The sequence below is a fragment of the Callorhinchus milii genome, unplaced genomic scaffold (genome assembly GCF_018977255.1).
Source record: "Callorhinchus milii isolate IMCB2004 unplaced genomic scaffold, IMCB_Cmil_1.0 Scaffold1, whole genome shotgun sequence".
In the NCBI taxonomy this organism is placed as follows: domain Eukaryota; kingdom Metazoa; phylum Chordata; class Chondrichthyes; order Chimaeriformes; family Callorhinchidae; genus Callorhinchus; species Callorhinchus milii.
In genome coordinates this window covers 74183395-74327573 of record NW_024704742.1, presented here as the reverse complement: position 1 = coordinate 74327573, position 144179 = coordinate 74183395, and the positions used below count along the sequence as shown (strand labels likewise).

Genomic DNA, 144179 nt, shown 5'->3' with positions numbered 1-144179 from the left:
GCTGTTTACTTTGTACCCTGGCTAGATTTGTTGGGTTAGATGTATTTGCTTCCTGCATCACTTGCAACCTCTTTATTATTGGCAACCAGTGTTTAGTTCTTGGTAATATACTATTCGAAAAGAGAAAGGGGTTTCTCCTGATGTCTTGGCCTACAGTAATCCAAATTAATTGGTCATTTATCTTGTTTATGGGATGTTGCCGTGTGCGACTATTTCTGTGACTGCCAAACTTACCTACACAAGCAGTGACTTCACTTGACAGTAATTACCTTTGAAATACTTTGAAAAGTGTCAATGTGATGAGGAGCTACACAAACACTTTGTATTTGTCCTCCTCGAGTTCACATCAATTCTCATTCCTGAATCATTGAACTTAATGTAGTAGTTATATTTAATCTTTTTTTAAATTATTCTGAATTCATGCTACTAAAGAAAACTAAGCAACTTCAGGAAGACATAGATGGACTAGCAGATTGTGTCGAAAGATGGAGATGAAATTTAATGCACAAAAGTGTGAGGTAACATTTGGGTGGAAGAATAAGTTGGATGTACTAAATGATTAAAATTGTAAAAGGAATAGATGAGCAGAGACACCTGATGGTCAATGCAAATAAATCTTTGAAGGTGAGAAGACAGGAGGACAAAGCTGTAAATAAAGTTAATGGGATCTTAGGATTTGTAAATAGGGGCAAATAGGGCAAAATTCCTGCTCATAGGGTAAGTGTCTTGACCTGAGCAGCAATTTGTACTGAAACAGAGAAGGTTGAGGGAAACCTGATGAAGAGGTGTAAATTTTACAGGGCCTGTGAATTTCTAGAGGGTGGGCGGAGGATTGGGGAGGGGTAACAATCTCAAAAGGGACAGCAAAATATTTATGGTTTGATATTTCTTTAGTTCTCAACTGTTAAGATTTTTATCCTCTCTTTGCTGTTTTATATCTGAGCTGGACTTGTTCTTGTTTGCATCGTATATGACTATCCCAGTAATCATTAATCACTCCCATTTTGATTTTCATGGATTTTAGGAGTGGCGTATGTTTTGGTAATCAGGATAAGTAATGCGATTGGCCTGTCCACACTACATTATAAAATGGAATGCCTTTGTTTATAATGTGGAAGCATAAACAAGTTTCCACCTTGTGTCAACACAAAAATGTGCAAAAAGATTTTGAGTGTCCCACTTTCTGTTTGTTTATGTTTTCACAATTTTTCATCTTCCAGACCAGTTTTCCTTTTGGACTCGTCTGAGATTTTGTTTGCAACTAATTTTGGCAGGTTTTATACTTTGTACTCCTGTTAACTTGGTGCAACCTGCTGAAACTCATTTTTCTCTTAGAGCAACAATATAGCACATTTGAAATGCAGACCTAAGAGATAATATTACCCATAGACCATCTTTTTGATTTCACTGGTATTAATCATGACAGCAGTGATATTCGTATCTGCAACCCACACTGCCCTTTTTTATATAGAACAAACTACTGGGATGTAGGGAGGGAAGTAGCTGTCAGCAGGATGTAGGGCGTAAAATGTTGTGAGTGGTGTGATAATTATTGCTGGTGTTTAATCATCATTGTCCATTGCAGTTGAGCCAATCTTTTCAATTTAAAAAAATAATCCTTATATTTGGTAGAGCGCTTTAAATGCCAGGAGAATGTCTTAACACTTCGCAAGATAAACTGTAAAGTGCAATGACTTGTTTGTGGCCAAACAGTTAATCAGTTACGACAAAGCTTTCTTTTTTAAAATAGTTTATTGAAACAAAAAAATACATTTAACAATTAGATACACAAATAAACCGAGACTGATTTGCTGTTGAAATAATTGTTTTTAAATCCTTTATTATACATAGAAAGACTAGAGATCAGTAAATCTTCATCATTTCTGAGGGAAATGCCAAGCTCCCTTACTATTGCATGTTTCTTGGCCAAATAAGAAGTGCTACTGCACTTAACAGATGTGCCCTGACCTTTTAACAGTACGTTTATGTTGTAGTAATTAATTAGATTTTTCTAGATGTCACAAGAATAGTTTACCTTGTTTATTAGCCTGGGGCAATCATTAAAGATGTATTACAAACTGTTTAATGTCTGTGATAAATGTTCTATATATTAGAAAATGTATGTCAAAAACAAAAAGAATCTCTTCAGGGAAAAAAAATAACTCAGCGTTACTCTAATGCCATTGATGAAGGGATATGATATTAAATGTACATCAATTGTAGGTTACACAGCAAAAATGGTACAAGGAATTGAAATTTAGTGAGGATGGTCTGTGGAGTCCCAATTTATCATCAGAAGGTAAGATCAGGATTAATGTCTTCTGTAAGAGAAAGGAACAGGAATTTCTTCAATACAAATACTTATCAATTTAGTAAAATGTTTTTTTTAAAACTACTGTTTAATTTGCTATGCGACTTGAAATTAGTGGGTAGTCTCTCGACCCATCCCTGTTGCCTAACAAATTCCTATCTCTAACCTATGAGCAAACTCGTCCAATCTGGCTTCTATGCTGCCACAGTATCGAAACTGATCAAAGTCACTAATGACATCCCTCCTTCCTGTGACCAGGGATCTCTCTCTCATTCTTCTTGATCTCTCTGCTGCCTTCGACACTGTTAACCATTCTATCCTTCTCCACCGATTCTCCTCTCAGCTCCATCTTCATGTTTCTGTCTTTTGCTGATTTCATTCTTACCTAATCCCAAAGTCTCCACTTCGTATCTGCCAACAGCTTCTCCTCCTGCCCTTGCACCACCACTTGTATTCTTAGGACTCTATACTCGGTCCTCTCTTTAATATCTGCACCCTCCCACTTGGCAATGTCATCCGCAGGCATGAGGTTAACATGGAAGTAGATGACACCCAACTCTATCTCTGCCTGCTACTCGACTCCAAGACCACTGCTGTTCTTACCGTTTGTCCGTCAGACATCAAGTTCTAGTTGAGAGCTAACTTTCTCCAGTTGAATGTTGACAAGACCGAGGCTCTCCTGATTGGCTCCCGTTAGCGCCTGCTCACTTCAGGCTCCGACAGCATCAATCTACATGGATGCACACTGCACCTCACAGAGCTAGTGGGGAACTTCGGTCAATTCTCAACTGCTTTGAAAACCACATATCCGTGCCCTGACCCATTCATCTTTCCCCCACCTTCGCATAATTGCCCAGCTCCTCCTCTCCCTTCCGGCCACTGAGATCCTTAACCATGCTTTCATCACCTCCAGGCTTGACTATGACAATCTCTTAATCCCCAAGGACTGGTGACTTGGCAGTTTCAGTCGCATTACTTTGTCCATTATAGCTTTTTGCCTTATCTCTTCAACTCTGTCTGCAACACTAATATTCCACCTACTGACAGCATCACATCCCTCATTTCCACTGGGAAGATTAAAGTAATATATTTATACAACATTGGCGTTGTCCAATTCAATTGTGAATGAGACCACACCCCGTCCTTTATTAATCTTTTTGCTGTAATTGTAAAAAGAGGGAGGTCAATCTAGATTCCGAACAATACTACAAAACACAATGAATTAAATGGATTATCAAAGATTTCAATTACTGAAATAAATGTACTCTATATGAAGTGCAAGTTTTGAACATGAATAAAAATATTAAATGTTAACAGTTCATGAGGATGAAATAATCTCACTGTATGACTCTTCTCACCTTCACTGATGTCAAAGCAGTGAGCCCATTCTCTCAAAGAGAGGAATCTGTCACCATCAGTGTTGCACTGCGTGAAAAATCGGGAGGTGCAGTGCTCTATAGGAACTAATGGAGCACGAAGGGGAGCCAGCTCAGAATGGCTGAGATAACTGGAATGAGAATGAAAGCATTGTGAGTTCTATGGCACAGTACAACAAATATTTTTGGTCATTCATGTGCCTGGTACACATTGAAAAATATGCACNTTTTTTTCAAATCCCCCACCCCCGCTCAGAGACCAACACTAGCCTTGTAAAATGCTTTGAGATGCTATCTTGTGTGCATATTGTATATATAAGTGCGTTGTAAAATAGATGGATTTATCAATCACGATGAGACTTCACTACTCATCTGATGTTGTCAGACATCATGAAGTACTCCAAAACATTACCCCACGTGCAGAGGTCTATAGAAATGCAAATTGTTGCAGTCATAATACTAATGAACAACACTGACCAAAGGAAAATAGCCATCCAAATTGTAATTGGACTGAATTCAGTTTGTAATATACAAGTGAGACATGGCCCTTCAGTTTAATTAGACTCGTCTTTGATGAATCCCCAACCTACCATCTTCTCATTAGACCATCAAGCTCAAGCCATTTCGTAAATGTGTCTAGCATGCTCGCCTTTACCACCCTGCCCAGATGCAACTCCACCCAATCTCAAATTGACTTTTCCCCTGGTGAGTCCATCAGTTAAAGCAGACATGGGTTTAAAATTGGGATTAAAAAAAAAACTGATTATGACCAAGAAAATCTCTTCCTATAAAGGAATAAGAATCTATCACTGTCCCAGAAAGTCATGGATTGTTTGTTGTACATAGAATGGTTTATAGCAGAACTGGTTTGATGAACCAAATGACCTACTCTTGAGTTTAATTTCCTATGTTTTCCAATTAAAAATGGAATAGCAGAAAAAGAAAGTCAATATAAAGCTTGTTCCTTCTTACCCATCAGTTGGATGCTGGTCCAGCTGTCTGAATTGCCAGTGAACTGGATAGATGAATGAATAATAATTCTTGAAATCACTGTAAGGCAGATCCAATAAGTGGTCACCAGCATGAAGATTCTTCTCACTGTCATAAATTTTCTTAACCTACAAACAAAGGATTGTGCCATAATTGTACTGTTAACAGAAAAAGATGGGCAAAGTTTCTTCATTCAGAGGGTTGTCAGTGTGTTGAATTCATTATTACAAGTGTCCACTGAGGCTGGATCAATAAAATCATTCAAAGGGTTACTGGATAAATGCATTAAAAACATTTAAGATTATGGAATATTGATTTTTTTTAAAGTTAGTAGTAGCTCAGACACAATGTTCGCCTTCTATTGCTGAAAACACTGAGTTAATATTTGTCCCGAACCGGGTCGGGGCAAGTTCTAATCTGGGTCACCTGCAGGATTCACAATTTGTAAATCCTTTTATGGATCCTTCAAATCAATCCTCATGTAGCCTATGATGTGCAATCAATGTATTTAAGGCACTTCCTCAATATCTTCCAGTGGCTATTACTCCTCACTTTTGCAATGATCCAAGTGGGGTGAATTGACAGTCTTGTTTCACTGTTTCATGGTTATTGCTTGTTGAATTCTGGAAGAGCATTGATTTCAGAGACCCCTGCCTTCCAACCTGTGTGATCTCATCTTCTGAGGAAGGATGCAGATGTGAATGAGTGAAGTAATAAGGAAATCAATAAATAGGGACAAGAAACACTGGTTATAGTGTGATATGAGAACATTAATGCATTGAAGAGATCTGAAACTTGGTTCAAACAGTTGAGATGAGAATTTTCTCTCTCAGAAAGTCTAATGTCTTGGTAAATTTAGGTAGCTTTAATCTTATTCCCAAAAGACAAAGATCTTAATAGAAGAGATCACCGTGGTGCATAATTGGAGATAATACCCTAAAACTGGGATTTTTGAGGTACATTTTTAAAGCAGGGTTAATGATAAGTTTTTCTTTCATCTGACGATCTGACCAACCTGAATGATTGATGATCTAACTGAGTTTAAAATGAAACTCCCAATTGGTATTTAGTCAAGTACTAAAGAAGAACAAAACCAACACAACTCACTCTGTTTCTCTGTTTTTCAGTAAGGATTCCAGGGATCTGAAGATCGCGCTCGTACATTTGCATTAGGACATTCTTCAGCCAATTACGTAACCGCAAAGGGAACTGAAGCAATTCATTATCCTGGCATGGAGCTGTGTCTAGAAAGAACCAAAATAAACCATGTTAAAGCCTCATTTTTTCAATGTAAATTTTGTATAGATGTAATTTAATTAATAAGGCCACCGAATTCTTCAAAAATCAGATTTTTTTTAATTCTTGCATTTGACATAACATTTTATGCAGTGAGCTATTTTGACGGTTGAAATATAGGCAAACCTGGCAGCTAATCTGTACCCATAACATAATTGAAATGACAATGACAAAAAATAATCAATTCATAGTTTTGTGAATGTTGGATGAGGGAGGAATATTGGGACAGGATACTCAAAGAACTCCCTGCTCTTTAATGTCCACCTCAACACATACAGGACCTTTGTTTAATATCTCACCAAAAGGATAGTGCCTTTTACAATGCAGCACTTCATCAATATTATCTCAACCTAGATCCTGCTGAGGGCTGAACCCACAGAGTTTCAAGAGAGCTACCAACTGAACCAAACTAACCAAGCTAATACATGAAGCATATTTTGTATCATTGCAAATTAGACTGTCTGTTTAAAGAAGTAGCTAATTGTTTTCCTTGCACCATATTCAATGCAATATATTTCAGGTGAGAAAATCGTATTGCTGCTAATACTATGGTACTGTATTGGCGAAGCAATTTGTTCTTAGAATGACATATCAAAGCACAGATTAGTCAAAGTCCCTACAGGTACCAATAAGATACATCCACTCCTGTTGTATTATGTACATTATTTGCATAGTAGATTATTGTAACAGTCTTATCTTAATTTAAATCTATGATAAATGAAAATATTGAAACCTGGATAGTTATGGAATCGTTACAAACTCCATGTGCTTAATAATTTGGACCTTAGACACTTCTTGCATTACAAACTTACCTTTGCAGGGCCCAAAGTAGTCCAGGTGGAGTCCGTGTCCCTTCTTTGTTCCTTCAAGAATGCACTTGGAGGCAAAGAATTGGCAAGAGCTTTCATAGGTTCGGTTATTTGTGCCACACACCTGGAAAAAAACAAATTGTTTAATAATACAAGGAAAAATGTTGAAGTTTAGCAACTATGGACAAACTAACATAATCCCTAGAACAGTGGTGGCCAACCTGTATGGTTGGCAAAACAAAATACATTTTCTTGATTGAATATTTCTTGCGGGTTGGCTTGGGGACCCCAGAGCATGCGTTGGGGTATTGCTGGAGTCTAACCAGCTAAAACCACATAGCTTGCCATTGATATTGGTGTTCGGCAAGCTTTCCCACTCCTTGTCCAGTGAGGAACACCTGACCTGTTAGGGCTTTGGCTTGCAGGATTAACAGGAGCTGAGTGGGATGACTCTCTGCCTCCAGTGACTGGTCTGCCTCTCCGGGTCCTGTAGATGAGCCAGGCTGGGCTGTGCTGTCATCAGCAGTGCCCTGGAATACTGCGAAAGTGCCTGACTTAGGACCTGGTCTACTGGGACACCACAGAGGGCTGGCTTGATTCCAACAATCTGTTGCCAGGCATGTCACCTTGGAACCAATTCAGCGCTAACAAGATCCCGAATAAGAATATAAAAGAATCGGTTCTTTGTATTTTATCAGATAAACCCATGAAATCATATTTATTTTATTAACTTTCCTTTTCCAAATTCTGCTTACAAGCAGTAGTCCAAACCAGTTGGTATTGATTCAGTTCATGAATCACAGCATAAGATTAGTTCATAAGATTGGCTCAACTACCAAGGGATTTTGGGAGAATCCTAAAGTTTGAGGACCCCAAAGTCACCGAGAACATCAGTAAACAGTCATGGTACCGACTGGTGCTCAGAGAAACAACCGTCACACCATGGGACGTTTCCTGGTCCCCTTCAGGAAAGAGGTGAATGGGTTGCAATGAGTGGTTTCCTTAAAAGATGGTATTGTTTGGCACCAGAGCAGTCTGGAAGAGAACACACAGAACTCTCTGCATGTAGTTTATTGGCTTTTCATGATTAATATTCATATTTTTGTTAAGATGATGTGTGTTTTGAATTAGTATTTACCCTGGCACCCAGCATATTATGTTGGTAACAGAGTCGAAAATTGTGCCAGTGATGAAACCATGATCTGAAATAAAGCAGTGAATGTTTGTTTAATTCTTTTGTTTCACTAGACTTTGCTATTGTGATAACAAACACTCACGTGCTGAGAGTCAGTGGTACTAGCAGGACAGGTGCTTGTGTCCTGGCAAACACACATGGGCTTCCCTTCATTGTCCAGCTCACAGACCTTTCCACGTTTGCAAGGATGGTTATTACATGGGTCTATGAATTAAATAAAATTACAATTACAATTTGTAAAAATAAATTAGTGGCATTCCCAGCAGTGATTCTGACTTGAAGAGAAAAGGACCAGATAAGTCAGCAAATTTAACACACTCGCTTTATGTGTTATTAATGGAAAAGCCCACTTGATGTGACACTTACTTTCCTGTAGGCTTCTTGGTGCAGAATTTGACTCATTGCTGTCACCTTCATTAGACTCATCATACTTCAAAGCACTGGAATCAGCATTCAGTTCAGGTTGTTTAGCACTGTTGTTATTACTGTCATCACTGGACTCAGATGTGTTGTCTTCAATCAACCTCGCTCTCTGGTCAGCTTCGCTATCTTCATCACTGTCATCATTGAACTCAGCTGTGAGGTCCTCAGGGGATTGCACTCTCAGATCAGCTTCGCTATCTTCATCACTGCCATCATTGGACTCAGCTGTGAGGTCCTCAATGGACTGCACTCTCAGGTTAGCTTTGCTATCTTCATCACTGTCATCATTGACTCAGCTGTGAGGTCCTCAGGGGAATGCACTCTCAGATCAGCTTCGATATCTTCATTACTGTCATCATTGGACTCAGCTGTGAGGTCCTCAGGGGATTGCACTCTCAGGTCTGCTTCGCTATCTTCATCACTGCCATCATTGGATTCAGCTGTGAGGTCCTCAATGGACTGCACTCTCAGGTCAGCTTCGCTATCTTCATTACTGTCTTCAGTGGACTCAGCTGTGCTGTCCTCAGTGGATTGCACTCTCAGTTTAGCTTCACTATCTTCATCACTGTCATCATTGGACTCAGCTGTGAGGTCCTCAATGGACTGCACTTTCAGGTCAGCTTCGCTATCTTCATCACTGTCATCATTGGACTCAGCTATGCTATCCTCAATGGATTGCCCTCTCAGGTCAGCTTCGCTATCTTCATCACTGTCCTTGGTAGACTCAGCTGTGCTGTCCTCAATGGATTGCATTCTCAGGTCAGCTTCGCTATCTTCATCACTGTCCTCATTGGACTCAGCTGAGTTATCCTCATTGGAATCAACCATCAAGTCAGCTTTGCTATTATCATCATCCTCAGTGGATTCATCAGAGTTATCCTCAGTGGACTCCGATCCCAAGTGAGCTTTGCCATCGTCATTATCATAGTCTTCATTGGAATCAGTTTTGTCGTCATCAATGACATTGTTTCTCAGGTCAGCTTTGCTATCTTCATCCTCACTGTCTTCAGTGTCCTCGGCTGTGTTATCCTCAGTGGACTCCACTCTGAGATCAGTTTTCTGTTCCACTCTGTTTTCATCTCCATCCCCAGTGGATTCAGAAGTGTTGCTCTCACTGGAATCACCTCTGCTGTCGCTGTCAGTCATTTGTACTGACTCAGTCCTGATGTCCTGTGCCTACAGACAGAGAGAAACCATCCCATCACAATGCTGAAACCATATACAGTTTGTGAGATTAGCACAGAATACATCCAGAATCATGATGCTCTTTGCTGGTGCTGAAAACCACAGCATCATTTAGCTCTAGTCCACAATTTAATTCAACCAGTTCTCACACACAATGCCTGAAGCAGAAATAGTGAGTGGGAAACTGACACCTGGTGCACTGTTACACCTGAGCCCAGTGAGCCAGAGCCAAAGGTGTGAAAACACAACCTTCCAATTAATAATAATAATAATAATAATCCTTGCATTTGATATAGCGCTTTTCATGTCGGGAGGACGTCCCAAAGCGCTTCACAGAACACACTGTAAAGTGAATTGACTGTATATTTGTGGGCGAACGCGGCAGCCAATTGCGCACAGCAATGTCCCACAAACAGTCGTAGATTGAAAATGACCAATTTAATTATTGTTTTTAGTTTTGGAGGGATTATTATTAGGCGTGTGGAGTAAGGAAACTTGCCCAAGGTTTCGCCCTGTGCCTGGAATTGGATACAAACAACAATGGTAACCGCACATGGTTTCCAATCACTTTCAAAATCATCAGGGATTTCAAACTTCCCTCTCATTGATGAGCCAGACAGACTGGTCATTGATCAACTTCTGTTCACTTTACTGAGGTCTTGCCTCACTTTGCCAGGCACATCTCCTTCATTAAGCCAAACCCTCCCTTCCCCGGCACCATCAATATTTGCTAATTATTTTAACATATACTGTGGTGCATTACTCTATGGCTAATTGGCATGTTATTATTACTTTGGCTCTCCCGATTGGCTCCCGTCAGCGCCCCCTCACTCAAGCACTGACAGCATCACCATCCATGGTTGCACACTTCACCTTACTAAGTCAGTCCGGAACCTTGGGGTCTTGTTTGACCCTCAACTATCCTTTCTACCCCACATCTGCGCCATGACCCACTCTGCCTTCCCCCCCTCCACAACATTGCCCGGCTCCGCCACTGTCTCACACCGCAGGCCACCAAAACCCTCAAACATGCTTTCATTACATCGAGGTTCGGCTACGCAAACTCGTTGCTTGTCGGCCTCCCCAACTCCTCCCTCCATAGGGTGCAGATCATCCAGAACTCTGCAGCCTGTGAATTTCCACACTAGGCTCTGTGACCCTATTACCCCCATCCTTGCCCAACTCCACTGGCTTCCCATCACACGGAGGATACAGTTCAAGATCCTGGTCCTCACCTTCAAAGCCCTCCACAGTCTTGCTTCCCCCTACCTCTGTGACATCCTAACACCCTACCATCCTACTCGCTCCCTCCGCTCAGCGGCTTCAGCCTGCTTAATTCACCTTCACGTCCCCCATCTCGCTTACCCCACTATTGGCGGGCGGGTCTTCCGCCAATCTTCCCCTACCCTCTGGAACTCCATCCCTCAGTCCCTCCGCCTCGCCCCCTCCCTTCAAGACCCATCTCAAGATCCTCCTCTTCAACTATGCTTTTGATCTCCCTGCTTCCCCACCCTGCCCCCGACTCCCAGCTCAGATCCGTAACTCTGTCTATCCAGCGCCTTGGGACGTCCTCCCGACGTGAAAGAGCTTTACAAATGTAATTTTGTTGTTGTTGTTGTAGCTTGGGATTTATTTGACTCGTTGTATATTGAAGGAGTAAAAATACCTTATTCGTTTCATTGTCATCATCCACGTAATCTACCTGAGACACTCCTTGACTTTCCAATTCCTGATTATTCAAGGTTTCATCTGCTGATTCTGAAGAGGTAATATCGTGGCCAACTTGCTCATAACTAATGTCAATTCCGGATGACCGAAAATGTTCCACCCCTATGGAGTCAGAGTTTCGTAGAACATCATATGGATCTTCTTCATCAGTTATTTCATCTGTCGATTGCTCAAGGTAGTTCCCAGTGAAGTGGGCAAGCTCAGTATTGTGCTCAGAAACATGCGGGACCTCATTTGGTTTGTTATACATGAAGATACCATCCAGGCTTGGTATTCTAGGAGTGATATTCTCCATGGGTTTCTCAGTTCTAGTGTTTTCCATACTGCTTGGTGTGACCTGTGGAGCACTCTCACGGATGGCCCCAAATCTGTTGCCTGTAGAATGGTGCCCCAGACGATATGCTACCAGATTATGAATCCTCTTTATCAAAGGGAAGAGATGGTACTTGTACGGATAACTGTCATACACCATAGACCCTGGGTGTTCATTGTAATCAGAATAGAAAGGCTGTTGAGCGTAATCAGGATACCTTGCAAAGTATTGGGAATGAAAAGGCTGATAAGATTTGCTGTGGTAAGGGGAATATTCAGGAGGTACAGCAGGGAAAACCTCTGGGTAATATCTAGGCCGTGAAGGGATTTGAGAATGGGATCTACGTGGATAGAGAAAGTACTGCTGATCAACCAAGGGGTTCATCTGTAAATACACAGACAGAACATTACAAAGTGCCTCACTGTCTGCAGCAAGATGAAGAACCAGCATTATTAACAACAACAACTTGCGTTTATATCACGCCCCTCATGCAGGCTAGCGCCTCAGAGAGCTTGACAGTGGCGGAGCATGAAGCCGAGGCGAGGGGAGGGACGGTCGAACTATCAGTATTCATTATTCAATCTGCATGCAATTTAACACACGCAAATACACTGAATAATTCCTTACCTCATCACTGTCTGAATTTCCTCCCTGAAAAAATAATGAAAACCGGTTTATCCCTATTTGTGTAAGGGTGGTTACATACTTTAACTTTCACTTCTGTCTACAATAAACTATGATTTTGGACTGTGACATGTCAGTATTCAAAAGTGTAAACATCTGCTTCCCAGGCAGGTTCTCCTCTCTCTCTGTGTATCAGACTACTCTCTCTCCCCCCGGGTACCCACACTCTCTCCCCCACCCCCAGGGTACCCACACCCTCTCCCTCCCCGGGTATCCACACTCTCTCCCCCTCCAGGTACTCACTCCCTCTCCCCCACCCCCCAGGTACCCGTTCCCTCTCTCCTCCCACCGGATACCCACCCTCTCCTCCCTCACCGGGTACCCACACCCTCTCTCTCCCCAACCAGTACTCGCTCCCTCTCTCCCCAGGTACCCGCTCCCTCTCTCTCCCCCCCCCCGGGTACCCGCTCCCTCTCCCCCCAGGTATCCGTTCCCTCTCTCTCCCCCCCAGGTACGCTCCCTCTCCCCGCCGGGTACCCACTCCCCCCACCCTGGGTACCCGCTCCCTCTCCACCCCCCACCCCTGGTACCCGCTCCCTCTCTGCCCCTCGAGTACCCACTCCCTCTCTCCCTCCAGGTACCTGTTCCCTCTCCCCCCAGGTTCTTGCTCCCTCTCCCCCCAGGTTCTTGCTCCCACTCCCCGGGTAAATGTTCAATTCTGTGCGAAATTGGCTGCCGTGTTTCACCCACAAAATATACGGTCAATTCACTTCAGATATTCTGTGAAGGGCTTTGAGACATCTCTAAGACGTGATAAGGCACTATATCAAATTATTATACTCTCTCCCCAGGAACGCATTCCCTTCTCCTGGTTCCAGACCCAGCAGCTTCTGAAAGCACAGAAACACTGGCTGTAACTCTTCTAGTTGTCCTGTTTCTTGCCCAGATCCCTCATCCCTCTCCTCCTGATCTGTGAGTTTCACAACATCTGTCATTATGCAGCAACGGTGCTTATGTTGATGGAGAAATCAACTGTGGACACATACTCTAAACACTGAAAAAAGAGTCATTCTGCAAGCTTTTTGGGTTGAATGTAAATTAATTGAACAAAACCACATTTGTATAAACCATCATAACAGAGTCACAGAATTACCTCTATACTCTCACTGCTCACATCTCGAGTTTTGCGGATCTGAAAATGAAAACAGTGATTGTAAAACATGACAGCAAGGAAGTTGATTTTAATGTATGAAGTTATTACAATAATTATCTTTGAATATATGATATATTTCTGTGCTGCACTTTGAGATGTCTCAACGATATGATAGAGTGCTATATCAAATGCTAGGATTATTATTATTATATTAAAACAGTTCACAGGAATTTCTTAAATCACAATTTGGGACTCTTTATGGTAATCACACTAATTTGTGAGAAATCCAATACCTTCCAACTCAGACTACCTTCAGAGTGTAGTTGCTGTGGGTTAATGTGATGTATTTCCTATCACTGGAAGGAGTCTCACTTGGAGTACTTTTTTTTTAGTAAAACCACATTTTCGACCCTATCACTCAGAATATTCATTTGATGAATATTCATTTCACAAATAGTTCAGAATATTAGAGTTGAGTAAAGATTATATTTTTATCTGGAGAAAGTGACACTCACTGGGCTGGCGAGAGCTGTGCCTATCAGGCACACAATTAGAATGATGGTTCTCATCTTGCTGTGGAGTCACCTGCAGCAAAACAATGGTAGAATCACATCTCAAGCAGCGCAGGCAGAAATACACAGGGAATCAACATCAGAATGGGTTTCCAGGAATGGTGCAAGACTCACTTAAGAACAATACAATGCTGGAATTGGAAGGTGATAGGGTAGGTAATATGGAAGCATGCAATCAATTGAGCTGAATGACCTTCTTCGTCCTAAGCTTTCTTACCTTATTGAATGCTTTTATAATTTTAAACACTTCTATTAGGTCTCCCCTTAAACTTTGCTTCTCTAGTGAAAAAGGCATAACCTATCCAGTCTATCTGATAGCAGTAACCTGCCAGCCCTGGTATTATCCTAGTAAATCTACAAGTTGTAATAACTACATTTTAGTCCCCATTGATCAGAATATTCACTTGACGTCTATTCAATTCACAATTATACACAGATAAACCTCTGACAATTCAACACTCACCAAGCATTGCTTTGGAGTATTAACCTAAACTATGAGCTTAAGGTCCCGTCATGGGCTTGATTCTGATTCAAAGAATGCCATCAGCTGAGTCAGACTGACAGTAGAGAAGTGGCTGTTAAATAAATACCAGTGCATAAATTCAGCAAATGTTCAGAAATCAAAATCTTCACTAAAACAGCCTGGACAGTGAGCTCAAGTGCTGATATGAGACTTGAATCTATAAGTTTATACTCCAGAGGCAAATGTGCTATGCTAAGGTGATGGTGAGTTTAAATAATGTCTTGAAGCCGTTTTCCATGGACATGAAGCAAAATTAAACATTTCTGGAACTGCAAAAACTAGCTTGTTCCACATTTAAGTCATATTTGGCATCTCAGATAAATAAACAGAAGGTAATATTAAATGTTTTATTTGAAAATTCTGTAAAATATATGCTGCACCTTCACCATATATTCTTTTCCTGCTAAAATACTCAGTTAATAAGATAACCTCTTTTTAAACAAGGTTTAATAATAAACAATAATTAAACAAAAAAATAATAAATTAGTCACGTCAATCCACGACTGTTTGTGGGACACTGCTGTGCGCAATTGGCTGCCATGTTTCGCCCCACAAAATATATAGTCAATTCATTTTACAGTATATTCTGTGAAGCGCTTTGAGACATCTTAAAGACGTGATAAGGTGCTATATCAAATGCACGGATTATTATTATTATAATCCAGGGGATTTTTATCCATGACATCAGGAGATAGTCTCTTCACTTATTAAACAAGGTCATGGGATCTTTAACCTTTATCAGAACAGGTAGCTTAAAATCGAATTCAAAGCACTCAACTCTGGCAGTCCAGCACTCCAGTATTGCACTGACGTGTCAAGCTAGATTGTGATCTCAAGTCTCGACAAAGACAAGAGTGCTAGAAATCTAGTCAATCTGCAACCACACAACCAGTGTTCAGATGTCATGCCAAAGCAGCAAATTGTAAAGACTCAACAACAGAAAATAAATTGTGGGTTCAAAATTGTGGGGTGGTGCAGACCGATTTTCATTCCCTAAGACAAGTTTGTACTCCTTCAGCAATATTAATTTGTGAGATGAGTTAAAGTTATTCGTGTGACATTCTTATCTCTTATACCACAAGGAATTAACAGCCCCAGTCATGTGGTTACACCTGTCAATCGGAGCAGACATGAGATGAAGGAGGCTCCAAACGGAGATGAAGGAGCTCAACTGCGCCTGGGGCAGATGTGATGCCACAGGGAAGTGATTGACATCAAGCCCAAAGAATTAATTTATGTGGAGCAAAGCAGCACCAGCTACAGAATCTCTGTGGGCAAGTCCTCAGCCTTGCCCACTGTGATCACAGAGCACAAACAAAACAAAATGTCAGACAACAGTGCAGCCTTGAAATGTGGTTCCAGCTCATCTGCTTTACACCGCAATGTGTAATAATTGTCAAAATAAACCCGGCAGCAAGTCAGAAAAAACTCCAATCAATCACACTGATGTACAACGACTTGCATTTGTACAACAATGCCTTTCACATAGGGTCATGTCTCAAAGCATTTTACATGGACAGTACTGGACATTCAGCTGGTGATAATGGGTGAGGGAGGGGGGCAAGGCGAAGGGATTGAGGGAGAGCATTCCAGAGTTTCGGGGCGTAGTGGCTGGAGGAGCGACCTCCGATGGTGGGGTGGAGGGCTCGAGGGACAAGCAGGAGGCCTGTGCCAGTTGAGCAGAGGCGCCCGGTGGTGGATTGGGGTGTGAGGAGGTCGGAGAGGTAGCGAGGTGCCAGGGAGTGAAGGGATTTGAACACAAGTGTGAGGATCTTGGAAGTCGATTCGTTTGGTGAGGGGGAGCCAGTGGAGCTCGGCCAGAACTGGTAAGATGTGGGTACAGAGTTTGGTCCGGGTCAGTATGTGGGCGGCAGAGTTCTGATTGAGCTGGATCTTTTGAATAGTGGAGCTGGGGAGACCGTTGAGGAAAGCATTTGAGTAATCCAGACGGGAGGTGACAAACACATGCACGAGAGTTTCGGCTGCATTTGGGGTAAGGTACGATCGGAGGCAGGCAATGTGGTGGAGGTGGAAGTTGGGGGTTGAACCAGATGCCTAGATTGCGCACTGGTTCAGTGAGTCTGAGGGAGAGCCCAGGGAGGTTGAGGAGTTCAGATTCGCAGGAGTGAACACGTTGACGGGAGCCAATGAATATGGCTTCCATCTTGTCCACGTTCAGCTGCAGGAAGTTGCACGATTAATCTTCCAGGCACCCGATGCAGAAATGTGTTTCGTTCAAAACATTGATAACAGCAACTTGCATTTATATAGCGCCCTTCACACAGAGTTGTGTCCATGAGTGCTTGATAGCTCTCCTCTCACCTTTATTGTGCAGAATAATTTGCAACGGAGAAAAAGAATGTGAATTTCCTTCTCTCTATACTTGTATTAACCAAGGAGAATCCTATCCCTAGATAGTTACAGTTGTCATGAAAATGCAACCTTAAGAAAGAACTTGCAATTTTCTAGCGTCTTAGCAAGTTAAAATATCACTAAGCTCTCAATAGGTAATTACAGTAGTGACTGTTTTGTTGACAAACTCACCAGTCATTTGTATCACCACAGTCCCATGAGTAGCCATACGGCTTGGGTGGGATCCAGAGGTTGCTAGCCAGCCCTCTGCAGTGTAAAACGCTGAATAGAAAGAGATGTGTAACCGGCTTCAATTTTTCCATTGAGAAGTGGCAAACAAATCAATGTCGCACACGTCAACACAACACAAAGGTATCTTTCATCCCCGTTATCCTGGCACTGAAAGGGAGGTTGGCAAAAACTTCAAACAAAATGTACATGAGCAAAGCTTTCTTAATCTGTGCCATCTACACTTGTCCTTTTAGTTCCAAATCTGTGACTTATGTAAGGGAATACTTCAGAGTCTATCTTCTATCCATTCCAATAAAGCTTGAATCACAGCCAGGGTAGTTTATTTATATCAGCGTTATTGGAGGAGTCTTCTTTGTCAGAGTAACACAATTGACATTATACTGCCAATAAGGGCTCTCCCAAGTGATTTCACTGTGTTGGAAAATACATTTTCCATTGAAAGGAATGAAACAAACAATATGACACCAGCTGCCTGTAGTGGTTCATTGAATGGAACACAAAGTCTGGCTTGTATGTGAAATGGAAAGATCCACTCCTCATTCATACACTGTTTCATTCTGCGCAGAAGCCTGTATGGATTTTACTCTGAAGTGAAACTTGGAGACTTTACAACCAACATTTAAGAAACTGAAAGCTCCAGGACAGCTTTCACACAGACTCTTGTACCATTGTTGGTACAAGTTAGTATCTACAGCAGATCATCTTATCGCACTCCAACTCCTACCACAGTTACACGGGTCACAGGTCAAAGGACAAATAGGAAGTGATATTGCAGCTTTGCTAAATAATAATAATGCTTGCATTTGATATAGCGCCTTATCAGGTTGTTGAGACATCTCAAAGCGCTCTACAGAATATACCGTAAAGTGAATTGACTGTGTATTTTGTGGGCAAAGAGAGATTGAGCTCTTCAATGCAGTTGTAACCTCACTGCTTGGAAAGTCAATATCTAGAGATGTCAGTTTACAAATGTATCGGATTACAGTTGGACTCTTTCATTAAACTTAACTATTCAACACCATGTCTCTGAATTTAGATTACAATATTTTACACACCAAACACTTGTTTAAATCATGGAAATGGGTTTGCATTGTCCTCCTCAATAGGTTTTAGTCTGCCTGAATAATAATAATCCTTGCATGTGATATAGCGCCTTATCACGTCGTTGAGTCTTCTCAAAGCACTTCACAGAATATACTGTGAAGTGAATGGACTGTATATTTTGTGGGTAAAACGCAGCAGCCAATTGTGCACAACAGTGTCCCACAAACAGTTGTGGATTGAGTGACCAAATTATTATTAATTTTTTTAAGGGATTATTTCCCCTGGAAAAGTGATCCACCAATCAACTAACAACCAGGTTCCAACTTACTGCTAAGTAAACAGAGGCGTGTGGAGTAAGGAAATTTGCCTAACATTTTGCACTGCCCAGGAATCGAACCGATGTCCTCTTGCTTACGAGGCAAGTGCTCTAACCAATGCGGTACAGAATGGAAAGAGATTGCTATTCATCTCCCTTCAGACCATTAGTTACCATGTGAATTGGAACTGGAGAGATGGCCTGGCCTAAGCTGCAAAATAACATAACATATAGGAGCAGGAGTAGTCCATTCGGCCCTTCGAGCCTGTCCCACCATTCAATCATGGCTGATCTTCTAATCTAACTCCAGCTAATAACCTGACCCTGCCTTATCCCTATATCTCTTAATCCCTTTTGCAATAAGAAATCTATCTATCTAGTCTTGAATATGTTCAAGGACTGAACGTCAACAGCCCTTTGAGGTAGTGAGTTCCATACATTCACCACCCTTTGAGTGAAAAAGTTCTTCCTTAACTCAGTGCGAAAGGGTTGGCCTCTGATCTTAAGGTTATGACCCCTGGTTTTAGTTTTTCCAACCAGGGGAAACAATCTCCCACTATCTACTCTATTATGCCCTTTGATGATCTTATAGGTTTCTATAAGATCCCCTCTAATTCTTCTATATTCTAGAGAATATAGACCCAAATTGGTCAGCTTACCCTCGTAACTCATCCCCTTTATCCCTGGTACTAACTTAGTAAATCTATGCTGCACCCCCTCCAAGGCAAGTACATCCTTCCACAACCAATATCAAAAGGCATGGCTCAACAATAACAACAAATTTATATTGTGTCTTTCACATCGGGGGGATGTTCCAAGGCGCTGGACCGTCAAGGGTTTGCACCCGAGCTAGGGGTTGGAGGGTAGGGGAGTGGGGGGTGGGGTGACCGAAGGCACAGTCAAAGAAGAAGATCTTGAGACAGGCCTTGAAAGAGTTTTGAATAACCTGCAGCATGTGGAGCGAAGAGTTGGGAAGTCTGGCAAGCAGGGAGTTAGTGTAGTCAAGCCTGGATGTGATGAGTGTTCACTCAGCTGGTAGTGTCAAAAGGTTGTGGGTGTTTGCTGGCACAGAGAGCTTTGCTAGATTTGTGTACATATTTTTAACATGTCAGGCTTGGCTGCATGAGAACTTTTTATAAATTGTGGTTTGAACTGATGTGATTGTTTCCACCGCTAATCTTTGCGCTCAGAACATGGATTTGTTTTATTCATCCTGGATATTTTTAGCAACTGAATACAAGGAGCTTACTGTTCTGAACACAACAGATGAAGGAGGGCACTTGAGGTGCAACAGCATGAGATAGATGATGGTGAGTAACTACCCTCTGCTGGACAGATCAGATAGGTGTAGCTCTGCCCAGGACACCTAACCTGATTAGAGAAAGCCTGGCAATGTTTTGTGGGAAAACTCCCTATGAATTCAAATTCCAAGTACAAACTTTTCCTAGAATCGTAGAAATAACAGCAGCAGGAGGAGGCCATCAATCTTTGGCTTTTTGAGAGGAATTTGAACAGGATGACAGCCTACTTGTAAGGATGGAATTTACCTCTGAACGACAACCTGGTCCTCTTTAGTTTTCTAAGGAAAACACTGATTGTACTAGTGATAAAAAGGCAAACCCTGATGTGAAAAAAACACTATATTTTCTCTTTACAAAACAATTCAAAACTGTTTTGGGTCTTTAACAGATGTGTGAGTTACCTTCAGCAGAAATCCCTCTCCTGAGGCTATCACTTAGTAAACAGCCACTCCCCACCAGTTACTTACAGTCCCTAAAGTTCCTTTACATCACCAGGTCTCGGTTTGCTGCTCAATAGTAGCAAACCAAATAAATCAAAACTCAATACAAAAAAGGCATATTTTCTGTCAGTTTAAGAAATTCGTATTATTACTATAATAGCACATGACAGTCTAACCTTTAAACAGTCATTCTAATAAGAGGTTGTATTTAGATGGAAAAGATGCTTACAATATTACTTTAATGTAACATGCTTAAATAATTGCCACTGGATAAATGGTAAAGAATTGAAAGTCATTACCTCTCTTCTTCAAGAAGACACGGAAGGAAAATGAAATGTTTTCTGAAACAAAGGCTTTCTGACTGGTCACAGGAAAGGCTCAGGCTGGAGCAGAAAGACTGCATTCACTGAGTAAAACAGCTTGGCTTGCTGGAAACTTATCCTCCTGGCAGTCAAGCTCTGCCCAATCGGTGCTGAGGGCATGTGATGAGTTGAGGTGATACAACCTCCATTAACCCTTGGGCCATTAGACACTGAGGTGAAATCAGAAATGCAATTCCCTGCTGAGTCTTCAAAACCTATCAAATCTGAATTTGTAGATCAAATCTTCAGCACTTCGACAAAAACATATAAGACTCAAGTCTGACCCAAATCACAAAACTGTGTTTGCCTGCAAATACACAGTCACTACACTTCATAATAAAATCTTGTGAAGCCCTTTGAGATATGTTGATGTAGTGATAAGGCACTATATGAAATGCAAGCTGTATTATTATAAACCTTATTGAAGGTTTTAATATTATTGAAATCATACCCCAACTACCAGTCTCTTCAACAGAACAGCTAATAATAATAATTTGTTCACTCAATCCACAACTGTTTGTGGAACGCTGCTGTGCGCAATTGGCTGCCCACAAAATATACAAATAATTCACTTTACAGCATATTCTGTGAAGCGCTTTGAGACATCTAGAAGATGTGAAAAGCGCTATATCAAATGCAAGGATTATTATTATTATATCAAATGCAAGGAATATTATTATTAACTAACATTTAGTATTTATTGCTTTGTTTGACATGGCAAAAAAAACGCAATTTTCACATTTGCCTAATTTTCAGCTGTTAGATGTGTTGTTCTTTTGATATTTTAATGTTGAATGTGTTTTTCTAAATGATGCCTGTGGTTATCACAGTCTATTGCACTGATTTCAAATCGAGGGATTTCAAAAAACACCATTATTTCAGGAAGACATCATGAGGTATAACACAGCCCACTCAGGTGGGCTGTGTTATACCTCATGTTGTCTTCCTGAGAGTCCTCACTTCTATGTCATTGCTCCAACCACCTCTCTTCCTACTCCATAAGTATATTACCCTGATTTGTAGCGTGTAAGTTTAAAAGAAAACATTCTGCAGAATTCCTCCTCCCACTCAGTTAGTAAAAGCACATTCTGTACGGTGCCATAACACACCAAGTAGATCACAACTTTAGTCCATGTGTTAGACTTAGGGAAGTGGTTGTGGCACTAAAATTGGTCTCAGTGCTCTCTGGGTAAAGAGGGGTGGGGGAGAATCAGTCATGGTACCTGCTCCTAATTGCTATCCAGTTAACTCACATTGGACAGTGAACGTGTGGGATGTTAAGGGAGGGCAGGATGAGTCTCAGTTCTGATATTCCTCAACATTCAGTAGATTTCCAACACTCCCTGTTTAGCCTCATACATTTAGAATGACCACAATTGGGTACCAAATGATTACTGAGGGATAATACACCAGTCAAGTTGGGAGAAAATTGAAAAAACAAAATCTTTGAATCAGGTGCTCCTAAACCCCATTTCCCAAATTCTACAAGCCAATGAGGATAATGCAGGGATTTTTGCACATTGGATTACTCACAGAATGTTATCCAATGATAACCCGACACATTTCTGAAGGGTTTAATGTTGTTATTTGATGGAGTGGGAGAGAAGGTGTATTTGCTTCCTTAATCTCAGGCTCAGACTTTGGTAAAGATTACAAGGGTAACATTATGATGTAGACTAATCACAGGCATTGGGAAAGCTAAATGCTTCATATAAGTGCCCTGAGTCTATGATTTCCAGTTTCATGCCTTTTATGAGCCAGCCTGTGTATCTGGATGTCTTGATTCCTTCTTTACACTATGGGTTTTATTGCCTTATTGTAATGTGTTTGCTGGTATCTCTGATAATACAGTGCTTAACTCCAGGACAGTCATATCAGCCTTGACTGGTAGACGCCTTTTGGAAGAATTTGCACAATTCCGAGTTGACAACACAGAGTGTCGTTGGATCATGTGATAGATCAATGAAGGAGGTAATTGAGCCCTGAAAAGATATGTCTTAAAAAGTGTCTTATAGAGGTTCATGACATGCTAAATTGTTTTAAACCTAGAACAATACTCTCAGAAATGCCAAGGCAGCTGAACAAGAAGTCACAAGATTTAGAGTTATGAAGGCCAGTTTCAAGTTGGACACCAGGAAGTATTTCTTTGCACAAAAAAATCAGGAAAGGTGATTGAAGCCACGGCTCTAGGCTCATCTAAAAAGGAGCTTATAAAGATTGTGGGCGGGTATTCCAGAAAGATGAGATGAAGGACCAAAGGGCCTTCTTGATCTGACTGCCTCTTCTAATCTTGTGAATTACCATTGTCATAACCCAGAAGCTGTTGTCAAACATCAATTGCAATTATACTGCAGCCATGAAGGTGTTCTCAGGCAAGGCTATTACACAAAGAGCTTCCTCCCCTTCCCTCAATCGAACTGAAGATAGAAAAGTGAACTCTTTCTATCTTCAGTCTTGCAGAGTCCTGTAACATAGTGGTTAGCATCCTCGTCTCACAGGTGAGAAGACCCGTTTTGGATTCCCTGCCAAAAAAAATTGGTCACTCAATTCATGGCTGTTTTTGGGACATTGCTGTGCGCAATTAGCTACTGCGTTTCAGCCAGCAAATACAGTCAATCCACTCTACAATATATTCTGTGAAGCACTTTGAGACACCTCAATGATATGATAAGGCGCTATATCCAATGCAAGGATTATTATTATCTCTGATTTCCTATGAAATAGCAATGAGCAGCAATGGTTGATAAGAGTAAAGTGTAAACATGAAAGATCTGCTTGCTGAAAAGGCATATTGGCATCTCAAAGTATTGGGAATTGTATGGTGGAGATGACCACACCTATGTGGTTCCAGGAATAAGAATTATTAAATTCAGGATTATTTGGTCAGATAAATGTCTGACAAATGCAAACTGATTGCAGTGCTTAAAAATATCCAAACCAGACTGAGGGTTCTACATATGTGTAACACTTATACCTGGGAGTTTCCCTGTGTCTGGAATGGAATGTGTGCTCTATCCCTGGAAGGACTCACCCTGTTTGCATATTTCTGGAGAATATTAGCCACAGGTTGGTGGGAGCCAATCTCGCCAATGAAGCAGCCTAACTCATCAGCAGTACCCTAAATTCCAGCAGACCGCCTGGCTCAGGAACCAGATTACCAAGACCATTGCAGACAGCGACATGTTTCAACACTCCATTGCCAAGCCCATCACCCAACGTACCTCTTTCTCCCATTCCCCACCCATTCCATCCCCCACCAATAGTTACATTGTTCAGCACATTCACTGAAACATCTATGTGACATGTGACAGACAGATAGTGAGCTATTCTGTCCCAACTCGTTCAAATTCAATGCCTCAAAGTGATTTGATTTCAACCATAGCCTGTATTAACACAGATTCTTACCTCAAAGACAAAGTCAAAGTCTGTTCATTAGTGATATTCTGAGAAACGGTAGCTCAAATGTTGTCTGTGACAAGTGCAGACAGAGCCTGTCTGATGCATCTCACTTCTCTGGTATTTTTAATCCATTTTCCTTCCCTCTGATTGTTAAACAACAACTGTTTATGACATATCAGGTAATCCCAACTCTAAAATGTCATTATTTTTAATTTATGTTTTTGCTCATCTCCAGGAGTGCAAATTCGAATTTTGCTAAGTGTTAAATTGCAGGAATGCACTTTATGTTGTGTAACCAAAAGACTTTCCAAAGTTTAGCTTGCTCCAAGCTGCTCGATTCACTAATATTCTGTTGCCATGCAAAATTTAACATGCTTTCTTAATTCAAAATCCTCTAAAATTAGAAATATCCCAATAAATACAAAACAAAAATGATGTACAGAATAGAGTTGGGGAGGCAATGTAATATCTTATTAATGTTAATAATATTAATTCCTGTAATAGGAAAAATCAGAAATACAAAGGCTATGAATTGTTACTAAAATTTGCACACATCCCTTCCCCACCATCTACAACATTCTCCGCTCTTGGCAATGTATTTGTCAAAACAATTGTAATTGTCAAATAAATCCAATTTGCAAACTTCATTGTTTAGCCCTAAATGTTGCGGTCTTCTGGAACATCTTTGTAAGGATCAGGACGGAGGGATGAGGAACACAATGTAATTGGTAGCTTCAGTGTGCTTTGATAGACTTTCTATGTAAAGCCAATATTTTGTAAAGTAAATATTAACATCTATGTGTTAGTGAATTATGTACCCCCAAAATCAAATTGTTAATCTCAATACTATTGATAGATAAATATTAACAATAATCCTTGCATTTGATATAGCACCTTATCACGTCGTTGGTACGTCTCAAATCGCTTCACAGAATATATTGTAAAGTGGATTACTGTATTTTGTGGGTGAAACATGGCAGCTAATCGCAGACAACAGTGTCTCACAAACAATTGTGGAGTGAGTGACCCAATTGTTTTTTTTGAGGGATTATTAGCCCTGGAAATCAATCCACCAATTGACTGACATTCGTGTTCCTACTGTTAGGTAAACAGAGGTGTGTGGAATAAGGAAACTTGCCCAAATAGACCCAGATCCTCTCACTTGCGAGCTGAGCAAACTAACACTATGCTATGGATCTAAAATGTTATAATAATACACTCATAGAAATTTATATGATTCAAATCAGGCTGGAAATTGAAAAATGAAATAAAGGATGTGTTAAACAGAATCCCAACAAAAGTTGGGACATTGGGACAGCAAACATCGCTTTACCTTTACAATGAGAAATCCCAATGATTCCTGTGCAGCTGCGAGCTGTGGAATGCAGTTGGCCAGGATTGAATGACGTGGGCTGTAAAGTAAGATCGATATCCTGAAGTTTCAATAGATTCCCTGGAGGGGGTCAGGGAGACATTTCTGACCTTTATCTCCTTGCACAATTACCCAAGGCGAATCAACTCCCTCAGAAGATTAAATTACTTGGGAAAGTACAATTCAACACTGAGCTCTAAAAATAAATGTTTAGCTTCTTAACCAACCTCTACCTCATAACTGGCAACACTGGGGACCCCAAATTTCTTGTGTTTTTAGGCTTAAAATTTGTCTGAGGGAAAAATTTGTGTGCAAAGTTCTGGAAAACTGTCTTAAATTCAGTTTTAATTTAGAAGCCAGTTTACTACAGTAAACTGTAGTTTTCTTGTCAAACAACAACAACAACTTGCCTTTATGTAGCGCCCCTCACACAGGGTAGCGTCCCAGGGCATTTGACAGTGGCGGAGAACAACGCTGAGCCAGAGGGGTGGGGATGGGGGAAGGTGACCGTAGGCACGGTTGAAGAGAAAATTCTTCAGGTACGACCTGACAAAGGGGAAGGAAGAGCCAAGGATTGGAGGGGTAGAGGAAGAGTGGTCCAGAGTTTCAGGGCATGGTGGCTGAAAGCGTGGCCGCCAATGATGGAACAGAGGGCATGAGGGACATACAGGAGAGGGAAACGTGCCAGGAGAGGGAAAAAAGTGCATTCTGATATTTTATTTAGGGGCAGGTTATCTAAACTACGATGTCTGAAGTAATCAAAATTGGAATTTTTTCAGGTTAAATAGGATTGAGTCCAATTTTGATATGTGCTCAGTCCTCACCCAAATCATCCAAAGGACAGCACCACCATTGGTATGTCAGCCTCGACTGCGAGTTCAAAATCCCGATGGTGTGGCTTGAACCAACAGTCTTCTGCCTCAAGTGTGATACCAGGAGTCCTGTAGCTCAGTGGTAAGAGCGCTCACCTCGTAAGCGAGAGACCTGGGTTCGATTCCTGGCAGAGCGAAACCTTGGGCAAGTTTCCTTACACCACACGCCTGATAATAATCCCTCAAAAAAACAATAATAATTAAAAAATAGGTCACTTCAATCCATGACTGTTTGTGGGGCACTGCTATGAGCAATTGGCTGCTGCGTTTCGCCCATAATTATACACTTTACAGTATATTCTGTGAAGTGCTTTGAGACGTCTAGAAGACGTGAAAAGTGCTATATCAAATGCAAGAATTATTATTATTATCTGAGCCAGGCTGACACAGGACATCTAGTCACTGACTCTCACCAACTAGTGGAAATATTCTCTCCCTATCTACAAGCTATAAAATCCCTCATAATTTCACCGACCTCTATCAGGTCTCCCCTGAACCTTCTCTGTTCTGGTGAAATAGGCCCTGTTCCTCTAGTCTCTGTCAATAGTTCAAATCACTCATCCCTGGGATCATCCTAATAATTCTCCTCTGCACCCTCTCTATGACCCTGACATCTTATCTAAAGTGAGGTGCCAAAAATTAAACACAATACTCTAACTGCATTCTAACTAACACTTACCACAGGTTAAATATTACCTATTTGGTTTTATATTCTATGCCTTTATTTATAAAACCAAGAATCCCATCAGCTTTCTTTAAAGCTTTGTCCATCTGCTTTACCACCTTTAAAGATTTATGTATTTTAACCCTTATCTCTTTGAAAAATATTATCATTTAGTATATTCTAGCTCTTCCTTATCCATCCTCCCAAAATGTTTAACCTCACACTTTTCTGCATAAAATTTAATCTGCAATTTCTCTACCCAAACTATTATTCTGTCTATGATCTACCATTCTGTTTTATGTTGATTTCTCACTCACGCCACTGATCTCTTATTACTGTATTCCCTCACTTAGTATGTTGATTACTCTGTGACCTCTCACTCACTCTGTTGGTCGTTCACTCACTCTGTTGGTCTTCCAAATAGCACTTTGGGACGTTTCATTCTGATGCTGTGCTATAAAAATGCAATTTATTTCTTTCAGTTTTTTATTCTTTCTCTCCTACAATTTTCTCTCCCCTCTGGGGCTCAGGAACAAAATTGTGGACTCATTGTTTCACAGTCCATATTCATCTTCCAAACTCCACACATATCCACACTGATAGAGAGAAGGTTTATTGGGTGATAAACCTCAGTGAGTGAGTGTCAAGGGCTGTTCAACTGATGGAAGAACAGCCAATCTTGGCTTTGGCATTTTCCAGCAGGAATCATTAGACAGTGATCTGTGATAAGCATCAGAGCACATTTAATTCTTTGTAGCCCAGGGATGTTGGCACCACTTCTGTCACCACTGATATCAGTTGACTCAGCACAAACTGATTAAACTTCAGATTATCCCAGTGTGTATTATTCAGCTTAACACTAGGCAGGACCTTTACAATCTGACTCATTGGGTTGCGAGTCATTTGTTTCTTTAAACCACTGTGATCTCACATCAGGAAGATGCTCAGCTCACTGAAGTGAGGTTATTTAGGCCTCGGTGGAAGAGATCACCAGAAATGTATATAAGTTAGCGTTGTAATTCAAAATGGCCCACCTAGTTAAGATTTCTTTTTAATATCACTCATCAGGTCGTACCTGATCTGTAATTGATGATTCCAATTGTAGTTGGTCGTCCCATGAGTGTGGGGATGATTGGAAAGAAATCTATGTTCAGCTATTTTTTTTGTTTGGATGGACAAAGTCAGTACTGAGTATTGCTAGTTTGGGGCTAGAATAAGGTTTTTGTGTGTTTTTCCATTGGTGACCCTGAGCTGAGTAGAGTGGATGAAGAGTGGTTTTAATGGTTTGCATTATGACAGGCTTGGCTTGAATTTGATTTGCGTTCAATGGAAGATCAGCCACCTACTTCATTTCACAGAACAATATTTATTTTGTAATCTACATTCATGCCAGTAGAGCCCAAATACTGGATATTACCTTGTTCCTGAATGCTTTGCTGTTAGTAATGATATGTTAAAGGAGAAATGTAATAGCCAAATTTGCTCCTCTCCTCAAATTGTTTTTGAGTCATTTTTCCTTTTACCTGGATAGAAAGTTCTGGTCACCCTTTAGTACATCACCAGTTGGGTATTATTCAGGTATGAGGTGGTCTCAACAGTAATTGTTGTTAGACTATTTGACTTTAGGGGCATTAATGCTAAACCTAATCCTATCTTTTACTCGATATCCACAAATTACATATTCCCAATGGGACTAAATCTGCACAATTATCCTTTATTATGTATTATATAAGGAGTCCTGTAACTCAGTGGTTAGAGCACTCTCCTTGCAAGCGAGACACCTGCCGGGAACCTGGATTCCTGGCAGGCGAAACCTTGGACAAGTTTCCTTACTCCACACGCCTGATAATAATCCCTCAAGAAAAATAACAATAATAAAATTGGTCACTTCAATCCATGACTGTCTGTGGGACACTGCTGTATACAATTGTCTGCCTCGTTTTGCCCACAAATATACGGTCAATTCACTTTACAGTATATTCTGTGAAGGGCTTTGAGATGTCTAGAAGATGTGAAAAGCGCTATATCAAATGCAAGGATTATTATTATTATTATTATTAATAGAGTATCTAAGGGATTATTTCACAGGTTCAAAGGGTTTATGGATCCTGAAATCTTAGAGTGAGTGAATTATAACAACTTGAATGCTCAGTATATTCCCAAATATTCTTTCAACAAATTCTGGAATGTGTTGTGGGATGTGGACCACACAGTAGGAAGTACAATGTTGTGCTAATGTTAGGAAACAACATTATGGGATATAGTATATAGGTAGTTTGGGACAAATGTGCATGCGACCGCCAGGAAGATGGAAAACGAACTAGGTGGATCTTAAACTTTTTTCTTTTGTTCTTCTGTATGTAATACATTTCCAGAGGAAACATAATGAAAAGGCAACTGGAGTTTCTCAACAGGTTCATGAGGCAACAAAAAGCTTTTATGAAGAGAGAAAAGAAACTGATGAATATGGTGATAAGGCAGCCAGTTGGGGTTTGTGATCATATAATAATAATCCTTGCATTTTACATAGCATCTTTCACGTAGGAGGATGTCTCAAAGCACTTCACAGAATTTGCTGTGAAGTGGAGTGACTGTATTTTGTGGGAACATCACAGCCAATTTATGCACATCAATGTCCCACAAACAGCCATGAAGTGAATGACCAAATTACCTGGGGGATGGTTAGCTAGGACACCAAGAGAAACTCCCCTCTCATTTTGAATAGTACCATTGGGATCTTTAACGTCTACCTGAACAGGCAGACTGGGCCTCACTTTAATGTCTCATCTAAAGGACGGCAGCGTATCTCTAGCAATTTATTGGAGTGTAAGACTAGTCTGTGAGTTCAAAGCCTAATGTGGGGCAAAAAGGGATAGGCTTTTTGGGTAAATAAATTGGAATGTGAAGCGATAATTCTCACAACATGGCATATTACATTTCTAAAGATGTCCCAGTTGTTAATTATTGTGGAGAAACAATAGCCACTCCCAGCCACCCACCCCCACCCCTGACTATATTAAAATGGTTTGGGCCAAAAGACGAATCCCAGCATTTATCCACTGTTTAAAATTAAGATGATATTCCCCAATGCTGGGATTCAGCAGCAGGATCAAAAGTGCCGCTGCCCAGCTCAATAGCTATAGCAACCACCTTTGGCAGCACAGTCCAGCCTGGCTCATCGGCAGGTCCTTGAAGGGCAGACCAGTCACTGGGGGCAGGGAGGCATCCCACTTAACTCCTGTTAAGCCAAAGCCCTAACAGTGGTCCTAGCTGGACAAGCACCTGGAAAGCTTGCCAGACAGCAATATCAATGGTAAATGTTTTAGCTGGTTAGACTCCAGCAGTTACCCCAACGCACACTCCGGGGTCCCCAAGCCTTGGTTCTTGCCAACCTGAGCCTAATACTTTCTAGAATTAGGTAAACAGGATGTGTCCCTCCAGGAAGAGGGCGCATTCCATACCAACAATCTATCTCTGGGATTTCCATATGAAGGTGGGATGCATGGAAATCTCAGCTTGGCTTGGATACTTTTCAGCACGGGGATTGGTTTCCGCATGTGTCAGACATCCGGTTGATCAAAAAACATTGTTTTAAAAAATTGATCTCTGAACCATTTGAGTGACATTGGGGTGTTCCCCATGGCAGTATTCGGTTGGGACGTTCCACAGTAGTGGTAACTACCAGCAATAATAATTTCACCATTTATAATTATCACATCACATATCACAGTTTTCACTCAAAGTTCATCTATTCGTTCATAAAACATTCTTACATTCTTTTTATGTTCTTGTGAAGTGATGCCATCATTTTTGAAACAGAGCTACGTTTTTAAGCTCAGCGCTTCTCCGGCACCAGCCTAATATTCCCTAATTTCAGTCAGAACCTTGATTGATTTAGTTAAAATTTCCAAAACGCAATATTTCCCGCTTTAGCGATGGAAAATCTAATTCCTGCTGGTCTTGTGGTCAGGATGAGTCAGGTTTCTCATGATCTGGTGGGAGGCTCCATAGCAGCTGGCAGTCTGGTGCTGACAGTCTAGTGAATGTAATTAGTGGTGGTCTCCCCAGGGGAAGAATGTGTCTGTAATTCCTGGCAATCTCATGCCATGTGGTTATCTGATCCACATCAATCAAGCTGGGGGTGGAGAAAGGTTTGCATCCATCTTCCCTCTCGCAATCCAGTGGGGGAGCTTCTACACCCTCTAACTTGATGGGCCTAGGCAGGAGCCAAGGCTTAGGACTGCAGAGTTGTATTGCAATACTGCTGAAACTGCATAGCTTGCCATTGAGAGCACTGCCTGGAAAGCTTCCTGTTGCCTTTCCAATTACCAGTCTGCACCTCTAAGTCTTACTAATGGGCCATGCTTGCTGGAGTACTGCAGACCTACCTGGCTCAGGACAGGACTACTCAAGTGTAGTGACTGATTTTGTAGGGAGTTATTTTGCACCAACAAGACCCCAGAAACAATCATGAATGAGGTGAATGACAATTTTATCTGGGGGTGGGAGTTGTTGGTCAGGACATTGGGAGAAACTCCCTTTTCGTTTCAAATAGTGTCACAAGAGCACCTGAACAATGACAAAAAAAACCTTTAAACAAACCTCACACAATAAATCATCTGTGCAAGTGCTCAGATTTGTGCAGGCTATTTATTGTGTGAGGTTATGTTTTTTAAAAAGAAATCCTCTTCAGTATTTCTTCATTTTTTTCCCAAACAGCAGCTAAAGAATGTTATCAATAATACTGTAGAGGAGCAACCCAGCAGCAGGAGGTCAGGAGTGGTTCGAGTATGACAGGCAGAATTGCGATGTCAAGCTTACACAGCTATTAATCCAAATTGTGCCAGGAATCTGACCTCTGGCTGAGGTTGAGCTGGGAACAATTTGAAGGTGTGGAGTTTCCATGATCCATCCAAAACAGATGCCTGATTCATCCAAATTTACATACAAATCATTTTTGTATATTAAATGAAGATAAAGCAGTCAATGTCACAGTGACTTACAGCCCCTCCACAGACAGGGAATAACACATACAACCAGTGGTTCTTAAGCTGAGTTGCTGATGGAAATTATCCCCAATGAAGAGTACACATTTCCTGCTACCAAATATCTCCAGAACCCTTTCAGCATCAGATCTCTTGTTGCCTACTCAACATATTAACACGTTCCTAAGTCGTTGGAATCATAACTGTCAATGGCAGAGTGAAAGGACATACATAGATTTACTTAGCCTGTACGGCATGGAAACAACCAGTACATGCCAGCATTTATACTCCATAAGTCTCCACCCACTCCTTACTCCCTCCATTACTCTTCTATTCAACAACAACAACAACAAGATTGCATTTAGAGAGTGCCTTTCATGTCGGGAGGACGTCCCAAGGCGCTATTCCCCTTTCCATAATAATAATAATCCTTGTATTCAATATAGTGCTTTATCCTGTCATCAAGATGTCTCAAAGGATTCACAGAATACATTGTAAAGTGGATTGACTGTGTATTTTGTGGGTGACATGTGAAGGTCTAGCTTCCTTTTAAATACATCTACACTATCTGATTCAACCAATTCTTTAGGCAGCATGTTCAACAATCTCACAAGCCTCTGCATAAGTAGTTCCTCCTAATTTTCTTTTAGATCCCCAAGTCACTATCTTATACTTGGTTATGGAATCACCAACAAGTGGAACAAACTTTTAATAATTTTAAACACCTCTGTTAGGTCCCCTCTTGAATGTCTCATCTTTAGTGAAAAAAGGCCTAACCTATCCAATCTATCCTGATAGCAGTAACTGGTATCATTCTCGTAAACATACACTGTACACTTTCCATCACAGCTATAGTGTGGAGAGCAGAATTGAAAACTATACTCAAAATGTGGCCTAATGAAGGTTTTATATAAATACAACACCATTTCCTCACTTTTAGATTCTATCCCTCAGGATATAAAGCTCAAAATCTCTTTGGCCTTATCTACTTGTGTAGACACTTTTAGAGATTTGTGGATCTGAATCCCCAGATCTTTTTTGCTCCTCTATTCCTCTTATGTTCCCCATCTGTAGATGGCCTCTTTTTGCTGACAAGGTGAATTACTTTGCATTTTCCTATGTTAAATTTACTTGCCATCTGTCTGCCCATTCTGCTAGCTTGCTTATAATATCCCGCATCCCTTTTTCGTTCCTCTTCACTATTTACCACCCCCCCCACCCCACTCCAACACCACCACATCATAAAATTCCATGCACATATGGAACATACAATATCATTGGGACTGGATGTAGCAGGAATAGCAGGATTTTAAACAACAGAATTCTCTGTTAACCACCACTATGACTGATGCCTGGCCCAAGGTGCTCTGGAAAACCAATTCGACACAGAAGTACCAAAGGAAGGTACTAAAATATCCATTACACCTCAATACTGAAATACATCTGCAATCCCTCCACCTCACCCCCTCTTTCAAGTCCCATCTAAACACCTTCCTCTTCAACCGTGCCCTCGGCTTAACCTCCCACCCCACTCCGCCTGCCCTCCACCCCTCCTGACCCCAACTCCCAGCTTGGGTTCAAAGCCCTATTGTCCAGCACCCTGGGATGTCTTTCCAGCGTGAAGGGTATTACACAAGCGTCATTTGTTGTTGTTTTTGTACATTGCATTGAGTTTTGTGATGGAGGCACCTCCAACAATGCAGCACTCCCCCAGCTCTACACTATATCCCAATTTGGGGTTTGAACGCACAGCCTTCTAAGTCAGAGGTGAGAGTGGTAGGAACTGAGCCTGGCTGACACTAAAAAAGATATACAAAAATGTAGGTTATCCATTTGTTAGATTTCATGTGCTCCGAAACACTGCCACAAGTGAAGGGCACTACATAAATGCAAGTTGTTGTTGTTTGTAACCTGGTAGAAATGACATTGTGCAACATTGGTAATGCTGGCTGTTCACATTTTCTAGCGAGTTATTAATACCACTCCAACTTCTGCTAATAATAATAATCTTTAATTTTTATATAGCGTCTTTCATGTCAGGATTTTGGGGTGCAGTGACTGTGTTTTGTGGACAAAGGCGGCAGCAATTTGCACATAGCAATGTCCCACAAACGGCCATGGAGCGAGCAACCAATTTTATTTGAGGGATTGTTGGCTGGACACCAGGAGAAACTCCCTTCTCTTTTTGAATAGTGCCAAGGGATCTTCAGCATCCACCTGAACAAGTAGACATGACCTCAGTTTACAAAGTTTTGCTCATTGCTTTTGTGAAGATGCTGACTCATGCTAGGGCATGGTTCTGCACTTGCAATAACTCCTTGTGAAGCCGTGATGCATTTTGAGATGTTTTCAACATCAGAGACAATAAATTGCAAAAAATATATATTTTGTAAGCGGTTATATTTGCAGCTGATTAACAACAATAACAAATGGCATTTATGTAGCACCTTTCACATCGCAGGATTGAATCAAGTGATTGTATTGCTAGCAATTAGAAAGCTCAACGCATTACAGACAGCTAGCCAGGAGCCTGAAGGTCAGTGAACCCTCAAGGTCAGTGTGCTCTCACTATGTGCACACCCTGATGGGGAAGGTGCAGCAGCAGAATATACAAGTCTCAATTGGACAATTATAGCATTCCGCAAATCATAGGTTGGAAAATATCAGAGGCCACAGCACTGAGATATATGATGTATTCGAGTCCAGACTGGCTCCAATTCCCCCCCCCCTCCGCCCCTCCCCAATGATACTGTGAAACTAAGAACACTTTAAGCAAATTACAAAGTCTACTCAGAACATTGCTGGTTGGTGTTAGGAATGAGATTGCGTAAATGGTGTAAAAATGGCTATCGTCACTGCTTTCACCGTGTGTCTTACTGAAATAAAAGCTGCTGCAAACCAATTTCAGAGTAGAGTAAAACCACAAAATATTATATGGATAAATCACTTAAAGAGCTCACATTGTGAGCAGTGTTTCTCCAGAGAATCCTATAAGACACACAGACACATTCACTGTACAACACACAGATAATCCTGCACAACACAGACTGTCTAAGGCCTGAGTTGTGACTGAAGCTGAAGTCACTCAAGTCCACATGTGGGTTCACTGGAGAAAACTAGTCATGCCGCAAACCTGGTGCTGATGATATGGCCAGCGTGCTTTATAAACACGTGTCTCAGGCTAATATGCAAAGTCTTCGAGCCATTAACTTTACTAGAGGTTTCAGCTCACAAATGGCATATTTTTTACTGGTGTGTTAAAATCCTCAGATACTGCCTGATGTGAAAATGAGCCATTCCCCCCCTTACTGTGAGGTTCAATCTCAGTGGAGGCAGGTTAGGAGTTGAAATTTGTGCCCTTGAGATCTAGAAAAGGAAAAAAATCATTCTAGATTCCCACACCTGATCACCTTCAGTCAACTCTGCTGGACAGTCCAAATTTTCAGACCTTGGAACAGGGCAACATTGAGCTCGACTGTGACACACAGACACACACACACACATGCACAGACACACACATGTACACACTGAGGGGCCCCCAAATAAAATTGGTCATTTGTTTAAAGGCTATTCGTGGGAGATTGCTGTGTGCAATTTGCTTGCCGTGTTCACCTAGAATTACAAAGTCACTAGACTTTACAATAAATCCTATCAAGTGTTTTGAGACGTTCACTTGACATGATAGGTGCTGCATCAAATTCAAGGATTATTATTATTTATTCCATGTAGACTGCCTGTCTCGGATGTGCACAGGGATACTTATGAAGTATCAAACATTGTAGTGTACATGTTAGTTTTTTTACATTTCTTTTTCAGATTTGAGTTTTTTTTATTATATTTCAATAGGTTACAAGAGGTTTAGCAAAATCCTTATGCTTTATGTGTACTAAATTATGCTGTATGAGAGCACATGAGTCATGAAGATAATGCAGGTGGGTCCTACTCACTATTCATTTTTCACTTTCCTTAAATCGAGAGACCTGGGTTTGATTCCCGGCAGGGCGAAACCTTGGGCAAGTTTCCTTACTCCACACGCCTGATAATAATCCCTCAAGAAAAATAACAATAATAAAATTGGTCACTTCAATCCAAGACTGTCTGTGGGACACTGCTGTATACAATTGTCTGCCACATTTCACCCACAAATATACAGTCAATTCACTTTACAGTATATTCTGTGAAGCACTTTGAGACGTGTAGAAGACGTGAAAAGCGCTATATCAAATGCAAGGATTATTATTATTTATTATTACCTCTTTATATTATCAGAGCTGTTCTGGATTCAAGTAAAGACCTAAGTGATGGGTTTCCAAGGAAGCGAAATGAATAACACAAAACAAATCTCACTTTTTTTTAAACTGATACATTGGACTGAAAGAGATTCTCAGCCTTACCTTTGTTAATGACCCGCAGGAATAGTTCAGACTTGTTTGTGAATAGCGTAGAAAGTTCTGTTCTGCTTCACTGTCATGCTGTATAATAACGTCTGTGTACAATCACTCTGCAAAACATGATTAACAAGAATGCCTAACTATCTATTGATTATTTAATCGTAAAATGTGGCTCTTTTGAAGCCTTTATTATCTCATGTGTAATCTTTACTGTCTCATTAGGGATCAGTTGAAATCTGGCTGAACAAAATAAAAATATACAATATCAGGATCTGTAACAAACTTTCCATTTCACTGCTATCCATTACACTCAAAAAGAGTTCAAATGAGCTGGATGCGGTAGCATAAATAATTACAATGTGAAGAAACCTAATTCAACATTAAAGTGAATAGAAAAAGGTTAAACAGGATTACAATCTCATGTTCAAAGGGCAGAAATTCATAAAAACACCAGTGTCTTAGCACATCATAAAGTGTCCAAGCACTTTCCAGCAAATTACCATCATTTTTTAGGTAAACGGCAGCTATTTTGCACACAAACAATTATAAAGTGAATGATTAATTTATCTGAAGCTTTGTTGGCCAGGATGTCAAGAGAAACTCTCTTTTCTTTTCAATTAGTTCCATTGGATCTTTAACATCCACCTGAACAGGCGGACAGGACTTCAGTTTAACAACTGTACAACATCAACTCCATTAATATGGATGCCATATAAGTATGTGTATTATACACTAGGGTTTAGGTGCAGTATAAATATATTGGACTGGAGTGTCGCTCTAAGACTATGAGTTGGAACTCAGAAACCTCTGACCCAGAGACGAGAGTGCGACCAGATTAACCAAACTATTCTCTCCTCCCCACCACTTACAAATCACTGCAATTTATATCCTGATCCTAATTCTTCATTGACACACCAGATTGTATTTGATAAACTATTTTGTGCTCCTGTAGAAATTCTCTTGTATAAATTTTGTCTCTGTATGGTACTGAGGCTGGACTTACACAACTGTCTGCGCATGGCTATGATAGCACACTAGTTAAAAGACAGAAATAAAAAAAAGGCAGAACATTTCGTGCAAAGGGTATTCAACTTGTGGAATACTTCACAAGGAAGATCATGGAAGTCAATCGAACAAATCTATAGCTGATATTTTGCCACAACTGTTTGAAATGTCACTCAGTCATACTGTGGTGTCTCCATTATTAACATTACACAATTGCTGAGGAATTCAAACAATTTGATGTTTGTTTGCAAACCAACAATTTGATTTAATTAAAGGGCATTATTTGCCCATCATGCCCTTGGACATGTTGTTGGTGGTGTCCGAAAACCTCATCATGTCTTTGTCTACACAACATTATTAGAATATGTACCTACTAACAAAAAAAATCTCTTCCTGACGCTTTCTCCTATAAATTCACCATCACATTGAGCAAGGGTTAAAATAAAAGTATGTTATTTATGCTTCTAGTTGGTAGAATTCCACTCTATGATAAGGATGTACTTTATTCTGTTTATGTTTCTACACATTCTTTTCTTGTTTTGTCATGTCCTAGACAGTTAATTATAGCTCAAAAATGTCATCAGATGTGTGTAACTCACATTCCATTGGCCACCTCCAGTTTCATTCTAATGCAGCAATGAATAATCTTTGACCAGGTCAGTCAGTGCATTTTGTGGGAGATACTATCAGCCTCTCACAAGGTGCATGTGGCAATTCTATACTTGAGTAGCACTGTCTGTCTTGCGGCAACAACTGCAATGGCTGCTAGATGAATTAGCCATTATTTTATGATTGAATTTCTATTGTTACCTTCCCAGGCTTTTCCAATGGTGGTTAAAGATCCCAGAACACTATTCAAAAAGAAGAAGCAATTTTTTCTCTGGTATCCTGGCCAGCAGCCGTCCAAATAAATTGGCTCACTTCATGGCTTTATGTGGGACATTGTGCTCTGCAAATTGACTGCTGAATTCGCGTACAATATCTCTTACTTTTGAGTTTTATTTCCAGTGCACTCCTCACTGGTCTTCCAAGCTCCAACGTAGCCAAACTTTGCAGCCTGTGTTCTTTTCACATCTAGACTCTGCACACATTTGACAACTTTCCCAAACTCCGCTAGCTCCCAATAACTCAAACAATTTGATATTTTAAGATCCTGACTAGCAAATCCATCCATAATACATTCTTCCCAATTAAATAATCTGTATTCCACACTAAATATCGAATGAACCTTATAACATGACAAACATTATTTAAATTCAGTAACCTTAACATGAGCCCTTGGTGTTTTGTTGCCCTTTGCTTCTCTAGTTGTATATGAAAGACGTGGAGAGTGTTATTGTGTCTGTAGTCACTGGGTTATTGATGGCAAGATATTGATTCAGACCTGGCAGAAGGGAAGGAAGCAGAAGGTCTTTGCAGAGGAGATCTAATCGACCAGTCGATCGTGATTGACTCCTTGGAGCGTCATGATGTGGCCCAGGAAACACCTGGACCAGTCTAAGCAAATCCACACCAAAGTTTCAGTAGCTACCAACCCACGACACTCATGACATGGCCATAAATGAAAAAAATTCAATAACGAAAAATGTATTTGTTGGCCGACCATAAGGATTGGTGACCACTGATCTATACTATCTGAATCAACTATCGCTTCGGGCAGCAAGTTCCACATTCTCCACCCATATCCCTTGCATGAAGTAATTCCTCCTAAATTCTCTTTTTGATCCCCTATCTTATACTGGTCTCCCCTGGTTATGGACTCCCCAAGTAGTGGACTCACCTACTTATGCCAACTTTATTGAACCTTTTCAGAATTTTAAACACCTCTATTGGGTTCCCTCAAACATGTCTCTTCTCTAGGGGTAAAAGGCCTAACTTGTTTAATCTCTCCTGACATTAGTAACCTGCCAGCCCTGGTTTCATCCAGGTAAACCTGTGCTGTACTGTTTCCATTGTTGGAATTGTATATCCCTCTTATAGTATGGAGATTAGAATTGGACACAATACTCCAAATGTGGTTTAACTAAGGTTTTGCATAAAGTCAACATCACCGTCTCAATTTTATATTCTATCCTTCTAGATATAAAGACCAAGACCCCATTGACATTTTTTTAAAAATAATCCTACCTTCCTATGTAGATATTTTTAGAGATTTGTGCATCTGGTAACTGAATGAAGTTTAATAAAGATAAATATAAGACACTACAAATAGGAATTAAAATAGGAAACACACGGGTGGATTGATAGGGGGTTAGGAGGTCACAGAGGTAGGGTGGGGCGAGGCCATGGAAGGCTTTGTAGGTGAGGACCAGGATCTTGAACTGGATCCTCTGAAGGATAGGGAGCCAATGGAGTCGGGCGAGAATGGGGGAGATGGGATCACGGAGTTTGGTGCGGGAGAGGACATGGGCTGCAGAGTTCTGGATTATCTGCAGCCTGTGGAGGGAGAAGTTGGGAAGGCCGACAAGCAGGACATTTGCATACTCGAACCTGGAGGCAATGAAGGCACGAACAAGAGTTTCAGCGTCCTGAGGAGTGAGGTAATGGCGGAGTCGGGCGATGTTACAGAGGTGAGGGAAGGCAGAGCGGGTCATGGCTTTGATGTGGGGAAGAAAAGACAGTTACGGGTCGAACAAGACACCTAGGTTCCTAACTGGCTTGGTGAGTTGTAGTGTGTAACCATGGAGGTTGATGCTGCCAGAGCCTGAAGGCAGCAATAAACAAGGCAAACAGGATGCTGCTGTTAACCAAGCAAACTAAAGGCTTAAAAGATAGTATGGTTCTAGCTGGACAAGCAGCAGAAAGCTTACCAGATAATGCTCTCTGTGGCGCATTGTGCGATTTTAGCTGGTTTGTTAACGTCAAGGCTAAACCCTCTCACTCCTCGTCCTCCTGGATCTCTCTGCCGCATTTTGACAGTCGACCACGCCATTCTCCTCCACCACCTCGCCTCTCTAATCCACCTTAGTGGGACCACACTCACATGGTTTGAGTCCTACTTAACCAACCGCCTCCACTTCATCTCGGCAAATGGTTTCTCCTCCAGGCCCTGCCGGTCACCAGCAGGGTACCCCAGGGATCCATCCTTGGCCCCCTTCTTTTCCTTATCTATATGCTCCCTCTGGGTGATGTGATCCCCAGATAAGGGGTCAACTTCCACACATATGCGGATGACACACAAATCTACTTTGCCTCCTCCAGCATCGATGTTCTATCAGCTTGTCTGGCAGACATCAGGGCCTGGATGAGTGCTAACTTCCTGCAGCTGAATGTGGACAAGACAGAAGCCATACATACTCCTTGGCTCCCATCAATGTCTTCATTTCTGCGAATCTAAACTCCTCAACCTCCCTGGGCTCTCCCTCAGACTCACTGAACCAGTGCACAATCTAGGCGTCCAGTTCATCCTCCAGCTGTCCTTCCTCCCCCACATCCAGTCCCTGACCAGGACCTCCTTCCTCCACCACCACCACATTGCCTGTCTCTGACCGTACCTCACCCCAAATGCAGCCGAAACCCTCGTGCATGTGTTTGTCACCTCCCGCCTGGATTACTCAAATGCTCTCCTCGCCGGTCTCCCCAGCTGCACTATGCAAAAACTCCAGCTCATTCAGAACTCTGCCGCCCACATACTGACCCGGAACAAACTCCGTACCCACATCTCACCACTTCTGGCCAGGCTTCACTGGCTCCCCATCACCAAACGGATCGACTTCAAGATCCTCACACTCGTGTTCAAATCCATTCACTCCCTGGCACCTCCCTACCTCTCCTCACTCCCCAATCCATCACCCGGTCCCTCTGCTTCACTGGCACCGGCATCCTGCTCGTCCCTCGCACCCTCCGCCCCACCACTGGAGGTCGCGCTTTCAGCCGCTACGCCCCAAAACTCTGGAACACTCTCCTTCAATCCCTCTGCCTTGCCCCCTCTCTCCCCTTTTTCAAGTCCCATCTGAAAACCTTCCTCCTCTTAAAATGTAGATGCTGTAGATATAAACAAGTATTAAAACAGAAGTGAAATTCTATTAAATGTGCTGGCAACCTTGTGATTAATAAAACGAGTAGAACAGGCTTGATGGCCTGAATGGTCCTATAATGTACTCCGCTAACATAATGTAAAAATCTACTCCAGCTGTTCTTATATTGGAAGCGTTGTACAAGCATTTAAAGTATCTTACAGAAGCCATCAGTTGAAATCATTGTACATTCAATGATTTGGTGCATTGGGCAAGTTGTCACAATAACAGTTTGGATTGGTTTAGGGCCTTCCGATACCATCCTCCCATCACTGCATCAAGCTGTTTTTTGATTGAGTCCAGTTCTTAACCACCCTTTCTGGTAACCTGTTCCAGTCATTAATGATCCTCTGGGTAATAATAATAATAATAATAATAATCCTTGCATTTGATATAGCGCTTTTCACGTCGGGAGGACGTCCCAAAGCGCTTCACAGAACACACTGTAAAGTGAATTGACTGTATATTTGTGGGCGAACGCGGCAGCCAATTGCGCACAGCAATGTCCCACAAACAGTCGTAGATTGAAAATGACCAATTTATTATTATTTTGTTTTTTTGGAGGGATTATTATTAGGCGTGTGGAGTAAGGAAACTTGCCCTAGGTTTCGCCCTGACTGGAATTGAACTCAGGTCTCTCACTTAAAAGAAAAGTAAAGAAAAGGTTTTGGATATCTATCCTGAAATTACCTTTTGCAACTCTAAACATATGTTCTCTTATTCTAGTCTTGATTCATCCGAAAGTATTGATCTTGGTTTATTTTTCTATCCCATTTAAAACTTTATACACCACCAAGCGGTTCCCTCTGAGACATCTTCTCTCAAGACTGAGGAGCCCTGGTTTGTCCCATTGTTGTACACAATTGCACTGCAGTTAACAAAACCTCTTTTCATTATTAAAATTGATAATTAGTTGCAATATTCTATTTTTCACTGTCAATATTATTTAGTCCTTAGGATTGGCAACCTGTCTCATTCTCCCTCAAATTTTGAACAACTGAGGGCCTTAATTAACTGCTATAGTACATTCTTTCTGGGTTTATACCACTGACAGCCAACAAAATATTTTTTGATTGAATATTTCTTGATTTATGGCTATAAACCTATGCTATTTTGTTATTTCTACAATTATTTTGTTGGCCACCAAAAAGGGTTGGTTGACCTGTGTCTTTTGTAATGAATTGTTGTGAAAAATAGCACCTGAAAACAAATCACAGTGCTCCTTAGTCTACCTTAAACAGCTGTTTCACAGCATATTTGTTGTATTATAAACACAGCAGGTGTCAGTCAGGGACTGCTTGGGAATGGTCCTTTAATAGTTCAAGGAAACATTAACAAGGCATTACCTCGGCTAATGGGATTAGAAATAGAAGGTATAAATTGGACTTTCCTTAGGAACGGAAAGTATTGAAATCAGAGTTGCCAGCACTATTCACTTCAATGGTAGAGGCGATATCACTTTGCTTCCAGCAGTGTAAATCAGAGACATGTTAGAATTTGAAATGTTATTACCTGAGAAGTCAGTGAAGCTATTTGTTGGTGCAATACTGCCACCTTACTGTCTGAAGTGCTCTATGGCAAGATACTACTCAACGGTGTGTCAGTAAAAATGCACTGTAGCATAATATGGACAAAGATTGAATCAGATACTATACTTTGGTTCTTTGTCATTTTTTATTATAGTCATTTGTCTAAATTGGCTCAATTGCCTAGGAATGGTGGGAGATTAATATGGCATTGATATCATTAATGCTCAATTCCCTATTCGTTGCACATTTGGTTGTTATGTGAAAACATTTTCACGACCTGCTAAGATTATAAAAGCTCTCCCCTCAGCCTGTCACTTTGAGGTTAAGACACAGCACTCATCTGTCAATTAACTTAGCACATGGGTTTGATGACAACAAAGCAGGACCAGTCTGTTGTGCAGTCCTAACAGGAGTAATGGGGCTGCCTGATCTCTGCTATCCCAAATAAATCCTTCAAACATGCTGATAGCTCAAATCTCTCCTTAGTATCTTATCTGAACAGGGGACCAATGAAACACTTTACTTGGCCATAAACAAAGATTATTTTACCCCTAGATACCTGCAGTTTGTCATGATTGCATATAAAGTGAGGAAGCTCACAGCCCTGACTGTCTTTAATTGAATGTCACATACACAGCATTAACAGGCAGTCAGAAATAAACAATAACCGTCACAAAGAGTTATGGCTCTGGAACTCCCTTCCTCACTCCCTTTGCCTCGCCCCCTCTTTCTATTTTCAGGTCTCGGCTGAAGACCTTTCTTTTCGACCGCGCCTTTGGTCACCTTCCTCCCCCCTCCCCCTGGCTCAGCCCCGGGATCCGTTGCTGTGAAGCGCTTTGAAATGCCGTCCAGAGTGAAGGGCACTATATAAATCCAAGCTGTTGTTGTTGTAGTTACATATCTTATATTATTACAACGATGATCAGTAAGATATTTTTACTGTATACTTTTAAATGTTTAACATTGGAGTGGAGCAGAGAAAAATGTCTGGGCGACCATGCATAGGATATCTATGGGTTCAACATTTAAGACCGTCAAACAATTTTATTTGTTTGAAATATTGAAAATTCACAATATTGAAATTAAACCGCGATTTGAGGACTGGTGTGAAAACACAAGAAAAAATATTTTGCAGAAAAGATGGTTTATTAGGAAGTAAAGTGCTTGATATAACAGGCCCATGACCTGCACAATCAATAATCAAAGGAGGTGTACACTATACCTACTAAAAAGATAAACGTTGTACCTAACACAATTTTAAAAACTGTACAGTTAAAGTCAGATACATGATTTAGATATAAATGCAGAAAATATACAGAATCCTGATTTGATATATAAAACTGATTAGATTTTCTGCATTGGCACATGGGGTGTCAAATAACATGGATATTCCATGAACAATGCACTTCAAAATGAAGCTTGTTAAAGTTCTGCACCTCACACATTAATAAAGTGTCATTTGGTTCATAAAACTGTGTGATGCATTAATACGTACAATTAAATGCTTTTGTTGCATTCGGCACATGTTAAAACTAAGCAATCAGCAAGATTTGGAAAAATATTCAGAGAATGAGGGATATTTTCCAAAAAGATGTTTCATTTGGCAAAGGCACTTTCCTTTTTCTATTTGGAAATGAACATTTTATTCTAAACCTGATTTTGAATTAAGTGGTTAAACTATATAAATGTCCACTCATAGTTGTTGTTTACATTCTCACTTATACCACTTCTGTGAAAACAACATTCAACAAAGGTTTCAATGTAAACTATCCATTCGAACATCGGGTAAGATGATTAAATAGATTTTTCACTTTCCAAAACAGAGTTCAACATGAAAAACTACTAATGGTCTCATGTTGCGAGAAGGAATGTCAAGACAAAATGGCGCTAAGAATGCATACAGCCTGGGAAACCTATTAGATTATATACTTGGGTTGTAATGTTTGGTTGCAATTGCTTAACAAGATTAATAAATGTTAGAATCTAGTGCAAGAAATCAAATGTGCTTATGAACCATTCTGCAGGAAAGCAGTTACCTCGGTTCAGGTTATCAGCTTACAAAAAGTTTTGAAACCATAATGTAAATTCATTATTGGGAAATATTAGGTAGAATTGTAGAAATATATAGGCCCAGTACTCAACTGGATACATTTTCTGGATACCTGAACTAACTTTCATAAACAAATAGCTAAAAAGCACGACATGGTAACTCATAAGAAGACACTATCATCCACTAATCATCGTGAGATTTAGTAGTTACTGATCACAGAACATCAACTATAACTCCAGGAGAACAGTAGCTGAACTAGGAACAAGTGGATGATTAATAAATTATTGCATGAATTATTTGGGTTTTTAAGGTTATTGGTAGGGAATCACAATTTTACTAGTTTCTGAGAGATCAATACTCTACCCTATACATAACCTTCATCTGTTGAGGAAAAAATATTTTGTACTGCTGTGAAAAAGATGAATTATCCTTTGATAAAACCTCTGAAAGGCCATTTGACGAATGGGGGTCACTGACAAATATATAATCTGAACTGTTTTTTTTCAAATTCCCATTCAAAAGATTTAATATTTCTAATCCCATTGTTTTCAGGCCTCACTTGTCGCCAAAGAAATCCTCATCGAAGTTAAGGTTACATTTGAGATCAGGTTAAAAAACAATGCAGCAGCAAAACCAACATCGATTAAAACCCAGGCATGCAGAAGTGCAACATATTCACTAGCAGGTAGATGGATGGAAGAAAGATATATCTGAATATCATACAAATTGGTTTCCTACAGAAAATGTATTTAGAACACACTGGAATATTTTGCAGATATTCAAAATCTTCTCTTAACAGGGACTGAAGGATCTGGCTTTTGTTTATGTCATTTAGTTTTGAACTCCTTAATGGAATGTGCACTATACAGACAATTTCATCAATCCCAGGGGTGTTCCAAGGCAAACTTTACAAAATTCACATTTAACAATACTGCTTATGCAATTCATCAAAACAGTTTGTGGAAGCTGTGCTTGTTATTTACTAACTCACAACTGGATGCAGAATCTGTTTTAATAAATGTCTAAATACTGTTGCATTGTCAAACTGAACTAACAATATAAAGAAGCACTGGAGGAAATCTTCCATTCACGTCAAGCACTCTCAACGCTAAACATGACTGCCTCCATGACCAGCAGCATCAAGTCCTTCTGTGGACTGAGAGGAGGAAGGGCGTGAGCTGCAGGAACGAGATTGCCAATTCATTCCCAGGGGTGTTCCAAGATGTTGACTCAACTGTGACACAGTATCATCCGATTCCCAGCGCTCCAGCTCCTCTCGGACTAAACGCTCCATTTGTTCCCTATGGATATCATTGTCACGACCAGATCGTTCATCCTGCAGGTCAAGCAGAAGTTAGTTCACTTTTTTCAGGTTTTTGTGTTTGGATACTTGCGATTGCTGCCCAATAGTAGCAGTATCCAATGAGATTGTGATGTAGAACATATGAGACATTGAAACATTGAGCCATAAATCCAGCGCTTTGGGACGTCCTCCCGACGTGAAAGGCGCTATACAAATGTAATTTTGTTATTGTTGCTTCTGCGCTCTTATCACTATATATTAAGCTCTCTGGGATGCTACCCCACGTGATTTGGCAATTTGGCAATTTGGTACTCTACACTGTGTAAGTCCTGCAGCTCAGTGGTTAGCGCACTCGCCACGCAAGCGAGAGACCCGTGTTCAATTCCCGGCAGAGCAAAATGTTGGGCAAGTTTCCTTACTCCACATGCCTCTGTTTACCTAGCAGTAAGTAGGAACCCGGTTATTAATCGATTGGCGGTTCAGTTTTCTGTGGAGTAATAATTCCTTCCAAAACAATAAATTGTTCCCTTCAATCCACGACTGTTTGTGGGACACTGTTGTGCGTAATTGGCTGCCGCATTTCGCTTACAAAATATAGTCAATTTACTTTACGGAATATTCTGTGAAGCACTTTTGAGATGTCTCAAAGACGTGATAAGGCGCTATATCAAATACAAGGATCATTATTATAACTGCAAGTAGTTGTTGTTATGCCAAATTATAATTAAAATAATCTTTTATAAATAACAATTTGTAAAAATTCCATTCTTCAGTCAACCTTCGCCAACTGCCCCCACTACTAGGAAGCAAAATCTACTGTCTAGCCTGGACCATCTAGTCAGATTTCCCTCCCATGCTGGGAGTCGGAACAGCCTGGGAAGCATTCTCCAGCTTGGTGGACCTTGGATTGGGAGCTGTAAATTAGGAATATCCAATGTCCTTCACGCTGTGGTATTATTAGCCTTCCAATGTTCAGTGCCACAGGGGGTTATGCAAGTAATTAGATTCTTCAACGGGTTTACTCCAGTCATATAGAAAAATTGGACAGTTCTTACATTCTAGGGACTATCCATCCACTAAGTTGAAAGTGAAGGAATTTCACCTACCAAAATCCATGAAACCGAACTTACCTCTGTAACACCATCCAGAAGTCTGCCCAACACATCTCTCCTCTTCAGCTTAGCTCTCTCCATCGCTTCTAGCTTCACAATGACTGCATCAATTTTTGACACTATGCTCCCAATGGAATGCTCCATACGATCCACACGCCTCACCAATCTTAAATAGGAGAAACAATATCAATGGATTATTTTTAAAAAAATAACTTTCTTCACCTGATTGACTTGATACTTAAGGGGGAGGTAGTAGTCAGCTGAACGTGCACTGACTGCATCGACCTCACTGCACAAAAAGAATGGCCGCTTGGAAGACATACCAGAAGGTTTTCTGCCCCAGTGGATTTTACTGAGCAGCTTCTCCGTTTTTTTTTCTAGTCAGCCGGGTGTCTGACACATTCGGAACCCATCATCATGATTAGAGTATCCAAACCAAACTGGGAGCTCCATGCATCTCACAATACATGGAAATTCCTGTGTATTGGAGTGGAATGTACACTCTCCCTTAAGGGACACATCCTGCTTACCTAATTCCAGTATTAGGCCCAGTTTGGCAAGGTTTGGGGACCTCGGTGTGTGTTGAGGTACTTCTGGAGTTTAACCAAAACCACAAAGCTTGCCATTGCACTTCAGCTCCAAAGAGAACCACCCCCCACCCCACCCCTCCCATACTGGGTTTTCAAGGGAGGACCCTGAGGGGCACTGAAGCAGAAGTAAGGTATTGAACAACTTACACTTGAAATTCTTCATAGGTCACACCACTGGAGCTGCTACCCCGTCTCCTTGAGCTGTGACCACTGTCCTCATCATCCTCATCCTCAGAATCATCCAGGCTCCTTGGAAAGCCTCTCCCACTAGTTGATCGAGGCAATGAGCTCCTATCAAGGTCTAGGTCATCCTGTGAAATAGATTTCAAGTATTTCTAGGATAGTCTGTGTAGTGAAACCCTTCATAATGGCTGAATATGTACATAGCAAGATATAGGTTTGAGTCCCCAAAACCACTCCCAGGGTAGTCTAAGTAGTTTCAGAAGTAAAGACTATATGAGAAAGTGGATTAAAAACTGTATGTTCTTTATAATTGGTGCACATCTGTTAAACCTTCTACCCAACAGCTTAGAAGACATTCAGTCAAAATGAACAATACGTTGGAATAAGACAATCTTTAAAGTGGTGGTTCTGCAGGCGAAAAGTGCATCTATACTGTAAGGGATTTCTGTATGGCACAAGGTTGGTGTTCATAATGTACAAAATTGCACTGTATTATAGCACAGGTTACTTCTTCATAGGACTGGTTCATTTATAACAGAAATGGGGTGTGGGCCCCAGTCACTCTGCATGTGTACAGCCAGCTCACTTCCCACATGCCAACCTGCTCCTGTGCTTTAGATGGTCAACTTGTGGGTCAATAGACCTCCACCTAAGTCACTTCCTGGACACTGCACATACCAAGTGCACAAGAAATTACATCAATGGAGACTTGATGACCCAGAAGCTGCCATTTTGGCTTCCGGTATGCAAATCCCAGTGAAAACAGCTATTGTGATCTCGTTATGAGGTGGATTGGGATATTAATGGACCTCAACTACCACCTTATAACAAGGCTCCACTGTAATACGTTGTCAGAAAAAGAACAAAGAAAGGAAATACATTTCTTAATGATGTTGCAGAATAGAGATCTTGGGACCTGATTGGGACCTTGCCCTGCCCCTTGTAATTCAAATTGATAAAGGATTCTGCTACTTAAAATCTCCTGGACCTGATGGCCTACATCCTAGGGTTTTAAAAGAGGTGGCTACTGAGATAGTGGATGGCTTGTCTTTGATCTTCCAAAATTTTCTGGATTCTGGAACGGTTCCCATTGACTGGAAGATTGCAAACGTAACACCACTATTTAAGAAAGGTGGGAGAGAAAAGATGGGGAACTGTAGACCAGTTAGTCTGACATCAGTGGTAGGGAAAATTCTTGAGTCCTTAATTAAAGATGTCGTTATGGGATTCCTGGAAAACCATAACAGGATTAGGCAGAGTCAACATGGCTTTACAAAAGGGAAGTCATGCTTACCTAATCTTTTAGAGTTTTTTGAAGATGTATCCAGCAGGTTAGATAGGGGGGAACCAGTAGATGTAGTATATTTAGATTTTAAAAAGGCATTTGACAAAGTGCCACAAAGGCTATTGCACAAAGTTAAAGCCCACGGGATTAATGGGAACATATTAGCATGGATTGAAGAGTGGCTAACGGGTAGAAAACAGAGAATAGGGATAAACGGGTCATTCTCGAATTGGCAGGATGTGACTGGTGGAGTGCCACAAGGATCAGTGCTTGGGCCTCAGCTATTGATCTAGACGAGGACATTGAATGTAACATATCTAAATTCATGGATGACACTAAACTAGGTGGGAGAGTAAGCTCTAAGGATGATGCAAAAAGATTGCAACTGGATATAGATAGGCCTGGGGAGTGGGCGAGTAGGTGGCAGATGGAATTTAATGTGGGGAAGTGTGAAGTTATTCACCTAGGTAGAAAGAATAGAAAAACAAAGATTATTTTCTAGAGGAGGAGAGATTAGATAGTGTTAGTGTTCAGAGGGATTTGGGTGTCCTTGTACACCGGTCTCAAAAAGTTAGTTTGCAGGTGCAGCAAGCAACTAACAACAACAACAAGATTTCATTTATAGAGCGCCTTTCACGTCGGGAGGACATCCCAAGGCACTGGACAGTTGGGTCGGGACCCGAGCAGGGTCTCGTCAGGGTGAGGGGAGGGAAAGGAGGGAGTGAGGAGGGTTTAGAGAGTCGAGAGGGGAGCTGAAGGCACGGTCAAAGAGAAAGGTCTTGAGACCGGCCTTGAAAGAGGAAAGGGAGGAAGCGGCGAAGGCACTGGGGGATGGAGTTCCAGAGCCTTGGGGCTGAGAGGCTGAAGGTCCGGCCACCGATGGTAGGGCGGTTAGGGCGGGGGATGTGGAGCAGACCAGAGCCAGAGGAACGGAGGGTACGGGCAGGTAAGTAGGGGGATAGTAGGTCAGAGAGGTAGGAGGGAGTAAGACCGTGAATGGCCTTGTAGGTGAGGATGAGCATCTTGAATTCGATCCTCTGGGGGATGGGAAGCCAGTGGAGGCGAGCGAGGGTGGGAGTGATGTGGTCGCGAAGCCTGGTGCGGGACAGTACACGAGCTGCAGAGTTCTGGATGACCTGCAGCTTGTGGAGGGAGCTGCCGGGAAGGCCGGCGAGGAGAGAGTTCCCATAGTCCAGCCTTGAGATGATAAAGGCGTGGACCAGTGTTTCAGCAGCGTGAGGGGTGAGGTAGTGCCGTAGTCTTGGCGATATTCCGGAGGTGATGGAAGGCGGTGCCAGTTGTGGCGCAGATATGAGGAAGAAAGGATAGCTCAGGGTCGAACAGAACGCCGAGGTTCCTGACTGGCTTTGAGAGGCAAACGGCTAAGAAGGCGAACGGCATGTTAGCGTTTATTGCAAAAGGTTCAGAGTTCAAGAGTAGGGAAGTCCTGCTGTAACTGTGTAGGGCCTTGATGAGACCGCACCTAGAGTATTGTGTGCAGTTTTGGTCCTTATTTAAAAAGGACATACTTGCCCTAGAGGGGGTACAGCGTAGATTCACTCGGTTAGTTCCTGGGATGAGGGGACTGACCTATGAGAATAGGCTGAGTAAACTAGGGCTATATTCTCTAGAGTACAGAAGAATTAGGGGAGATCTTATTGAAACACATAAGGTTCTTAAAGAGCTGAATAAAGTAGACACTGAGGGTCTGTTTCCCCTGGATGGAGAATCTATAACCAGGGGTCACAGTCTTAAAATTAAGGGTCAGCCTTTTAGAACAGAGTTGAGGAAACATTTCTTCACTCAGAGGGTCGTGAATTTATGGAATTCACTACCCAGAAGGCTGTAGATGCTCAGTCCTTGAATATCTTCAAGGCTGAGACTGATAGATTTTTAAAAAATAGAGGGATGAGGGAATATGGGGATAGGGCAGGTAATTAGAGTTAGATCTGAAGATCAGCCATGATCTTATCAAATGGCGGGGCAGGCTCGAGGGGCCGAATGGCCTACTCCTGCCCCTGATTCTTATGTTCTTATGTTCTTAAGTAAAGGAACAAATTGAGTGTCCAATTTACCCGCTCTTTCTCCAGGTCATCCCGCATCTGCTGATGCTCATGTTCTGTCAGTTCCTGATCTCCATCTCGATCGTATTTCGCAAAAATTGCTTCAATCTCAGCATCAGTATGACCCTTCCTGCAAAAAGTGTAAAACATGCTTTTAATATTGCTCTACTTAACATAATGTGGTAGGACACTTCAGTAATAGTAATCCTTAAGACATCCGTATTACTGACAACATGGAAGCAAATCAGCAAGGATTAAGCAAGGTAAGCAATATTGATAAGAGCAGAAATAAAGTACTGTAATACTATGGTCTTTGGGTCCAGAATAACTATCTAGGGTGAATATTTATTTAAGGGTTTTATGCTCTTAACCACATTTAATACCCAGCCTGATCTTAAAATGGACCTGGAATTCCAGGATATTAGGCAATGACTTGTTGCCATTTCCAGTTAGAGATACACAGAAGTAAATGAGCAAAGGGTTTCAAACTGATACAATAAGCAGAATCTTTTATGGTAAATGCACAGAAACCTGCAGCAACCATCTTTATAGAATGAAAATCGTGAGGGTTGAATTCCAGCGGAATCTGTTTTTAAATGAGACCTTTGGTTCATTGGCTTGTTTTAGTGAATTCCAGTGTTGGTCTCATTCACATCTTTGTAACCTCACAACATCTTCCTAACCGGCCTCCCTATTTTCACCAGCTGTAAGTTCCAGTTGATACAAAACTCCACCTCCCATATCTTCACCCACAACAAACTGTGTATCCCATCACCCCAGTGCTCGCCGACTCCATTGGCTACCCCTCTCCCAAATGATCAACTTCAAAGTCGTCACACTCAGTTTCATGCCCAAGCGCCTCCCTTTAACTGTGATCTTCTTACTGCTGGATGTGAAGCTGCTTCGTAAAATAGCAAAGTGGAATGGGAAGCCCAATTTATATTTCCCACTCAAATCAAGACTTTTTTTAAAAAAAAGAAAGTCTGCTGGTGACGCTGACAAGTTGGGAGAGGGGTAGAGGGCCTGCAGGATGGGGCAGCTCGGAGGATCAGGGCTATCCCCTCCCAGCTCCCTTAAAGAGATGAGCTGTGGATGAGGTCTGACATATGAGCCCCCTCTAGCCCTAGTCACATGACACCTATGCAGACACATTCCCTATTGCTACTTCAGGTTTGGCACTGAGGTGGTGCTAGAAAGCGAAGAGATGTGCAATTAGACCTACAATATAAACACCATAAATCTGTGAAGTTGTTACATAAGCAGTCGCTATGATTGCCATCTGTTCTCAGCACTACTGAAATCTCTTCAGTTTTCTTTCACCAAAAGGCAGAAACCAAACTAAACAAAACTCATGGTTGAGGGGGCGTTGACAAACATTTACTTAAAATGTATTAGTGTACGTTTGGTAAATGCTAAACATAAATATTACTGGAAAAGTAGGACTTTGTTTTTTTAAAAAAGCAAACTGCCGACTTTGACCAGAAAATATACAAAACATTGCAAATGGGGTGGGCCAGCGGGAAGAAGCAAAATTATTTTCCAGCGGGTAGAAGCAAAATTATTTTTCACTATGTTTTTATTTTAAACCCAAACAGCAACAATAGCTTGCATTCATATAGAGCCTTTCATGCGGGGTAGCATCTCAGAGCACTTAGGTGTGGCAGGGCTCAATTCCAAGCTAGGGAGAGAGAGCGATACTGTCGAAATATTATAAATATTTATACAATTATAAATATTTAAAACTATTATTACTATACCCTTTCAGATCTTGTCGTAATTCGTCAAAGTTTAGTTTTCCTCCAGCTTGGCGCAGACTCTCAGTTATGTCATCTACAGTTGTCTTCTTGAGACGAAGTTTAACCAACGCCTTGCTGCAGCCCTTTAAAACAAGTTTTCAAGTTAAGATGAATCGTAATCATTTGAGACAAATTAACTTGTAGCAATGCAATTTGACTCAAACTCAAGTCTGCTTCAAATGTATTTAACGATGTACATATATTTATTCCTCTCAAACTTAGGTTTCCAATTTATTGTTGATAATAATCATTACCTGTTAGAAAAGATGGGAAGTGGGTCCAGGAACTCACAAGTATCAGCTCTGGTCAGAAGGAGAACCATGGACAATTATTCTGCCAAAAACTGGATTTCTGAATTTTTAGATTCAGGTATTCCGTTTGTGCACTGAAAAAAGTGCCTCATAGTTCAGAATCAACAATAGATTTAAAAGCTTATTTATGTGTGCGAAGCTGGGCAGCTCACTGACTTTGGGTCGTAAGGTCGTTAATGAAGTCAGTTCCAGTGCGCTGCGCATGTGTAATAGCAGAGGGGACATCAATGGCAACCTGATGGCCCTTTTTAAGAGCACCAGAAGCCAAATCGGCTGACTAGGTCTTTGCCAAAGTCAGTAACTGTGAGAAATATCATGAGGTCAAATAGGCCAAATGCCCTTCATAGCCCTGAACTTGTGCCCTTGACCTGCTTCCAGTCATATCTGAAAGTATTTTTGATTTTTTCATTCCCCTTTAGAATCTGATATACCTCATATAAATGTAGGTTCTCTTTTCAAGGTTGGCGAACCCTAGCTTATTTAATGATTCTTATTTTCCCTCTAACATTGGGGATAATGGTGAAAGTTTTTAAATTATAGCACCCTTGTTTCCACTCAAAAGCATAACACTCCACCACAACTCCGATACCACTTTAAAATTCAAATTATAAATTAATTGCATAACGCGGCAGCATGATACTACAATCAATGCCTTGTCTATTCCCAGTATACTGCCAGCATATCCATTATTAAATGTTACATTGATGGTTGAGAATGCCAATCACCTGCTTTGGAAATTAGATTGCTTATCCGATCGCCCTTCCCCCTCCAAGCCAGAATAATACTCTAATATAAGAAGTGGTCAGAAATCATGTCTCTCACCCCCCACTCACAGACACCTCAACATAGCTGCAAACAAAATGCCTGCAAACACTGAAAGAATACTTGTTGTCACAAGCTATACAAATTTGGGTTAGAAGGATTCAGAACCATTTTCTCAATGTCGTGTATGACAAGAAAATTACAATGAAAACATTTTCAAATACCTTCTTGATAAGGTCTGTTAGTTCCATCTCATTCTTTTGGTGGGACAGATCAGCTTTCACTTCTGAATAGGTATCATTGATGATGGCCAAAAACATGTTCTGGTGAGACAAAGGAAACAGACTCAATCTGCAGTGTGATTCATATTCTGAATCTTTGTTAGCATATAAAATAGGATTTCAAAAGAAAAAATATTTCAAGAATAAAATGTATAAGACCTTACTTAAGTTTAGTAAAGGTCATAAGCAATCACACAAACCTCCAGCTTTGTAAATTATAAATAATAATCCTTGCATTTGATATAGCTCCTTATCACGTCTTCGAGACGTCTCAAAGCGTTTCACAGAATATACTGTAAAGTGAATTGACTAACTTTTGGGGGGCAAAATTATTTAACTTATGATATCCTGGACAACAATTCTTCACCTCACTTATTTCTAACAGCAATGTTTAAATAAATCTAGGTCATGCCAATTATAGAAATCCACATTGGAGCATAAGTAGGGGACAGTGATTTATAAAACAATAATTCAGCTGAGCAGATTGGATGATAAATCACACAAGCAAAGTACACTTCAGCAAAATTCAGAGACTGAATCACAGTTTTAACCTCATTATGTTATTCTTTATACATTAAATACAGGCTATTTTTGTTTCTGCTTACCAAGTACACCGTGTATATACAGCTGATATGATGCGAATGAAGGCAATAAAATGACAGTAAAATGACCTCAGGAAAATGCAGAAAGTATGTTACAAATAAACTTTTTTCTAGTGTAATTAAGCATAGAGCTATTTCTGCTTAATCAGGACATTTATATACAGCAAACTCCTGATAACTCGAGACTGGTTTAATTTGTGACCACCATTTAAGTTGCCGTGCTGTCAACATACCGCTTCCTGTACAAAATTATTAATGACGCACTCCGCTTTACTTGTCACTCCATTTAACACGTAACAAGTCACATTCTAGAAATTTGTGTAAGTACTTACAATGTAAAAAATTGATCAGATAAATTGACCTATAAGATGGCATCTTCTATCGCAGAGGCTTCCCGCTCTATCTACCCGTTGTAAGGGTGCAACTGGAGGTTGGCCGTGCATGCTCAGACACAGAGCAGAGGCCTCTGATCTACTGGAAGGCCATGCCATGGCTTTCGTCGTATCCGGTGACAGGATAGAGCAGGAGGCCATGGCGCGCCCTCCAATAAACCACAGGCCTCTACAGCAAGATAAGGCTGGAGGCCACAGCTTGGCCCTCCAATAGACCAGAGACCTCTGTGATGCATCTGAGCGTGCGCACCCAACCTCCACCAAGTGACTCCATCAATCAGAGCGCCCCTTGTGGCCCAGGAGGACCTATGCCTAACTTGCCACTGGATAGCTCGTCACTTGGCTCTTTTCCCTCGGAGTGACAAGTTATCTGGAGTTTACTGTAATCAAAGTGAATAAGCAACTTTAGGAGCTAATTTCAAATTACTGAGGTAAATTATTGGGGGAATAACTGATAATTGCACTTAGCTGGAAATTCTGGTTCGATGGACAGATTCTCCCTCTATTAATCTGGCTAAGTATACATGTTTAAGTATACACACATACACGCATTATCAGTACTGCTTCCCCACAAAGAACAGATTACAGAAACAGAATAATAATTTTATATTGAAAGTATTTACATTCCTTTCAAGGACCATAATCGTATTTATTACTCACCAACAGAATAAAGAAAATAAAAAACACAAAAGTGGCAAAGTAAATTGGTCCCAAAATCCTGTTTGCTTCTTCAATTTTGATAAAGTCGAAGTCTCCCAATATGATTCGAAACTGAGTAAAACTACAAAAGGAATAGTGGAGTGAATCAAAAACATCTAAAGGCTTGCTAATTTGACAATTCTGCTACATGTGGGCACATTTAGTAGGAATTGGAATACAAAACATTTCACAATGGAAAAAGCAACAAATTTGTAATCTAGAGTTATAATGTGTTCATACACATTTAACGTACCAAAACAAAAAATAAATGTTGAATAATGCAAAAGGTGTAACGTGGGAATTCTTGCAATAACAAACATTCTTATCTGTACACATTTGGTTACACAAACCAACACTTGGGTTAACATTTTCCTGCGTAATAATCTCTATAAATTCTAAATCTCTGCTAAATGTGCTCTCAAAGAATAGGAAATAAAACTGTGAGGTGGGTGGAGAGGAGAGAATAGAAATATAACAAGTTATCACAGTCTCCCCACTCTTTGAAACTAATAGTTTTAGTGAACATTTATTATAATCATCTCAACTCTCGACAAGTTGGGACTCAAGAGGCATAGTAAATGCAGAGAAGATATTAGACAAGAACAGCAATTCAATAAGAAATAAAAGTAGCATAAAAGAAAATAACAAATTTAAAGAAGAGCAAAATGAAAAGGCAATTCAACATAGGATAGCACACCTCCTAAACACGCATGCACACGAATCAAAGAGCAGTTTGTTTTAAACCACCTAAACTGTGCCAACTATAACATTCCCTGCAAGACCTGAGGGGGACTCCCGAGTGAGAAAGCTGCATATGGAGGATGCATCTTTAAGAATGTACCAAGAAAAATCACCCATACTCCGCTGAAGACTAAACTAGTAACTGGGGTGAGGTCGGATGTCCTTGAAATGAGGCAGAGATCAGCTGCCAGAAACGATCTGACAGGATCCAAATCCAAATAATGCTTTAGCAGAAGTAGCAGATAGATTTGTTGAAACTATTGATAGAAACTTTACCAAGGATGCCCAAGTTATTCACTGAAAGAAAAAAATGGCTCTTGCACTTATGTATTAGTTGGAAAAACTGTGGAGGGCAGGAGGAGAGAAAAGGGAAGAGTGAGGCATATAGAAAGGTCCAATTATGAAAGCCTCAATTCAATATGACTATTTTGGAATTACCCCTTTTCACAAATTGACCCCATTATAAGGTGTCTCAGCTAAAGAGAGAATTTGCTTGTAATGTGGGTCTTCTGTGGCTTATTTCTGACATGCCAGTTGGTGTATGCAGCCAACTCGTCAGCTGGGACTGCTCTCAGAAATGTTTCTAGTACCTAGAAACGTTCGCAAGAGTGGTTGCAGTTGACCATCTATCTTCTTGCATGCTGATGTCAGCTAGCCTGTGCCCGAAGCTGGAAGAAACAGCAGTGACCAACTGACAATCTTGAGCAGCCATTTTTTCAAAGACCAATTTATAACACCGAGTGTAATTTTATGGCATCACAAAATATATAACTATTATATTAATTTTCCTTCCTATGGTCCTTAAAACAGAAAACTTACATGCATGTTTGGAAAGTGCTGAAGTCATCGACCTGGGTACCGAATACAAGGTAAGCCAGCTGAGCATAAGCTAGGAAAACAATAAAAAACATGATGGCAAAGCCCAAGATATCTTTGGCACAACGAGACATGGTGGAGGACAACTGGATCATGGTCTTATTGAAGCTAATAAATTTGAAGATCTGTGAAAACAAAAGTGCAATAAATCTATTTCAGTTTCTATTTGCATTAAATAGGTTCTTAACCCATATACTACACCAGTCCAATATTAGTCAATCTGTCTTAAGTGAGATACTTATGCAAAATATCATAAGAACATAAGAATTTGCTAGGTGAAAGAGACTTAGAGATTATTAGAAATCTAATTCGTCTTCCATCTTCCTGACAGTCACTTGACATCATGATTGCACTATAATGATTAAGAAAACTAACATGTACCTCGAGCACATTTAAAAAACATCTCACTTTCAAGGCCTACTATCGGTGGCCGGGCTTTCAGTCCCTCTGCCCCCACACTCTGGAACCCCATCCCACGGTCCCTTCACCTCGCTTCCTCTCTTGCCTCCTTCAAAGCCGGTCTCAACACCCTTCTCTCTGATCGTGATTTTGGTCGCCCTCCCACCTCTCGGCCATCCCTCACCCCTGCACCACCCCTCCCCCATGCTCAGGCCCCGACACCTTGACTGTTCAGCGCTTTGGGACGTCCTCCCGACGTGAAAGGCACTCTAAAAAATTTAATTTTGTTGTTGTTGTTTAAATCAATACCACCATCAAATGATTAGTGCACAGCTTGATACACAATAAACTTGCTTGAATCAAAAAAGTAGCCAAGACAAGAAACTCCAATTTTATATTGTAAAAGACCTACCTTAATCCATGCAAAAAACACAACAACAGCAGCCACACTGTTGAACTGAATCTGCCAGTATGCCAGAGACTCAAAATTGTGGTATGAATTCTGCTTCTCCAGCAACTCTCCAAGTAATGTATTGACCATTGACATGCGATAAATATTTATGCAAATTGCTACCAATGACAGCTGGAAAAGGAGAAACAAAATTTATTAGCGCTCTCATTAATCAACAACAACATGTACTTATATAGCACCCTCTACTATAGGCACTATGGGGGATGGGGGGAGAGAGGAGGCCATAAGCACGGTCAAAGAAGAAGGTCTTCAGGAGGGCTTGGAAGAGGGGAGGGGGATGCGGGAAGAGAGGGAAATGAGGAAGTGGGCCGAAATGGCTTTGTCCGTGATGGCTTTGTCAGTGATGGACAGATTGGAAATGCCATGTGTGATGATGAGGTCGAGGGGGTGGTGTTGTGGGTTGGCGAGTTGATGTGGAGGGTGAGGTTTAGGAAGGAGGGGAGGGCAGTGACATCCGAGAAGGTGGTGCAAGGGGAATTTAGGTGGCGGTTGAAATCACCCATTATGAGCAGGTGTTCAGTGCAGAGGAACAGGGATGAGAGGAGAGATATCGGTGAGGAAGGAGACAGGAGGTTTTTGGGAACAGTAAACCAAGTGGATTTTGAGGGAGAGAAAGGAGGGATGGTAAAGGATTAGGTGCTCAAAGGAGGAGAAACAGCCAGAGGAATAGGGGGATAGACCAAGGGAAGCTTGGGAGATGAGGGCCATCCTGCCACCATGTTGGTTGGAGGAGGGGGGTGTAGTGAAAAGTGCAGCCAGGAGAGGAGGTTTCAATGAGGGGAACGGGGTCACTGGGGGAGAGCCATGTTTCTGTAAGTCCACGAATATCGATTTACACATCCAGGATGAGGTCAAGGATAGTAAGGGAGAGGGAGTAATTGGAGAGGGAGCGGACATTTTGGAGGGAAATGCAAATAAGTTTATTGGTGTGGGGGGAGGGGGGGAGAGGAGTAAGGAGTGGTATAGAGAGAATTTGTGGTTGTGGGGGAGAAACGACCGTAGAGTTTGAGAGGCAGGGAGAGTTGCGGAGGGTATGGATGAGGGAGGGCAAGTTTGCCTTTCAGAGGCAGTTGGTGAGAAGAGAGTGAGCGATGGGACAGTTGGGGTGGCTGGTCTGGGACAGCCAACGCCAGGAGCCACGATAGGCCTGGCGGAGGATGTCCAAGCCAGAGCAGAGGAGGTAATGGTGGGGTCCAGGAGAGAGAGAAGGCAAGGAGGGTGGTGGGAGAGAAGGACAGAGTGGGAGTAGGGGAGTGTGGGGGGTAGGAGCGGGAAATTTTTTAGGAGCCGCTCAACTCGGAAGCCAAAACGCGCATGCAGAGACCAGGAGCGAGTGATCAGCGAGGCAGCATCAGCCTGTGGGCTACAGGAGACAGCGTGGGGGGGCAAGGGGGGATGAGAGGGGCTGGCGTTCATGGCTTAGGTGCCAGAGACCAGGAGGGAAGCGAAGACAAGGTAGCAGAAGGATAGTAAAATATACACTATACTTAACCTACCCTGCTGATTTGAAAAAATAAATCAAAATGACATTTTAGAATTAAATTGGATTTTTCTAGGCAAGAAGACATCAGGGAGAAAGTCTGCAGCATATAGTCTGAGTTTACAAAAATTCTACATCAATGGATGAGTCCATGAGAAACATTAACAGAAACATAGAAAACTAATGAGTGTGTAGAGGTGACAATGTCATGTTGTGAAGATTTCAGCAATAACAAGTAAGCACTTAGTAGGCAATGGCATATGGAACTGTTCACATGACAGGATAGAACGTATAGAGAGCTTGGGTTTCACTAGAAAACGGAGTCTGTGTCCAAACTTTGAAGACAAGTTCCTATCATTGCCATCATTGACTCTCCAACTATGAAGACAATTGTTATCACAGGCATTTACGTCAACACTTACCATGATAATGACAATGTCCAGACAATTCCAAAGATTTCTGAAGTAATGTAGTCTATGAATGTAAATCTCCAGAATCTCCTCAACTATGTAGTAAAAAATGAAAATACTGAAAGCAATTTCACAAGCTGCCAGGAAAAAGTCAAAGCTGGAGATATAACGAATAAGTTTCACCGTCTGGAACTGCCACGATGAAAGAGCACCTCCTGTTGCAGGGAACTCGACCACCAACCTGCACAATGTGAACAAAACTACAATTTAAATGTGCTTGAATTCTTCTTGAATAAGCAGGAAGCAAATACTGTAATCACAATATGGATTGATTGCACTAAATGAACTAATCCTCCTGCTACTAGTTATATTCATATAAAACACGTTTACATAACAATAGCACAATTACTACACTACACAAGCTTTTTAATGTTAAATTACCTCTATTTGGTACAGTTTACTTTATTATTTCAGTTTTTTTAGTCATCATTTTCCTTCACAATAGGATAAGTGTGTCTAACAGAAGTAAATTCAGAACAAAAATGTCTCCTAGGTGTTTTGGTCACTGTAGTTCTGTGTTGTAAGCTGCAGCCTCAATATTTTAATAGAAGCAGAAAAGAACATGCTTACATAGCAGATGAAGAACTGTTGTCAAAATAATTAAGATGCATACATTCCAATTCAAATAGAGACCAGATGATCAGTAAAGAAGATGAGCATTTTTTTCAATGACTTAACGGCCAGAGGTGGAATAGTGGAGGGCACAGGCAAGAGAATAGGGCTAGATGGAGAAAATTAACTTGCATTTTTATAGTGCCTTATGTGCCAAAAGTATCAAAGAACTTTATAGCATTATCATCAAATGTAATGATTTTTGTAGCAGTTGTTTTGCTAACAAACAAAATTGAGGAGAGTGGCCAATTTACCAGTAGGAACTCTTCAAAGACATTGAAAATGTGAAGAGAGCATGATCACCGAGGGTTTAAAGTCCAGGGGAAGATCTTTAAGAGATCAACTGAGGTATTAGAAGCTAGGAGAGGAACAGTGTAATGGGTATGCAGATTGATATGGGAAAGAATACAGAGTTTGGATGAGTTGGAACATAATTCAGTTTAAAAGTGATCTTTAATACTGCACCACTTCTCTGGATCCCCATCGGTCCAACAACAGAACAATTCTGATAGTTTGTCATACCTGATCACACAAAACAGATTGATGTTTGCATTGTAGACAGTGAAATCTATGAACACAACCCTGGTCCCTCGATCAAGCCAGAGATTCTCCTTCAGTACTTTAAATTTTGCCGCCGTTTCATCTCTACGTCTTCCCAGATTCAAGGAATAACCTCCTCCACTATAAGTAGCAATTAAACCCCAGTATCTGTTTGCTTTCAAATCTTTTTCAGGTGTATAAATCCAGCTGTAAAAAAAAAAGAATTTTGAAAAGAAGTAAATGAACTCAAGGACACCACTTTGATTGTGCAACTGGAACCACTCATTCATTCATGAATAACACAAATAGAGGAGATGAAAGGACTACTACAAAGCAAAATGAAATATCATCAAAGCCAACCCAATTCCCAATTAAAGCATTATAATCACAAACTAAATCATCACTTTCAAACTACTGCCAATTTCACTATTCATTTAGATTTCTGTTGAAGTATAGGAGGAATATACAAATGTACTACTGGATTATTCTACACCCATAATAGTATTAATAATAAAAATCCGTGAATTTGATATAGCACTTTTCACGTCTTCGAGATGTCCCACAGTGCTTCACAGAATATACTGTAAAGTGAATTGACTGTATATATTTGAGGGCGAAACACGGCAGCCAATTGCACACAGCAGTGTCCCACAAACAGTCGTGGATTGAGTGACCAATTTATTATTGTTTCTTATTTTTGAGGGATTATTACCAGGCATGTGGAGTTAGAGGAAACTTGCCCAAGGTTTTGCCCTGCCGAGAATCGAACCCAGGTCTCTTGCTTGTGAGGCGAGTGCTCTAACCACCGAGCTACAGGACACCCATCCCAATATAAAAGGAAAATGGTGACCAAAGTAAGATCTCTTGCTTTTATCAACCAGCCTCTCAATCCTACAAAATTATTTCCTCCTTAGTTGCTTGTTCCAGCTAACTGAGCCAGTGCATAGCCTTGGCATTGTGTTTGACACTCTTGAGGCTTGTCAAACTCTGAATACTGTAATAATAATAAATAATAATCGTTGCATTTGATATAGCGCTTTTCACGTCTTCTAGACGTCTCAAAGTGCTTCACGGAATATGCTGTAAAGTGAATTGACTGTATATTTGTGGGCGAAACACGGCAGCCAATTGCGCACAGCAGTGTCCCACAAACAGTCGTGGATTAAAAATGACCAATTTATTTTTGTTTTGGAGGGATTATTATTAATCGTGTGGAGTAAGGAAACTTGCCCAAGGTTTTTCCCTGCCTGGAATTGAACCCAGGTGTCTCGCTTGCAAGGCGAGTGCTCTAACCACTGAGCTACAGGCTGTTCCTGGGATCCCCTCTACCCCTGTCCACTGCTAGGATCACGTTTTCACTTCATCCCTGACTCTTCTTTTCAGTGATTTCATGGTTTCACAATTTTCTTAAAATTTTAAAAGATTTTGTGAAATCCCTGGTTTCACAACTTTACTGTAACATATATACCATGAAACGCTTATCAGTTACTTTAACAAAAGACTTCTTTTTTTTATTATAAAAACTATACTGACCAAAACTGCCTTTTTCCATCAATGAAGCATTGCCTAACCTGTGACTCTATCTCATCATTCTGCCCCTGAAACCCAACTCCTTTCCTCGAAAACCCTCTTAAAAACGTTTGGACAATGCCCTTAAATACTCCTTCCTCTCCTTACTCCCATCAAATGTGAAGCACTTTTGAGACTTCCATCCTTCGTAAAATGTGCTGCAAACACATGCTGAGCAACACATTATAGTGTACAATACAAATCATGTGTTGTCCAATTGACAATATCTTCTCTGCAGCAGCATTTTTTGCATTGTCATTTGCCTTCTCAGGAAGACTATAATTGTTTTTTTAAAAAAATCTTATCTTAGCCAAAATTGATCATTTGCTTAACGATAGTATACTTAGAACATACAACAGAAACTAAGTGATCCATTTACACAATGGATATATTTGAAATACAACATAAACACCAGTTCTGAGTCTATTATAACATTAGATGATACAAATTACAATCAAACGAGCTTCTACATGTATACTTGCTGTCCTTTTTAAATAAATATAATTTTTTTGCCGGGTAAAAGACGTAAAATGCTGTTCGACTTAAAAAATAAATAAAAACACAGGCACATACGCAGTTCCATCCTTAGGACCAAATGGTGCAGAATCTTCATTTGCAAACGAATAGACATCATAGCATTCTTTGATTTCATCCTTCAAGTCTTCGTGTATTTTACAGGATTCATTCTTCACTTTCAGTTGTCTCATCCGAGGCACCCCCAAAAGAAGGTTTTCGTAGTAAATGAAACTTTTGTTCTCAGTCATCGTTTCATTATTGTACCATAGGTCCCAATAAAGCCCGTTCAGTAAAGGGCCATCTGTGTACTGGAAAGAAAACTAATTTTTTAGCAGTACATTGGGTTACTCCTGTTAAGTCACCAATGTTAATATAATAATCCTTCTTTTGATATAGTGACTTTTTAGAAAAATATCAGTTAGATATGTCTAATCTTCTCCTTGCTGTTCTCCCTAGTTCCACCGTTTATAAACTTCAACTCGTCCCAAACTCCACCTTCCGCATCCTTGGCCACACTAAATTCCGCATGTCCATCACCCCAGTCCTCACCATTAGTTCCCAGTCTCTCATTGGATCTATTTCAAGGTCCTCACCCACATTTAAAAAAAAAGCAGCCTTTTTTCCAAATTAAACTTCTAGTAAAGATTACCTGTTGTATTGTCCGGAATCAAAGCACAAATTTCAATGGACAATTTTGAGCTTGAAATTAATTGCAGCTGTGCTATTTCAAGCTAATCTAAACAAGAGTCTGTTGATCTATTTTGAGAGTATTGTTTAAGACAAGGATGGTTTATTTGCTTTTATTCCTATCAGCAGAATTTACACGTCAAGATAGGTGAGTGTACAACAACAACAAAATTACATTTGTAACGTCTTTCACATCGGGAGGATGTTCCAAGGTGCTGGACAGTCAGCGTTTCGGACCCAAGCTGGGGGTCGCGATTGGGGAGGGTAGAGGACAGGGCGGAAAGCAGGTCAAAGAAGAGGTTCTTGAGATGGGTCTTGAAGGAGGCAAGGGAGGGGGTGAAGGAGAGGGACTGCGGGATGGAGTTCTGGAGGGTGGGGGAAGTGTGGCAGAAGGCCCACCCACTAATGATCAGTGAAGCAGGTTGGAGCCCGCTAAGCGGAGGGAGCGGGCAGGATGGTAGAGGATTAGGAGGTCACAGAGGTAGGGGAGAGCAAGGCCATGGAGAGCTTTGAAGGTGAGGATCGGGATCTTGAACTGTATCCTATGTGTTATTAAGCCAGTGGAGTCAGACGAGGATGGGGGTGATAGGGTGACGGAGCCTGATGCAGGAGAGGACACGAGCTGCAGAGTTCTGGATGATCTGCAGCCTATGGAAGGAAGAGTTGGGGAGGCCAACAAGCAGTGAGTTTGTATAGTCAAGCCTCTGTGTAATGAATGTGTGTATGAGGGTTTCGGTGGCCTGCGGTGTGAGACAGTGGCGGAGCCGGGCGATGTTGTGGAGGTGGGGGAAGGCAGAGTGGGTCATGGCGCAGATGTGGGGTAGAAAGGATAGTTGAGGGTCAAACATTAAGTAGATAAGTTCGATTTAATTTTGATACCAAAATTAGCATCTGCAGCATCTTATAATGCAGGCTAAAAATTTTCAATTTTTAATGCAAAGCAGCTGTAATAGAATTGAGCTACTTAACTGTTTAGATTATTGAACAAGGCCCAAGACGATCAATTAGTTTGGAAACAATAATAACATTCACATTTAAAAAATCCCAAAATGCATCAAAATATAATTGCTTAAAAATAAGTGAATATTGTATGGTAAAATGTAGCATGTAATTTGTGCAGCAAAATTCATAAACAATATGATAAGGAGCCAAATACTATAATGTGAATTTTAGAGAAAAATTAGATGATGAGAGGAATATAGTACCACTAAAAATAGACTTTTTAAATAAGAACTTTACCTATTATATTTATGGTACCAGTTTAATTTTGTTGCTATTAAAATAGCAGTATGAGCAGTCACTGACATAACCATCACAGTTCATATCTTTGTAAGGCTCTTACATAATAATTCTACAATGGTAAAGAGGCCATTAAAGTGTACATCCCACCTCAGAGAAATCCAAGCACCTTTTGAGATACATTTAATGTGCACAACTGGTGAGATTTTATAATGCTTAATTCAAAACTGCACACTCAGAACGCCACCCAGTGGTAATTCATAATAATCCTTGCATTTGGTGGAGTGCCATATTACGCCATTGAGACACCTCAAAGAGCTTCACAGGATATACTATAAATTGGATCGATTGTGCATTTTGTGTGCAAACTCTGCAGCCAGTGTCCCACAAACAGTCTTGGGAGTAAGTGGCCAATTTTGTTTTGAGGGATTGTTGACCAAGACACTGGGAGAATCTCCCTTTGAATAGTGCTAAGGGATCTTTAATGTCCACTTGAACCAGCAGACAGGACCTCGGTTGAACGTCTTATCTGAAAGACAGCACCTCCACCAATTCAATACACCTCCAGCACTGCATAGGAGTGTCATCTGAGACTATGTGATTCCAACTCCCAACATGGGACTTGAGCCCACAACCTTTTGACTCAGAGGTAAGAGTACTTATGTCTTATCCTGTACTTATCCTGAAAGGGAGCAAATACAGATCAGTAACTTGCTTTACGTAATTTGTAAATTTTACAGCAAGTGTTTATGCTCAGCGAATTAAGTTTTAACACTGCATTTTGCAATGTTGCTAAATCCCACCATTTTTGCTGAACAGTTATTGAATCTTCCAATCTGTGTCATGACTTATGTACCCCATTATTCACATTTTGCATGGGAAGTAGATGGGATACACAACATGGCGATATAAGATAAGTGATCATATAAGCCAATGTTTTATTATCAGGAGTTCACTGTATTTTCCCTGCAATTATGACACTAGATTTATGTCTGTTTGGCTCTCCAAATTTACCCGCGTGATAAATCACTAAACATTAACTCAAAATCTATAACATTCTTCCTTTGGATGAGATGTTAAAACAAAGCCCCATCTACCTATTCGAGTGGACATTAAAGATTTCATGATAGTATTTGGGGGAAAAAAGGGAGTTTTGTCTGGTACCCTGGTCAAGCATCTCCAAAATTAATAAAATGGTCACTCATGGCTGTTTGTGGGACATTGCTGTTCGCAAATTGACTGCCACATTCGCCTATACTTTACAGTATACCCTGTATTTCCATCATGTGAAAATATTTCACTTTGGGGTGACATCTCAAAGCACTTAATTCTGCTAGCTCTGCATCCAAGCTAGGGATGGAATCTGAAGGGGCAAGGAGGGTAAAGATGACCAAAACTATGGTCAAAGAGGGATGTCTCGAGACATATATCTTGTGATAAGCGCAATATCAAATACAATGATTATTTATTTTAGATTCTAATGTCCAACAGTACCTTCCAGAAATCGTCCATGCTGGATAAACTCCTGAAATTGGCTTTCTCATTAGCTGCAAAAGGTGTGTCCAAGAAAAGATCAGACATGACTTTGGTATAGTAATACATAGTGGAGCTGACCATCCCATACGTTACTGAAACAGAAATAAATACAAAACAAAAGCAGGTCAGACAAAAATCAAGTTGTTTAGATGTACAAATGTAACAAAGCAGATTGTTATTGCTACTTCCTTCTTAGAGGAATTGTAGATTTCTTGTTTAAAATCGGGCACAATAAATATAATTGCTAAAGTGTACATTATAATAATAATCCTTGCATTTGATATAGCGCCTAATCACGTCTTCGAGATGTCTCATAGCGCTTCACAGAATATATTGTAAAGTGAGTTGACTGTATATTGTGAGCAAAATGTTCTTCAATATTCAGTTCAATCGGTTCTAAACCAACTTCTAAGAATCTCAAGAGCATTGAAGTATGTGAAACAAAGTTGATCAGTATAAATTAATGTATTTTATAATACACTTGTACAGCATTTTACGATCAACAATCTTAATGGAAACTAACTACTGTATCGAAAATATATCAAACAAATTCTCCCTTTCTTAAGCTCCACTTTTTTTTCCCCGTCACCAGAGTATCCTACACACACAGAATTCCATGCAACCCACCTACACATGGTAATTCCTGTGTATTGGAATGGAAACACTCTCCCTGGAGTGTCACATCCTCCTTACCTACTTCTGGAGTATTAAGCACAGGTTGGCAAGAGCTGAGGCTTGGGGACCCCAGAATGTGTTCATTAAATCAGTCAAATTCTTCTCTTAAAGTCCACTATCTCCATAGCTATTGCACTTAACACTGCAGTTAGTAATAATGGCAGAGCTAATGTGTGTGAATACTGCCAATACTGCCCCATTCTACCAGGTTGCTTAGTTATTATGGAACACCTGAAAAGTTTGCAGTGCATGTTTGGGAAAAAGGTGCTTTTTGGAAGTGTCAGAAATTGATTTCTTATTAGACAAGAGTAGTTAATTATTTACCCACTCTGGGTGGCATAACACTGTTGGATTTTAGCACTGCCACAGAATTGTATGATTCTGGTTTAAAAGATTGCAAGATAATTTAAAGTACTTCACTTTCTACCCAGAGTATTAATAAAGTAAATCTCACGTATGTTGTATCAGTTGGGACCATAAGATTTAATACATTCAGAAATTAATAAGTACACTTCAATGATATATTTGATATTTTACTTACAGCGATGTGTAGAATGTGACTTAATACATTAAGCGGAGTGATGAAATAAGGAGGAGGGTGGGGGGGAGTCCCTTATTCGCATTTTGAAATGGGAAGTGCCCGGAATATGAACAGCATGGTGATATGAGACATGTGATGACATAAGTCAGTGTTTTATTATCGGGAGTTCACTGCAATTTTATTCCAATTATAATCTTTCCAATTTACCCATGGCAAGTTTAAGTCACCCATAACAATTGTGCTTGATCCCTTTCCTGCTTCCCTTAATAATTAACAGGAAAATTCTCATAAGCATCAAGATAATCTTATAGAGGTACAAACGCAAGTTACAGAGTCTATGAGCTAAAAACAACTTATTGATCAAATACATCACTTAGCAATTAGTTTACAAAACAAACCCAGGCACAGTGAATTCAAATAGAAATGTATATATTCCTAATTTTACATAATAGAGACTACATTTAAAAATGCTCTAGAGGATAAGATATCATAACTTGACTGACATGCAGAATTTTAACAATATGTCAAAGTCAACGAACTGCACTTTTTTGTGTGTCCTTGTCCTTTTATACTCGAGCATAAAAAGGTAAATCAATTATTCATTTGAGTGATTTGTTAATATTTAGATTTTGAGCAGCATTAAGCAGCACCGAGAGACCAAAGTGCAGCACTAAGCTCAGGAGAAGAAATTCCTTAAATTCCTTACAGTTTGATATTATGGTTGCTAAATCATTAAAGTGCTTTATAAAGATGTTGATCTGGAACTGAAAAAAAATCAAAGAGGGCTGAATACAAAAGATGCACATAAAATACAATATTTTTCAATTTTTTTTCCAACTTTCAGAAGTGACTTGGTGGAGTATATGCTCTATGTGCCCTATAAATAGTTATTTATTGTTTGAATATTATGTCATATAATTGAATCCTATACAAGGTCAGATTACAATGTATTTCATCCACAAAATATACAGTCAATTCACTTTGCAGTATACTCTAAGAAGAGCTTTGCAATGTCTCAAAGATGTGACAAGGCACTATATCAAATGCAAGGATTACTATTATTATTATTTGATAAACTGCAAGGGCCAACAGTGAAGGTGCTATATAAATGGAAGCTGTTGGGAGTCTTCAAGACCAAGGCTCTCCTGCATGAATCCCATCAGTGCCTCTCACTTCACGCACTGATTATATTGACCTGCATGGTTGCTTAAGTTGCATCACCAGTATAACACCGTTGAACTTATAGTCTCTCAGTTGCACAAGCCAAGAATCACATTCTATTCCCAGCCCATCCTAGAGGCCAAAAATAATCTCAAACTCCACCACACATCACCCACACCACACACACCCTCAAGCTCACTCAATCCTCATCTCCAAAACCAAGTCAAAGAGATCATAGACTTTTTCATATCTAAAATGGACAGCAAACTCTTGGCTGCTTCAGAGTGTGTGTTGGGGTACTACTGAAGTGCAGCTAAAAGCGCATAGCTGCCGTTAATATTGCTGTCCGGTAAGCTTTCTTACTGCTTGTCCAGCTAGAACCATCCTACCTGTTAGGGCTTTGGCTTGTAGGGTTAACAGAAGCTGAATGGGATGATTCCCTGCCCCCAGTGACTGGTCTGCCATTCCAGGTCCTGCCGATGAGCCAGGCTGGGCTGTGCTGCATCAGTAGTGCCCTGGAATACTTTGGACCCACCTGACTCAGGAACTGGACTAGAGACCGTCGAGGAAGCCTGGCTCGATTCCGATATTCCATTGCCAGGCATGTCATCTTGGAGCAAGTTCAGTTATGCTTACCAAGCATACAGATTCCTCCCCCCTCAGCTTCCAGGTCCATCAATGTTAAGCACTCCAAGATGCTATCTGCATTTTTTCATGTTGTTTTCTTCTCCCTCAAAGAGCCTGTATGGAAACTTTTTTCCTTGTTCAATTCGCACCTATCCTTGAAGCCCTACATCTGGGCTCTTACATATTGGGCTTTCTTCACCTCCACTGCTCTCTTTCCCTGGATTGGTGAGACTCTCACCGATGCCTTAATCGCATCAAGGCTCAATTATTCGAATGCCCAGATTGCTACACATGGAGCAGTCCATCCAGAACTCTGCAGTCCATGTCCTCTCCGACTCCAGGGAACAGTGAAACAGATTAAAGATCCTCATCTTCCAATTTAATTACCTCCATAGCCTCATCATACCGGACTTCTATAACCTCCTGGATTCCTACTGACCTGGCTGCTCTCTACTCAGCAAACACTGAGCTTCTTTATGTTCCACCCAATCCACCCAACCAATCTGGCCCCACTCTCTTGAACTTCATCCAACAACAACAACTTGTACTTGTATAGCACCTTCCACGTAGGGTAGCGTATCAGAACGCTTAACAGTGGCGCAGCCTGACTCCGAGCTTGGGAGGAGGGGGGGGAAGGGGAGGTGACCATAAGCATGGTCGAAAAGGAAGGTTTTCAGGCAGGACTTGAAAAAGGGGTGAAAGGGGGCAAGGAGAGGGATTGAGGGAGAGTATTCCAGAGTTTCAGGGCTTAATGGCTGAAAGTGCAACCCTCAGTGCTGGAGCGGAGGGTGTGAGGGACAAGCAAGGGGTCGGTGCCAGTCGAGCAGAGGAGCCGGGTGGTTGATTGGGGAGTGAGGAGGTCGGAGAGGTAATGAGGTGCCAGAAAGCAAATGGATTTGAACATGAGTGTGAGGATCTTGAAGTCGATCCGTTCGGTGATGGGGAGCAAGTGGAGCTCGGCCAGAACTGGTGAGATGTGGCACAGAGTTTGGTCTGGGTCAGTATGCGGGCGGCAGAGTTCTGAATGAGCTGGATCTTTTGAACAGTGCAGCTGGGGAGACTGGCGAGGTGTGCGTTTGAGTAATCCAGATGGGAGGTGACATACACATGCACGAGGGTTTCAGCTGCATTTGGGGTAAGGTACGGTCGGAGGCGGGCAATGTGGCGGAGGTGGAGGAAGGTGGTCCTGGTCAAGGACCCGTTGTGGGGGAGGAACAACAGCTGGGGGTTGAATCGGACGCCTAGATTGCGCACTAGTTCAGTGAGGCTGAGGGAAAGGCTGTGGAGGTTTAGAAGGTCAGATCCACAGGACTGAAAAAGTTGAGGGGAGCCAAGGATTATGGCTTCTGTCTTGTCCTCATTCTGCTGCAGGAAGTTTGCACTCCTCCAGGCCCTGATGTCTGCCAGACAAACTGATAGAACATTGGCAGTCCTGGAGGAGGCAAAGTAGATTTGTGTATCATCCGCATACATGTGGAAGTTTACCTCGTGTCTGTGGATGATATCACCAAGAGGGAGCATGTAGATGAAGAAAATAAGGGGGCCAAGGTTGGAGCCCTGTGGTACACCGCAGATGACCAGGTGGGGACTGGAGGAGAAACCGTTTGCGAAGATGGTGGAAGCAGTTGGTTAAAAATCTTTTGTCCCTTTGCCTTGCTCTCCCAATCTTTTAAACCCATCTTGAGATCTATCTTTTTGACTGAGCCTTTGATTATTTCTGTATTTAGAGGGAAAGTTGCAAAATCGAGTTTGCACTAATACCAATTTAGTAATTAGAAGAATTGAGGCTCACACAAAGAAACCAGAAAGAAGCAAGACTATCCAGTATTCATGTTAACTAGTGTACAATGTAGTCTCTGCTGCCCATACATGCTGACTGGTCTCCCTAACCGGTAATTCAGTCTGTTTGGAAAAACAAATAGCTCTGTCTAATGGTGGCAAAAGTCTGAGAGGGAAGAATCAACAATAAAAGCTCGCTATGATACTTACAGATACATAGAATCACCATGAAAATGATGTAAGTCACCAACTCTCGCAGCACGTTCTTCAGATATTTCTCTCTCGTGGTAGCTTGACTCTCAGTCAACCGTGTTCCCCACAAAGCTTAAAAAAGAATAAAACAATCATAAATTTTGGAAGTCCACAATTCGTCCTCTCCATTCATATTGTTAAGCCTACTGTTGGACTTTAAATTACGATGATCAATTTTTCCTCTTTGAACAGTTTGACCCATTTGGAAAGTCATCACCATGCTTAAAAGCATATAAAACAAGCAGAGTTCCACATATGCATGCCACCTATGCACAAAAATGTCTCTGAGCTGGAATGGAATGCTCACTCTCTGTCTGGAAAGTGTTGGCACAGATTGGCGAGAGCAAGGCTAGAGGACCCCAACATGTATTCCTGGAGTTTAACCAGCTAAAACTGCATAGTTTGTCACTGCAAACATTGCCTGGTTTGCTTCCCACTGCTGGTGCAGGAGGAATACCTTACTTACCTGTTAGGGCTATGGCTTGCAGGGTTAACAGCCAAGAGGAAAGAATCCTTGCCCGCTGATGAGTCAGGATATCTGGTCTTCAGCAGTGTCCTAGAATACTGTCTGAGGAACAGTACCAAGACTACCCCAAATAACTGACTTGATTCCTTGAAGCCAGTTCAGTCAAGAAAACGCTGCTTACCTCTCTCCCAAGGAGGAAAAATAAAATGCTCAACACAACACAGAGGCCAACTAACATGTAGAATATAAAATGGAGCTCATTTCTATAACTTTTAAAAGTGATATCCTTGCTCTGCAAACTAGTGAATCAACTTAAACAATAAAAACAAATTATGACAACCAGCCAAGGTAGAATATAACCACAGATATTATAAATTATATCAGTTTTCTCAATATAGCAGTTATATTGTTTTTACGGAGCCAGCTGAAAAGCAATTGTAATATGTAAGATGTGCATTACAACATTGCTGATGTTTCACTGTTTCGCTTAAATAGCCAAGCCTACCTGGGAGTGGCTGCATCAAAGTGTTAATGCTGTAATTCAGCTACAGTGCAACTGCATTTGATTCAGCATCACTGCCGAGTATGATAAAATACCTCAACATTCAGGCTGTTCAATCAAATCAACATCAAAGCCTTCAAATCAAACAGCAAAAGCAATGACAAACTTTTCAGATGAGCTCTCTAATAACTCTGAACAGTGAACGTCAGATTTGGGCCATTAGTCTAATAGACATTTTGAATGGGCATGCATGTCCAGGTTGGCACACATGTACACTGTGGTACTCCAAGGAATGCAATTAACAATCTTCATTCAAGCCAGTTCAACTAAATGTTCAATAATAGATGTCAATATTAACCCTCGTCTTCTAATTCGTTATTCAGTTATCAAGGGGATCCGTTCAGCTGCCTCCACCCTCCCAACCGCCACTCCCTCCGCATCTCCCCCCACACATCCCTCCCTCCACATTTTCGAACCTGTCTCCCCCTCCTCTCTCATCACCACCATATCCAGCACAAAACACACCACCTGCTCCCTTGACACCATCCCCACCCCTCTCCTTACCTCCCAGCTCCACCTCCTCACCCCTCTACACTCCAAAACCATCAATCTCTCCTTATCACCTGGCACCGTTCCCATCCCCCTAAAAACAGCTATAATCACCTCCATCCTGAAAACACCTTCCCTGAACCCATCCCTGCTTTCTAACTATCTGCCTTTTCTTTCCAAGGTCCTTGAAAGAGTCGTTGCTTCTCAGCTTCGCTCTTTTGTCTCCTACCACTCTCATCATGAGGCCCTCCAATCGGGCTCGCAGCACAGAAACTGCTCTGGTCAAGATTCACCTGTGACCAGGGCTCCCTCTGCCCCCTCGTCCTGCTCGACCTCTCTGCTGCCTTCGATACCGTGGACCACTCTATCCTCCTCCACCGCCTCTCCTCTCACCTCAACCTTCAAGGTTCTGTCCTCGAATGGTTCAGGTCTTATCTCTCACACCGTCTCCAATTTGTCTCCGCCAACAGTTTCTCTTCCAGCCCCCGCACAGTCTTGTGCGGTGTTCCTCAGGGCTCTGTTCTCGGTCCCCTCCTTTTCAAACCTCTACATGCTCCCCCTCGGTGACATCATCCGCAGACATAGGGTCAATTTTTACACGTACGCAGATGACACCCAACTCTATCTCTCTACCTCCACCCTTGATTCCAGGACAACTGCTGTCTTGACAGACTGTCTGTCAGACATCAAGTCCTAGATGACAGCCACCTTTCCACAGCTAAATGTCAGCAAGACCGAGGCCCCCGATTGGCTTGTGCCAGCACCTCCGCACCTCAGGCACTGGCAGCATCAGCATCCACGGATGCACTACATCTCACCAAGCAGTCAGGAAGCTTGGCGTCTTAGTGATTACTCAATTGTCCTTTCTCTCCCATATCCGTGCCATGACCCGCTCTGCCTTCCCCCACCTCCTCAACATTGCCCAACTCTGCCACTGCCTCACACCACAGGCCTCTGAAAACCTCACCCACGCATTTGTCACCTCAAGGCTTGACTACGGAAATTCCCTCCTTGTCGGCCTTCCCAACTCTTCCCTCCACAAGCTGCAGATCATCTAGAACTCTACAGCTCATGTCCTCTCCCACACCAGGCTCCGTGACCCCATCGCCCCCACCCTCGCCCGACTCCACAGGCTCCCCATCCCCAGAGGATAGAATTCAAAATCCTTGTTCTCACTTTCCAGACGGCCTTGCCACTTCCTACCTCTCTGACCTACTGACCCTGTATCAACCTTTTCACTTCCTCCGCTCAGCAGGCTCCGGCCTGCTCCATGCCTCCCATCCGACCCGCCCTACCATCGGCGGCGGGCTTTCAGCCTCTCTGCCCCACCCTTTGGAACTCCATCCCACAATCCCTTCGCCTTGCTCCCTCCCTTGCCTCCTTCAAGGCACGACTCAAGACCCTCCTATACAACCGTGTCTTCAGCCGCCCTCCTCCTATCTCGCTGCCCTTTCTCATCCCAACCCTGCCCCACCATGCTTGGATCCTGATCCCCGACTGTTTAGTGCCTTGGGACGTCCTCCCGACGTGAAAGGCACCTTTCAAACGTAATTTTGTTGTTGTGTTGTAAATTAACTTAAATAAATTGTTTTAGATGCATAAAGAACATTTCCCAATTGTGTTAATTTTTTTTGCAAGTTTGCCAAACTCTTACTTTAAAGCATATTTGTATTGTAGTAATTACTTCACACTACCTCTTTATTTGCAAAATTTCTTACTAAAAGATTTCTTGGCTGTTTTATTTCTTCCATTGGACCCTGGATCGTGTTGATGCTCAAAGTTCATCATTGAATTTATTTTGCTGTGAAACTCCCTGGATAACCTAAATCAATGACAAACAGCTGTAAATATGAAAACATTTTCAAAACATTGGATCATTTTGAATGTTAGTTAACAATAAGCAAAACAGTGTAGTTAATGCACTCCAAGCGATCATGGTCCAAAATGGGATTGTTTGGGAAGACATTAAAGCTGCAATTCCTACAAGGTAGGTTTGTGCTGCTATATAGTCTGTATCAAAGAAGGTAAAGTTTTTCTTTCATTTTCCAGCATGAATCTTGATCTGTGCTATAGGACGGGAGGGAAGAGGTAATAGTGTTGGGAGTAGAAGCCACATACATGATCCCCAATGTTTGGAAGTAAGAAAATTAAGGAAGAAAAATGGACAAGTGAACTGTGGTACATCTCCATCATCTAATTCGTATAATAATACTTGCATTTGATATAGCGCCTTCTAACATCTTCGAGACGTCTCAAAGCACTTCACAGCATATACTGTAAAGTGAATTGACTGTATTTCAAATACCAACCATCTGGATCAGTTAATGCGTTGTGGACCCCCCCCACACAGACACACATTCCAAAAACAATTCTGACACAATTCAGCAAAATACCACTCAAAAAATCACAACCTCTGGAATCCTGAATAATTAGCAATAACAATGAAACGGGAAAACTCATAGTCTATCTGGCTTCAGTTTTATATAAAGTGATCTCACACTTCTCCATCTTCAAACTGCAGAACTTGAGAAAGTCCCCAATACCATTATTTTTTCTACGTATCTGTGTAACAATTAGCTCTAAAGTGGGTTATGTTGTTAATTCCAATATCTATAGTATCTAGAGCATTTAATATCACTGCACACAGAGTGTCACTGACGACTACTGATTATTCTCTGCTGTCCTCCTACTTCAAATCCTTGCCTGAACTTTATGCTATTACCCAAAAGCCAGACTATCTGGCAAACGCGCAGGTCATTTTTTCCTCCCATTTGGCAGAGCAGCATGCATGAAAAGGAAATAACTTTCTCAGCTGCTCCGTTTTATAGGAAAAAGTACAGTCACTATTATCCCATTCGCAAATGGGTCAGTGGCACAGAATGTAAACTATTCTTTGAACTGGGCAACAATTAATCCAACAGCATAGCATGGATAATTACTTAACGTATTTTAATATCGAAAAGTTGACAGGCCACTTGGTGTAAGGAAGAGGTACACCAATGACCTCAACTTGGATATGGGGGTATTTTAACAAAGTCTGCAGATGATAAGCAAGGAAGTATTGTGAACAGTGATGAGCATGGCAAGAGATTCCAAGAGGATTTAAACAGATTAGCGCAATGGGCGGATCGTTGGCATATGAAGTTCAATGAAGGAAACTTGAAGCGATTCATTTTGGTAAAAAAAGTGAGGGAAATATACATGGCAGGTACTTGCAAGGAGATGGAGAACAAAGGGCTTTGGTAGTGCAGGTACATAAGACACTGAAAGTAACACTGCAGCGACAAAGGTTGTAAAGAAGGCTAATAACATCCTAGGTTTTATTGACAGCATCATAGAGTACAAAAGTAAAGGAATAATCCTAAACTTGTATAAATCATTGGTTCGCAGCTGGAGCAGTGCATCAAATCCTGAGCACCTCACTTCAGGAAAGATGTTAGGGGGTGGAGAGGGTGCAGAGGAGCTTTACCAAGAATAATTCCAGGAATAAAGGGATAGTTACGAAAAGAGATTGGAGAACCTGTTTTCATTCGAGCAGAGAAGGTTTAGGGGGAACCTTATAGAGGTGCACAAAATCATGAGGGTAAATAGAGAGAAGTTATTTCCATTGATAGGGGAGTCAGCAACTATGGGACAGAGTTAAAAGACAGCCACAAGAGTGAAAAGAACCTAGGAGAAATTGTCTTCCCCAATGAGTAGTTGGTGTATGAGATGCCCTACCAAGATGGGTAGTAGAGGTGTACCTTTCAAGAGGGAAGTAGCCAGGCATATGAAAGACAGGGGCTTGAAGAGAATATGCCAGACGGTGGGATTGAAGCGATATCCTTGTTCTGTAAGGTGGTGCAGGCTTGATGTGCTGAATGGCCTCCTTCTGCACTGAACATTTCTATGTTACTCCGCATTCCATATTTGCAATCCCATTACATCGGGGAAAAAGTTTGGAAAACATTGCTTTCTGTGTTTTTCACACATTCTCATTAATAAAAGAAAGAGACACACACAGACACAGTCAAAGAGAGGGGAGAATGTGCCCCGAATGGCTGTAATTTTTTTCAGGCTCTGAAGAAGAAAAGTAACGATATGCTAGGAAAGCAAAAAGATTGTTGGTACAACTTTCCATTTGACAATGCAGTCTAACCCCCAGCACTACGTTAGAGTGTCAGCCTGGACTACAGACGTTCAAAGGTCTAATGTGGGCTTCATGCCGGCGCCAACTCTTTGAAAGAGTTATCCAACTAGTCCCACTCCCCCACTAGTTAAATTGAGGCACTTGTGTGAGAATACCATACGGATGTTAAAATCCACGATACCTACAATACCTGAGCAGCAAAATGTCACTCACTACCTCTAAGCAAACTATAAGTAACATCTTCACAGATCCAAACTCTACATGAAACTGGGATTTCTATTTTAAATGTGAAGGCAATCAATAATGAGATCCTTTTAATTTGAGGGGCATTTTAAACAGAATGGACATTTTTTTCTATAAGAATTAATCTCAGCTCCTTCAGATGAGACCCAAAAGCCATAGCAAACTATGCACATTGCAAAAATACAACCAAAGCTACCAAATGCAAGTCTTCCTTCAATCAAATTTCTATCTCCAAAACGATTGCACTAGAAAAAACTATTCTGATAATTTCAAAGTTGAATTTCAGCAATCTTTAGCGGTATATCCATAACATTAGCGATTTTATACTGTTGTTCATTGGTGAACTTTGCTTTTAGTTAATGGTTCCTCAGACTACCTTGGTGATGTGCTATCAATGGCTCCTCAGGCGATCCGCAAGTGCTTTACTCATATATGTTTTAAGACATACTCCATTACTTATTTGATACAAGCTCCACAAACAGTCATGAAGGGAATGACCAACATTATTTGGGCCGATTGATGGCCAGCAGACCAAGAGAAACTCCCTTGCTTTTCAAGTAGTGCAGTGGCTCTTTAAAGTCCACCAGAACAAGGACCTCAGTTTAAAGTCTCATCCGAAGGACAGCACATGGGATAGTGCAGCACACGGCCCAGTAACCGCACTGGTGTCGGACAGACCGCACGGTATGAGTTACAGAGGACAGACAACATGCTGTGTGTGTGTGTGCCGCTTCTCTCTGAGGCTGCAGTGCTTTAAAATATACCCTCTTCCCGTCACATCTGCAGTTTAATCAGAAACACTGGCAATGTGAGGACGAGGGAAAAACAAACCTTTGCGGCCCGTCCGAAATGCATCAAATCTGGAGTGAGCAGTCGCTGGGACCGCAGAGGGCAAAAATGTATAACCCGGACAGGACCCCCCGGGGCTCTCACCTCGGATTTTCTGCAGGACCTTCCCGGCACAGCCCGGCCTCCTGGCCTGGAGCTCCCGGGTGGGGGTGGGACACGGGCCCCTGTTCCTGCCATTGCCGCGGGGATTGTACCCCGGAGCCCCGCCGCTGCCGCCGCCGCCGCTGGTGCCGCTGCCGGCGCTGGACGCTGACCTCCTCCCGGGGCTCGAAGGGGGCGCCGCCCCGGCCGCTTCTGCCCACTCCAGCTCCATGTCCAGCTCCTCGTCCCCGGGCTCGTAGCCGGGGTTGGCCCGGCTCCAGGCCTGGCGGGACGAGGCTGCGGACGAGGTGGAAGAGGAGGAGGCGCCGCTGCCGCGAGCCCGGCGGCCGGCTCCCCGGGCCTGGTGCCGGCCGTCCCCCGAGCCCCGCACCTTGCCCATCTCCAGCTGCTCCTCCTGCTGCTGCTGCTGCTGCCCCTGCAGGCGGGAGGCGGCCGGGGTGAGCCTGCCCGGGAGCGGCGGCGGCGGCTGAGGCCTGACCCGGGAGCTCATCATCATCATCCTCTCTCCCGCGTCTCCTTGGCAACGGGCAGCGCCGGGCCCGGCAGTCCCGTCAGTCAGTCAGTGTGAGAGGGAGACAGGAGCGGCCGCCCCGCCCCGCCCCGCCCGCCGTAAACACTCCTCGCCCCCACTAGGGGTGCGCCACCGCTAGTGCTGCGGACGCCCCGCTCCACGTCCCCTGGCCAGCGGCCGGCATTGCTGACTGAGGGCCAGCGACTGCCGTCTGCACAGCCGCGTGCGGTAAACAGGCGTCGCGCTCCACCCAGGCTGCGTCGCCACGGTGACTGGGCTGACGGGTGAAGTTGAGTGATTGACATGCGCCCTGTCTAATGGCTGCTCTCCGCCCACGCGGCAGGGCGGGGCTGCCCGGCGGCCCCGGACCAATCGGCTAACCGAAGCTTGTGAAGGGCGGGGCATTCCCGCTGGTCCCGCCCACCGGGGCTCGCTGCTGTGACAACGGTTTGATGGACGTCAAGTGACACCCAACCACCGCGTCTGCGCTCTGTGGGGGCGGGGCCTGCGAATGGAATGTGGGGGCAAGTTGGTTGTCCAATGGTGGTGAAGCATTGGAGCGGGGAGGGCGGGGCGTGGGCTCCTGCCTTTGGGTGGGGAAGAAAAGCACTTAGTGTACACACTGTGTCTGGTCACAGTTACAGAGCAACAGTTACCCTGAGAGTATCAGTGATAGGGCAACTATTAGAGCAACGGTAAAACAACCACAACAACAATTTGCATTTATATAGCGTCCCAATGCACTTGACAGTGGCGGAGCACGATGCCGAGCCAAGGGCAGGGCGGAGGTGACCGTAGGCACGGTCGAAGAGGGACGTCTTCGGTTGGGGACCCAAGATGGGGAAGGAGGGTGTAAGGTGGAGGGGTAGAGGGAGGGTGTTTATTTCAGAGTTTTAGGTCGTAGTGGCTGAAAGCGCGACCACCAATGGTGCAACGGAGGGCACGAGGGACAAGCAGGAGGCCGGAGCCAGGCCAGAAGAGGCGATAGGTAGTGGAGTGGGGAGTAAGCAGGTCGGAGAGGTAAGGAGATGCCACGGTATGAAGGGATTTGAAAACAAGTGAGGATCTTGAAATCGATCCATTCAATGAGTGGAGCCTGTCGAGAACTAGAGTGATGGGGATACAGAGTTTAGTGTGGGTGAATATGAGGGCGGCGGAGTTTTAGATTAACTAAATTTTGTGGATACTGGAGCTAGGGAGACGGGCAAAGAGGGCATTTGAGTGAAAATGATAGAGCAATCGTTACTATGTCAGAGTGGCAGTGTTAAGAGTAACAGTGGTAGAGTAACAGTGATAAATAACAGTTATGAAGCTATAGTCCTTTTGAGTGTATAAGTGACAGTAAGAGTAATAAGGCAATAGTGATAGAGTAACAGTTGCTGTTTTGAGTATTATTTATTATTATTGAGTATCAGTGACAGTAACAGTTGCTGTTCGAGTAACCGTGACTGTAAAAGTGATCAAGCAGCAATGATAGAGTAACAGTGACAGAGCAACAGTTGTGTTAACAACAACAACAAGATTCCATTTATAGAGCGCCTTTCACGTCGGGAGGACGTCCCAAAGCGCTGTACAGTTGGGTCAGGACCCGAGCAAGGGGAAATGGTGAGGGGAGGGAAGGGAGGGAGCGAGGAGGGGGAAATGGTGGGAAATGGTCAGGGTGAGGGGAGGGATGGGAGGGAGCGAGGAGGGGTAGAGAGTCGAGAGGGGAGCTGAAGGCACGGTCAAAGAGAAAGGTCTTGAGACCGGCCTTGAAGGAGGAAAGGGAGGAGGCGGCGAAGGCACTGGGGGATGGAGTTCCAGAGCCTCGGGGCTGAGAGGCTGAAGGCCCGACCACCGATGGTAGGGCGGTTGGGGCGGGGGATGTGGAGCAGACCGGAGCCAGAGGAACGGAGGGTACGGGCAGGTAGGTAGGGGGATAGTAGGTCGGAGAGGTAGGAGGGAGCAAAGCCGTGAATGGCCTTGTGGGCGAGGATGAGGATCTTGAATTCGAAGATTAAGAGTATCAGTGTTGGTGTTAGAGTCAAGGGTTAGACCAACAATTACTATTAGAGTATCAGTGAAAGTGTTAGAGTAAGAGTGACAATGTTAGAGTAACAGTGATAGAGTAATAGTTACTGTATAAGAGAATCAGTGACAGTGTTAGAGTAAGAGTGGTGGCGTTAGAGTAAGAATGATAGTGTTAGAGCAACAGTGCCAGTGTTAGAGTAACATTGACAGTGTGATGAAGGTTCAGAACAGGAACGTTTTAATCTTCTTTTAATGTATTTCATATGTTGATAGATATATTGTGCATTTCCAACATATTTATTTTTTCTTGCCGAATCCCCCTGCTTTCACAGTTTCATTTTAACCGAACAAAAAGAGTAACAGTCCGCAATCAGGGGAGGGGGTGAGAACAGTGAATGACATTTCTGATGGCATTTTACAAAGCTGCCAACTCATTCGTATAGCAAATTCAGGCTGTCCTACAGCAGATTGGTAGAGAATTGAGACCACTATTTTAACTAGTCATTAATTCTAAATTTCGGCTGCAAAGAAATATTCTGGAATACTAATCAAGAAAGAACTGATTTACCAGTTAAAATGCCTTTCAGATGAATAGTATTTTTTTCTCCATTTGGTTGCCAATAAATCCTGCCAAAAAAGGAGTTGTTTTCCATTTGATGGTACTTTAGCCAACATTGCATGAATATTGGTCCTTGTAAATTTACTGACCTTGGCCTTATGCACTTAAATTGGCTTTTACTGTAAAATCACATTTCCAAGGCAAATAAATTTACCAGAATAGTTAATCTTTCTTTAGCTGCATAGCTTACTAAAAACAAATTATTCAATTGGAAATATGTGCAGCATTTTTTAAATCTTGATTACTCATTCAGGTTGACTGTTTGACTGTTCCCCAGTTGCTGCAGTCTCCCATAAGTCCAGGCTTTTCCAAGACAAATGTCCTCATCTGTCCCATTAACTCCAAACCCTGAGAAAAGTTAGTGAGCTCATAGTTAAGGTTCAGATTCTTCTAGTTCCTCTGGTTCTGTTTTCTCTCGATCTGTTTTTCCAGCCTTGAACTGCTGCGCTACACTATCGCTGGGAAGGCCAACCTGTCGGACTCTGTGGCTGGGCTGTCTTATCCATTCCCACCACTATTATCCTGGCCTCCAACTGCTGAAGTTTTGTGAGCCAGGACAAATTTCACATACACATTCATCCATGTTGAAGACGTCTTCCCAACATGAAAGGCACTACACAAATGTAATTTTGCTGTTGTTGTTGTTGAAAATGACCCTGGCCTGTTAGCCAGCAATGATTCCACACAGCTTCTCCTTCTACTCTTCCACTACAACAGCAACAACTTGCACTTATATAGCGCCCTCCACACAGGATAGCATCTCAGAGCACTTAACAGTGACAGAGCCTGACTCCAAGCCGAGGGGGTTGGGGGGAAATGAGCATGATCGAAAAGGAAGGTTTTCAGACGGGACTTGATAAAGGGGAGAGAGGGGGCAAGGCGGAGGGATTGAGGGAGAGTGTTCCAGAGTTTTGGGGTGTAGTGGCTGAAAGCACGACCTTCAATGGTGGGGCGGAGGGTGCGAGGGGCGAGCAGGAGGCCGGTGCCAGTCAAGCAGAAGCGCCAGGTGGTAGATTGGGGAGTGAGGAGGTCGGAGATGTAGGGAGGTGCCAGGGAGTGAATGGATTTGAACACGAGTGTGAGGATCTTGAAGTCGATCTGTTTGATGATGGGGAGCCAGTGAAGCCTGTCCAGAACTGGTGAGATGTGGGTACGGAGTTTGGTCCGGGTCAGTATGCAGGCGGCAGAGTTCTGAATGAGCTGGAGTTTTTGAATAGTGGAGCTGGGGAGACCGGTGATGAGAGCGTTGAATAATCCAGGCGGGAGGTGATAAGCACATGCATGAAGGTTTCGGCTGCATTTGGGGTAAGGTACGGTCGGAGACGGACAATGTGGCAGAGGTGGAGGAAAGCAGTCCTGGTTAGGTACTGGATATGGGGGAGGAAGGACAGCTGGAGTTCGAACCAGACGCCTAGATTGTGCACTGGTTCCCTGAGTTTGACGGAGAGCCCAGGGAGGTGAGGAGTTCAGATCCTCAGGAGTGAAGATGTTGACGAGAGCCAAAGAGTATGGCTTCCATCTTGTCCACATTCAGCTGCAGGAAGTTTACACTCATCCAGGCCCTGATGTCTGCCAGACAAGCTGATAGAACGGACCTGGAGTTGGTACTGGAGGAGGCAAAGCAGATTTGTGTATCATCTGCATAAGTGTGGAAATTTACCCCATGTCTGTGGATGACATCGCCCAGAGGGAGCAAATAGATGAGGAAAAGAAGAAGGCCAAGGATGGAGCCCTGGGGTACCCAATAGGTGACAGTCAGGGCGTGGAGGAGAAACCATTTGTTGAGATGAAGTGGAGGCGGTTGGTTAAGTAGGACTCAAACCATGCGAGCATGGTCCCACTAAGGTGGATTAGGGAAGAGAGGCGGTGGAGGACGATGGCGTGGTCAACTGTGTTGAATGCGGCAGAGAGATCCAGGATGAGGAGACAGAGGGATCCCTGGTCACAGATAAAGCATGTTGTTTGTGACTTTGACAAGCACTGTTTCTGTGCTAGGGAAGATCGAAAACCAGACTGCAGGGACTCAAGGAGGGAGTGGAGGGAGAGGTGTGACCGAAGTTGATCTGCAACAATGCGTTCCAGGATTTTGGCAAGGAAGGGTAGGTTGGAAATGGAATGGTAGTGTGAAAGATTAGAGGGATTGAGGGTGGGTTTTTTGAGGAGGGATAACAGCGGTTTTTCAGATGGTGAGGAGCAGAACCTGAGGATTGAGACTGGTTTTCAATCTTTGAGGTGAAGAAGTCTAGTACTACAGTGCCATCTAGTCACCCTTTCTCCCTTGATGTTGTCCCTTGAATCTCCACAGCCAATCAGTGGATGCCTTGAAGTCAGACTTGTTGAGTTGTTGAGCAATAGAATCATTTCAATGACAACAAATCCATGTCATGTAGCAGTATCCATGGCAGTACTATCCTGGTAGAAAACTCATTCTCTTCATGGCCTGCAAATATATTCTTTACAATACTAGCAACCTGCATCCTGCCAAATCCATAGAGCTCTACAAATATGTGCTGCGATTTCCCCTCACTGCTCTCAATTAACTTAACAATCTGTTTCAGACTGAGCTTATTGCGGTTAATGGCTGCAGATCTAGATTTTGGAGGCATGATTTCAGATTAAGTTGTTGTACCTGTACTACAGATTTTCACATGCAAGTCAAGAACAATACATCAGTAGTTTCAAAACAGAATTGGGTCATTCTCTATTTCTCCTTTGCTCTTGAAGAAAATACTCTTTGGCTTTATTGAACTCTCTAGGGTATCATGGAATTTACAATTGCATATTCCTCAATTGTAATAGTATAATATGCTCCCCCCACCCCGCACCCCCACCCCCGATATTGATTTACCAAGCAGCAGTTGTAATCTTTCACTGTCCTCTAAAAATCTTTCAGAAGATCTTTATTTGATCATAACTTTGTTCCAGTGAAAATTCAGAACTTGTGTCACTAGGAAAGTGTCAATGTGAAATCAGTACATTGGTTTAGTTTATAATCAAGGTAAACTTTCTTCAATTTTCTTTAATTTACTTTAATTACTTAAAGAGGCAAGAAAAATTGAGTGAAGTACTTTTACTCAACTTACTCAACAATAACATGCATTTATATAGCGTTCTTCATGTAGGATAATGCCTCGAAACACTTCACAAGAATGGGGTCAGATGCCAAGCAAAGGAAAGGGGGAGGAGGACAGAAGAAAGGTGGGAATGGGGAGATGATCCTGATGATTGTAGGTACATTGAAGAGGTAGTTTTTTAGGCAGGATTTAAAGACAAAGAGGTAGATGAGACAGAGGAGTAGAGGTTTACTCTCTTATTATAAAGTAAAATAAAAGACTCAGAATAATTTTGTTGAATTTTTAGTGAAACTGAATTATCTTACTGCTTCAGGTTGTGTTACAACAACTTGCACTTATATAGTGCCCTCCAACCAGGGTAATGTCTCAGAGTTCTTATCAATGCTACCAACAAGGAGCATTCTTGATTTGTACATGGGAAAGAGGAACGGAAGAGTCATTCAAAACCACTGTCCGCATCTTCAGCCCCATCAAACTCCACATGCCCAACACCATCACCCTATTCTTTGCCAGTCTTCATTGGCTCCTGGCTCCTAGTGGATCAATTTGAGCTTCTCATTCTCACCTGTAGTTTTATATACTCCTTGGAACCTCATTATCTCTCTTCTCTTACCCTACTTGTCCACTTGCCTTCTCTACTCAGCTCATTGGGTTTGTTGCGCGTCCCCTGCCTTCTCTGCACCATCGGTTGCCAAAACTTCAGTCCCACACTCCAAACCTCTGAAACTCTCTCCCATTACCAATTGTCTTGCCCGCTCTCTGTCTTTAAGTCCCATCTCAAATCCACTTCAAAGATGCCTTTGGCCACTCAGACGTAAATACAGTATTGCCATCTCTACTAGCGTTCTAATGTGAGTGTTCCAAAACTGTTTTAGATATACTATTTGTTGGATGAGGACTTGCCAAAAACAAATCCAATAAAGAATAAATCCAAATCAAATAGCTGATTTTAATATATTCCTTTATTCTAAATTATTATTTTTAGAGAACAGTTTTAACATGCTTTAAACAATATTTTTAACAAAACTGAAACTCAGTCTGATGTAAGTCTGTGGGAAGCTGAACATGGTGCAGTAAATATGGCAGAAAGGATGTTTCATATCAATGAAACCATGTTATATCTTTGGCTAAACTGACAGATTCTCTCATCAGGTTAGCATGTCATCGTTTTGGTTTTCTGAATTTGTACAGCAATACAAGTCTGAGGTCTTCTGCCAAATAATGTAAATGTGACAAATGTTCTGGATTTTATTGAAGGTTTGCAGCTCCCACCTGGCAATAACCTTTCAGAAAATGTACCAAATCATTCCTGTAATCCCATATCATAGCCAAAAATGAACAGTTGGGAAAAAGATGTGGAGTCTGACAGTGTGAGAAGCTGAATTAACCTCAGTGAAGACATAGTCCTATTTAATAGAAACTTCTTCATGCAGAGGATGTGAGAATATGAAACTCACTGCCACAAGCTGTGGTTAAAGCAAAAAGCCCATAGACCTTCAAGAGGAAACTTGATGCATACATATATAATAATTCTTGCATTTGATATATCATCTATCTTGTCCTCGAGATGCTTTAAAGGGGTTCACAGGATATCCTTTAAAGTGGTGTGTGTGTGCATTATGTGTGTGAAGGGAACAGAGAGGTATATGGATGGGTATGGGGGGGTGGGGTGGAGGCTTGAGTGGAGTATAAGCAGTTGTGCAGACTAGTTGGGCGAAATGGCCTATTTTTGTACTGTAACCTTGTAATCATAGAAATTTACAGTTCAAAAGAGGCCATTGAGCCTGCCCCAGGTCTCAGAGCAAACTATCCATTCAGTCCCATTGCTTACCTTATGCCCATAGACCTTCAAGTCTTTATCTTTAATGTACCTGTCTAATTTCCTCTTGAAATCAAATGTATTCTGCCTCTACCAACATACCTTGAACTTACAGGCATTCCACGTCCCAACTCTGTGTGAAAAAAATTCTGCTTAGCTCTCCTGTCCGTCTTCTTCTGATATCTGGATCCTATGTCCTCTGTAATTCTATGTAATCTTTTGCAGTTGAATCTTTCCAACAGATTTTTTACTGGTATTATTGTCTAAAGAGTGATATTCTGAAATAAAAATAAACATAGAACTAATTCACAAAACTCTTCTATTTGACAAATCATCGTGTGTGCTGTGGCCAGCTTCCTTCTCTTGTGTGGTTATCAACATTTATTAACATTCTATAAATGTTTAGCATATAACTGGATGTGAGGAGATCAATTTTTCATGATAATGTTATTAGCGATCAGTTCCAAGGACTACATAAGCAAACTGTGGAGATTATCTCTATGGTAACAGTTCCTGGGTGCTGCAAGTAGAACTTCCAAGGAGTGTGGTCAGTTGGGAAAGGGGTTAAGATTTATTTCTGTGATAAAATAGCAGAGATCTCCCCTATCCTTCGAGATCCTTTTGTAGAAACCAAAAGCTGCTGTGAATAGAAAAATAATTGAAGCACCTTAACTCCAACCTGTGCTTGGCCTATGTACAGAACCATCATCGGCTGTTTCAAGCTTTATCCATTAGATGGCATTTGGGTTTATGTTTCTTAATGACTCCTGTGTTTTTTCTGTGAGAAAATAAAGGGCAAAGTTTTTCTTTTCTCACTGGTTTTCTCCTGTCCGTTCTCTTCCGTGTTTGAGTCCGGGCTAGTGGGGGTGGGAGAAAAGATTCCCATGGACTGATGGACTAACAGTTGCTGATAAGCCTGCTGTGAATTTTAGTGTTTAGCTTTAATTAAGATTAAGACTCATCTGCAGTTTTTCTTTTATTTTCTAGCCAATTTTGTTGTCTGGAAAAAATACCCCCACCTCCGTCCCTCACAACTATCATTATTGATACAGTATCCTGCTTCTCTGGACCTCTGACTATCTCAACCGTACCTCCTCTGTTGAAATTCTGCATCACATTATTATTGCCACAATTTATAGTTCTCTGTTACAGAAGAAACACTATCCACTCAGACACAGCCCTTTCAGACTTCACGCAATGTGTAACACTAAAACAGAAGGTAAAGTCAGATATTTTGAAGAATACAAAGCATCTAAAGTAAATGGAATAGGTTGTAAACAATTCTGTGGTGTCCGCTTGAAATCTGTGATATACAATTTATTACTATAACAGTTTATATAACAATCAACTTATTTTCAAAGTCTTAAATAATCTCTTCCAACAATTTGTTTGCACCTGCTCATTACGAAAGCATTTTTTTTATTTGAAAGGTTACTGTTTACGTTTGGTACACATTTTTGTAACTTAGGAACAATAAAACTATCATTTTAAATGACTTTTAATACCAAGGGATTGATTCGTATAGATAAGAAATTGTAAAGAAAAGTGTTTTTCTCCTGTACTAGGCTTTGCGAACACATCACCCACAGCTTGCCTCCATTGGCTCCCGCAGTAGATTATATTCAAGATTCGCTTCCATTTTCAAATCCTTTCATGGTCTGACCCACTCTACCTCTGCAATCCCCTTCGACCCTACTGTTCTGGCTGCTCCCTCGAATCAGCAAAGTGTCTGCTTTATGTCCCCCACCTGATTTGCCCAGAGCTTTCAGCCATTCTGCCCCCTGTAAGGTTCGATAAAATTTGTGACCCTGCAGTGAAGTATGTACTGATACAAATTCTTTCAAGTAGTAACATTTAATTCAGTATAAAATTATCAAAGTTATGCATATCAATAATCCCTCCAAAAACAATAATAAATTGGTCATTTTCAATCTACGACTGTTTGTGGGACATTGCTGTGCGCAATTGGCTGCCGCGTTCGCCCACAAATATACAGTCAATTCACTTTACAGTGTGTTCTGTGAAGCGCTTTGGGACGTCCTCCCGACGTGAAAAGCGCTATATCAAATGCAAGGATTATTATTATTATTATTATTATCAAAGTTATACATCTCATCAAATCAAATTAATGCTTACAACAGGTTAGTAATCAGATTGAAGCTTACAACGGGTTAGTAAAATTCACTGTAATGAGTTGATGGGATCAATACAGTGGTTTTGATGGAGAAATCGACTTGTTAACGTGAGTCGATCCATGTTGATATAGTATATCTCTCTTTCCTCAAGATTGGTTGAATTTAGCCTCTTCATTCCCAAACTCAGCAATTACTCCAAACTCAGTTCTTCTCCTTCATTGAGAATTTCGACTGGTACCAGGATTGTTGTTTCGTGAGCGTCTGTCATGTTGACGGTTGTCTCCTTTCTTTGTTTTCTTGTTTTAAGATGTTGTTTATAGATGGCTAGTCCATTATCCAAATCTCTGCTCTTCTGCCTTCGTTGAGAATAATCCTTACATTTAGACCTTGTAAAGATATCCAGATTTAGGTTTACTAAAAACATCTTTTGAGACAGACAGTCTCATCCCGTCACTGCTATCGGTAGTTCTCAACATCTTTTTGCCTTTATCAAAATTCCAACAGCTCGTTTCAAACAAATCTTTGTCTGCCCACGAAGGGCCAAATGGGCCTCTTCTGTGCTGTCAATTTCTATGGTTCTAAGATCTAATAAACAACAACAACACCAAAATTTCATTTGAATAGCGCCTTTCATGTCGGGAGGACATCCCAAGGCGTTGGACAGTCAGTGTTTCAGACCCGAGCTGGGGGTCAGGATTGGGGAGGATGGAGGACGGGGACTGTAGCAGGGAGATCGAAGGTATGGTCGAAGAGGAGGTTCTTGAGATACGTCTTGAAGGAGGCAAGGTAGGGGGTAGGCAGAGGCACTGTCGGATGGAGTTCCAGAGGGTGGGGGCAGAGTGACAGAAGGCCCACCCACCAATGGTGGGGCAGGCGAAGCGGGGGACATGAAACAGGCCAGAGCCCGCTGAGCTGAGGGAGCGAGCAGGATGGTAGGGGTTTAGGAGGTGGCAGAGGTAGGGGGGAGCAAGGCAATGGACGGCTTTGAAGGTAAGGACCAGTATCTTGAGCTGAACCTTCTGTATGATGGGAAGCCAGTGGAATTGGGTGAGGATGGGGATGATAGGGATAGCCTGGTGAAAAGCAGCTCCACTGCGCTTAATTTATCACTGGGAATTATTATGTGCCCTAGATATGTCTCATTTGTCTGCAATGCCATTGTTGGCCAATTGGGTATTTCCCCCCCCCCCCCCACCCTCAATGAAAATCACAGTTGGATACCCATTCTGCCAGTGATGGATGATCGCCCAGATGATACTCTGCCAGTGAGTGATGTTAAGTTGGATCTAAACTGTGCAAGTTGGAATCAGCTGGGAGATCCAGTACATGCATAATGAAGCCAGCTCTCCCGGTGTCACTGTGAGTCCAATTTCCCAGAGGCTCACATGAAGTGCATTAGCAATTCCATCTGTACATCCAGGGTTGAAGTCATTTTCTCAATACAACAATGCTTTACAGAATTAGAGTAAGGGCATACTTAGCCACATCCTTTGGCATGTCATGTGTAACTAGCGATTGTGACTTACCTTTCTGTAAGATGTGGAACATTCAGCAGCTTGGGGGTTTATTTGATAGTTGTAAAGTCAAAAACTATATTGCTTTGTTAATTTTTTTTGCTGTAGGACAATATGAAAATCACTTTTAAATTCATATCACAAATAGCAAAGCAGATATTGAAGTTGGTTGCTGTGTTGTTGAACAGTCATTAGGGAAGTCCCCGACGTGAAAGGCGCTATACAAATGTAATTTTGTATTGCATTGATAAAAGTACCAGAATGCTGGTGGCTATCCCTTCGGAGTCAGCTGTGCTCAGATGGTGGCACTGAATCAGAAGATTGTGAATCAAAGGACTTTGAGTTCACAATCTTGGCTGAGACTCCAAACCAGTGCTCCAGGAGTCTGGTGAGTTACTAAAACGAGGTCTTGTTTGCCTCATCAGGTAAACATGGCTCTATTCAAAAAGAGACAGTTGTTTATCCCTTGGGTATAAATTAGTTATTCACTTCATGCGCTCTGAGACGCCGTCCGGCGTGGAGGATGCTATATAAATCCAAGTTGTTGTTGTTGTTGGTTGTTTGTGGGATATTGTCATGCATAAGTTAGCTGACAAGTTTACCTAGAAATACAGTCATTATAATTTACAGAAAATTCTTGAAACTTTTTGATGTGACAAAGTGCTACATCAAATGCAAGGATTATTATGATAAATATATCAGGGCAAAAGCCAGTCCTCTGTTGAGGTCTTCATCTACGCCCTCCACCCCACACACTGATCCTCTCAGCTCTTTACTCCCCACCCCCACTTACGTTGGTCCTCTCAGGTCTTCACATTATAGAAAATAAGAACCATGTCTTAAAGGGGTCTAAGGAATCACACCTGGCAAAACCAGGGAGACAAACCATTGCAATTCAAGATATCATTGACCAGCCTGTCTGCTTCTTGATCGAAGATTGTCTATGTCTCCAAAAACTAATAATCCAAAGTAATAATGGGTAGGATGATCCAACCTGGGACAAATACCATGAAAATTACCAGTACCTCATGGCTGCAAGGTTACCATTAATAATCTTTACTAAGGCATAAAGAATGAACATAAATGATGCCCTACTTTCTTCCCCGCTATAATAGAAGCAGAGAGATGAAATACAACAACTCAACAACCAAATTACATTTATAGAGCCCCTTTCACATCGGGAGGACATCGCAAAGCGCTGGAATAAATAATCCAGCATTTCATAAACCAGACTCTAAAATAACTCTATTTAGAAGCAGACTCTAAAAGAACTAAAAGAATTCCGTTCAGTGTTAAGTGCATGATCTTTGGTGATGTCAGACACTAATCACATTTCTCACTAGTCGTATACAGCAACAGCAAAGTTACTGTATGTGCCTTCGAATGTCATTTTTACCCAAATGACTGAATTACAAATATTGTATTTTGTTCATTATGCAGTCCATTTGAAGTGTACTTCAATTCTCTTAATCCCTGGTGCCTCAGGATTCTTAGTGACACTTAGTGATCTAGTGATGGAGAATAGGTTCCCTGGATACACATAGATGCTAGTTGCAGAACGTAGTGAGATAAAACTGATATGTGTTGTTTTTTATTAAAATGTGTTTACAACAAACACAACAATTCAAATAGTACACCATGAATACATAACAGTCTCTAAAGAGCTGGGTTATGTGAGGCAGAGAGATCTAAGCAGGACTTTCTCACTATTCCTCAGTTACCTGGAAACAAGAGCATTAATCAAGCATTTCCCTTCCATATTCCATATTCCATTATCAATCAACACTTTTTAGTTTTGTATTTTTTTGCCTGCTTCACTTGTACATAAATTTATGAGCGTCTAGCACATTAGTTTGTGCTGGTGTTTGATGCACACATCAACACTTCATTTGAAAGACTGCACATTTCTATCCGTAGCAGATTAGTTAACAGTTTGAAAAACTAATTATTACAAAACTGCATTTGTTCGTTTGCAACAGTTAAACTTGAAAAGATTGTCCCTAGTATGGACTTAGAGTTCCTGCAGTTTCAGCTGGACTTTTACCCAGTCACCATGTACCAGCTCATGAGTGTTCCACTTGCTTTCATGTTTTACCAGCTCTCCATCAAGGGGCACCTGCCTTTGACTGCAAGGTAAGTCTAATATGATCAATACCAACAAGGGATTGATCTTTCACGTTTTAGGTAAAGATTGAATCTCATGAGCAAGTTTCATTGAGTGATGTGGTAGATTAAATAGTTCTTGATAGTTCTTAATAATTTTGAAGTAGATTGAAGTAACGCATTAGAAATAGTGACAGTGTGCTTTGTTATGAGAGAAGTCTAATTGCTTTGAAATGTTTTCAAAATAAATATAGTTTGAATATTATGAGGTGTAGTTTTTACATAGAATTGACTGCTCAAATTGTGGGGTCAAAAGCAAAGATAAAATAATGTTTCAGAATGCTTCACAAATTACTATTTTTTCATAGTTTGAGTCAGATTACATTTGTAAATCCATCTAGGGTAAAAATCAATCTATTAAAAATAAGGGCACATGAACCAAAAATCTGGTGGAAAATAACCATCCAGAAATAGTCTTTAGAAATATAATAATCATTACATTTGATATAACACCTCATCATATCTCTAAGAAGTCTCAAACAAAGCACTTGAGGATTTTACTGTGAGCTTACACTTAAATTAAAATGTAGCACAGTTTGAAAATGAAGTTTTGTTGTCGCCTGGCACTCAGAGCTTACAGTTTATACAATACAATTTACAGCGATATAGCATATTTCACATCAGGAGGAAGTTTCAAAGCGATTGACAATGCTGGCTGGGCAACCAAGCTGCAGGTTGGAGCCGACGGGCTTGGGAGGGGCAAGATGACCAAAAGCGAGGTTAAAGTGGTACATCTTGAGACAGATCTTGAACATGGAAGGGAGGAAGCAAGTCAGAGGGGCTTTAAGATGGATTTCCAGAGAGCAAGAATGTCCGAGAGCCTGCCCACTGTTGGAGGGAGGATAAGGTGATGAACATGAAGCAGGCTGGTGTTTGCTGAATGAATGGAGCAGCGGGCTCAGTAGGGTTGAAGGAGGTCACGTAGGTTGGGTCGGGTGAGGCTGTGGAGGGATTTAAACAGCTACTACACCCCAATCTCACCCAAACTCCCTCCACATCGCACCCTGACCTCAGAACCCTTCTAAAAACCTACCTCTTTGACTGCACCTTCAGTCACCATCCTCCTACTCCTCTCCCCCTATTTTTCATCATGCTTGGACTTCCATAATATTCCTCCAAAGGGCTGTGAGATGTTGTCCTGTGGAAGAAGTCATATAAGTAGAAGTTACTGTTGCAAAGTATTTTTGTGGTACAGCGGATATTGGTACTTGCTGTTTACTGTAACACTCTTCACTACTCCTAAGTGCTTTATTTATAATTGCGAATGGTTGGGAGGAAGCTAACATGTAATATTCTGAATTCAATGGTTTTTGTTTCTTTACATTTCCAGACTATAACAATGGATTTCCTGAGTAATTCCCAGACTTTGAGTATTCACAAAGCAATGGTAGGGATAGAGCATTAGTTTGTCATTTTTATCAATTCCTATTTGAATCTCATCTAGAGTACAGTTCCCATAAGCGGACCATATCTTCTGTAATATGCAAACTGAGCCATTTTCTCTTAGCCATTACAGTAAGTGGCTCAGAGGTCTATAATTAACTCTGGAAATGGATGTATGTTATTGAATTAAACAGTTTCCTGCTAAAACACCAATCTTACTTTGGAAAACAGAACATATTATCAGCAGATTTGAAGTTTAAAACAAATGAAATGGATCTGATAGATGAAATAAGATTGGACAACAATGACCATGAATTAATACTAGAGAAACAAAAAGACAATATCTACAAATAATTGAAGAAGAGAGCTAATCCATGATATTAATGTTTGTTGAAGATAGATGCTTGGAAAATAGTTTTAAAGGGTAAGAGGAGTGAGCAGGAGAGCAGAAATAGACTGGGTGCCTTATGTCGAGAACAATACCAGCTCAGACTAGATGGGATCCGGTTTCTATGATGTAAGATTTTATGATAAGAAATAACTCACCAGGCAATACTCAAAAGTCCTGTGGCAAATGTATATGTTGTTCAGCTTCTTCCAAACTAAAGGTTCCATTGTCTCTATTTAAGTTGTATGTTTCTTTGATCTCAGGACTTCTCCATGAAGATGGCAGCTCAGATGTTCAGTTAATGCACTGGATTAGGCTGAATCAATGGTTGCACAGTGCTTGCAAAAAGCTGAGTGAACAATTGACTTTCAAGAGGGAACAATATGAATTCAAGCGCTCTGAGACATTGTTGTTCAATACCTAAAAGGAATAAATTACAAGGGTGTGGGGTAAAAGCAGCCAAATGGGACTGAATGGAGTTATATTTCAAACAGCCAGTAAAGACACATGGGCTGAATTGCCCTCTTTTATGCCTCAGGTTTCTATGGTTCTATGAGCCGAAGCACATTGAAATGTAATGTATGCAATACAACCTGAACATTGAAATTCTAAATCTATCACAAAATCTGTGTTTCCTTAATTTATGAAACAGAATTTTCCATGACTTTCCAGGTATTTATTCCTTGTGTTTGGCGGACTTCTAGTCATGTGTGTTTCCATGGGACCCTACGCTGCTCTGGTACTCATTCCTGCTCTTTCTTCTGTGATGATGCTACACTCTCTCAGAGCCATGACTGTTCACAAATTGATCTTCTTCACTCAGATGAGTTGGCTGTCCCTATGTCATCTTTGGCTTCACTATAAAGACTATTATCTCCAGGAACCAACAGATACAAAGTAAGTGCTTAGTGGGAAATTGCCTGTTTTTGATCTTGTGATCTCCTGGTTCCGTAGTTCATAGCCTGGTTTTGACATGATGATCTTGTGCCTCTGACTTTTCACATCTCCAGCTGTAACTACACAATGTCCCAGATTGATCCCCAGGATCAGCTAGCTGCCATTGGACCCTGTATGTACTCCATATGTTAAACACATGGATGTATTCATGTGGTTGGTGCTGGGATGTCCAAATATAAACGTAACAGATTGGCAGTATTAGCAATCAACACATAGTTTTTACATATTTAGGACATCATTCCTCTACCATAGATTTAGAATCGCAATCAGCCTAGCTCAGTTTAGAGTACTTTTTCCTCTGGGTCAGAAGGTTGGGGATTCAAGCCTCTCAGTCTTTGGTAACATGTAGAGGAGACTGCATTGTTGAAGGTACCATCCTTCCAGGAGGCTCATAGGGAATGTCTGCCATCCACCCACTGAGGGCTCAAACCTGCACTTGTCGGTTATCAAATGACCAACTAGTGATTATCTTCCTTGGGGGGAGGGGAGATAAGCTCCTTGGAACTGAACTGGTTTCAAGGTGACATACTTGTCCACAGAATTGTCAAAATCAAGTCAATCCTCTGTAGGAGTTTCAGTCGTCCAGTACCTGAGCCAGTATTCCAAGGCACTGTTAATGATAGCACAGCCAGTCTGGCTCTCAGTAGGACCTGGAAGGGAAGTCCAGTCACTGGGAAAAGGAGGAATCCCTCTCAGCTCCTTTAATCCTGCAACCCAAAGCTCTAACTGGTAGGATAGTCCTAGCTGGACAAGCAGCAGAAAACTTCCCAGCCAGTGCTTTCAGTGGCAAGCTATGCGGTTTCAGCTTAACTCCTGCAGTACCTCAACACCAACTCTGGGGTATCCAAGCCTTGGCTTTTGACAACCTGCCTAATACCTTCTGGAATTAGGTAGGCAGGGTGCATCCCTCTGGGGAGAGAGTGTGCATTGTATTCCAAACACAGGGAAATTTCTGTATTATCAGTCTGGTTTGGATACTCTTAAGCATGGTGATGGGTTCATACATTTGTCACACACTCACTCGGTTGATCAAAAAAGTAACCAAGCACTCCTGGAAATGGTGGATCCTATAATAAGAAGTACATTGTTCTGTCAATGTGTAAGAAAAATCACACACATATGGAAGTACTGTACAGATCACTCAAAAAAAATTTAAGAAGGCCATCAAGCCATTCATTTTATAGGTTTCTACCAGTTCACTCTTTGTGTTAGCCTGACTCAATTGGTAGCACTGAGGTGGAAGGTTGTGGGTTCAAGACCCATGTCTGTATTTTGAACATTGAATAGCAATAGGTCCCAACTGTGTCAGAGTTGATCTGAGGATCCACTTTCAGTAAGCTAACTCACAGGGAAGACAGGAAAATGAAGAATGCAGGGGAAAAATATTTTGGAAGTAGTAACATTCTATAATGACATTGAGTATTGACACTCTCAAGACATACTCTCTTTCAGTCATCTTTCCCTTTCCCACCCCGTCAGCTCCGACCTCCAGCTAGGATGGCCAGCCAGCAGTGTTTTGTGCTTTGGGACATCCTTCTAACATTAAAGGCACGATATAAATGTTAATTTGCATAGAATTGTGTCATATAAAGTGCATCCTTCATAGATTTTTGTGAATAGATTTTTTAACGAGCAATATTTTGCTGGTAATTTGCGAGAAAAAAATTAATGACACCCATACTTTCTTTCACATGTAGGTTCCTGATAGCTCTGTCATCACTTATGCTGCTCATTCAGAGAGTAACGTCCGTGTCCTTGGATGTTCACGAAGGCAAAGTCACAATTGCAAAAATGCAGCGGCATCACAGTTCCTCAGAATTTCTCCGTTGCTTATTACCACACATCAGCTACGTACTATATTTCCCTGCCCTACTTGGAGGACCTCTATGTTCCTTCCAAATGTTTCAAATCCATATGGAAAATCTTAAAAAGTCTCAGCAAAAAAGAAATGCAAATTCCATCTGGCCTTTTTTAAAGAAGTGCTTATTAGTTTTCATAATGGACAGATTAAGAATGTTTCTGACAAATTGTATTCGTGTCATAGAGGGCATCGATCAAGGGTCTTGTATTGTGATGTTTCTAAGGATATTTTATTGATATCGATGACAGCTTTGATGTTCAGGTTAGCATATTACTCTCAATGGCTCCTCAGCGAATCTCTCAATAACTTAGTTGGCCTGGGATTTGAGGGACAGGCCAAGAAGGAGAGATGTGTCTGCAGTGCTCTCTCAGATGCTGACATATGGACCCTGGAGACAACTAATAAGATATCAGAGTTCACTCGAACGTGGAACAAAACCACAGCCGACTGGCTTAGAAGGATGGTGTTTCAGCGAAGCAAAGTTCATCCTCTTTTAGCAACATTTGCCTTCTCAGCATGGTGGCATGGCCTTCACCCTGGTCAAGTCTTCGGGTTTGTTTTGTGGGCTTGCAGTGTAAAAGCCGACTATTATGTTCACCATTATATTATGCCACTCACCAAGAAATCAAGGCTGCTGCTGATTGTCTATAAAGTATTCACATGGATACAAACACGACTGATAACTGCATACATTTTGATAGCTGTGGAGCTCCGAACTTTGGCTTACGTGCTAATGATGTGCAGGTCTGCCTGTATTCTCAGCCCGGTAATGTACATGCTGGTGCTGGTGGCAATGTGCATTGTGTCGCAACATCATTAAAGGCAATGAATGGAACTTTTCCTCATTTTAAACTTGTGGGGAAGGTTTCCTCAGAATGTGAAGATCCCAAGTTATTAGCTTGTTCACACTATATTTTTTTCAGCCAAACAATCAAGGCAGTGTCAATTCCTGCTTTGGAATGTTTTGCATTTGAGCTTAATTCTGTGTAATATACAGTTACAGGAGGATATCTTCTGCGAATTTGTAGAAATGTGAATATTCGTGTGCAGTTCCTTTAATCAAATCTTTGTTGTGTCCAGACAGACACATGTTGACACATGAGGTGCAAAAATACAATGCTGAGAGGAAAAGTGTCTGTTAACAACTGGTACTTATATAGCAGTATCTGAAAATTCAGCACCATACTCCAACAAAGTAATACAACCACCAAAAGCATCTGCAAAATTCAGAGAACACTGAAAGCTTACTCTTGCTCACCGAATCCAAATGCCTCATCAATTTAAGAGCTGAAAAATGCGTGTTTTCATATAGTGGAGCTTTTAAGTTATAACCATCTCTTTTATTCCTTGTTAAGGACACGCATTTCTCTTGTACATCAAGGACAAAACATTTTGGAAAAAAATGTTTAATTGCTGATTATTTGAAAGAGTACAAATGCTTTGAAAATAGAGCCTGGGGACTTCAGCATGAATTAATTTTGTTGTATTCTATATTTACAGAAGAATAAATAGTGGCATTTAGCAATTCAGAATCAAGGGGGAGTTTTCAGACATTCAATCTTCTGAAGTTGTCCAGCGTCTTTGGGTGTCTTCCTGACGTGAAAGGCACTATTGTCAATGCAATTTATTGTTTTTGTTGCTGTATACATCACACAAATTGAATCTACTGATTTACATCAATTTGTGTGATGTAAACTGCTGTCAGTGTCTAAGCAAGATTTACAACTCTTCAGTGCCTGGACTGAATCATTTTTCAATAAATTTGTTGCTACCCGTGAATTGTGTCTGCATTCCAGAGATTATTAAAGGTGCAGGTTGGCAAGAGTGTGCGTTGGGTACTAATGAAGTCTATTTCACGTTACAGTATATTTTGTGAAGCGCTTTGAGACGTTTTGAAGACGTGATAAGGTGCTATATAATAATAATGAACCTTGCATTTGATATCAAATGCAAGGATTATTATTATTATAACTAGCTAAAATCGCATAGCTTACCATTGATAGCACTGTCCAGCAAGTTTTCCCACCTTAGGCAAGTTTCCTTACTCCACACACACGCCTCTGTTTACCTAGCAATAAGTAGGAACCCGCTTGTTAGTTGATTGGCAGATCACTTTCCGGGGATAAAAATTCCTTCATAATAAATAATAATAATTCGGTCACTCAATTCACAACTGTGTGTGGGACACTGCTGTGTGCAATTGGCTGCCACCTTTTGCCCACAAAATACAGTCACTTTACAGTGTATCCTGTGAAGCACTTTGAGGTGACTCAAAGACATGATAAGGCGCTATATCAAATGCAAGGATTATTATTGTTGTAGGTCTATCCCACCTTTTAGGGTTTTGACTTGCAGGATTAATGGGAGCTCAGTGCAAAGAATCTCTGCCCCAGCCTACTCCTGCAGGTCTACCAATATGCCAGGATGGCTGGTCTGCCATCGGCAGTGACCTGGAGTATCCATTATTCAACAATTCATTACCTTGGCCAACAATTCAACATAAATAAAAATATTCATTCACTTCATGGCTGTTTTTGTAGGGCAATGCTTGCTGTGCCCAAATTGGCCTTGGATTACTGCAGACCCACCTGGCTCAGGAACTAGACTACCTAGACTGCACGGAGGATTGACTCGATTCCCCTTGGAGCCATCTCAGTTCCAAAGGAGATGACAGAAACCCCCCACCTGCCCTGCACCCCCACCCTACCCCCCCCACCAACACACACACTCACACGGGAGATAATAATATTCCTTGCATTCGATATAGCACTTTATCATGTCGTTGAGATGCCTCAAAGCACTTCACAGGATGTACTGTTAAGTGGATTGACTATGAATTTTGAGGGCGAAACTTGGCAGCCAGATGCGTACAGCAGTGTTCCACAAACAGCCATGAAATGAGTGACCAATTTATTTGGGAAATTGTTGATCCAGGACACCAGGAGAAACACCTTTCCTTTTTCGAATAGTGCCATGGGATCTTTAACGTACACCCGACAGGCAGATCGGACCTCAGTTTAACATCTCATCCAAAGGACAGCACCTTCAACAATTCAGCACTCGCCCAGGCTTGGAGTGTCAGCTTAGACTAAGTGATTCCAAGTCCCGACTTGGGGCTTGAACCCACAACTTCCTGACTCATTGTGCCAGGCTGACATAGTACAATGTTGTTGTAGTGTTAAGGAGGAGGCTTGAGCAAAAGGTTTTGGGAAAACAAACAGCCACTCTTTTGCAAGGGAAGTGCCGACTCTATGCTGAATGCTGGCTGGGTGACAATTCCACACCCAGGTCATTAACATTTGTTGACAAAACCTGCTCAGGTTATAATCCAATATGATTCAAGAGTTCTCAGCATTGCAGTTTTTTCAGTAGTGATTGCTGGGTGTTGTTGAATCCCAAAGACCTACCCAAATATGTTGATATTAAGAATTCAGAAACTGCAAGTAGCCAGGCGTAAGCCTAGTTCAGTTGACAGCATTCTCACCTCTGAGTCAAACCCACAACCAATTTTGAGTTTCTAGTCTAGGTGAGTGAATCACTGCAGTGTCAGAAGTGCCACCCTTTAGCTGGGATGTGAAATCAAGATCCCTTCTGTCTGTTCAGGTCGATGTGAAATAAAGATCGCAAGGCACTACTCAAAAAGGGAGTTTCTCCTTGTGTCCTGGCCAACAATCCTCAAGATAAAAACTGATCATTCACTTCATGGACGGTTGTGGAACATTGCTGTGTGCAAATCGTTGCCATGTAAACCCACAAAATACAGACACTACTTTACATCAAACCCTGTGAAGCTCTTTGAAACTTCCAACATGAAACGTTCTACATCAAATGCAAGGATCATTATTATTTCCCCATTATAATTGTGCATTTATAGTGGCCTTCAGCCACTCTGCCCCCTCCCTCTGGAACTCCATCCCACAGTCCCTCCACCTTGCCCCCTCCCTTTGCCTCCTTCAAGACCCATTTTAAGACCCTCCTCTTCAACCATGCCTTCGATCACCATCCTTCCCCCTTTGCCCTCCACACTCCCTGATCCCAACCCTCCGTTCGGGTCAGAAACACTGATTGTCCAGGGCCTTGGGACGTCCTCCCGATGTGAAAGCGCTATACAAATGTAATTTTGTTATTGTTGTTGCATCGTCAATAACAATAAGACCCAGTAAATCCTATGAAGCGCTTTGATATGTCCTCCCAACGTGAAATACTCTATATGAAATGTAAGGATTATTATTTTATTCAATCTCCAAGCTCTTTCAGAAGGCAAAATTACAATATACCAGCCTTTTTCCAATTTAACCAAAATGATTTTATTTACAGTAGTTATTAAACACAGACAGAAATACTATGCTAAGCACAGGTACTATATACTGAGGAAATTAAAACATTTAAGAAAACCTTTAGAACTGAAAAGTCCAAAAGCTGAGTGGAAAAGCAGAATTGCTGAAGGTGTGGTACTGTTTCATGGTCATGGTGATGTGCTGCCTGACTGCAACTCACAAAGCAGCAACCACGTACTTTCCCTCCCAAATCTGTCAGTTCATTCAACAATGACAGAAGTCGCTGGGAACACTCAGCAGGTCAGGCAGCATCTATGGAGAAAGGAAAGTGAGTCAATGTTTCGGGTCCACAACCCTTCATCAGAACTTTGTCGTTTCGGATTGTGGACCCAAAACGTTGACTCACTTTCCATATCCATATCCATAGCCTGATCTGCTGACTGTTCCCAGCGACTGCTGTTTTTGTTTCAGATTTCCAGCATCTGCAGTATGTTACGTTTTTGCATTCAACAATGATCTCCCTTATGGTTTAAACATTCTCCTTGATCCTGAGCCACAGTGTGCAGCACAGCAATGGAGACTGATCCTGAACCACAGTGTGCAGCACGGCAATGGAGACTGATCCTGAACCACAGTGTGCAGCACGGCAATGGAGACAGATCCTGAGCCACAGTGTGCAGCACGGCAATGGAGACTGATCCTGAACCACAGTGTGCAGCACGGCAATGAAGACTGATATTGAGTCACAGTGTACAGCACGGCAATGGAGACTGATATTGAGTCACAGTGTGCAGCACGGCAATGGAGACAGATCCTGAGCCACAGTGTGCAGCACGGCAATGGAGACTGATATTGAGTCACAGTGTGCAGCACGGCAATGGAGACTGATATTGAGTCACAGTGTGCAGCACGGCAATGGAGACTGATATTGAGTCACAGTGTACAGCACGGCAACAGGCATTCTATTTAAAACATCCTTCATCTTTTTGTACAATGCAAGTTCTAAACAATGTTTAAGATAGGAATGCTCTTCCACGGTATGTTAAGTCACCCTTTGAGTGGTTGGCTTAAACCATACTAAACTATACTGGAATAAGAACAGAGGTTGCTGAGAACACTGGTCAGGCAACATCTATGGAGAGAGGAAAGTGAGTTTCAGGTCGATGGCCTTTCTGACCACTTTCAGATTTCCAGCATCTGCATTATTTTGCTTCAACTATGCTGGGTTGCCGCTTGAAACATGTTTTCACTTGAGTGCCAAGAATATAGACTGCTGAGGCCATTGAACAAACAGAAGGCCTATAATCCCACCTCATCCAATCGTCAGGCTATTTTGATATGAAAAATCAAATCTGTAAAGGTTTTTAAGGGAAACTTACAGAAAAACGCCTTCATACTTAAGACTTAAAGGGATTTCTTATGAAGTAATCATTTCCAAATTCCGGTTGAAACTCTACTCTGGAAGAAGATTTAAACAGAGCTCTCATCGGGCAGCAAAATGAACTTCCTATGATTGTAAGGAACCTCCCTTCACAGCATTAAGAGTCCTTGTTAAGAAATTCTGTTAAGAAATATCGCAATTTACATTACTGAGCACTCACAAGCCAAGGGAGAACTGTTACAACAAATTATAACATTACCTTTAAGCTCTTGTATATGTAAAATATATTACTCATCCCTGCGTATAAGTTTCAAATGTTTACATTTCATTTACATACAATTTTGGGGAGTGAAACGTCAATCCTCAAGAGCCTCCTTCGTAATAGTCAGACTTGTGTAAACATTGATCCTTTACTCAGCCCATAAATCACACCGCTGCAACCATTTCTATCAGATCATCCCCAGTGTTAGAGCTATGAGCCATGGATGAGCAACGATTAGACATACTCAGAGGGTTCTTTATATGAGGTATATTAAATTTAAGTGGAATTGGGAAAGTGAACTCCGAAAAATATTTTTAGATGCACCAAGACATCAGAACAATAGGATATAAGGATTAACGCTGCAAATAACAATTTCTGGACAGACACCAGGAAGTATTTCTTTACCCAAAGGGTAATCACCAACTGGAACAGGTAGTTTAAGGCCATGACACTGGACTCACTTACAAAATAATAAACATTTATGTAATGCCTTACATGTTGGGAAGATGTCTCTTCACCTTGTGCTGGATGGACACCCAAGCTGGAAAAAAGAAAGATGACTGAACGCGCGGTCAAAGATGTATGGTGTGAGACGTGCCTTGGAAAAGGGGAGGGAGCAAGTTGGAGGGACTCTGGGATGGAATTCCAAAGAGCATTTAAGAAACAGCATGAATCTGTGAAGGGAGGACGGTAGGATAGGTATTCTGGAAGGATGAGATCAGATGGGTTAAAGGACCTCTTTATCTAAACCAATCTTTTAATATTATGAGTCATAATAGACTTTGATTGTCACAGTGTGACATGCCCAAACATCTTAAACTGTGACTTTGGATGAAGAACCACTCAAAGTTGTCAGATGGATCTTTTAGAAACTTATAATAATATGAATGAACCAAAGAGAAGCAAAGAAAATAAGAAGAGAAGGAACCCTATCTATCCTCGAACATTTCTTGGAGAATTTTGATTTTTTATATTTTGATTTTATTGATGGTTTGACTATCTGACATAACTTAGATATCAAACCATCTGGTCTTAAACTAGAAATGTTTATTTGAAATTCACATGTACATATTCCACAGCCATCAGATAGCATTCATTGTGTATCAGGTGCCACTATATGCACTTACATTTCACAGTGTATGTACAATACATTAATATCTAGGTGTATTAAATTACACATATTAGATATCAAAATGTATGCACATCACATTATAGAGTATATGTATCCTGCAAAGTATTAGATATCAGTGCACATTCTATATGCATCAGTTATCAGAGTAATGTGTATACTTCTATCAGATATTTAGGGTACATTACAGTATGTGTAACAGATATAGGTATACTCACAGTACTGTACATGTATCAAATACCAAGTTACATGTAAACTGTCAAATATCAGACCTGCATCTTTTTCCTGATGTCATGCTGTATGACTCTTCCACTTAACATGCATTCAATTTCTTGGTTGCTTGCTCCCTGGCTGATTATTTTATCCTTATCCACTAATTGACATCAGTTTCCAAGTCTCTTCCTGCCCCGTTTTATGTTTCTCTTTCCTTTCTCTTCACAGAAAAGGCCTTTTCAGCCTTTTGTCCGAGTGACATTGAGCATTGCTATAGGAGCACCCCAGCACTCTTTATCTATCCATGGTAGCATATATAGATGTCATTCATCTAGGATCCTGGAATAGCCAGGTCCAAAGTTCCTGCTGCTGATAGAGTTTGGCTGAGAGGCAGATCAGTCTATCTCGGGAGGCTGGGATATTCAGAGAGCAGGTAGAGGATTGAGTCCAGGAGGAAGTGGTCTCGAATGGAGCTGTGCGGAGCCAGGAAGGAAGTGAGGACATGAGTTTGAGCCCGGCAGCAGAAGGAAGCAAGGTTCAAGATCAAAGCATAAAGCGGGTGAATTCATTCAATAATGTCAAACCTTGCCAAGCTCTCGGATTCCTGGCACATTCCATGTCAGGTTAGAAAGATAATAACCTGTTAACCAGATGGCATGAGGGAGCCCAGTAATCATGTCTCAGTCATTTCCACTTTATTCTCTGATCATCCTTAAATGTACAGCCATTAGAAGTTAATGAAGGATAATGACAGTGTGGTAGTGTTACACAGCAGATCCATTCAGACAATTCAGAAATTGAAAAGCACAAACTTCCACGCACTAGCACGATATCCAGGATTTCTCACACTGGGCATTCCAACAGAATTAGCAGCTGCTTCCTGTTGTGGCCCCAAGTTTGGATCACAATTTAGGACCTCGAGTGTTAATGGGAGGAAATTTCTCCATATACAGTATTTCTCACCCTTCTAAACTATAACACATTTAATAAAATATCAGATGTAAAAAAAAATAAGTGGTAGTCATTTCATTCAGCAGTCAATTATTTAAGATTTAACAGGAGTATATTTTTTACAAGTAAATTTGAGGTGTATTTTCTTGTCTCCTGAAGGCTGTGATCTGGCTGGGGTACAGTTTCACTGACAGACCCCCAGAACTGTCCAAGTGAGTGTTCCTCACATGAATATGTATCGGCAGGTGATTTGACTGAGGAAAGCCAAGCCCCATCCTGTCCTCACCCAACACTCACACACCTATCAGGGGATGACTGAATAATGTTTTGATCAACCAGGTGTCTGACACATGCAGAAACCCATCCCAATGCTTAGGTGTATCCAAGCTAAACTGAGAATTCCATGTATCCCACCTACACATGGAAATTCCAGAGATAGATTGCTAGAATAGAATGTAGACACTCTCTCGCTGGAGGGACACATCCTGCTTTCCTAATTCCGGAAAGTGTTAGGCGCAGGTTGACAAAGCCAAGGCTTGGGGACCCCAGTGTGTATATTGGGGTAACTGTGGGAGTCTAACCAGCTAAAACCACATAACTTGTCACTGATATCACTGTGTGGCAAGCTTTTCCGCTGCTTGTCCAGCTAGTACCTACCCGTTAGAGCTTTGGATTGCAGGGTTAACAGGAGATGAGTGGGAGGATTCCACGCCCCCAGTGACTGTTCGGATGCCTGGCTAGCACTCAGAAACCCTGGCTGATTTTCTTTTTTCTAGCCCAGTAGCATTGAGGTCAGTTGTAGTACCTCAACTGCAGCCTTGGCTGATATCAACCAACCCAGCACAGACCAGCAGACATCAACCTGCGATCTCTGGGTCTGTGTGTCTAAGTGGTACTCCGAGCAGTGGCATTACGGACTGGAGGTTAAAAAGTATGATGTTCCTCCGTTATTTAGCCTTTAAACTAATTTAAATTTAAATAACTCATCAAGAATTTTTGAACAATTCAACAGTCTTGTATTTAAATGTATGCATCTGTTCAAATATAGAATCTATATACACCTTTCAAATACAGTGCAGAGAGGGAAGTCCTGGTTTCAGGCTTGCAAAATGCCCAGGGGTCAGCCTGCGGTTGCTCCTCTATGCAAATCTTCAATGAATTCATTGCTGAATATGGAAGTAGTAGTTCAGAGCTGATTGTTCAGTGGTTTACAAAAGATGCAGAAGTCGTGCTGTGTGATACAGGGAGTCAGGGCTTGCAAACGCAAAGTATTGGCAACAGAGCCAGTCCTCCAGCTCCACCCTGTGCTCAAGGCTCAACGAACGTTCTGCAAACTTTATCATAAGCAGCGCTCGCTTCACATCAAGCCAGTTCTGTAGAACACCATAAGCCATCTCTTTGCTCCTTAATTTCTGTTCCATGAGGTCTTTCCGTGGACCCCAAAGTAGACACTGCAATATTCGTTTGGCCTCTGAGATATGGATGCGTTTGATGGGATCTGCTTCCAGCAATAGTTGGACTAGATGTTGTAGACCCTTGGAGTAGAGAGAGGCTCTGGGGATTGAGGGAAGATCCTCCAAATTGTACTCCTGCTCTCTGAGCTTCGGGTTTACCTCGAAAGGATTTGGCTGGTGTAAAAGTTCATAAAGGAGGATCCCCGTCTGAAATTCGTCAAACTTTTTGTACTGTGATGCAGACACGATTTCAGGGGCCAAGCGAGCTTGGTCACGTCTGAGCCTAGCGTCATTTGCCACCGGCTTTTGCTTAGCTTTTAAAAAGTTGCTTATAATAAGCCGGGATAAACGGACTTGGCTCAGGCGATCTTTCTTGTTCTCACTGTGCCTCTTGCCGGGTCTACAGTGAACCAGCAGTAGGTTCTCCAGGCAAAGATCGCAGTGTGTGACGTTACGCTCTTTCAGATGCTCCAGACCATTGCAGAGCTGCAGTAGAAGCAGACATACCCAGCGCTCATAGTCGTCTGGCTGTGATCTGTGGAGATGCAGCCACTCCCGTGCATAGTCAGCTGCTGTCTGATGAGGAACCTCCCGGGTTATGACAACCACCCTGTCTGTCACTGAGCTGCTCAGATCAGCAAGACTCGTGTTAGCATTACCCTGGTCATCCCCATCTGCGGTCCTCCCATCCTGCAAAGCGGTGGCTTCTTCATCACGTGGTAGCATGCTCGGAGGAACAGAGGCTATAAAATAGCCACAGTCTTGTTGGATGTTGAAATGGGCTGAGAGGCTCTGCTGCACAGAGAGACTGTAGAAATGGGCTTGATGAGAATCCGGACCATGGTTTTTACAGACCTGTCGGGAAAAAATTCAGAAATAAGATTCTCTCCATATTCAATAAACTGATAATTAGTACCAGGTATAGTACAGGACCTGGAAGCTGAGACTTCACACAGTTTTGAGCATTGAAGGCATGACTGATAAGCTCACAGTATTCGCCCACAAAATATACAGTCGCAGTATATTCTGCATAGCTCTGCAATGGTCTGCAGCATCTTTACAGTATATTCTGTGAAGCGCTTTGAGATGTCTCGAAGACGTGATAAGGTGCTATATCAAATGCAAGGGTTATTATTATTACTATTATTATCATATGTTGTGTGAGTCATTTTTACTATTGTTTCATTTTTATGGTAACAACCAAACAGTTCTCTGACAATCATAATGAAATTATAGCTAGATATTATGTTAGCAATGCATGCTGCTCCTCCACCTGAGTGCCTAACCCCACACATACACAGAAAACATTGAAATCCACACATGCATACACACACAAAACACAAACATACACACACACACAAGATAATTAAACATGCACATAAAACACCAGAGAATCATTCCTACAGCCCACCCCACCCCACGCTAACAGTGATGTTGAAGAAGTATCACATATTCTCAGTGTTAATTAACACCACTAGGTGGCACTACGCCACCCCCCCGCACCCCCCACACACTTTCTCCCTTTTTTGATTCAATTGCCTTGTTTTTTTTCTTTAACTGAAGTAATGATTGTAAATTGCAAGCTCTGGAGCAGACTTCAAGGTTTTTTGTTTAATATTTGTAGTCTAGTCTATGGGTTGAATTGCTGAAGAGGGGCAAAATCCACATTCTACCATAGGCTTCTTAGAAACCTTTATCACAACTTGAAGCTAAGTCCACAATAGCTTTAAAAGACAAATGACTGAAAAACCGTAAAGGGCTTAGAAGGAGCAAGTGGAGTGGGTAGCTCATGAGAAGGAGGCAGCCCCAGCACAAAGACCATGAGCTAAATGGCCCTCTGTAGTGTAAACTTTCTATAATTCTTATCATATCGTAACAGGCGTGTCAACTATTTGCTGGAATAAAATGAGTGGAGCAATGGCTTATGTATACCTCGCAATAAAATTAAGTAATTTTAACAAATTTTCCATAGATTCAGAGTTCAGTAGTATAAAAAAAAGCTCACGGCTTTTTTAAACTTATTTTTGGAATTACATTTAATTATAGCATCATGAAAAGTGTTATGAAGATTCAAAGAAGCAATTTTTCAGTGTAATCATTCTTTCTCAACAATGAAGTATATGATTTCTCTGTCATGTCACGTACCTCATTTTGCAGTACAGCTAACACTGCCAAGGGGGTTGCTTATTGGTACAGCAAATGTGGAGCACATCTTCGGGGACTAAGATCCTGCAGATCCCAGATAACGGATAAACAAATTGCCCTCCCACTTCAATCGTTTCTTTATTGAGTGTATATTTGTCCCGTTTGAGTCTTTGCCCAAGCGCTGTAGATTAATTGCATGGAATTTACTCTAATTAACTCATTAGCAATGTCAATGATGAGATCTAATTTGAAGTAACAAATTAACAAATCTCAGAATTTACAATATGTTCTGTGAAGCGCTTTGAGACGTCGCAACGACGTGATAAGGCACTATATCAAATGCAAAGATTATTATTATTATAAAATAAGAAATATGCCACTTTTGAATATCTAAAACCTAGAAATGTGCTGAAGGATAGATTCAAAGTTTTAGAGATTCGATAATTACACATTTCTTATTAAGAAATCCATTCAGAAATACTGCAGATTAGACTCTGATAAACATACCTTTACTGCATATTGGTTGTCTGGGTCCCTGGCAAAGGCTGCTGAATAGTAAATAGCATCACCAGCATCACAGCAAGGCTGATTACATATCAGCTTGAAATCTGACCAGTTGTTTTCATTGAAGTGCAGTTGTGCTTTCTGCCCTCGCATAAAGAAATCTTCACACTTGACTGCCAGTCGCCGGAGGGACTCTGCGTACAGGCTGCCCAGCTTGGCGTGCATCCCTTCCTTACTGTCCATGTTACTGAGGAGTCTGTGCAGCTGCAGATTCGAGACTGAGGAGCTCTGATTAGCTAAGCTGATCTGATTGGAAGAAACAGACCGAAGGCTTTGATCATTCCTGTTGGAGTTGTCATCTGAACTGTGAGCTTTGTGCATGTAGCCAGGAACACACTTCTCCAGCGACTCACAGGAAGAGAATACATGCTGCCTGTCTGAAGGGCTGGAGGGAGAACACAAATGGCACTCATCTGAGCTGCCCCCCTCATGTCCATGGAGGACACCATCAGAAACACTGACATTCAGGTAGCTGCTGCTGGAAGACGTATTGGTTCTCCTCGGTGATAAGTCCCTCCAAGATGAGCAGTCGGGGGCGGAGGTTGTTCTATTTCCGACTTTCTTTAGGGGAAGCGGCGGAGGCTGGCCCCTGCTGGGAAGTGCATCATCCATTGACTTGGCAGAGACAGGGTGACCATCTCTCCAGCTGTGAGAACCATTTACACAGATCACAATCTCGGCTGCTTGACCTGCAAGGATCAAAAGAGGAGATAATTTAGCAACAATTCAGGAAGCACGTGCTGCAGCACTGTGGGCAAGGTGTGAATGTAGTAGCCATGAAAACTACTGACAGGTCTCGAAGGAGCTTGGGGTTCACCTCTTGTCTAAATTCCTCAGTCATGGCTTTCTTATTAATGAGAGAAGAATTATTGTGCTATATCACCTACTTCTGCCAGATCACATTTGGCGGCATGGACGTGAGGGGGCAGCTCAGATGAGAGCCATTTGTGTTCTCCCTCCATCCCTTCAGACAGGCAGCACGTATTCTCCACCCCAGAGCTGCTTCCTAAGTTTAATAGGACCAGACTCTTTAGACCAACCAAGTGTGAGCCTGAAGCTGTCTAATCCTAAGAATGTTCAGTGCAGGTTGAATCTTCCTGAATGTTCTGAAACTCCCTTCTCCCTTTGAATAGTGCCATGGGGTCTTTAACATCCACCTGAACAGACAGACGAGCCTCGGTTTAACGCTCCAAACAAACCCATAAACTCAGCCAAAAGAAAGAGGTCAGTGGCTGGCTGCTAGATAATGCAGTCACTCCATTCATTACTGAGTAAACGTGTCCCATTCACTGTGCCACAGCCAAATAGCAATCCTGTTTGTCATGTGCTTGGGGTAACAACAACAAATTACATTTGTATAGCGCCTTTCATGTTGGGAGGACGTCCCGAGGCGCTGGACTGTCAGAGATTTGGACCTGAGCATGGATTCAAATCGAGGGGGGGTGGAGGGCAGGGAAGGTTGGGGTAGAAGGTTGGCCAAATGCGCGGTCGAAGAGGAGGGTCTTAAGACATGCTTTGTAGGAGGCAAGAGAGGGTGCAAGGCAAAGGGACTGTGGGATGAAGTTCCAAGTGTGGGGGACGAAAGGCTGAAAGCCCGACCCCAAGGGTGGGGTGGACCAAGCAGGGGACATGGTGAGCAGAGGGAACAGATATGGGGTTAGCAGGACGTAGGAAGGAGCAAGGCCGTGGAGGGTCTTGAAGGCGTGGAGGAGGACTTTGAACTCTATCCTCTGGGGGATGGGGAGCCAGTGGAGCTGGGCAAGGATGAGGTTTAAGGGTAAACCTGGACTGCACAGTTAAAGGCACATTCCAATAGATCAATGATAGCACCAGGATGCAGAGAGCATTGATGTGAAAATCATGGCTATTTGTGGAACATTGTTGTGTGCAGATTGACTGCCAGATTCACCTAAAAAATCAGTTTAACAATCTAAAAATCACTACACTTTACAGTAAATCATGTGTGGCATTTTGAAATGTTTCAATGACATGTTGAGGCAAATGCAAGGATTTTTATTATAAGATTACTGTATTCGTACATGGTCAGTAATCGAGTTAAGATTCTTGCCTGTGTGAGGATTATCATAAATTTCAGAATGTAGAAATATACAGGAACAGAAAGAACATTACAGCTCATTGGATGTTCACTCAAATAGAAAAAAAATGGAAAAAATGACAAATAATCATAAACGATTCCACTGAAGATTATTTCTCCTGGCTGGTTCTATGGAAGAAATATAATAATAATCCTTGCATTTGATATATCCAACTCATTCAGAACTCTGCCGCCCGCATTCTCACCCGCACGAAACTCCACTCCCCGATCACCACAATCCTCACCAGACTGCACTGGTTCCCTATCCCAGAGAGGATCGATTTCAAGATCCTCACCCTCGTATTCAAGTCCCTCCACTCCTCTGCACCCCCCCTACCTCTCTGACCTCCTCTCTCCTCAGCACTGTACCCGTTGCCTTCGTTCCTCCGGGTCTGGCCTCCTCCTTGTCCCCCGAGTCCTCCACTCCACCCTCGGCGGCTGTACCTTCAGCCACTATGCCCCGAGGATCTGGAACTGCCTCCTCACTCCCTTCGTCTCGTTCCCTCCCATTTTCAGATCTCTGCTGAAGACTTTTCTTCCTTTGGTCACCTTCCTCCCCCTCCCCCTGGCTTGGCCCCGGGATCCGTTACTGTAAAGCGCTCCGAGATGCCGTCCAGTGTGGAGGACACTATATAAATCAAAGTTGTTGTTGTTGCTGTAGCACCTTATCATGTCTTCAAGACGTCTCAAAGCACTTCACAGAATATATTGTAAAATTAATTGACTGTATACTTTGTAGTCGAAACACGGCAACCAATTAATAAATAATAATAATCCTTGCATTTGATACAGCTCTTTTCACATCTTCTAGACGTCCCAAAGCGCTTCACAGAATAGACTGTAAAGTGAATTGACTGTATATTTGTGGGCAAACGCGGCAGCCAATTGCGCACAGCAATGTCCCACAAACAGTCGTAGATTGAAAATGACCAATTTATTATTGTTTTTGGTTTTGGAGGGATTATTATTAGGCGTGTAGAGTAAGGAAACTTGCCCAAGGTTTCGCCCTGCCTGGAATTGAACTCAGGTCTCTCGCTTGCAAAGCGAGTGCTCTAACTACTGAGCGACAGGACTGCGCACAGCAATCTCCCACAAACAGTTGTGGATTGAGTGAACAATTTTTTGTTTGTTTTGAAAGAAGTGTTACCCCCGGAAAAGCGATCCGCCAAACAACCGGATGCCTACTTACTGCTAGGTAAACAGAGGCGCGTGGAGTAAGGAAACTTGCCCAAAGTTTCGCCCTAACGGGAATTGAACCCAGGTCTCTCACTTGTGAGGTGAGTGCTCCAACCACTGGTCTACCACATCCCGACTCCTCCGTTCCCCCCGCCCCCCCGCGCAGGTCATCTCCTCCAACCTTCACTGTGAGGAGATGCTGGATTTCCTTGAATCCAAAATCAAGGGAATCCGCTCCACGGTCACCTCCCCTCCAACCTCCACCCAACCCCCACCCCCTCCCTCCCACACTCCGACTCCTACCCATCCTCCCCTACACACGTTCGTACCCGTTTCCCCACCCTCTGTCACCAAACTCATCCTATCCCTGAAACCCACCACCTGCTCCCTTGACCCCATCCCCACTCCACTCCTCATCTCTCAGCTCCACCTCCTTGCCCCACATATCACAGACATCATCAACCTGTCCCTCTCCTCTGACTCTGTTCCCATTCCTTCCTGTCCAAAGTCCTCGAAAGAGTTGTCGCCTCCCAGCTGCGCTCTTTCCTCTCCACCCATTCACTATTCGAACCCCTTCAGTCGGGTTTCCGTGCTGCCCACAGCACAGAAACTGCCCTGGTCAAGGTCACCAATGACATCCTGACCATCTGTGACCAGGGCTCCCTCTGCCTCCTTGTCCTCCTCGACCTATCGGCAGCATTCGATACGGTCGACCACGCTATCCTACTCCACCGCCTGTCCTCCCACCTCAACCTTCAAGGCCCTGTCCTTGAGTGGTTTAGGTCGTACCTCTCCCACCGTCTTCATTTTGTTTCCACAAACGGCTTTTCCTCCAGCCCCCGCACTGTCTCGTGCGGTGTCCCTCAGGGCTCTGTCCTCGGTCCCCTCCTCTTCACCCTCTATATGCTCCCCCTGTGGTGACATCATCCGCAGACATGGGGTTAACTTCCACATGTATGCGGATGACACCCAACTCTACCTTTCCTCCTCTACCCTCAACTCCACGACCACCGATGTCCTGACAGCTGCCTGTCCGACATCGAGTCCTGGACGAGAGACAACTTTCTTCAGCTCAACGTGCGAAAAACTGAGGCCCTCCTGATTGGCTCACGTCAGCGCCTCCGCACCTCAGGCGCTGACAGCATCAGCATCCAAGGCTGCACTCTCCACCTCTCAAAGCCATCAGGAACCTCGGGGTTCTGTTCGACCCTGAGCTGTCCTTTCTCCCTCATATCCGCACCACAACTGGCACCGCCTTCCATCACCTCCGGAACATCGCCAGACTACGGCACTACCTCACCCCTCACGCGGCTGAAACTCTGGTCCACGCCTTTATCACCTCAAGGCTGGACTATGGGAACTCTCTCCTCGCCGGCCTTCCCGGCACCTCCCTCCACACTGCAGGTCATTCAGAACTCTGCAGCTCGTGTACTGTCCCGCACCAGGCTTCGGGACCACATCACTCCCACCCTCGCTCGCCTCCACTGGCTCCCCATCCCCCAGAGGATCGAATTCAAGATCCTCATCCTCACCTACAAGGCCATTCACGGCCTTGCTCCCTCCTACCTCTCCAACCTACTATCCCCCTACCTACCTGCCCGTACCCTCCGTTCCTCTGGCTCCGGTCTGCTCCACGTCCCCCGCCCCAACCGCCCTACCATCGGTGGTCGGGCCTTCAGCCTCTCAGCCCCGAGGCTCTGGAACTCTATCCCCCAGTGCCTTCGCCGCTTCCTCCCTTTCCTCCTTCAAGGCCGGTCTCAAAACCTTTCTCTTTGACCGAGCCTTCAGCTCCCTTCTTGACTCTCTTCCCCCTCCTCGCTTCCTCCCTTCCCTCCCCTCACCCTGACCATTTCCCCCTCCTCGCTCCCTCCCTTCCCTCCCCTCACCCTGACCATTTCCCCCCTGCTCGGGTCCCGACCCAACTGTACAGCGCCTTGGGACGTCCTCCCGACCTGAAAGGCGCTCTATAAATGGACTCTTGTTGTTGTTGTTGTTGTACAGGACTCCACATATACTTCAAACACAACATTTTAGAACACAGGAAAATATACCTTGGGCTGAGAGATTTACTTACCCCTGTCATGAAAGGTCCTTGTGTCAGAATCAGAGCCCAGACTCTCAGTGGAGACTGCAGGGAATCTACCATTCATTCCTTCGGAAATTCCCACTAGATTTTCCACAGAGCCACAGCTTGGCTTTTCTCCCTCAGAAGTGCTATGGCTCATCTTTATCATCGACCGTTCTCTAAGCACAGGAAGGAAAAATACATTTATTAGTAAATAAAAACAAGCACAGTTTTACCTTTGTGTTATTATAATCATTATCTTTCAAAGAGTTAAGAACAAAGAAAGTATGCTTAACTGAGTCATAAATCTCAGAACTGTGCTACTTCCCACTTCGCAACCCACAGTACGGAACATCCTGTACAGATTCAGACCTCCTAACCACCAGGTCTCCTCAGCGCTGTCTAACTTTAATCCTGTGACTTTCAGTCAAGGAAGCCTTCTTCATAAAACAGTAATTCACACAACAACACACACAGCACACATTGGCCTGTCTACCCATCCAAATTCCCCAAAGATTCCTTTGACACATCTATCCTATCACCTAATAACCTTTTATCCTTTAATTCATTTTTGAATCCCTTTTTACATCCCTTTTCCATCATCTGTGCTAGGCATTTGTTCAACATGCCTATCACCTTTTATTAAATACATCTCCATTTTCTATCCGTTTTTGTCCTATTTTGAAGCTATAATATTTTGCGCTTTAGTTTGCCACACAACAGAAAAGCTTGCCTGCCTCAAAATGTTCTCCTAAGTCTTCCTAAATGTAAACATCTCTATCATTCTCCCCTGCCCTTCTCAGTTTTCAGAAAAGTCTTTTCAGAAAAGTCCCAGGCAGGCCAATCCTTCCTTCTAGCTTTGTTCCCTAAATTCAACTCAGGGGAAATCATGTCAATAGTGACCTGATGATCCGGAAGTCTGGCATTGCTTTTAGCATGGGAAGTAAACATTGGTTGTTGGGTCCACATGACACCAATACTGTACAATTCACAATTATATTATGTCTTTCATGTCAGGCGGATGCCTTAAAGTTCTGGCTGGTTACCTGAGGTGGGAATGGGAGTCAAAGGGAGTGGGGAGGGGATGGGAAAGATGACTAAAAACATGGTCAAAGAGGATAATCTTGAGATGGGCCTTGAGCGATAGAAGGGAGCGAGCTATCCAGGATGGAATTCCAGACAGTGGAGGCAGAATGACTGAAAGACTGTGCTAAAATGGGGGGTTAATCCTGTGAAGCTCTTCAAGATGTCCTCCTGACATGAAAGATGCTATATTAAATGTAGCATCTTTTTAATTATTAGGGTGACACTCCAGAGAAGTGTTGGGATAGCACCGCATTGTCAGAGGTGTCATCCTTCATATGAGATATTAAACTGCCCGTTCGGATGGATGTTAAACATTCCAAGGCACGTTTCAAAAAGAGAAGGCAAATTTTCCCAGCGCAGTGTCCTGGCCAACAATTCCACAGATAATCCCAATTCCAATCCAACCAAATCCCCAAACAATCCCACAGAGTCCAGGCCTCTCCCTTCACTCAGGGAGCACTATCTGCTTTATGGGCCCTACCCTATCCACCCCAACATCTGTGGGTGTTTTGTCAGCCATTCTGCCCCTCTCTCTGAAACTCCCTGCTGCAATCCCTCTGCTCCCTACCTCCCCTCTTTCAACCCATGTCTGAAAATGTACCTCTTTCGTTGCGCTTTCAGTCATCTTTTTACTATTCACCCTTCCCCCTTGGATCCCAACCCACCCCTCCCACCACCCCCCAACAGCTTGGGTGCCCATCCGTGTGTTTGTGCTTTTGGGATGTCCTCCTGAAGTGAACAGTGCTACATAAACATAAGTTTTATTGTATTGAATAGAATTGGTCATTCACTTCAGAGCTAGTTGTGGGACATTGTCATGTGCAAATTGGCTGCAGTATTTGCCTACAAAGAGTCACTACACTTCACAGTAAAATCCTGCGAAGCTGTTTGAGATGTTTTCATGATACGATAAGGCGCTATATCAAACACAAGGCTTATTATTAGCAGGAAAAATTTTAAATTCAGACTCTCTGCCCAGAACACAGAAATATGCAGCAAGATGAAAGCGAGTGCATGATGCATTATTCACCAGTTCTCATCACTGCAAGGTTCCCTGAGCCTGTCACAGGACTTTTAACATAAGCAATACAACTATACAGCCGGGACTTATTTTACCATTTTTAGTGCTTTTGAAGGACAAAAAACATGAGCTCTGTGTTTTAATTGGAAAGATCTTTCTACCTCATCGCCCTGTAATTTATTATAGTTTCCCTAATTTGGAGTTTTTTTTCAAAAAGAGCTTTAGGCCAGCATCTATCATGTCATTAAACTCTTAACAAAGATGCTCTCTCCATGCAGAGTGTGGGAAGATTGCTGTTTATCTCAACCAGGCTCAGTGTGAGTAGTATTGAATGGTTGGACCACTTGCTGGAGGCATTTTGTGGGTATTAGAGGACAGCCACTTGAATCAATGCCTATTGCAAAGGTTGTATTATCACAGATAATCTTCTGATATCTAGACAGCAGTGGAAACATGAAAGACTAGGTGGAATTCAGGGCCTCTGTTCCCAAACCATGCCTAGACTTAGCCAGTGAGACCATTTTGCTTAAATTTTTTGTTGGAGCAGAATTGCAGGGGAAAATAATATGGGTAAATGCAAGGTACTGCATATAGAATACAAGAACAGTAAACACAAGTTCTCCATGGATGGGATTGCACTTGCCAAGGGGGAAGCTGAAAGAGATCGATGGGTGTTTGTTGACTTGTTGCTCTATGTTAAAACAGCAGGAGGCAGAAATAAACAAGGCAAACATGATGCTGGGCTAGATTGCTAAATCAGTTGAGTTTTGATCCCCAAACGTTATACTTAGGCTGTTCAGTGCTCTGCTAAGACCACACCTACTGGTCACCATAATATGAGGGGGTTGCCCAGACCCTAGAGGTGGTGCAGAGGAGATCTACGAGGATGATCCCCAGTGTTAGAAGAATGAGCTACGAGCAACAATCGGGCAAACTAGAGCTCTTTGGTCCTGAGAGAGGATGACTTAGGGGGGACCTCATAGAGATGTGTAATATTTTAAATGGGATTGAAAAAGTAAACCCAAATCATTACTTTAGAAGGCATCAAGACAGTAGACCAATAGGACATAAGTGTAGAGTTGTAAAGGGCAATTTCAGGACAGATACCAGGAAGCTTTTCTTTATTCAGAAGATAGTTATAATAATTATGTATTATAATTATTGTGGAGTCCTGCAACTCAGTGGTTAGAGCAGTCGCCTCACAACTGGGTTCAATTCCCGGCAGGGCGAAATATTGGGTAAGTTTCCTTACTTCACACAGCTCTGTTTACCGAGCAGTAAGTAGGAACCTGGTTGTTAGTCAATTGGCGGATTGCTTTTCCAGAGGTAATAATTCCTTCAAAAAATATATATATTAATAAATTGGTCACTTCAATCCACAACTGTTTGTGGGACACAGCTATTAATTATAATAATAATCCTTGCATATAATAATACTCTTTGATATAGCGCATCTTCGAGATATCTTAAAGCACTTCACAGAATATACTGTAAAAAGTTAATTCACTCCATATTTTGTGGGCGAAACGTGCAGCCAATTGCACACAACAGTGTCCCACAAACAGTCGTGAATTGATTGACCAAATTATTATTAATATTTTTTTGAAGGGATTATTACCCCCAGGTAACAACCGGGTTCCTACTTACTCCTAGGTAAACAGAGGCGTGTGGAGTAAGGAAACTTGCCTAAAGCTTGCGAGGCGAGTGTTCTAAACGCAGAGCTACAGGACTCCACAAATTAAAGACAGGAACAGGTTGCCAGGAAAGGTGTTTGAGGCCAGGATGTTGGACTCAGTTAAAAAGCAGCTCAATGCTGTGATGGGAGGATGGTAAGGTGGGTATTCAAGAAGGATGAAATCAGATAGGCCAAAGAGCTTTCTCCATACAAACTGATCTTGTAATCTTATGAACTCGTGAGGTCTCCCATTAGCCCCACAGTCAACATCTTTCAGACTATAAAATATGCTGCAATAGTTTGGAACCAGTTGTACAGTATATTGGGAAGGCAAGTGAGGAACAACTGGAAGCTTGTACATGAGCAGTTGCTGCAGTGTGGGCTTGTGCAGAGAGTACTTGCTCAGCCTCAATAACCACCTGTACCAATGTGTTCCATGGTCTAACAACCCTCCGTGTGAAAATGTTTCTATTAACCTCCCTTTCCAGTGACAACCCTGAGCTTATGTCCTCTTGTTACTGATTTACCGATCAGTGGAAACATCTTTCACTATCTATCTTCTCTTTTAGATCTCCTCTTATCATTCCCTATGCCAGTAAAAACACAACTAATCTTTCAAGCTTACTCTCTTAACTATAACCCTTCCCCACGCCATTGCTCTGATGTGCTCTCTGTAACTGGCTACACAGAATTGCATGTAAGCACTGCCTGATATAAATGTAACACCACTTCCTTGCAGATGAAGTTACAATACAATACAAACTGACATTTACATGAGACATTTCATGTCATCAGGCATCACAAGCCACTGGACATTTCAAAGCGCTTCACAGAATATACTGGACTCACTGGACTCTTATTAACATTTCAGAATGTGCACAATTTTGCTAATTTTTAAATACAATTTTAATTTTAAAATTCATTTCTTATAAACTTGTTTGTACCCAAGTTGGGGATAGGTGCCGAGGGGGAGTCCGGAGCCTTTTTGCAGGAAAGAACAGATTTTAATTCTGGAGCAGTTACAACTTCTGAAGAGTGGAGCTGGGAGGCCAACAGGGAGAGCACTGGGAAAGTCTTCAATCTCCTTATATTTGCCTCACCCTGGACATAGGAACAAGGAACATAGGATCAGGAGTAAGCCATTCAGTCCCTCGAGCCTCTTCCGCCATCCTATTAGATCATGGTTGATCTGTATCTCAAATCCAAATGCCCGCCTTTGCCCCATAAGCCTTGATACCCTAACCTAAAAATCTATCCAGCTCAGTAACATTTGTTATAATATAATAAGGATAATCCTTGCATTTGATATAGATCCTTGCATTTCATGTCAGGAGGATAACCTGTACTTGGAGTCCTGTAGCTTAGTGGGTTAGAGCACTCGCCTCGCAAGCGAGAGACCTGGGTTCGATTCTAGGCAGGGCGAAATGTTGGGAAAGTTTCCGTACTCCACAAGCCTCTGTTTACCTAGCAGTAAGTAGGAATCCGGTTGTTAGTTGATTGGTGGATCGCTTTTCTGGGGATAATAATTCCTTGAAGTTTTTTTTTTAAAAATGTGGTCACTCAATCCACAACTGTTTATGGGATACTGCTGTGCACAATTGACTTCTGTATTTTGCCCACAAAATATAGTCAATTCACTTTACAGTATATTCTGTGAAGCGCTTTGAGACATCTCAAAAACACGATAAGGCGCTATATCAAATGCACGGATTATCGTATCTCAAAAGTGATTCACCGTAAATACTGTGAACTGTAGTTACTGTTTATTTTGTAGGCAATCACATCAATCCATTTATTTTCAGTGATGTGCTTAAACAGCCAGGAAAAAATTTTTATCTGGCAAATTGTTGGCCAGGACACCAGCTGAAACCCCTTCTCTTCTCGAATAGTGTCATGGGATCTTTAAAACCCAACTGAACAAGCAGATGGGCCTCGGTTTAACATCTCATCCAAAGGACGGCACCTCCAACAATGTGGCACATCCCCAGTACTGCATTGCAGTGTCAGCCAGGGCCAACTGAGTTCAAAGCCTTGATGTAAGACTTGAACCCACAACTTGTGACTCAAAGGTGAGACTGCTACCAACTGAGCTAGGCTGACATCCAAAGAAGATCATATTCCTAATAAAGGGTTTGTAATTTTAATACATACTGACAATGCACCAAATTTGAATTATATCCAAATACAGATTGCAGATTTTCAGAAAAAAACGCATAAAATTGGCACTCAATTCTCAAAAATGCAGCCCCCCGTAAAACAATAAATACAGAATTTAAAGTCAAAGATGTTTAGAGAGGGAAATATCACCCAAAATAACAATTAACAATTAGCATTCACTGCAACAAATAGATTCATCCAAAAATTAAAAGCAGGTGATCCAAATCTCAGACGATTTTAGACATTGGAAGCACTTTGAATGTAACTTGCAGCAACAACGACTTGCATTTATATAGCGCCCTTCATACAGGAGAGTGTTGCAGAGTGCTGAAGGTTGTTGCTATACAGAGAGACTTTAACAATCTCGATTCCCTGAACACAGTGTTTGATTTTCACTTCAAACTCTCCAGCAACAATAGTTTTGTCCCTTGCCTTATTTTCAGACACAAGAGTGTATTATTGCCATTGGGAGTCTGTGAAGTGGTTTCAGACATCCTCCCGACGTGAAAGGCACTGTACCAAATGCAAGCATTAATATTATCATTATCATCATTTGCAATAAAAAAGGCATTTTTTTTAGCCTCTCCCTTTAACCCTTTGGTGATAACCCTGAGTATCTGGATGTCCAGGTGTACAGTGTGCTATTGGGAGTGGAAAAGCTCACTTTCTGGAATGACTTTACTGGGCTAGGCTGACATCCCCTCCCCCGGCTCGGTCCCGGGATCCGAAATTGTAAAGCGCTCTGAGACGCCGTCCGGCGTGGAGGGCGCTATATAAATCCAAGTTGTTGTTGTTGTTGTTGGGTTTATTTCAGCTATGCTCTGATTGTACAGTTCCAAACCCTGGACAGAAAGCTTGTAGCGCTGCCAACAGAGGCCAACTGACTCCCCATACATTGGTGACTGAACTGGAGCAGCCATTGAGTACTGGATGAGCTCTAATTTTCCACAGTTGAATTCAACACGACAGAGGCTCATTGGTTCCTGTCAGTATCTTCTCGCCTCAGGTGCTGACAGCGTCAATCTACACAGATACACGGAGACCATCCAAAACCTTGGTATGTTGTTCAACTCTCAACTGTCCTTTAAACTTGAAATCCATGGTTCAAATTGCTCCCTCCTCTCCACACTGTTGTATTTCATGTCCCCCGCCCTATCCACTGTCCCATCTGTGATCTCCTTCCCATCTCTGGAACTCCATCCCAGAGTCCCTGCAACTCAATCCTTCCACACCTCATTCAAAGTCCAACTCAAGATCTACTGTTTTGACCACTCTTTCAGTCATCTTTCCCCCCCCCACCCCCTCATCTTGCACTCCCAAACATCCTCCTAACATGAAAGGCGCTATATAAATGTAAATTTGTGCTGTATTGTAAAACAAGCAGTCAATTCAGAAGAGTAGAGTGTAGTCCTGGACATCGCAGTGCTTCTATTTACATGAACAATTCTAGCACACAGAAAGTTGTCTCTTTCTGTCCAATCATAGTATGTTCTGTTTCTTAACTCAATAGGGAAAAGAGGAGTTGGGTCTAGATTTACTCTTATTAACATTTCAGAATGTGCAGAATTTTGCAAATTTTTAAATACAATTTTAATTTTAAAATTCATTTCTTATAAACTTGTCAATGTTAAAGAATAAATTCAACAATTTGTCAAATTCTTCATGATGTGAAATTCTGAAAAAATAAAATTAGACCAGGAGAAATTTCTCTCTCACACACACACTGAATGACAGCAATAGCTAACTGTGCTGTGTGTATTGGCACATGGTAAGGTGAGTGTTTGTGAGTGTACTGTGCCTGGAGTTACAAAGCTGAGGTGGCAGAATTCCAGCACACTTCACAGTAAAGAGATAGCATGTGCACTTATGAAGAGTGCTGAGCTCTAAATCTGTTGTGAGATCTTGGGAATGGACCACAGCAGACCAGTGGGGCCCAGTCAACAGAACATTCGTCACCCTGGACTCAAACACATGACAGCTGATAAGGTGCTTGTCCTAACTTGTAGTTAAGTACCGTCACTGCTCGAACAGTTTAAAGTAAAGGTTACCTGCTCTGTTTCTTTGGGGGAGGAGGTGGAGGTACTGTGTTGGTTGCTGGGTTTCTACTCTCAGTCCATTCTGAAGAAGAGTAGATTGTAGCCTTGGAAACATCAGATCTTCTATTTCCTTCAGAATAGCTTCCAGCTTGGCTCTTTTCCCCATAATGGACAACACCACTGTATGTTATTGGTGGTATTGGTGCATTATAAGTACTGGCTGCCGTTTCCAAGCTTTTATCCCCTCTCTTGGCACAATGGGAATCCATCGGACTTACAGGTTGCCCTTCTTGTGAATGGTTCCTTGTTTCCTCATTCTCTTCCTCTTCATCTATTTTGCACTGTTTGCCCCATGCTGTTTTGTAGTATCTACTTCTTCTCTCTGCTGTCAGTGAAGAGGAGCTAAGCTCAGCTGTTTCAGTGAGGACTCTGCTATAGGGATGGCTGATGGGTATAGTTATTGAGAGCTTGCCTGATTGCTCAGCTCCAAGTGATTCTTTGCTTATATCTGTTGGAGAAGGACAGTGCTGCGACACTGAATGGTTTTCACTGGCTGTATCGCTTCCTACACTGTCACAGGACTTATACATGGAGAGATTGTTTAACTCCTGTGATTTGCTGTTTCCTGTTGAGATTGGTTCTAGGACTGTGCTGGCTTTTGACTGTTTAGGAGGTACTGCAGGGATAGGGCGGGAAGAATGCTGCAGGTTTGCCGTCTCTATTGAGCAGGATTCATGGCTGCTCCTGTGTTGATTTGAATAACCAGTGGGCGAGTGTTGTAGGGATGGAGAGGGGTTACCATGATCTTGATGTGCATTCGCTCCTGGATTAAAACATTGCCATTGCACTGCAACAGCAGAGTCAGGGCTGCTTAGATAAAATGTCCTGTTGTCTTCATCGGTGTGTGATGTCACCACAGTAATAGTGGGTCTCTGACTGCTGACATCATCAGTACCCACCACATCTGTTCTTCCATCCTCTTGGTGCTCCACCACCGTTTCTTTCTGCAGAGTCTCCACTGTTGACCACTGAGCTTTCCTGACATTATTTTTGTTACCAGGTGCTCTATTTTTCCTTTTTGTGCTCTCTGCATAGATTGGTTCGTTTCTGTCAGGTTTCAGGACCGAGTTCACGGACCAATTGCACAAATTACCGTTGTTATTCCTTACCGTAGGTCTGATCTCAGGAACAGCTATTTCCTCCTTATTTTCACTGCAGTTTGTACAATCCGACCCAGAGGCTTCATGACAGTGCTGCTTTATCTGTGAGGCATAAGAACGTATCTGTGTCGCCTCCCATGGAAGCAGTTCCTTAGGGTTCCCACATCCAGACATGAACAAGACGTCTCTACTGTCTGGACATGCAGCCTGGTGATGTAGAGATGAGTCACATGTATCCAGATGTTCCTGCAGATATTGCTCATTGCACTGTATACTCACTTCACCATGGTAGCTTGATCCTAACTTAAAGAATGTATTTGTTGTTGTTTCAAACTTCCTGATCTCCCGATGTTCAGCTCCCATCTGTGATTTACTGCAATCTCTGTTCAGGCTCAGAGCTTTGTCCAGGGGATAGATTTGATCAGAACCACTAGGAAAGGCGAGGTCTGGTATTGCTGCTTCAGTACTTAAAGAATTATTTGGACTTTGTATCAACATGTAGGAGTTCATGACGTTGCTTGTCTCCTCATCAAGTGAATAGAACTGCAATACCTCTTCATAACTGCTGCACATTGGTTTCTCTGCCTCAGTGCTCCTGCTCCGAAGTGAATTTTTCAAGTTGTTTGGCGATGGCAGGTTTAAACTCTTAAATTCCTGGTGTGGAAATAAACTGTGCTGCTGCTGTTGCTTGTCCACGCCGCGAGTGATTGTGAAGGTGTCGGTGTTGGCTGGTGTCGACATGTAGCCATGCCCCTCCCCATCACCCGATGACTCTGTGTGATACACATTCTGCTCATACAGAGATTCACTCCCATGTCGTGATATTTCTCCACAATTCTCTTTAGGACACCACGAATGTACAGCATCATCAGAGGAGTGGTTCCCCACAGCCGCTCGCAAACACCTGCAGGAGTTACAATCCAATTGCATTGTCCCGGGCTCTATGTCATTATTATTCTGACAACTTTTAGATTTTTCGGATGACATTTCCTGGGTTACCTGCAGGTTTCAAAAGTTAGTGGTTGTTATTGTTATGAGTGAACTAAGCCTAACAGCCTAACACAGGTTAGGAATTCAATGAACAGCAACTCTAAAGGAAACACAGATGAAACATTTTGAAACTTTACTCGTTGCAATAGAAGTTGTGAAATTGCTTCTAATGAGATACTGACTGATTTTCAAGTTCGTGCAGACTGTTAATCAGGGATTTCTGACAGTCACTTTGCATTAAATCTGGACTGTCTGATCATGACAGGAAGGAAGGAGGTGCCTGTCACCTTGTCTGAGGTCATTTCAAAACTGAACAAAGGCTCTGGATTGACTGGACACACTGACTAATATGTTAACAAGCCGACAAAACTGATTTTAAAAACAACTGAGTCAAGGTGCCACCCAGAAAGATACAAAATCATACAGTTCACAGGTTTAAATCTCAGTCTGTGCTGAGTTAGCTGATCTCAGCACACAGCAGTTGGGCTACAACAAATAGCTACAGCACCCCACACTTGGGATGGAGAATCCAAGCCAGGGCTCAGTTGAACCATATCCCACCAACAGCTGATGGCATCAGGAGGGAACGTGTGGAGAAAAAATATCAGTAAAGTGTTTCCACTCGTGTCAAAATCAGCAACTAACTAATTATTTGGGAGGTAAAGGGACATTTTAGCTTTGTTGCATATCTGAATAGTTGGCTGGTGTGCAAGTATAGATGTATATCACACTCAAATCGGATGAATAAAAGGATGAATAAGAATACCTAGCAAGAGGATAGTAATATGGCATGTACTTCTGTTGTAGATTACAACAACAACTTGCACTTATACAGCGCCCTCCACACAGGGTAACGTCTCAGAGCGCTTAACAGTGGCGGAGCCTGACTCCAAGCTGGGGAGTACAGAGGTAGCCTTAAGCAAGGTTGAAAAGGAAGGTTTTCAGGTGGGACTTGAAAAAGGGAAGCGAGGGGGCAAGGAGGAGGGATTGAGGGAGAGTGTTCCAGAGTTTCAGGGCGTAGTAGCTGAAAGTGTGACCTCCAATGGTGGAGCGGAGGGTGCGAGGGATAAGTAGGAGGTTATGAGCAGTCAAGCGAAGGTGCCAGGTGGTGAATTGGGGAGTGAGGAGGTAGGGCGGTGCCAGAGAGTGAAGGGATTTGAATACGAGTGTGAGGATCTTGAAGTCAATCCGTTCGATGATGGGGAGCCAGTGGAGCCTGGCCAGAATTGGTGAGATGAGGGTACAGAGTTTGGTCCAGGTAAGTCTGGGTAAGTATTGAAGGCTATTGTCTTCAATGATACAATGAGGGACAATGGATTCTAGGTGAAGTTTGGCTAAGTTACGAGCACTTTTGCCTCTGGGATAGAAGGTTGTAGGTTTGTTCATTCACTGCATATCCCTCACATCTATATCATATCCAAACTAATCCATGACCCACATTGTGCCAAGAATAATGAATTTAACCTTTAGATTATTTGATTATTCACCTCATGGATATTTATGGAACCTTGCTGTGTGCAAATGGTTGCCAATTTGCCTACACAAACAACCATTACACTTGACAGTAATTACCTCTGTGCATTTAGATGTTTCAACCTGACAAGGCACTACAAGATACAATTTTTCTCTTTAAAGAAGCAAGAGGTCTACTGGAAGGATCACGAAGAATGGACAAGGATTGCCACCGCACAACTGTAGACAAGGGAAAGGGATGACAATTCCAACAGAGGAGCAATGTCTAAGGAACTTGAGACTCTTCTGAAAGATTGTCACATCATGTGCTTCATTATGTCCCTGAAGCAAACACATAATGGGAGCTCGGACACGAGAGGGTTACCAGAGAGCGAGTGGCTATGTGTGAGACCGCAGAATGAAGTGACAACTCCAGAAGTGGGGAGAACAAATGTGAAAACATTTCCAACAATTAACAATTAAGCTCAATGTTAAAAATCTAAATAATCTGTGAACACTAAACAGTGGGTGAACAGCACTCCCCATGTCAATTTCATCAGTCCAGTATCTGATAGAAGAGTGGCAGCGTTCAGACCCTGACATACACAGTGATAGTGGTCCCATTGTACTAATAGAGACATGCAGCTCCATTCTTTACAATGTTCCTATAGTTCATTTTGATTTATAATGATCTAACTGGTCAAGGGGTACAGTGAAAACCCTTTCAAATACTAGAACTAGACTGCTTGGTTACAGGGATAGTGAGGGTCTCTTTGACAGAACTTTTATATGTCTCTTTGGCTCATTTGCTCTCAGCCTTGCTGCAAAACCCATTGCTGGAAAGAACTATTTGGGGTTTAAATGCTTTACTGTCTGCGTAATTAGCATCTGAAATTGCAGAATTCAATACCAAATAATTTGCTTTTGAAAATATTCTCAACGATCAGCATTTTGCTTAATGACCCTTTGACCATATTCTTCAGGACGTTTTTTCAGGCAAGAGACGGAGTGAAAACAAAACACTGGCCGTGATCAGATCGAGAGGTCGTTGTTAGCCCAGTGACTTCCAGTTTGTACAAATCCCATGTCAGCTTACGGCCTGACATTAATAAGCACATTCAACATGTACAGTACCTGCTGCCCTTCTGAATTCATATTCACGTCTGCCCACATCTCAGTAGCACCGTCAGAGTTCATTAGAGTTGGCTTGACTGCTATAGTGGGTTTGGAGTGAGATGAAGCCAGTGCATATTCCTCATCCAAGAGAGTCCTGTCACCGTTGTTTTTAAAGACATTTGTGGTGTGTGTAGCTACTTTGCCGGTGTCAGTCGCTGTCTGTAGCTTGTGGGAACCTCTTGATTTGAAGCAGTTCTTGCAGGAGCCAGGCTTCCAAACGTGTTCAGAAAAATCATTGCAAAGAGACATTTTGAGTGCTTAGTGTTCGTGTCAATCTGGACCATGAGCAGCACAAGGCTCACTGTCTCTCATGTTGCAGTGCTATCTTAAATGTGTCAGTACCTTCACGCCAGTTGTACACCACCCCTGCAAAGAAAATATCCTTCAGTAATGTTTATTTGGGCAATGAAATCTTACAGCACATTTGTTATATAGACGCCTACATATGCCCTTCAACTAAAAGGGACTCACCCGTGTAACAGGTGAGACTAAATAGTTTGCATTACTGGCCACTAGTTGACATTGGTGAGGGATTCAGTGCTCGGTAAAATCATCAAGGTACAAGCCTGTGGAAAATAAATGGAAACTATCTTCTATTAAATATAAACATATAAACATGTAGAAAAGATCAGCTTTCAGGCTAAACTTCACAGTAAATGCCTGTGAAGAGCTTTGAAACATCTAATGTCATGATATGGGACTCTATCAAATGTAAGAATTATTATTATATATAAAGCCATAAATTACTAATTGTGATATTTGTGCCTGTTTGATATATATTATAAAGAACTTGACTTTGAGAGTACCTTATATGCCAAAATAAAGCATTTATTAGGCCCATATAATACACACAGTCACACCACTTCACAGTTTTATCCTGTGAAGCACTTTGAGACATCTCAACGACATGATAAGGCGCTTATCAAATGAAAGGATTGTTATTATTATTATTATTATTATTATTATGTTATTACAGTTTAAATCACTCTGTAGAGGTATTTTCTAAGTGGTTTTCAGTAATGGTCAGCCAGACCGATAACACTGCCAAGTTACACATGAATGAATGGCTGTTACTTTTCTTGGTATGTTTGAACTTCCCAAAATAGCTACTTTTTGCAGGAAGTTGATATTTTGTTCACCGGGTATTTTGCCAAGCCATTTCTAAATAGTTTTATTAACAGTCCCAGTTGCACCAATGATTATAGAAACTATGTTTATTTTATACTACCACACTTGTCTGCATTCAATTTGTTAGATCGTTATAATTCCTGCTCTTCACTAGTTCCTTATTTCTTAGGATGTAATCACTTAGGATAGCTAAAATGAATAATATTACATGTACAATCTATTTGGTTCTTTACAATAATATCTGGCTCGTTACAGATTACTATTCTCTCTGTGTGTACTTGTGAATTGTTCTTTTTATTATAAAAACAGATACAGTTGTTTCACAGTAGTGTCATATGTAGTGAGTATTTTTATATGCACGCACAGCAGGCATTTTGTCCCACAACAACAACTTGCATTTATATATCGCCCTTCACACAGGGTAGCGTCCCACAGCGCTTGAGCACAAATAACCATGAGGTGAATGACCACATTATCTGGAGCATTATTGACCGGGACAGTGGGAAACACAACCTTCTCCAGAGTGTAGTGGGATTTACAGCATTCTTTTTCAAAGTCCTAAGAATTGTTTGGCTTAATGTTAAATATTCATTACTAACAAAAATGTTTGGTGTTTTCAGAACAGTTTAATTGTAGCTGTGATTATCTCATTTATTTTGTTTCTTAAAGAGCAGAGATACTGACCTACATTGTGTTCCTCTCACAGCAACAAGTTCACAGATGTCTTAAATTTTTTTAAAGCAGATTTATTCCAAATGTCTTTCTTTCTTGTGAGGTACTGTACTAGACAATATTGGAATTTGATACCTCTTAGAAGTTTAAACCCAATTGGACTGCCAAGCACTGATGGCTAAAAATACCAATCTTTAATTTAGAATATCCTATTATAAAGATGAGACAAATGATCCCTATATTTAGCAGCTACATTATGATAGACCCCAAAGCTAACCATCACTTTCTAAACCAGGATTGTTGGGTTATGAAAATGTTGACTGATTGTAACTCAGGATAATTCCATAGTCATACTCAGCAGAAACCCAGGCACTGATGGTTGATTCTGCAGGGACAAGGGGCAATGTTCTGGTGAAGAAAGTCTCTTCCCCTTTGCGAGGGGGAGGGGTGGTAAGCAAGGTAAGCGGGATCTCCTTGAAGCTGAGCTGGCTCCAAGGTGACATGCTTTGCAACAGAACATCAGAAGCAAGTCAATCCTCTGTGGCAGTCTTAGAAGTCTGGCTCCTGAGCCAGGCGGTTCCACAGTATGCCAAGGTACTGCTCATGATAGCACATTTGCAGGATTTGGAGAGGCAGACCTCCAAGACTTGGTCAGGGATTCTTTTCAATCAGCTCCTGCTAACCCTGCAAACCAAAGCCCTTGGATAGAGTGGATCTCGGTAGACAAGCAATGGGAAACTTGCCAGACAGTTCTATCAATGGCAAGCTATCCGGTTTTACCCGGTTAATCTTCAGCAGTACCCCAATCCAGTCTCTAGGTTCTTCAAGCCAATCTGTGATCAATACTCTCCGGAATTAGGTAAGCAGGGTGCATCCCTCTGGGGAGAGAGTGCGCATTCCATTCCAGACCTGGGAATTTCCATGTGTAGGTGGGATGCATGAAACTCTCAGCCTAGTTTGAATACTCCTCAGCATGGTGATGGGTTTCCAGTGTGTCAGACACCCGGCTGACCAAAACGAAAGAGAATCCCGCTGGCAAGCCAGGCAGTGTGTACCTATCAGCAATTATACTGCATGATTTAATTTAAACACTGATGTGTAAATTCAACAGTTTACATTCCTAGATGAGGAAGTGCTAACACCTCTGGTGCAGAGGATCCCTAGCCAAGGCCCCACCTGTGGTGGACAGACGGGTTTCCTCACTGAATCCACAGCACTGCCCAGTGCTGCGAGATGGTTTTGCACAACAGAAAAGTCACATTTCTCTTGATTAATAAATACATAAAAATATAAGGCTCCAACATATAACGAGATATCTGAGGAGAACACCAGCTGCTTCTCTTCATCAGTCCAATAAATTCAGAGCTAAAAATATTGCCCTCTGTTCCCCCTCCCCCTAACAAAACTCCTCACGTTTCAACTGTTGCTGGGGTTTGTGGTGCTGAAAACTTAGCATCTCAAAGCGCTTCACAGAATCCACTGTAAACTGAATTGACTGTATATTTTGTGGGCGAAACACAGCAGTCAATTACACACATCAGTGACCCACAAACAGTCGTGGATTGAGTGAACACATTTTTTTCATGGGATTATTACCCCCGGAAATGTGATCCACCAATCAACTGACAATCAGGTTTCTACTTATTGCTCGGTGAACAAAGGTGTGTGGAGTAAGGAAATGTGCACAACGCTGCATCCTGCCCGGGAATCGAACCGAGGTCCTCTCACTTGAGAGGCGACTGCTCTAAACACTAAGCTACAGGACTCCACTTGTGGGACTTGTGAGAAGATGAAAGCAGCTCATCTCAACCCGATACCATTGACCGCGTGCAACCCCATCAGGGCTGTCGCCGAAAACAGGGCTCAGGCCTAAAATGCCTCAAAAGCTTAGTCATGACATATGGCAAGTCACAAATAGTGATACAATCCCGCAGAACAGTGACTCCTGAATTCCTTCAAATTGGTTATGGTTCAAGTGTGCACGGATAAATCTGTCTCAAGCGGGTGATTGAATTAAAATTAAAGCAAAATGCCTGTGCCAAGCACAGCTACATCATTCATTCAGATGAAAGAATGCGTCTCATTGTCTCAGAGCCTCACTTACCCTGAATTGAACCGAGACCCCTGAATCAGTTACTGACCGACTGAAAGACAATGTGCCCAGTGACTGAGCTGTTTAATCCCTTCCACCACAACCCACCCCTACCTTCAAGTCACTGACAGGCATTTCAAGCAATGAATGGAGAAAGTGAGCTGTATCCTTACTTTGAGGGGATCAGGCTGCAGCTGATTCTACCTCACGCCCACCGTTCTAATTCAGTAAAATACCCTCCCAAACTGTTAAAAAGTAAAATACAAACATTCAAAATAAGGTAATACACTATTAATGCTATTACAAACGAGGTCGCAGTTCATAAAGCAATAGTCATGTTCAAGGGATGAATAAGAAAATAAACCAGTGCAGAAAAATTCCACCTGGCTCCACATTTACTCCATTCATGTTAACATTACGGAGCGCCAGAAATTGACAAGTTCTTAAATACAATCTTAATTTTGAAGCCAGTTTTTAAGAGTTCCAGAAAAAAACAGCTTCAGAGTCAAAAACTGAATGCAATCGATTTGTCAAATTCTGGACGGTGATAAATGCTCGACAGATTGAGGAAACCCAGAGCCAGTGGCCTTTCACTGCAATATTTATACACCATTGTAATCAGAAGGTATTTATGATGTGCCAGAGTAAGCAACACCTTTGAACTTCAGGACTTGTACCTTATGTAAACGTATAACATTGAAGGCAAATTGCTAAAGAGGTCAACCCAGGCTGTCATTTGCAGAAGGAAGAGATGAGATCCGTCTCACAACCTGCAAACAAACAATGCTCCAAGCTGTGAACTTATACTGAGCCCCAGCATCTCAGTCATTGGGGTTCAATGCAAAGCCCCACAAATAACACATCAAGTAACACGTGTTCGAAACTTGTCACCAGAGCCCCCCCACCCCCAAAAAAAAAAACTTTTCATTAAAGTGTAAAGTCACGACTTGCTTTAATAAGGTTGGAAATCCTTACCCCAGACATGGTTGCCTTCTTGCAGGTTTCTGTGGAGCTTTTTTTGCTCCACACGTACCTTACAGTACTACACAATGGCGAGGGGAGGGGAGGGGAGGGGAGGCTGCCCCAGGAGCTGAGCTGTGGGTGGGGGCTACAGCAGAAGGAGCTCACTCTGAAAATGTCTGAGGGAATGATGTGAAGTCAGCTTCTCGGGTTACTGTGCTGTGGGAGCCCCGGCCAGTCCCGGGTAGTCTGCACACAGGCACTCCCTGGTGCACACACACACACACGGACCGCGTGTCTGGAACCCCACAGCACAGAAAGAAAGTCCTGATAATGCAGCATTACCTCTCACACACATCACAGAGCTGCTCTGCACTCACTCACTCACACACTCACACACACTCACACACACACACACACACACCACACACACTCACTCACTCACACACTCACACACACACTCACACACACACTCACACACACACACACACACACACTCACACACACTCTCACATACACACACACACTCACACACTCACTCACACACACCACACACCACACACACTCACACTCACACACACACTCACATACACACACACACTCACTCACACACACACTCACACACTCACAGACACACACTCACAGACACACACACACTCACAGACACACACTCACAGACACACACACACTCACTCACACACACACTCACACAAACACTCACTCACAGACACACACACACAGTCACACAGACCCCCACACACCCACACACAGACCCCCCACTCCCCCCCCCCCCGCCCAGTCGCTGGTGCCGCCCTGCGCTGCCCCTGTGGGGCTGTCACTGAGAGCCTGAGAGCTCCTTTCCGAATGCTCTTTGTGACAAAGGAGCGTCTCAGTGAGTGATGGGGACTTACCGCAAAAGTTCACAGCTGCTGCGGGAACGAACCCCTCCCACACGGGACTTACACGGTTTCGGGGCGGAAAGGCGGACAACTTGACCGGGAGTGCAAAAGCAGAGACCTGGCTTTAGCTTTCCTGGTGCGGTCCGGGTCGAGGCAGCGCTCTCATCCCCCGACAAACCGTGACCTGACGACTTGAGAAAGAAGTAGGGAGTGAGGGGGTGGAGCTCAGTGGCCAATGTGCACAGTCAAGTCTGAGTCAGCCCTCCAGCCCTGTGTGCATGCCTCAGCTCAGTCACTTTCTTATCTGCATACCTGCCTTGTTTGAGGTGTGAGAGTGTACTGTGCATTACAGCAATGCATTGCACAGCCTGACCCTGTTTTTTTTTTTTGCTGTTCACCCACTCGAAGACTTTGACCTGCGTTTTCAAAACGATTCCGATCACCCACAGATTTCCTTCGCCATCGAGTGCGCTTTGACTAAAACGCGCTGAATTAGCCGTGATAAAAACGACAAGGAAATGATGGCTTTCGGCGGGTATTTGTTGGGGTTTTTTTTTTTAATAAGCTCGGAAGAAATGATTTCGAAATGTCTCCGGTCGTGTATTTGACGCACTTTGGAACATCGCTCGGTTGGGCAGAGAAGGCAGATTGTGGCGATCACAACTTGAATTTATATAACGCCTTTCACACACGGTGAGGGTCGCGAGGTGCAGCGAGTTTCAGGATGTTAACCAAAGACACGGTCAAAGAGATAAGAAGTTTTTAGGAGGTTTTTGAAGGCAGAGAGAGAAGCTGCAGGGTAATTTGTCGTCAAATTCATGAGGGAATTACACAGTTCTTTGACCAAGATTGAGTACGAGTATGAGAGATAGAGGGCAGGATTATTTGTTTTCTTTTAGCACCCGCTGCAATGGTATTTTCTAGTCTTATATGTTTCTATGTCCCTATGAAATCTCAGTAATCTCTTACACATTGAAGCTGTCACTGAAATAAGTGAGTGCTGAGAGAGTGTGTTACATTTGTGGTCCAGGCTGAAACAAGTGCTTGTTTCCTCAGCAGAGTAAGTCAGCAATATGCAGAACTGCACTCTTCTCGGAACACCACCACATCCTCTTCATTAAACTTAAAAAAAGATCTGTACCATCTTTATTTAGATACATTTGCAGTGTCTCCTTCCTCTGAGCTACTAATCACGCACACACAGTCAAGGTACATTACAAATGAGCCCTCAAAATATATTTGGCCAATTGCCTCTCCTCTCAGCTCCTCTCTTTTCACTGTTTCCTTCTCTTCAACATCTGCAAGCATCCGCTAGCACGGGGTCAACTTCCACATGTATGTGAATGACACCCGAGTTTATCTCTCTGCCTCCACCCTCAACTCCAGGACTATTGTCCTGACAGAATGTCTGTCAGACAACAAGTCCTGGATGAGAGCTAACTTTCTTCAGTTGAACGTCAACAAGACCGAGGCTCTTGTGATTGGTTCTCGTCAGCACTTCCATACCTCAAGCGCTGACAGCATCACCATCCATGGATGCGCTCTCCACCTCACTGAGCCAGTCTGGAACCTTGGCATCTTGTTCGACTATCAACTGTGCTTTCTACCCCACATCCATACCATGACCCACTCTGCCTTTCCCCACCTCTGCAACATTGCCCGGCTCCGCCACTGCCTCTCCCCTCCGGCTGCTGAGATCCTCATTCAAGCTTTCATCCCATCCAGGCTTAACTATCCGAACTCCCTGCTTTTTGGCCTTCCCGATTCTTCCCTCCACAAGATACACAGATCATTCAGAACTCTGCAGCTCGTGTTCTTTCCTACACCAGGCTCCATGACCCTATTACCCCCACCATCCCCCAGGGGATAGAGTTCAACATCCTCATCCTCATCGTTAAAACTCTCCACAGTCTTGTGCAACCATACCCCACCACACCATCGGAGGTCAGGCCTTCTGCCTCTCTACCCCCATCTTCTGGAGCTCCATCCCAGAATTTCTTCACCTCTCCCCCTCCCTTGCTTCCTTCAATGCCCATCTCAAGACCTTCCCCTTTAACCATGCCTTCCAAGCCCCATCTCCCTTGCTTCCCACTTCTGTCAATCTAGCTCAAGTGCTAACCCTCAACTGTCAAGCACCTTGGGACTCCTCCTAATGTGAAAGGCACTATATAAATATAATTTGTTGTTGTTAAAACAATAGGCTAAATGATGTGACCTCCCAATGTATGAATTAACACCTACATTTTAATCAGCACACCAACTAATCAAAGTTAGTTTCTTCTAAATTTGTTCTGCTTCAATAAAGGTAGATTAGGGGGAGCTGCATAGGTCAAGTTTCAAAATGATAACCTGGAATATAAACTAAAAGGATAACAGGGATAAAAACTCTGTCCTTCAGATTTTATCAAGGAAATTGTTTGCCAGGACACCAGTAGAAACTCCCTCTTTTCAATAGAGCCGTGGGATTTGTAGAGACAGGTGGGACTTTGGCTTAACGCCTCATTTGGAGTACAGCACCTCCAGCATTGCAGTGCTCCCTCAGCACTGTTCTGGAGTGTCAGCCTCGACTATGAGCTCAAATTCCCCCACACTGGTTTTGAACCTATAACCTTTGACTCAGAGATGAGAGTGCTACCACCTGAGCTCGTCTGACACACAATACAATGCAGAATGTTGTTATGAAGGTAAATACAGCAATTAATCTGTCCTGATAACATCCCACAAACAAGGAGTGAAACTAACATTAAGGCAGAAGAAAACAAAAGGAAGAAAAGAAAAAGAAAAAATGAGGAAAAGTAAAATGGAAGACAGAGAAGTGATGCGCTCACGTCTGAGACAGAAGGCAATGTGTGCACACGGAAAGGATTAGAGGCCTAGATCAGGCACAAACCTCAAAATACAAATACAAAATACAAATAGCAGAAGTCTTGTTTGAACACATGTATAACAAAGGATCTTTGACACTGAATTGTGATACAGATTCCACATCACTCTCCTCCAGAGCTGTGCCTTTTCTTTATACTCTCACTCCTGAGGGAATAACTGATCCCACTTTGGGTTGGGACAAGCAAGATTCGGACAATTTGGGAAAATTTTCCTTTGCTCATCACACTAGCCTCTGACTTCAGAGACAAACTGGCAATATAAATCTGCATTTTATCATCTGCATTGCATCATGAGTTCACTCTTTAATATGCAAAACTCTCTTAGGGAGTCTGTTGCTCAGCTTGTAACACACAGCACGTGCACTGTAGTTGTAACGAAGCTCTGCTGTGCTCTTTCTGGAGTGCATTTCTGGACCGTTCATCTTTTACTGAAATTCTTTTCTCAAAGCTTTGATCACAATCCATTACTTGTCTACAGTCACAGGAAATTGTGCCACATGAGCAGATTGGATTCTTACAGCACTTATTGATGTGTTCTCACTTTGCTTTTAAAGAATGTGCCACATGAGCCATTTAGGGACACCAGAAACTGGGCAGCAAAATTGTTCACAACAATGTGACACTGAGCCTCTCTCCCTGGGCTCTGTAACCCTGTGACACTCAGCCTCTGCTCTACACTGAGCTGAGCTCAGGGTACAGACTGAGTGTCACAGGGTGACAGAGCTCAGGGAGAGAGGCTGAGTGTTATTGAGGTGATGTGCTCATGAGTGTGCTCTATCGCCAGAGGTACATTGTTAGGCCACAATGCATGAGCCTCTCGTGAAATTAGCACAAAACCACCAGTGCAGCCTTCCTTCAACAGATGAAATCTTATCGTGTGAGGAGGAAGTGGCCCCTCATAGTAAAAATAAGGCCATTTCCTCTGGAGGTTAAAAACCTTGCATAAAAAACAGTAAATAAAAGGACTTTGCACACAATGTCACAGGAAACACCCACATTCAGTTATTAGTGTGTTAATACTAATTAATTAAGATATTATATTGTGTTACCACTTAAAGGGCAGCCAGGCCAAGACTGCTGGTGAGGCAGTGAAGATAAAGTTTCAGTGCTTGTACCTCACACAGCCTGTCACTAGTGCGTCTCCCCTCACAGCAGTATCATTGCAACAGGCAACGCAGCATCAGACCCACATCCCACTAGATTTTGCAATAGTATAATAATTAGATTGGAGTCCTGTAGCTTAGTGGTTAGAGCACTCGCCTCGCAAGCAAGAGACCTGGGTTAGATTCCCAGCAGGGTGAAACCTTGGGCAAGTTTCCTTACTCCACACGCCTGATAATAATCCCTCAAGAAAAAATAAAGTAATAATTTGGTCACTCAATCCATGACTGTTTGTGGGACACTACTGTGTGCAATTGGCTGCCACATTTCGCCCACAAATATATAGTCAATGCACTTTACAGTCTATGCTGTGAAGCACTTTGGGAAGTTTAGAAGACATGAAAAGTGCTATATCAAATGCAAGGATTATTTTTTTTATTATAGATTGCGGAACAATCTGATTCAGATCCTGACTGGAAAAGGATAGTAAAGCTACCATGTGTGGAGGGTGCTACATAAGTGCAAGTTGTTGTTGATATAAAGACAAGAAAGAAAAAGGTCCAAGTTCTAGATGTGTGCAGAATTAGATCTTGTCCCTTCTAGACCAGGACAGAATCAGAGACAGTCAAATCCAATGCCTGTTGTTTCTATATTTTGAATGGAGGCAAACTTGTGGGTTAAATTAGTGATTTTGACAGTCATTGTCTATTCATTCCTTTCTAACAATGTGATGCTCAACAACACTTTACTTTCACCTTCACAACTACAGCCCATGTGTCTCAGGTAGACCTTTGAGATTTGACTTGGATTTAATGACCTGCAATCCTCCCAGGTGACTGTTAGATGAAAAATAACCATTTCAAGATGAGCCAAACCCTCTTTTGCCAACTTTGGTTTGACTTTTTTCATTCTTTTTTCTGTAACAGATTCATTCACAAAGCATGAGTTGCCGAACAAAACACAACTGTTTCTGGCTCTCCATCTGTCCTGAATACTTTCCTTCATACTGTGAATGACTGAATGGTCTTCTTTATCCTGTGCTGTGTCTGATTTTTTAATCATAGAGATAGTCAATGCACAATGAATACCAGGGTACAAAGTCCTTAAATTCCCGTGGCTCAGAAGGGCATGTGGTATCTTAAACGTTTAAGTGACTCATGCTGTGGTTCCAGAACCAACTTTAACCTCATTAAAAACATTATAAGATTAAAACTGAAATTGGGAGGAGGTCTAGAAACAGTGAGACTGTGGTGATTGTGCCATTTTATATGGATGCCATATAAAAAGTAATTGCCATATGCCAATTAACATTTGGAGCCATTGACATAGCTTTCCTGGGGTAGTACCCAGGAAATTCTCTGCCAGAGATGTGTTACTACATACTACGTGACACACAAATTCCATCAATATGAAATAGTCACAAATATATCAAATAGGGAAGAAATTTCTTCGCACAGAGAGTAGTGGGAAAGTGGAACATGCTACTACAAGGAGTTGTTGAGGCAAATAGCATAGATGTATTTAAGGGAAAGCTAGATAGATGCATGAGGGAGAAAGGAATAGAAGGTTATGCTTGAACGCCTACAACAACAACAACAACAAAATTACATTTATAGAGCGCCTTTTACGTTGGGAGGATGTCCCAAGGTGCTGGACAATCAGGGGGCAGGACCTGAGCATGGGGGAGGGGTGGAGTAGGGGTGAGGGAAGGCAGAGAGGTGGGAGGACGACTGAAGGCACGATCGAAGATGAGGGTCTTGAGACCGGCCTTGAAGAAGGCAAGGGAGGAAACGAGGCGAAGGGACTGTGGGTTGGAGTTCCAGAGTGTGAGGGCAGAGAGGCTGAAAGCCCAGCCACCGATGGTAGGATGGGTCAGGCGGGAAACATGGAGCAGACAGGACCCCGCTGAATGGAGGGAGTGGGCAGGTTGGTAGGAAGTCAGCAGGTCAGAGAGATAGGAGGGACAAGGCCATGGATGGCCTTGAAAGTGAGGATGAGGATCTTGAATTCGATTCTCTTGGGGATGGGGAGACAGTGCAGTCGGGCGAAGGTGGGAGTGATGGGGTCACGGAGCCTGGTGCGTGAGAGTACACAAGCTGCAGAGTTTTGGATGATTTGTAGGTTGTGAAGGGAAGAGTTGGGAAGGTCGATGAGGAGGGAGTTTCCATGATCGAGCCTTGATGTGACGAATGCGTGGGTGAGGGTTTCGGCAGCCTGAGGGGTGAGGCAGTGGCGGAGTCTGGCAATATTGTGGAGGTGGTGGTAGGCAGTGCCGGTCATGGCGCGGATGTGGTGGAGAAAGAACAGTTCAGGGTCAAACAAGATACCCGAGTTCCTGACTGGTTTAGTGAGGTTGAGTGTGCAGCCGTGGAGGCTAACACTGCCCGCGCCGGTGGTGCGGAGGCGCTGGCGCGAGCCAATCAATAGGGCCTCGGACTTACTAACTTTCAGCTGGAGAAAGTTGTCCCTCGTCCAGGACTTGATGTTGGACAGGCAGTCGGTCAGGACCCCAGTTGTCCTGGAGTTGAGGATGGAGGCAGAGAGATAGAGTTTGGTGTCATCTGTATACATGTGGAAATTTACCCCATGTCTGCGGATGACCAGGGGGGAGCATGTAGAGGGTGAAGAGGAGGGAACCGAGGACAGAGCCCTGAGGAACACCGCACGAGATGGTGCAGAGGCTGGAGGAGAAGCCATTTGCAGAGACGAAGTGGAGGCGGTGTGAAAGGTAGGACCTGAACCAGTCAAGGACAGAACCTTGAAGGTTGAGGTGGGAGGAGAGGCAATGGAGGAGGATTGAGTGGTCCACGGTGTCATAGGCGGCAGAGAGGTCAGGGAGGACGAGGAGGCAGAGGGAGCCCTGATCACACATGGTCAGGATGTTGTTTGGGACCTTGACCAGAGCAGATTCTGTGCTGTGGGCAGCACGGAAACCAGATTGGAGGGGTTCATGGAGGGAGTGGGAGGAGAGGAGAGAGCGAAGCTGGGAGTCAACGGCTCTCTCAAGAACCTTGGATAGGAAGGGAGGTGGGAGATGGGCCAGTAGCTGGATAGCTGTGATAGGTTAACGGAAGGTTTCTTCAAGGTGGGGGTGATAGTGGCTGTTTTGAGGGGGGAAGGAACAGTGCTGGATGACAGGGAGAGTTTGATGATGTCGGCGAGTAGTGGGGCAAGGAGGTGGAGCTGGGATTTAAGGAGAGGGGTGGGGATGGGGTCCAGGGAGCAGGTGGTGAGATTCATGGAGGATATAGTGGTGATGACAGAGGAGGGGGTGACAGGTTCAAAGGTGGAAAGAGAGATCGGTAGTGGTCAGAGTGTGGGGTGGGGGTAGGGAGGGGGTGGAAGTTGGGAGGGCAGTGACAGCTGAGCGGATTCCCTCGATTTTGGACTTGAGGAAGTTCAGCATTTCCTCACAGTGGGAGTCGGAGGAAAGAATCTGTGAGGCGTGTCGGGGAGGGAGGAGGAGCCGGTTGGTGGTGGAGAACAGTAGCCTGGGGTTGCCCTTTGCCTCCAGGATTAACCTGGAATAGAAGGATGATTTGGCGAGGCGAGAGCAGAGCGGTAGGTTTTGATGTGGTCCAGCCAGATTGCCGGTGGAACGTTAGGCCGGATTTGAGCCAAGTGCGTTCGGCAGCCCGCTTAATTGAGGAAGGGCAGGAGGAGGCTCCTCATGTGGAGCATAAACACAGGCATAGAGCAGTTGGGCCGAATGGCCTGTTTCTGTGCTGTATATTCCAATGTATTATGTATTCTAATGCAAATCCAAAATTGGAACTTGACAGTACACATAGGCACTGTCAACAGAGAATAAATGTGCTTGGAAACATTGAGATGGCACATGGCAAATGTGGCAGTCAATTTGCGCACAACAATATTCCACATGTGTGTCCGCTGTTGACCCACAAGCCCAATGAGACCACAGATTATAGCACGAATGTACTGCTCACAGCATAGGATGGTCAGAGTCAATATAGTCCTGCAGTATATTCCAGTGTGGGGCTTTGTGTTTCGGCTTACGTTCTGCTCAGTTTGAACAGCTATTTATTTTGAAACACACAGGACAGCATGCTATGATAGATAGCCAAAGCAATGCCACGTCCTCTGATCAATGGCAATACAACTTTTATACTGGAAAGTGCAGAGGATAAACATGGCAGCCAATTTGCTCACAGCAATGTACCACAAAACAGTCGGGTTTTACTACATGATTGTTGGCCAGGACACTGAAAGAAAGTTCCTTCTCTTTTTGAATAGTGCCATGGGATCTTTAACATCCACCTGAACAGCAGACAAGACTTAAATTAACATCTCATCTGATGGATGGCACCTCTGATACTACATTGGAGCATCAGCATAAACTATATATGTTCCAAGTTCCGGTGAGGCCGAATCCCATAGCCTTCTGACCCAGAGGTGAGAGTGCTACCAATTGAGCCAACACGTTTACCTTGCATCGCCAGACCACAGTTGTACTGCACGGAAAAAGTTGTGGTTTTGGGAACCATACGTGCAATTTTTTTAATTGACGCCTGATGCAGACATGCTGGTGGTTTACACCAGCATGATACTTAGTGTTCTACTATGAACCCAACATTGCACTCAACCCGATTAGCAGACCCAAACTTGGAATATGGCCTGCATCAAAAAAGCTTGGGCACCTAAGGCCTTGACTACGTGTTCATTTATTCCCATTTTCACCCAAAGAATTGCTGCAAATACCTCAACTAATTGCATGGCTTGCACATTGTTTAATTGTTCCGCCTTTATTATGCGACTCTGAGTCTTTTACTACAATGAAAGTCTTGGCAGAGGTCCATGAATAACACGAATCCCAGGCATGCAGCACTTATTTTTGAGGAACACAATGACTGCTGAGGACACAATAGTGCCTTTCATACTGTTTATCACCGAACCAACACACTGCACAAAACATTGCTGAATGAAGTCTGCCTTGGATTCTTACCAAGCAGAACTATACATAGCCCATGTCAGACTGGAAGCCCAATACAGGCTAGCAGAAATGTTCATACAATGTTATCAAAGTCTATTCTCTGACTTTCTCAAACTGGCTACAAATACAGAGTGTTGATAGCTGTAAATAAGTAAATGTTGCACTGGTTCAATAAATTGTTTTGAGGGTTGTGCTGAATATCACAGAATCTTGGAAATATATACCAGACCTATTTTTATACTCAATACAAATAAATACAAGGTAGATAGTAAGAATGGGAGGAACATATACTCCAAGGATGTTGAAGAACTTGCTGACGGGAAAGCGGAAAGTGAATTAGGGATGTTAGTTAACTCATCGCTCACTTTGACAAAACAGTGTGAGGCAGCATTCAACAAGGCAAACAGGATGCTGGGCTAGATTGCTACATCAGTTGAACTCCAATACCTGGACGTCATACCCAAGCTCTAGTCAGGATGCACTTAGAATCCTGTATACAGTTCTGGTTACACAACATAAGGGGGTTGTCTATGGCCTCCTTCAAGAGAGCCTTGCTTTGTGATCTTGTGACCTCATTCTGATCCCCAATCCCCTCTGATCACCAGTGATACACTTTTTTTCTCTATTCTATGCTGTTTATGTGACAGCCGCTTCATACTGTTAGTATAAGTGGGATATCCGAGCAATTTAACTTACAGGATATTTCTCTGTCTGCTGTGTGCTGTATGATGATGATATGCCATCACCTCATCATCTCTTTCTCCAGTGTTTTGCATCCCCAAATGGCTGAGTGTTATCATTGTTGAAAGATCAATTTTGTCACAACAGAGACTGCTGCCACTCTTTTCTTTAACAGTAATTTCTTTCAAACCTTTTATTAACCATTTTGAAACAAATTTTAATTACACATTTTACAACACATTTGATACAAAAGTAGAACAACTTTATAGCAGGGAGCTTGAACGTGAAGGAAGTTGATATCAATTGAAGTCATGTACAAAATTCATTGAGATGAAGAGATAAAGGAGAAAATTAGAGACTCGGGCAGAAGGCAGAAAAAGAGATGATTCAAGAAAGGGAGACTCAAAGAGAAAGACTCAACGAAGGAGAGAGAGAGAAACTCAAAGAGAGCAAAAGAGAGAGAAAACGGCAGACAAATAATCTATGCCATCTCTTGAAGTCCTACTCTCATGCCCATGCCTCTGATCTTCTAACTATGAGCTTCTGTTTATGCCTCACCCCCTCTGTTAGGTTGATCGTGACTCAACCTTTAAGCCATTTATACCCCCTCTCTCTGGAAATGCATTTACCTTGCTCCTTCTCTCCCTCTCTTCAGCTATCTTTTTCATTGTT

At 42.4% G+C, this 144179-nt stretch overlaps 4 protein-coding genes and 1 non-coding gene across 8 annotated transcripts; 2 read left to right on the top strand and 3 right to left on the bottom strand.

Moving 5' to 3' along the window:
• Nucleotides 1-8585: 8585 nt before the first annotated feature.
• LOC103177652 (serine-aspartate repeat-containing protein F-like) lies at nt 8586-20591 on the bottom strand. Of its 3 annotated transcripts, none has more exons than XM_007891904.2 (6): nt 20503-20591; nt 13919-13988; nt 13404-13442; nt 12254-12277; nt 11252-12010; nt 8586-9576 (listed from the first exon to the last, which is right to left on the bottom strand). In XM_007891904.2, exons 2-6 carry the CDS (start codon nt 13970-13972, stop codon nt 8653-8655), a joined length of 1800 nt encoding a protein of 599 aa, XP_007890095.2. In that variant the 5' UTR covers nt 13973-13988; nt 20503-20591; the 3' UTR covers nt 8586-8652. The 3 variants fall into 3 exon arrangements, with proteins under 3 accessions (XP_007890095.2, XP_042195771.1, XP_007890096.2); XM_042339837.1 differs by having other exon boundaries at nt 11288-12010; XM_007891905.2 differs by lacking the exon at nt 13919-13988.
• A 5682-nt stretch (nt 20592-26273) lies between these two features.
• trnat-cgu lies at nt 26274-26345 on the top strand. The gene has a single exon. It is a non-coding gene; the product is annotated as a tRNA-Thr (tRNA).
• Nucleotides 26346-43925: 17580 nt separating this feature from the next.
• pkd2 (polycystic kidney disease 2) lies at nt 43926-79732 on the bottom strand. Its single transcript, XM_007892042.2, has 15 exons — nt 79222-79732; nt 72358-72471; nt 67323-67456; nt 63960-64210; nt 61800-62024; nt 60618-60846; nt 58656-58826; nt 57788-57969; nt 56189-56309; nt 54478-54576; nt 53142-53263; nt 51397-51514; nt 48001-48164; nt 47282-47429; nt 43926-46184 (listed from the first exon to the last, which is right to left on the bottom strand). The coding sequence occupies exons 1-15, from the start codon at nt 79730-79732 to the stop codon at nt 45957-45959; spliced, it is 2817 nt and encodes a 938-aa protein (XP_007890233.2). The 3' UTR covers nt 43926-45956.
• A 1017-nt stretch (nt 79733-80749) lies between these two features.
• mboat4 (membrane bound O-acyltransferase domain containing 4) lies at nt 80750-99445 on the top strand. The gene is given in 4 exon segments (XM_007892041.2): nt 80750-80770; nt 95528-95752; nt 97510-97885; nt 97888-99445. Coding segments are annotated over 3 exon segments (1173 nt in total). The 5' UTR covers nt 80750-80770; nt 95528-95561; the 3' UTR covers nt 98494-99445.
• Nucleotides 99446-106574: 7129 nt separating this feature from the next.
• Nucleotides 106575-133963, bottom strand: LOC103177651 (inactive tyrosine-protein kinase PRAG1-like). Of its 2 annotated transcripts, none has more exons than XM_007891903.2 (6): nt 133902-133963; nt 128097-128504; nt 123373-125519; nt 115395-115564; nt 109993-110738; nt 106575-108195 (listed from the first exon to the last, which is right to left on the bottom strand). In XM_007891903.2, the coding sequence occupies exons 2-6, from the start codon at nt 128385-128387 to the stop codon at nt 107095-107097; spliced, it is 4455 nt and encodes a 1484-aa protein (XP_007890094.1). In that variant the 5' UTR covers nt 128388-128504; nt 133902-133963; the 3' UTR covers nt 106575-107094. The 2 variants fall into 2 exon arrangements, with proteins under 2 accessions (XP_007890094.1, XP_007890093.1); XM_007891902.2 differs by lacking the exon at nt 133902-133963 and adding an exon at nt 132708-132841.
• Between the last annotated feature and the right edge of the window lie 10216 nt (nt 133964-144179).

Bases quoted from the DNA above. Each gene is read 5' to 3' on its own strand.
- LOC103177652 (XM_007891904.2), bottom strand. From the start codon at position 13,972: ATGAGAACCATCATTCTAATTGTGTGCCTGATAGGCACAGCTCTCGCC. The intron at 13,443-13,918 runs GTGAGTGTCACT...TTTCATTTTCAG, and splicing joins GCACAGCTCTCGCCAGCCCA to ATCCGCAAAACTCGAGATGT. The intron at 12,011-12,253 runs GTAAGGAATTAT...GTGTATTTACAG, and splicing joins GAAATTCAGACAGTGATGAG to ATGAACCCCTTGGTTGATCA.
- pkd2 (XM_007892042.2), bottom strand. From the start codon at position 79,732: ATGATGAGCTCCCGGGTCAGGCCTCAGCCGCCGCCGCCGCTCCCGGGC. The intron at 57,970-58,655 runs GTAGGTCTTTTA...TTGTTTTCACAG, and splicing joins TGTTTTTTGCATGGATTAAG to ATCTTCAAATTTATTAGCTT. The intron at 46,185-47,281 runs GTAAGTTCGGTT...CTTGACCTGCAG, and splicing joins TTCTGGATGGTGTTACAGAG to GATGAACGATCTGGTCGTGA.
- LOC103177651 (XM_007891903.2), bottom strand. From the start codon at position 128,387: ATGTCTCTTTGCAATGATTTTTCTGAACACGTTTGGAAGCCTGGCTCC. The intron at 125,520-128,096 runs GTACTGTACATG...TGAAACCTGCAG, and splicing joins TGAATTCAGAAGGGCAGCAG to GTAACCCAGGAAATGTCATC. The intron at 108,196-109,992 runs GTATGTTTATCA...TTTTCCCGACAG, and splicing joins ACAACCAATATGCAGTAAAG to GTCTGTAAAAACCATGGTCC.